The sequence below is a fragment of the Dermacentor silvarum genome, chromosome 5 (genome assembly GCF_013339745.2).
Source record: "Dermacentor silvarum isolate Dsil-2018 chromosome 5, BIME_Dsil_1.4, whole genome shotgun sequence".
NCBI lineage: Eukaryota > Metazoa > Arthropoda > Arachnida > Ixodida > Ixodidae > Dermacentor > Dermacentor silvarum.
The window spans coordinates 77,115,756-77,254,315 of record NC_051158.1 but is presented as its reverse complement, the minus strand read 5'-3'; the positions used below and the strand labels follow the sequence as shown (position 1 = coordinate 77,254,315).

At 46.5% G+C, this 138,560-nt stretch overlaps 5 protein-coding genes and 1 long non-coding RNA gene across 6 annotated transcripts; 1 reads left to right on the top strand and 5 right to left on the bottom strand.

Annotated features, from left to right (window-relative positions):
• Window positions 1-21,533: 21,533 nt before the first annotated feature.
• LOC125945855 (uncharacterized) lies at window positions 21,534-23,525 on the bottom strand. The gene is made up of 2 exons (XM_049668193.1): window positions 22,119-23,525; window positions 21,534-21,628 (listed from the first exon to the last, which is right to left on the bottom strand). The coding sequence occupies exons 1-2, from the start codon at window positions 23,523-23,525 to the stop codon at window positions 21,536-21,538; spliced, it is 1,500 nt and encodes a 499-aa protein (XP_049524150.1). The 3' UTR covers window positions 21,534-21,535.
• Window positions 23,526-29,630: 6,105 nt separating this feature from the next.
• Window positions 29,631-45,028, bottom strand: LOC119453506 (60S ribosomal protein L10). Its single transcript, XM_037715548.2, has 5 exons — window positions 44,905-45,028; window positions 44,726-44,784; window positions 41,768-42,014; window positions 39,780-39,942; window positions 29,631-29,851 (listed from the first exon to the last, which is right to left on the bottom strand). The coding sequence occupies exons 1-5, from the start codon at window positions 44,925-44,927 to the stop codon at window positions 29,681-29,683; spliced, it is 663 nt and encodes a 220-aa protein (XP_037571476.1). The 5' UTR covers window positions 44,928-45,028; the 3' UTR covers window positions 29,631-29,680.
• Window positions 45,029-46,975: 1,947 nt separating this feature from the next.
• LOC119454185 (sorting nexin-29-like) lies at window positions 46,976-88,951 on the top strand. Its single transcript, XM_049667969.1, is given in 25 exon segments — window positions 46,976-46,990; window positions 47,450-47,511; window positions 47,886-47,938; window positions 48,162-48,239; window positions 49,159-49,214; window positions 57,989-58,163; window positions 59,881-59,951; window positions 62,158-62,289; window positions 64,006-64,099; window positions 64,255-64,487; window positions 65,620-65,749; window positions 66,615-66,730; window positions 69,153-69,311; window positions 70,738-70,801; window positions 71,670-71,798; window positions 74,656-74,675; window positions 74,678-74,727; window positions 76,198-76,302; window positions 77,117-77,185; window positions 77,187-77,234; window positions 77,419-77,477; window positions 77,585-77,681; window positions 80,499-80,635; window positions 84,526-84,669; window positions 87,686-88,951. Coding segments are annotated over 25 exon segments (2,433 nt in total). The 5' UTR covers window positions 46,976-46,983; the 3' UTR covers window positions 87,831-88,951.
• Window positions 88,952-93,089: 4,138 nt separating this feature from the next.
• Window positions 93,090-94,890, bottom strand: LOC125945859 (uncharacterized). Its single transcript, XR_007467164.1, has 2 exons — window positions 93,678-94,890; window positions 93,090-93,636 (listed from the first exon to the last, which is right to left on the bottom strand). It is a non-coding gene; the product is annotated as an uncharacterized LOC125945859 (long non-coding RNA).
• Window positions 94,891-94,898: 8 nt separating this feature from the next.
• LOC125945856 (uncharacterized) lies at window positions 94,899-104,625 on the bottom strand. Its single transcript, XM_049668197.1, has 3 exons — window positions 104,098-104,625; window positions 97,860-97,991; window positions 94,899-95,149 (listed from the first exon to the last, which is right to left on the bottom strand). Exons 1-3 carry the CDS (start codon window positions 104,621-104,623, stop codon window positions 95,097-95,099), a joined length of 711 nt encoding a protein of 236 aa, XP_049524154.1. The 5' UTR covers window positions 104,624-104,625; the 3' UTR covers window positions 94,899-95,096.
• Window positions 104,626-117,863: 13,238 nt separating this feature from the next.
• LOC119453503 (uncharacterized) lies at window positions 117,864-129,427 on the bottom strand. Its single transcript, XM_049668192.1, has 4 exons — window positions 128,820-129,427; window positions 123,568-123,649; window positions 121,813-121,938; window positions 117,864-118,747 (listed from the first exon to the last, which is right to left on the bottom strand). The coding sequence occupies exons 1-4, from the start codon at window positions 129,351-129,353 to the stop codon at window positions 117,879-117,881; spliced, it is 1,611 nt and encodes a 536-aa protein (XP_049524149.1). The 5' UTR covers window positions 129,354-129,427; the 3' UTR covers window positions 117,864-117,878.
• Between the last annotated feature and the right edge of the window lie 9,133 nt (window positions 129,428-138,560).

Here is a 138,560-nt window from a genome sequence, read left to right as displayed (position 1 = left end):
TTACCTGAACACTACGCTTAAATGCATAGGTCGGCGCACTCACTCATGAGTGCACTCACTCACACTCACTCGCACTCATTTCAAAGGCGTGAGTGCGAGTGCGAGTGAGTGCCACTGAGTGTGAGTGCAGGTGAGTGCGAGTGAGTGCCAGTGAGTGTGAGTGCAGGTGAGTGCGAGTGCGAGTGAGTACCTGTGAGTGTGAGTGCAGGTGAGTGCGAGTGAGTGCCAGTGAGTGTGAGTGCAGGTGAGTGCGAGTGCGAGTGATTGCCAGTGAGTGTGAGTGCAGGTGAGTGCGAGTGAGTGCCAGTGAGTGTGAATTGAGGTGAGTGCGAGTGCGAGTGAGTGCCTGTGAGTGGAGGTGAGTGCGAGTGCGAGTGAGTGTCAGTGAGTGTGAGTGCCGGTGAGTGTGAGTGGAGGTGAGTGTGAGTGAGTGCCAGTGAGTGTGAGTGAGTGGAGGTGAGTGCCAGTGAGTGTGAGTGGAGGTGACAGCCAATGAGTGTGAGTGGAAGTGAGTGTGAACGTGGTGAGTGCCTGTGAGTGTGAGTGGAGATGAGTGTGAATGTGACTGAGTGCTGTGTGAGTGGAGCTGAGTGTGAACCTCACTGAATGCTGTGAGTGTGAACGGGGTGAGTGCTTCTGGGTGTGTAGACGTGAGTGTGAACGTGAGTGTGAGTCAGGTGAGTGTGAACGTGAGTGTGAGTCAGGTGAGTGTGAACATGAGTGAGTGGTTGTGAGTGGAAGTGAGTGTGAACGTGGTGAATGCTTGAACGATAAGCAGAGGTGATATCGGTTCACCTTGCTTGCGGAAAAATGGAGGCACGTTGTGTGCACAAGCTCACTCGTGGTGATGACTTATCGCACTAGCAGCGTGTGCACGCCAAGATAGAAACAACTCACTAAGGTCGTAATAATCCAAGGATCAGGCATGAGTGAGACAATGTATAGTGAGATGAGCGGATATATTATATTGCGATGGCAATTATAGGGACACTCCAAGCGAACTTCTGCCGTGGTCGTGGACGTCGTTGTGAGGTTCCGTATAAAGTCCGAACACGATAAGATCGTCGCAGCGTGCCGGCGGTACGCTGCGTGTGCGAGTGCAAGCTTGCGAGGGTCAGCCGACACTTGCTGCTCAATCTCGCGCGCGCGAGGGAAAAGGCGGGGCGGAAGCGCGGTGCTTCTGTCGCGCGTCAGGCCACGATGTACCGTGGCGGCAGGCATAGGGGGGTCCTCCTGCTCCGGCGGCGGCCGCGTGGGTGTCGTATCACGAAAGCGATCTGTGACGTGTAAAAAGGGCGCGCGCGCGCGCCTCCTCTTCACAGCGATTTGCCACGTGAACTATGTTCAACTAGAGCCGGTAACTTCGTATGCGCCGTGTTTTCGACGTTTAGTTCGCTTTGAAGCGAAAGGCGGCACGAAGGTCAATTCGCTCGCGGCTATAGCTGCGCCTCCTTACTCCAGCGTTCTGACAGCGAGTTTCCGCGGTCATCGAGTGAGATGCGTTCATGTTTACCTGTTCGCGCGTGACACCATGCTTGTCTATTAGGTAGTAGGCGAATGTTTACAAGTTTTTACGCGGCCCATTAAACTACTATCCTTGCTTCGTATAGCTCTCTACTATTTTGCTATCGCAATCGAAGCTTCGCCTTTCGGGCGAAACTGCGACATTTTTTTTAATTCACCAGGGAATATGTATGGGCTGGAGCGCTGACGGCAGACATATCCAAATCATGACCGGCAAATTTTCCCATGACTTACACTGAGTGAAGACGTTTAATACCGTGTGATTTGCTACAGCTTCGCTGGTCATCCGCCTTCAGAGGGTGGAATGGCTCCTCATTTTCTTCCTGCTTCCCTCTTAAACGTACACGTACAGGCTCCTTATATAAACAGGCAGAGCGGAAGAGGGACTAGTGAAGTTAGCACAGAGTAACAGACACGCACGCTCGCATACATGGAGAAAAAGCGAAGATGCAATGATAGATACCGCTTTGTTCTCCCTTTCTTGTTTGTTTCGGCGTTAAGTGGTTGACTAAGTATACGGACAGTCAATCTCTCCCTCTATTTCCCGCTCTCTTGGCTCAATCCGACCGAAGGGGAGCTTAGCGATCATGGGCGGCAAGCATGCACACGTCTAATGTCAATGACAGAGAAATGGACAAAGAGAGTTTGGGGATGACGTCAATGTTTATGTCACCATGACTAAATTGAAACGAAAACTTTGGTCTGCTAGTTTTGCTCTACTTTGCAGTGTTAATAAACCGGCTCTCTTTAATAATTTAGTCAATGAATCCGTTAATTTGTATTTTATTAAAACATAACCTTATTGCCTTCCTCTGCACCCCTTCCATTCTTGCAATGAGTTATTTTGTATACGGAAACCAAACAATATTGGCGTGCTCCAGCACTGCTCGAACAAGCATTTTGTAGGCCAGCAAATTTTATCTGGGGGCGCAAGACGAAGGGGTCTTCTCAGAAAGAAGAGTTGGTTTAGTGCTCAGCATGTACATTGATTTCCACTTGAGGTTATTTTGTTAACATGACTCTCCCATCGGAGAGTGTATGTTAAAGTGACACCTAAATATTTACGCTGAAATGCACAAGTGACAGGTGTGTCATTAATAATGTAACTCAGACATCTGTTTCTTTCTTACTGCTAGCGTTACAAATTTTTCGGCATTTAGAGTCATCTGCCACTCCTGACACCAAGAAAAGGCAGAATTTTGTATATGGTAATTATCACTGTGATTAATTTCGCGGTAGGAAATACAATAGTCAGCGAATAGACGGATGTTACCATGTAATCTGGAAGGCAAATCTTTTATGTATATTAAAAATAAACCTGGGTCCAAAACACTGCCTTGGCGCAATCCCGATGCAACAGGTGCTAAATTGGAAGCTTCGTTATGAATATACACGAATTGTGAGCGGTATAGATAGGCACAGTGACGCATGAGTGCACTCACTCACACACGCACTCATTTCAAAGGGGTGAGTGCGAGTGAGTGCCAGTGAGTGTGAGCGCAGGTGAGTGCGAGTGCGAGTGAATGCCAGTGAGTGTGAGTGCAGGTGAGTGCGAGTGCGAGTGAGTGCCAGTGAGTGTGAGTGCAGGTGAGTGCGAGTGCAAGTGAGTACCAGTGATTGTGAGTGCAGGTGAGTGCGAGTGCAAGTGAGTACCAGTGAGTGTGAGTGCAGGAGAGTGCGAGTGCGAATGAGTGCCAGTGAGTGTGAGTGCAGGTGAGTGCGAGTGCGAGTGAGTACCAGTGAGTGTGAGTGCGAGTGAGTGCCTGTGAGTGTGCGTGGAGATAAGTACGAGTGCGAGTGAGTGTCTGTTGGTGTGAGAGTGAGTGCAGGTGAGTGCGAGTGCGAGTGAGTGCCAGTGAGTGTGGGTGCAGGTGAGTGCGAGTGCGAGTGAGTACCAGTGAGTGTGAGTGCGAGTGAGTGCCTGTGAGTGTGTGCGGAGATAAGTGCGAGTGCGAGTGAGTGTCTGTTAGTGTGAGTGCAGGTGAGTGCGAGTTCGAGTGAGTGCCAGTGAGTGTGAGTGCAGGTGAGTGCGAGTGAGTGCCAGTAAGTGAGTGCAGGTGAGTGCGAGTGAGTACCAGTGATTGTGAGTGCAGGTGAGTGCGAGTGCGAGTGAGTGCCAGTAAGTGAGTGCAGGTGAGTGCGAGTGCGAGTGAGTGCCAGTGAGTGTGAGTGCAGGAGAGTGCGTGCAGGTGAGTGCGAGTGCGAGTGAGTGCCAGTGAGTGTGAGTGCAGGAGAGTGCGAGTGCAAGTGAGTACCAGTGATTGTGAGTGCAGGTGAGTGCGAGTGAGCGCCAGTGAGTGCGAGTGCAGGTGAGTGCGAGTGCGAGTGAGTACCAGTGAGTGTGAGTGCGAGTGAGTGCCTGTGAGTGTCTCTTAGTGTGAGTGTGAGTGCAGGTGAGTGCGAGTGAGTGCCAGTGAGTGTGAGTGCTGGAGAGTGCGAGTGCAGGAGAGTGCGAGTGCGAATGAGTGCCGGTGAGTGTGAGTGCAGGTGAGTGCGAGTGAGTGCCAGTGAGTGTGAGTGCAGGTGAGTGCGAGTGCGAGTGAGTGCCAGTAAGTGAGTGCAGGTGAGTGCGAGTGAGTACCAGTGATTGTGAGTGCAGGTGAGTGCGAGTGCGAGTGAGTGCAGGTGAGTGCGAGTGCGAGTGAGTACCAGTGATTGTGAGTGCAGGTGAGTGCGAGTGCGAGTGAGTGCCAGTAAGTGAGTGCAGGTGAGTGCAGGTGAGTGCGAGTGCGAGTGAGTGCCAGTGAGTGTGAGTGCAGGAGAGTGCCAGTAAGTGAGTGCAGGTGAGTGTGAGTGCGAGTGAGTGCCAGTGAGTGTGACTGCAGGAGAGTGTGAGTGCGAGTGAGTGCCAGTGAGTGTGAGTGCAGGAGAGTGCCAGTAAGTGAGTGCAGGTGGGTGTGAGTGCAAGTGAGTGCCAGTGAGTGTGACTGCAGGAGAGTGTGAGTGCGAGTGAGTGCCAGTGAGTGTGAGTGCAAGTGAGTACCAGTGATTGTGAGTGCAGGGGAGTGCGAGTGCGAGTGAGTGCCAGTAAGTGAGTGCAGGTGAGTGCGAGTGCGAGTGAGTGCCAGTGAGTGTGAGTGCAGGAGAGTGCGAGTGCAAGTGAGTACCAGTGATTGTGAGTGCAGGTGAGTGCGAGTGCGAGTGAGTGCCAGTAAGTGAGTGCAGGTGAGTGCGAGTGCGAGTGAGTGCCAGTGAGTGTGAGTGCAGGAGAGTGCGAGTGCAAGTGAGTACCAGTGATTGTGAGTGCAGGTGAGTGCGAGTGCGAGTGAGTGCCAGTAAGTGAGTGCAGGTGAGTGCCAGTGAGTGTGAGTGCAGGTGAGTGCAAGTGAGTACCAGTGATTGTGAGTGCAGGAGAGTGCGAGTGCGAATGAGTGCCAGTGAGTGTGAGTGCAGGTGAGTGCGAGTGAGTATCACTAATTGTGGGTGCAGGTGAGTGCGAGTGAGTAACAGTGATTGTGAGTGCAGGTGAGTGCGAGTGCGTGTGAGTGCCAGTGAGTGCAGGTGAGTGCGAGTGCGAGTGAGTGCCAGTGAGTGTGAGTGCAGGTGAGTGCGAGTGCAAGTGAGTACTAGTGATTGTGAGTGCAGGTGAGTGCGAGTGCGAGTGAATGCCAGTGAGTGTGAGTGCTGGAGAGTGCGAGTGCGAATGAGTGCCAGTGAGTGTGAGTGCAGGTGAGTGCGAATGAGTGCCAGTGAGTGTGAGTGCAGGTGAGTGTGAGTGAGTACCAGTGATTGTGAGTGCAGGTGAGTGCGAGTGCGAGTGAGTGCCAGTATGTGAGTGCAGGTGAGTGCGAGTGCGAGTGAGTGCCAGTGAGTGTGAGTGCAGGTGAGTGCGAGTGCAAGTAAGTACCAGTGATTGTGAGTGCAGGTGAGTCCGAGTGAGTGCCAGTGAGTGTGAGTGCAGGTGAGTCCGAGTGAGTGCCAGTGAGTGTGAGTGCAGGTGAGTGCGAGTGAGTACCAGTGAGTGTGAGTGCAGGTGAGTGCGAGTGAGTGCCAGTGAGTGTGAGTGCAGGTGAGTGCGAGTGCAAGTGAGTACCAGTGATTGTGAGTGCAGGTGAGTGCGAGTGAGTACCAGTGATTGTGAGTGCAGGTGAGTACGAGTGAGTGCCAGTAAGTGAGTGTAGGTGAGTGCGAGTGAGTGCCAGTAAGTGAGTGCAGGTGAGTGCGAGCTCGAGTGAGTGCCAGTAAGTGAGTGCAGGTGAGTGTGAGTGCGAGTGAGTGCCAGTGAGTGTGACTGCAGGAGAGTGCGAGTGAGTGCCAGTGAGTGTGAGTGCAGGAGAGTGCGAGTGCAAGTGAGTACCAGTGATTGTGAGTGCAGGTGAGTGCGAGTGAGTGCCAGTGAGTGTGAGTGCAGGAGAGTGCGAGTGCAAGTGAGTACCAGTGATTGTGAGTGCAGGTGAGTGCGAGTGAGTGCCAGTAAGTGAGTGCAGGTGAGTGCGAGTACGAGTGAGTGCCAGTGAGTGTGAGTGCAGGAGAGTGCGAGTGAGTGCCAGTGAGTGTGAGTGCAGGAGAGTGCGAGTGCAAGTGAGTACCAGTGATTGTGAGTGCAGGTGAGTGCGAGTGAGTGCCAGTAAGTGAGTGCAGGTGAGTGCGAGTGCGAGTGAGTGCCAGTGAGTGTGAGTGCAGGTGAGTGCGAGTGCAAGTGAGTACCAGTGATTGTGAGTGCAGGTGAGTGTGAGTGAGTGCCAGTGAGTGTGAGTGCAGGTGAGTGCGAGTGAGTAACAGTAATTGTGAGTGCAGGTGAGTGCGAGTGAGTAACAGTGATTGTGAGTGCAGGTGAGTGCGAGTGTGAGTGAGTGCCAGTGAGTGTGAGTGCAGGTGAGTGCGAGTGCAAGTGAGTACCAGTGATTGTGAGTGCAGGTGAGTGCGAGTGAGTGCCAGTGAGTGTGAGTGCTGGAGAGTGCGAGTGCAAATGAGTGCCAGTGAGTGTGAGTGCAGGTTAGTGCGAATTAGTGCCAGTGAGTGTGAGTGCAGGTGAGTGCGAGTGAGTACCAGTGATTGTGAGTGCAGGTGAGTGCGAGTGAGTGCCAGTAAGTGAGTGCAGGTGAGTGCGAGTGCGAGTGAGTGCCAGTGAGTGTGAGTGCAGGTGAGTGCGAGTGCAAGTGAGTACCAGTGATTGTGAGTGCAGGTGAGTGCGCGTGCGAGTGAGTGCCAGTGAGTGTGAGTGCAGGAGAGTGCGAGTGCGAATGAGTGCCAGTGAGTGTGAGTGCCGGTGAGTGCGAGTGCGAGTGAGTGCCAGTGAGTGTGAGTGCAGGTGAGTGCGAGTGAGTACCAGTGAGTGTGAGTGCAGGTGAGTGCGAGTGAGTGCCAGTGAGTGTGAGTGCAGGTGAGTGCGAGTGCAAGTGAGTACCAGTGATTGTGAGTGCCGGTGAGTGCGAGTGCGAGTGAGTGCCAGTGAGTGTGAGTGCAGGTGAGTGCGAGTGCGAGTGAGTACCAGTGAGTGTGAGTGCGAGTGCGAGTGAGTGCCTGTGAGTGTGCGTGGAGATAAGTGCAAGTGCGAGTGAGTGTCTGTTAGTGTGAGTGTAGGTGAGTGCGAGTGAGCGCCAGTGAGTGTGAGTGCAGGAGAGTGCGAGTGCGAATGAGTGCCAGTGAGTGTGAGTGCAGGTGAGTGCGAGTGCGAGTGAGTGCCAGTGAGTGTGAGTGCAGGTGAGTGCGAGTGCGAGTGAGTGCCAGTAAGTGAGTGCAGGTGAGTGCGAGTGCGAGTGAGTACCAGTGATTGTGAGTGCAGGTGAGTGCGAGTGAGTGCCAGTGAGTGTGAGTGCAGCAGAGTGCGAGTGCGAATGAGTGCAGGTGAGTGCGAGTGCGAGTGAGTACCAGTGAGTGTGAGTGCAGGTGAGTGCGAGTGCGAATGAGTGCCAGTGAGTGTGAGTGCAGGTGAGTGCGAGAGAGTTCCAGTGAGTGTGAGTGCAGGTGAGTGCGAGTGCAAGTGAGTGCCTGTGAGTGTGAGTGGAGATAAGTGCGAATGCGTGTCTGTGAGAGTGAGTGGAGGTGAGTGCGAGTGAGCGCCAGTGAGTGTGAGTGGAAGTGAGTGCGCGTGAGTGCTGTGAGTGTGAGTGAAGGTGAGTGTGAACGTGGGTGAGTGCGGGGCCTGAAAAAAATTATGGTGAGTGAGTGTGAGTGAGTGTTCTCCCACACTGCCGACCTATGCTTAAATGTAACTCATTCGAATTGCATTCATGGCTACAACATATTCGGTAACGAGCAAAGGTGTTACCATATGTAGATGATTTAGGGAAGTAGCGCAGCCAGGATCTCTGCCAGATGGGGGTTGCATTTTCGTGGTGCTGGTGGGGGGGGGGGGGGAGCAAGCACTTTGCATAATATGCAATGTCCTTTCTTTAGCAAGAGAAATCCACCACCAAATAAAATGCCTCATGATTATACTAATATAATGACACCAAGGATGACGACGATGTTTATTTCTTCAACGCTTTACTCCGAGTCATTTAAGAGTGAATGAATAAATACAAGACAGTCATAGAGTGTTTCAGGAAAATTCAATAGATTCAATTCAATAGAGTGTGAAATCAGGAAAATTCGACTTCAAGCCACCTCCTGAATTATAATGCTAATGTGAACAGAGCACTGAAGCTACACGTTGGACTAGCGGGGCTGGACGCGTGCGGGGTGGGTTAACTTGGCCTCGGGGGGGGGGGGGGGGGGGGGTTACAACACTCGGGCTCCCCCCCCCCCCCCCCCCGTCGGTGTGCCGCCTGATGTAGGGTTATTCTGCACGGACACGCCCACTGTTCGAGAGGGCAAATCTGCAATAACGAAATTTGGCATTGTATCAAGAACACAAATGAACCCCACAAAAAGTTTAGGCTCCTGGTTCGCCTCATTGTGGTAGATGCCTGCGCAGTTTCCAAGCATTAGCTGGACTCATGTTCCGCCAAAATATCTTGGCGCGACGCTGTATGCACATAGATTAAAGGTACACTAGTGAAAAGAACGACTTTTGGCCCTTAAAAGTTACACTCAGACGTTTGTTTCACAATGCCTTAGTATTTTTTGAAGAGCAGAAACGCCTCCAATAAGTTTTCCGCAACGAAAACTTGGCACGTATTGCATGTTATTCAGTGGGCGAGGCTTTAAGTACAACCATTTCATCGAATGTTTTACACCTTTCGTATGCTTTCCTACGACGTTTAGGCCAGCTAATGTGAACAGTCTAGGCTTAGTGCAGTTCTTTGTGCGGCAAATTCTGTTTAGCTTGTTATTTTTTCGCGATACTTCGCACTCCACAACCCGTTCATTCATACAAGTTACACTTGTTGTTACTTTGTTAAGTTAGCTGTTCCTCCCAATTATGCTTCACCTTCGTGCTAGTGCAGGTTCGTGCATGAAGGTAATTTCGGGGTTTGTTTGTTGACACTTCGGCTTTTCACTAAGCGCCTTCACTCTTTCTCGTGCAAAACATCATACAAAAATTTATTACCAATGCTTTCTCCGCCTCCCTTTTACTGGTCACTATACATTCACCAACCAGGCCACAATGTAATAAAGCCAGTTCGAAAAATGTGTCTATCCCTTTGCTGCAACCATTCTTTTATAAATTTTACAGTGAGACATTACCGGCAAAAACATGCATACAGAAAACGGTTACTTCTGTTTATTCTGTTAACCGCCGTCCTTGACGTGTACCAGAGACATTTGAACAGAGACATTGAACTCCCCTCACGCAACACCTCCGACGCTACTACGACAGCTGGTGTTCCCTTGAGCCTGCAGTGCTCTCTCGAAGCACGCTTTTACCCAGCGTTCCGGCTCAATTGGTACGATCGCTTTGAAGGGGCTGGATGGGGCGAGAAAATCCGATATTTGTCTACGAAAGCCTAAGCATTCTTTGCCACCGGCAAGGCTATGGGCACACGCATGTAAGCCAACAAAAGCAATAGCGTCTCGATATTGCTTATATTTGCGTACTTTTAGTAGACAATTTAGTACTTTTGCTTGCGCTTTAGTAGAGAAATTATTAGAGGTCGTGCCTGCCAGCCACGTTTATTCATTCATTCATTCGCGCATGTTGGTGGACAGCCTCGTTCCCCGGGTTCCCCGAATGTGCCGGGACCCATACAAGTTCTATGGAGCAAGTGAAAACCTCTGCGTCGTCATCGTCCTCCCCGCTTCCATACATAGGGGGAAAGCGAGAACGAGAAGATAGAAGGGGGTGAAGTAGCCGTAGCGTTGTAGGAGCTACGATGCCACGAGTGAAGTTGCTAATAGCGGCCTTGGAGTCGCTCAGAATTGTGGTGAAGCCTGCCGTTGCTGCAAGTGCGATGGCGACCTCTTGGGATGCTGTCGAATACCAAGTTCTGGCCTAGTTAAACAGCTTGGTTCATCGAATCAAGAAACAATGCGCCACATACAAGCGAACCAAAGCGGGCGATCGACATGTCCAGATACAAATACGGTGGGTACCCGTATACGCGGGCATCGAGCAAAATGAGAGGGCACACGAGGTGGCGGTGTGTGACAGCACTACAATCCGCACCACCGCGTAGCCTCCGCCCCCTTGCCACTCGTCGCCCGTGAGAACAAACGGAACGCCTTTGTAGCAGCAAGTACAGACTAGAGCACTGCACGGGCCCATTTTTACGTTGGGCGGCCCGCCCGAGCCCGATCAAAACCTTTATGGCAAGACCCGGGCCCGGCCCGGGCCCAGAAATAATCTACGTTACCGGCCCGGCCCGCCACCCCTTTGCCTTAGGCCCGAACCCGGCCCGAGCCCGACTCGAAACCGGCCCAAACCCGGCCCGAGACCGAAAAATAATGTTTTTCAGAGTTGAGACGCCCGAGAATAACTCGCTGCACGTTACATGCACACCACCAGAAAGCCCGAGCCCGGCCCGGGCCCGCGTCAAAAAACCCGAGCCCGGCCCGGGCCCGGGTCAAAAAGCACACGCCGTGCCCGAGCCCGGCCCGAGCCCGTGAAAAAACTGTTCTACGCGGCCCGGCCTGGCCCACGGGCCGGGCCGGGCCTGGGCTTTCGGGTAAGCCCGAGCCCGTGCAGTGCTCTAGTACAGACATATGGCCCAGGCCGAACAATGCGGAAGCTTGCCCGAGAACGCAAGGCACTAGTACGCGTCAATGATTACCCGCTACCATCTGAATTACCAAGAGCCAGACAGGTGCTTCACGACCTACAGTGGGGTTTTGCCCTAAACCCTGATGTCATTGACCACTGGATGTCCTATATTACCAAGGGAAGAAGAGCTACCGACACCGAAGATGAGGATAGACCAATGCAGTTCGACCATCAGTACCCAGACTACCGCCCACCATGCCATCCTACGGCCAAACACCTCTTCTGAAAATGTCGGGCTCATAAAGAGGCATACCGCAAATGCCTAGGCCGGACGACGATTCCGAACTACGAGGCTGGATCCAACCAGCCGACGAACTCGATAAGCGTGCCGTGTACAACTCACCTCTGGCCTTCGCTGCCGAATCTGCATGGTTTGCTGTTTAGACTGTCAGGCTCAGGCAGACAATTGACTGACCATCATACGATTACCTCTAACTTTTCACCCATTCCCACACCTGAATTCCTCAAGCCCCCTACACAGGCCAAAGCGCTAATAGTGATGACATTCAGTCCTTTGTTTTTCAGCATGAAATGATTTTAGCCCCCGTTGTCGGCGACCTTCAAGTGGCATTGAGCCAAACGCCAGAGCCGTTATCCAGGCACTCAAACGAGAACATCCGGGCATCGTTGCGAGAACAAAAAGAGATCATCCAGGGAACCAGTCAAAAGTTAATAAAATGCGGTCTCTGGCCGCCAACCCTGTGAACAGGAACGCATTACATAGGCTGGTTACTGCCCAAACAAGTTACACGAGTTCTGCCTAATGTTTGTTGGCAGTGTCACTCAAGCTGTAACTTCTAGTACGCTGAAGCTTTATTTGTCATTTCTAATAGCGACGTTCAAAAGGCCAATACAGGGCAACACACACTTAAGAGTCATCTTTTGAACGCCAGCGGTCTGTAACTCCCGCGGCGCAGGTTTTGCGTCACGCCTCCTTCAGGCGCTTTTCTTCTAAAAAATTAAATTATGGGGTTTTACGTGCCAAAACCACGATCTGATTATGAGGCACGCCGTAGTGGGCGACTCCGGAAATTTGGACCACCTGGGGTTCTTTAACGTGCACCTAAATCTAAGTACACTAGCTGGGCATAGAGTTACTGTATATGCTGCGGGAGCCATAGATAGTAACTCTAGCTGGGCTGTGCGCTCTGTCTCCCTGGCGTTTTCGCTGCCGGTCGTTCCGCCTTCAGCCGGTTTTCTTCTTCTAGCTTTGCAGCGTCCATATGGACCAGTGCACAGAATGGCGTGCTGCGGTGTGGTGGGGTGTGCCGTTGCGAACATGCACCACACCCATTTTAATTTCGTGGCTCTAGTATCATCTCCAACCAATCTCCTTTGCCGGTAGCCATTTCATGGTTACATCTACTCTCGATTATGGGAGAACCAGCAATTGTTCTTTGACGCATGCTTACAAAGGCGGAATAAAACAGCCTTACCAATTTTCCTCGTGCAAGCCAGCGCTTTGATACGCTTGGCGCGCTAGCCACTTTGCATGGCGACATTTTATTAATGAAAAGTGAGCGCGCCTATCTTCGTTGCGGGTCTGTCATCGCACGGCGGAGCTGTGGTGCGTTTCGAAAAGGTCGAGGAAGTTGTGCCTTGTGATTCAACATGTTTTAATGCTGAATAAATCTGCCACTTGCTCTGCAAGGTCCGCCACAGTGGCTGAATAACGCGTTCGTTACTAAATCTGCAGCCCCTCTGTTGCTGTAACCATCCATTTTGTCTTGCTAGCTTATGAGAACTTCGTGTACACTGTTTCCCGCAGTGCATCTAATGCACATAGTTTTCTCCACTAGGGACAATACATTAGTTCCGCTTCAGCTTAACTTGCTGGAAGCAGCCTTGGAGATTCTTTTCTCTTAAACACTTCAAAGAGTTGTTCCTTTTCGAAGTATTGTGACATAACCAAAATGTCGCTCCCAGAGCGCCAGTTTATATTTCGGGAACTGAGAAGTTGTAGGGGGCACAATCCACAAAATATGCAGGGTTTTCGAGAACAGGGATTCAACTTCTTGCTAGAAACTCATATACTATCAATGCAGAGTGCGCAGTGCCAATGTCGTGGGCCATAATCCAACGCACCCCTGTAGAAAAGATTAGCCGCGCGCGATGCACACACTATTTCAGACGCTTCAAGCCCTCCACGCAGAAAGCTCCATCGACAGATTGACTTTAACGTAGGAACTTGTGGTGCACAATTACATCACCACGAAAAAACACGATCAACATCACTTGAATTCCCGCTTTGCACTTCCGCTCAGATTTTGGCCTCGGTTGATTGCAATCTTATTGCGCTATTATTAGGAGCGTCAAAGGGGAAAAAAGTCTGTGTAGGAAGCTGGTGACGTGGTAGAGGTGTATATATCTTATAATATGAATGCTCACACGTTTAACAACAACAAAAATACTATTATTTTACTGACGTTTCGGCCGGTGGACCGGCCTTCATCGGGGTGCATGAGAATACACAAGATGTTCGTTCTCAAGGTGTCGGAAAGTCACGTGGAAAGGACATGTGGCTCCAAACAAAGTGTAAGGGGGGGAAATATAAAAATAAAAATAAAGAAATAGAACACGTTTCTTAAACGAGGAACTAACAGATGCATGGACAGAGCGCCACACGTGGATGTCTGCAATGCGTCACGGAGGTGGAGGCGTTGTCCTCACCATGTATATATATATATATATATATATATATATATATATATATAGTGAGAGCGAGAAACATAATGCAACTGACGGTGGTCTACTACGGACCACCGTGAGTTCCAAGAGGAAGGACATGTGTCGAGTGAGCTCCTGAACAACACTTTGCAATGTCGTGAACGAAGTTCAAATCATGAATCCGGGACATCACAGAGGTGTGACGTAGTACGGACGAATTGTTCGCACATTCACCGCTAAATCCGCACTCTTTTTTTTTTCCCTGCCACTTTGCGGCTTCAGCTAGATGTCGCAATCGTAAATCAGCTTCCTCGCCAGAGATAACCCATTGCGAGAATTCACTGTATTCGTCTGAAGTTGTGTAATCACTGCAGCATCCTTTTCTTCGGAACTCTTGCTGAAAAGTGAGCCCTTAGGTAGCATCTTGTCGCAAATCTCACTCATTTCCTGAAATTTGCCTTAAAATACTGTGAATCGGCGCCTTTCTCAAACATACTGTTTAAAATGTCATCCTAACAAAACGTTCGACCGTCACTCAGAACGAGAGAGCGCTCGCGAGCGATGTTTTCATCTTGGCACTAGTTGTACGGCCTTCCTGGTCTTGCACGGTTCTTGGGGTCTTCTCGATTTTCACAATAACGCTGAATCCACTTGAAGAAAGTTCTTACCACTAAGACATTATTTCAATTAGCATGTACAATTTGTATAACTTCTGCATAATTTTTACCCAATGTCACAAAAAAACTTCATATTCATCATATGTTTTGTGTGTTGGTCAAGCTCTATCTTCACAATAAATTAGAAAAATAGGTTTCAAAATATTTGCTCACAAAAAACTCGGCAGTCTCATACAGCATTGCCGACTCGTACTGGGAAAAAAAACTTTTTCGAGAGGGAAATGTGAGAGAGCAGCACCACCACACCTTCTTACATTTGTTTTTTGACTCACTGCACGGACTTTTAGGACACATCTCGTGTATATTTATTATAAATGCATAATGAAAATGGTTGTCTTGTACGCCTAATTTTGTTATTCAGCACTGTTACAGTTGATCTCTTATAAATTCTTGCAAGAGGCTTTCGAAGTGCGCTCACTCTGTACCCGTGCCAGTGCGCATAGGGTTGTTGACGCAGACACTGACATTTGATTCGAATGCGTCATTATCATTTGTCTAAGCATCCCAAATATCTGAACGTAGACATTGTACTGACCTTTTCTCTGTGGAACGCTGTTACAAAAAAATACGACAAAAGGAAACTAAGATTTCGTCGCCTAGTTAAATGCATAGATTGGTTCCCCGTCGACTCTCTCAGATTATCATAACGTATAGTGGGATCCGAGGCAGAATAATAATTTTCTTTGACGAACCTTGAAGACATTGGCAGACAGTGAAATTCGTGCGATCATCACCGACCTGATTTTATATACCAAATTTTGTCTACATAACTTTTTAATTATTTCAGGCAGCATCTTGTAATTTCAGAATTGAAGCCAGCACAACCTTTAGTATAACCAAAGCATAAACTTTTGCTAGGAACTTTGCTTCATCAAAGACAGTTTGTTTCGATGTGTGACGATGACATTTGCCTTGTGTTCTGCAGTTACTCGCCTTTAGGTGCTAATGTGACTCATGCGAGCAGCAAAACTGACATCATCATATTTTAAGCATGACATGTATTTAGCTCCCGTTGTCGGTGACCTTCAAGTGACATTGAGCCAAAAGCCACAGCCGTTATCCGGGCACTCAAACGAGAACATCGGGGCATCGTTGCGGGAACAAAACGAGATCATCCGGGCAAGCAGTCAAAAGTTAAGAAAATGCGGTCTCTGGCCCCCAACCCTTTGTACAGGACCGCATTACACATACGATAGTTACTACGCAAACAAGTTACAAAAAAATATTGGTTCCGATTTCTTTCTAATGTCTGTTGACAATATCACTCAAGCTGTAACTTATAGTACGCTGAAGTTTTAGTTGTCATTCCCAAAAGCAATGCTCAGAAGGCAGATAGAGAGCACTGTACACTTGATTGTCATCTTTGTCATCTTCTGGCACTGGTACAGGGTTGCTTGTGCTCTCTTGAAGGCCAGAGGTCCGTGGGTCGTGAGCAGTACCCGACAAGAAAAAAATATCACCAGCCCTTCCCCTGTCGAGAACATGGGGGTAAGCGAAGTTTGTCGTATGTGTATCTGACCTTCTTCAGGGTAACGTTCGGAAGCCGTCGCCTCGGGATTTTCTGATCGTCGCTGACGGCGGGCCTCGGCTTCGGAAGCCCTCGCCTTGGGATCGTCGGCTCTTCGCTGACGGCGAGCTCCGGCTAGGGAAGCCCTCACGATAGAATCGGCAAGTCGACGACGAGCCATTTCCCGAGCGAGTTCACGCCGGCGTAAACGCAGCTTGCTCCTTTGGAGAGCGCTCCACGCATGGCCTTCCCATCTGTTTGCCGAAACTGATCTGAGGCGAGGGACGTAGGCGTATCTACCAAGGGGGGCGGGGTGCAGGGGGGGGGGGGGGGCAAATGACATGCATGTCCCCCCCCCCCCCCACTTTTGAAAGCGGGAACTTTCGGCTACACGCTGAAAGGCCAACAAAACTACAGCTGAAGCAACATTTTCTTTCTGAAAAGAGGGACAACCTAAGTAATGCTTTTCTTTACTACGTATCCCCTGCTTGGACATCGAGGATTGTCTTTTGTGCCTGCTCGTGACGCACTGTAGCGGGCTACGCGTGGGATTCGCCATACACGCTTGCATTGCGCAGAAATCCTGGCGCTGGAAGTTCCCGCCGTAACAAATTTCCGCTTACGCTACTTGCATCATGCCCCATTTTTTGGGACCGCCTAACCATATTTCACAAAAAAAAACAATCGGCTTGCTATATTTAACCAACGGGCGAGAGGAGAGCTCCGGATAAAGTATTATAATCAACCGCGCCCAACGATTGTTGTGCCTTACTGCATGTGAGCCGTTAGATTATGAAATGCTGGAACTATTGAAACTCCGTCCAAAGACAGTCTACTTAGCGCTGCAGTCTAAATATATTATCACCATCAAAATTTAACCAAACCACTTACAGGTCTAACTGCCAAATTTCATTGTGTAATCACGACTTACCGTATACATCTTCGTGAAAATTACCTTGGTCGAATGCGGAGAGCCATTTCAATACCAATATAACACTGAACTGAATTTTTTCTAAAGGCCTGTGTCACTTATGTTTCTATCGATTTCATTTTCAGGCCGTTTCAAATAAGACCTACACTGGAAGACCTGGCAGGAGCAAGAAGAGCAGATATTTCATATGTTGAATAAATGAAGGCCACCTTTTGGTGACGTGTACCGAAAATTTGAACTGTGTAGGTTGCTTATGTGCTCGAAAAACAGTTACTGAATACTCGCTTTCTCCAATATTCTATGCTTTATACACGGCTTTTAGTTGCCCCCCCCCCCCCCCCCCCCAATGTACTCGGTAAACTATGTGGGGCACGGTGTTTATATTTATTCCAAGTGCGAAGCAATGTTTTGAGTGACGCGTGATATATGTTGATTCTGTGGAAGTTTATTACAGCCTTTGTAGATAAATTTCGATAGATTAGAAAATCTCGTCGAAAACCTTTTACAGCCTTTGTATAGAGAGCAGCCGACCAATCGGAGCGTGCGCCAGGGAGGAGGAGGAGAGGCGCCGGGGTATAATAGCAAGTGTTTGTCCCGCGCGCTCTTCGCACGATGGACGCCGATGGGAGTCCGCTTGGCTCTCGGTATAGCGGTAAAAACCGCAAAAGAGTTCATAGTTGATTCATTAGCTTGGTTTGAATCGGAGTGCTATAGAAGCACTCCATTCATCCTCGTTGAGGACTTCAACATGGATATAGTTAAGAAATCTTGGCTAATCGAAAAAAAGCGAAAAAAAGAAGCATACGTGTCAATTAATCGCAGAAAGAGAACGACCACAGCTCCGCTGTTTCGACAGATTTCACTTCGTGGAACTGGCTGCATTTGCTTTCCTTTCTGTTTTCGTCCCGGAGCGTAAAAATAACTGTTCAAGCCGGTACAAGTTCATTTTTCATTTGTCTTACCAATGAATGCTTACAGGAACAAAGCAAAAACGTTTGTGCAAGAACTGAACGCTGCTGCTAAGCTTGACTTAAAGATAACGTATTATTTTTCAGACCACACGTAGTTAGAAAATAATTATGCAGATCCAACACCAATGCTGAAATCTATGTGAAGTGAACCTTTATTCAGGGAGAGGAGGTACAGAGAGCAGAATAGGAGAAAAAAGCCGGCAGATCCCACGCTATGTGGGAATCCATGTTATGCGAAGCAGTGTGCGGATAGCCTAGCCATGTTAACAAAACGGCCATGAGAGCACCAAGACGTAGGCGGCTCTTTCATGACCTACATGATACGCATGTCATGACTCTCATGTCATGAGTACTCAGGAGACCCTTTAGCTACACCTAAGAAATCATAAGGCGAAAGCCTTAGTCATGCTCATGACTTCGACCATCAACCTTTAGCCTTTTCCTTCACTTAGTACCACATACGAACCCATTGTATTGCTTTTTGAATGTTATTCTTTTTTCGCTTAGTCATTCTCATTTTTGCTGAGTTAAGGTCATGACTATGACTTCTAGTACAATCCTTTAGTGTTTTCTTCACTTAGTGCCCACATCCGAACCCATTTCGGTGTTTTTGAGTATTAATCTTTTTCACTGAGTCATTGTCATTTTTGCTGAGTCATACCCTTGATTATGACTTCTATCATCATCCTTTAGTGTTTCCTTCACTTAGTGCCCACGTCCGAACCCATTCCAGTGGTTTTTGAGTGTTAATCTTTTTTTCGCTGAGTCATTCTAATTTTTGCTGAGTCATGGTCATGACTATGACTTCTACCACAATATTTTAGTGTTTCCTTCACTTACTGCCGACGTCTGAACCCATTCTAGTGGTTTCTGAGTGTTAATTTTTTTTCGCGATTGTCATTTTTGCTGAGTCATGCTCATGACTATGACTTCTACCAGCATCCTTTAGTGTTTCCTTCACTTAGTACCCACGTCGGAACCCATTTCAGTGGTATTTGAGTGGTAATATTTTTCGCTGCATTATTGTCATGACCTACATGACACGCATATCATGAGATTTATGTCATGACCTATCACCTATGTTCGTCACACACTCATGTCATAGTATGCCAATTTTAGTATATACCAAGTTAACGAAACGACCATGAGAGCACAAAGTCGTAGGCGGCTAGATAGATAGATGGCTCGTGTCGTCCGGCCTAGGACCCAGAAAAACACATTCACTGAACCGTCTCTTGTTGGCGCTAACGAAGAGATCAATGCCAGTCGTTCACAGTCATACTGGGGGTCAAATAACAAGTATATGTGCTCAACTGTCTCAGGTACTTTGAACGCTCACAGTCTGGCGAGTCCTGCACCCTTCTAGACCGTCTATGGCTTGGATTAGCATTTTCAAATGAGTACAGGAATGTGCACATTTCGCTTAAAATGTTCAGAAAAAGATTTTGCGCTTACCAAGGCGTTGCTCTTGCTCAAAATTCACAGAAATATCGCATATTGGAGTCTAAGTCATTCAGCTTAACACTCGGCACAGTTAAGCACCTGATTTTTTTTAAGAATGAGAAACAGCCAGCATACAGACCCTCCCGACGGGTTCCGCCACCTGACGAAGGGTGCGAGAACTCGAGTCTTTGATGTATCAGTTGCTCAGAATGGCACACATCTGCGAAGGTTTTAAATGCGATTAGCATTTTAAGGCGAAAGCCTTACGTGTCTTCACTGGCACTCCACTGTCTTCATTGGCACTTCACTGTCTTCGTTCTCCAGTCCCCTTTTCACAAAATGTATTTCGCGCCACAATCAAGTATACCTAGGAAACTTAGGTGTCTATGTTGGCGGTGCCCTTGGCGAAACTGCGCCGTGACGAAAAATAGCCGACGCCGCAAAAACGGATCGGACTGACGTCACATTTCCCTGTAAACAAAATAAATTAGTGGCTATTAAAAGAAAATTTCGGATATTTCAATCTGGGTGGGAATCAAACCCGGTGCTCCGGGATGCCATGTGTAGTAAATCAGTCGGACGCCCAGTGGTGAAATGAACGTAGGTTTATTGACGCACACTCCTTTTATAGCATGAGTGAAACTCGTGATAAGGCCACCGCTGCTTGCGTGGGTGATAAGCGATGAAATGTACATGTGACGTCAGTACATAACACTCCTTCCTTCTAAGATTAGTTATACAAAGAATACAAAGCTACGTTGGGCTATTCATTAATGCCATAACATAGGACAGGCCGTCGAACGCGCGTTGACCTTCGAGGCGCGATCGAATCTTGGTTGGTATGCTCTGGGCTTGCCTCTGGTGCCTCTGGGTTTGTCAGCTGCTGCTGTGGGCGTCTTGCGCTTGGCTCTTGAACAGGTTGACTCGGGCTCGCCCTTGTGGTTGCTTCTGGGGCCGTCGGCTGCGGCTGGGGTCGTGTTGCCGTGGGAAACAACTCGGCATGGCAGCCCTCCCCGGTACCTTTGTCTGATTTGGACCTCGTCCAGGCGCTTCTCAGTTGGTTCCGATGTCGGTGATGGCGCTCGCCGTTATCCAGTTGGACCGTGTACGACACCGGGCCTCTGACCGCCACCACTCTGGCCGCCTTCCACCTGGGACCTGGAGTGAAGCTTTTAGAGTAGACAGTGTCACCGACACAGTACCTCTTGGTAACTGGGTGTTGAACCTCAGGTGCATGTTGTCGGTCCGGATGAAGACGATCCAGCGCAGTTCTCAACCTTCGCCCCATCATCATTTCTGCTGGCGATTTCCCTGTGACAGAATGTGGCGTCGTGTGCTGTTTAAACAGGAATCGCGAAATCTTGCACTGTGTTGTTCCTTCCCGTTGCTTTTTTAAAGCTTCTTTCACTTCTCTTACCATCCTCTCGGCTCTGCCATTACTGGCGGGATGATAAGGTGCAGTAAAAACAGTACGCACACCATTACACTTCAAAAAAGTTTGCAACTCAGCGCTTGTGAAGGCCGTTCCATTATCCGAAACGATAACGTCTGGCACACCATGTGTCGCAAACATTTTCCTTAAGCTTGTCACGACGGCCGCAGCTTTCATTGATGACATGATTTCAACCTCCGCCCAGTTGCTGTACGCATCTACCACGACAAGGAATACATCTCCTTTGACTGGGCCCGCGAAATCCATGTGTAGACGACTCCAAGGTTGGTCTGGTTTGACCCAAAAGTGAACGGGAGCCTTGGGGTCACTTTGTCGGTTGCTCTGACATGTCTGGCAGTACCGTACGTACTCTTCAATCTGGTGGTCCATTTTTGGCCACCACATGAGCCCTCTAGCTGCTGCTTTCATAGCGCTCATCCCCGGGTGATTTGCATGCAGTAGTTGGAGCACTCGCTCTCTTGCGGCTTCGGGAATTATCACACGATTCCCCCAGAGTATGCAATCCCGGTGCAACGACAACTCTGTCTTCCTCACCTCGTATGGTGTAAACGTGCTGTCTAGTTGTGTCGAAGGCCAACCACTCAGGATCCAGTCCTTCACCCTGGTCAAGACGCTGTCTTTTTTGATCAGCTTGACGATGTCCGGTGCCTGTAACGGTGCACACTCGACAGCTTCCAGTAGAAGCACGTCTCCAGGTGGTTGTGGTTCGTCCTCGTCCCCGGGGGCTGGCAGTCGACTGAGTGCATCAGCGTTGGAGTTGTCCTCACCTCGCCTGTACTGGATGCGATAGTTATACGCAGACAACAAAATCCAGCGCAGCATTCTGGGTGACAGTACTTCCGGCACTCGCTTGTCCGTGTTTAATAAACCCAAAAGCGGTTTGTGATCTGTTATCACCGTGAATTCTCGCCCAGCCAGGTACTGATGAAATTTTTTTACCCCGAAGACGACTGCTAGACCCTCCTTGTCAATTTGGGCGTAGTTACGCTCACTTGCGCCTAGAGTTCGTGAAGCATAAGCTATGGGTTGCTCCCTCCCGTCAGCTGCTTTATGGGCCAGCACCGCCCCCACCCCTACAGGGGATGCGTCACAGCACAGCATCAAGGGACGCTCGGGGTCATAAGAAACAAGTACGGCATCGGAGCTAAGTAGCTTCTTCAGCTTCTCGAAAGCACGTTGGTGCTCACCTTTCCATTCCCATTCGTGGTCGTGGTCTAGGAGCCAGTATAGAGGTTCCGCCGCTCCAGTCCTGCCCTTGAGGAAACTGCTATAGAAGTTCAGTAGCCCCAAAAAGGCTTGCAGCTGCTTCTTGCTAGTGGGCGTTGGCGCTTGCTGGATGGCGTCAGTCTTGCTTTGGCTCGGGTGGATCCCTGTATTATCAATTCGATGTCCCAAGAATTCAATGCTCGTCTGGTTGAATTCACACTTCTCCTTGTTAACTCTCAACTGCGCTCTTTGCAAACGCGACAGCACAGCCTCCAGTCTTTCTGCGTGTTCTGCTGCGTTACGCCCGAAAATCAGGATATCATCAAGATAAGCTTTAACGCCAGGAATGCCTGCCAACAACGTGTCGATGACTCGTTGAAACACCCATGGCGCGACAGAAATTCCAAACGGTAGCCGCCTGACCTTGTGTAGCCCCTTGATAGTGTTAAGTGTGAGCACTTCGGCCGACACCTCATCCAGAATAAGCTGTTGATAAGCTTGAGCTAGGTCGAGCTTAGTAAATATCTTGCTTGACCCGAGAGTCGACAATATTTCCGCGGCAGTAGGCAAAGGATACCCGCTGGTTTTAACTGCCTTGTTTACCGTGCTACGGTAATCCCCGCAGAGACGCAAGGTTCCGTCTTTTTTCCTTACCACCACGAGCGGAGTTGCCCAGTTGGAGTACTCGACTGGTTCCCAGACTCCTTGTTGCACCAAGCGGTCCACTTCCTTGGCCACATCGTCTTTCAGTGCTAGTGGAACTGTACGACTTTTGAGGAACGTTGGTTTGGCGTCGTCTTTCAGTTCGATGTGCACTGGTGGTCCATTGAAGCCAGGAAGGTCACTGCGAAACACCTCAGAAAATCGTGAAGTGACGTCTTCAACATTCAGTTGCTGAATTCCATGCAGCCCAATGCCCAACGGCCTAAACCAGTTCCGCCCAAGCAAACTGTTACCGCTTCTCTTCACTACCAACAAAGGCAGCTTTGCCGTCCGACCCTTGAATTCCACCACAACACTTGCGCGACCAACTACAGGCAACGCCTCTTTTGACCAGGTTACGAGCGTTGTGCTTGACTCTCGAAGGGGTATTTTACTTTGCTTTCCCTCGATAGAGCGAAACGTTTCTTCACTCACAATTGAGCACGATGCTCCAGAATCAATTTCCATGGGTACATTCTGCCCTTCAATCTGTACTTCAACCATGAATTTTTCTTCTTGCTCATTCACCTCGCAGAGGGAAAATAATTCGGTCATTTCGTAGGCGCCCTTGCTTTTACTCTCTTTTTTCTTCTGCTCGTGTGAAGTTTTTCTTTTAAACTTTCTAACTTCGTCTTTCGAACGACAGGCTTTCGCAATGTGTCCGATTTTCTTGCACTTGAAACATGCCGCCTTTCTAAAACTGCATAAATGCGGAGCGTGCTTACCGTTGCAGCGATAGCAACTGGACTCTTCCGCTGCGGTGTCTTGCTTCGTGCGAGTTGCTTGAATTAGGCCCTGGCTGTCTTTTGTCTCGTCTCGTCCCTGGTTGCGTATGTCTCGCTGCTGCTTTGCTGTAGCCTCAGCTGTCACGGCCATGTCGTACGCGACCTGGAACGTAAGGTTGGGCTCGGCAAGAAGTCTCTGCTGGACTGCTTCGTTCTTGATGCCGCACACGAAACGATCTCGCATCATGACGTCCAGCGGTAGTTGCTTGTCACCAAAACCGCAGTCTTCCGTTAGCTTCCGCAGAGCCGTGACGTAGTCTGCCACCGATTCATCAGCCGCCTGGTTTCTCCTGTAGAACAAAAACCTTGCGTGCAGCTCGGAAGGCCTCGGATGCAGGTGCTTGCGAACGGCCGTCTTGATTTCGTCGTAGCTTGCCATGGTCGGTCTTACTGGCTTCACCAGGGTTACGATGAGCCCGTACGCTGCTTCGCCGCAACAACTCAGCAGAACTGCTCTTTTCTGCTCGTCCGTTGTTATCTTGTTTGCGTCGCAAAACATTTCCAACCGCTCGACGTACTCATCCCAAGACGCGCCCGTGCCAAGACGATACTCGCCGATCTTGCCGACGGCCATCCCGCCTTCTTTAACGGCGGCCTCGCCGGGCCGGTCCGCCTCGTCGCCAATGTAGTAAATCAGTCGGACGCCCTGTGGTGAAATGAACGTAGGTTTATTGACGCACACTCCTTTTATAGCATGAGTGAAACTCGTGATAAGGCCACCGCTGCTTGCGTGGGTGATAAGCGATGAAATGTACATGTGACGTCAGTACATAACACCATGACCATATTCAGGGGTATGCTTCTAAAATTTGGGACAGGTAAAAACCGGTTGCCTCGATGTGACAACGGGAGGTCCTTTTTTAAGGTTCGTTGGAGGATATCCCACAGGAATATGGCATCCCAGCATTCCAGGAAGATATGTTCAATGGTCTCAGGCTTTTTGCACAAAAGACAGTCAACAGACCACGGAACAAAAAAGGCATTTTTCTTTAAGCCTAGAGCTTAATTGGCAACGTACGTATTGCTGTGAAGCTGGAAAAAGAAAGTTTTTGCTGAGGAACGAATTGGCATCTATTTCACTCTTTTCAGAACATCACCTCCTGTACCTGCAACGTATATGGACCGGTACAAAGGAAATGGTAGCATCACATCTTGGTACAGCCTTTCTTCTGTTAACTCTAGACAAGTACTCCAAGAAAAACGAGCTTACGAAAGCTAAAAAGCTGAAACAAACTCCCGTAAGAAACCGCGAACACTGGTGCATCTTGCATCATTCGTCGACACAGCAAAATCAAGTAAATCTCCACTTCGGCTTACTTGTACCACAGTTCGCAAAAGGGGTCACTTTGATCGCGGAGAAAAGGGAACCTAGACACCACCTGTCAAAGGAACCCACGGGCTAGTCCCAGACCTCCCTCTCTCACAGAGCCAAACGAATTGGTCCGGCTTGTTCGCTCCAAGTTAGAGCCCCACACAAAGACTGCGAAAACTCTGTGCAGCTTCAGCACATTGACTCTCTTCATTCCCAAAACTTGAAGCACGTAACAAATGTTCGAAACAATAAAAAAAATTGCACACCGTTGACCGGGCGAACATTGACAGTTCACGTCCAGCCCAGCTAAACGTTTTCTCTCGCACTCTATCAGTTTCTTCATTCCAGTACTCAGTCGCATCTTAGAACGTATCCTGTGGTACGTATTTTACTGGCGTCTCTGTCCACTGCATATTTTAAAACAAAGGTGGTTTGGTTTCCCAGCTCCCGTGCCAAAACCCCATGCATTTGCCCCAATTAATGACGCTTCCGGACATCTGACAAAATTTGTTCACAATGTTAACTGTTCTGGTGACGCCCTACCACTATGTACAGAAAACAGCTACGTCAAACAAAAGGGTTCTAAGTATATAGCGAACCGCAATGGAGACAGCGGGCATCCTTGCTGCATTGATGCCAGCATTTAATTGAAACGGTGTTGTCGCACGCTTATTTACAACAAGACTCGTGAAACACTCTTCATATGCCATCTTAACACCTTCTAGTACTACTGAGCCGACATTAACCTGCTCTGAGATTTTGAATAGAATTTCATGTACCATCCGGTCATAGGCCTTCTCTAAATGTAGTTGTATGATGGCGACATGCTCTCCCTATGCGTCACAATGCTCCAAGACACTTCTGGCTACATGAATGTTTGTGAAAATTGAAATTGAAAATTGAGATTAGATAGGGGGCATACGTATCAATAGACATGTTGCTGTTGTGTACCCGATATGAAGTTAAGCAGGTATTTTTCAGTGACCATAGTCTGCTCAGCTTCACAACCGGAACAAAGGAAACATGCAAAGTCACTTTTCAGTTGGGATGTTTGGAAACTGAACGTTAAGATTTTAGAAGAATGATGTTTTTCAAACCAATGTTAAGGGCAAAAATTTAGAAACTTCAGCAAACAGAGCCAGAAAGATCAGTAGAAGCATGGGAGCACATTAAATAGGAAACAAAAATCACCGCCATTGAAGGAAGTTGTATCTTGCGGCACAATGAAAGAAATGAAAAAGAAGACCTGCAGTGTGACTTCAATTTTGCTTTGAGCTTAGAATCTGCGCAACCAGGCAAGTACACATGGCTGAGATTAAAGAGCTAAAAAGTCAATTAGGAGTAATCGCCAACGAAAAGTGCATGGAAGCCGTTGTACGTGCACGCGCCGAGAGATTGCTGGGCTGGGAAACGCCAACGAAAATATCGATCTCATGTGAAAAAAGATACGCAACAAGACTAAAAAATTCGGAGCCATTCCACTATTGCGAAAATGGAAGCCAGCGAAGCTGTGACTATGGTGGGTCTGCTGTAGTGAATATTGCTATATGTGAATTTATATATTATCATCATTGACTATATTCAGCGTCTTCGGCATGTTCGTCAAAGAGCAAGGACACCGGCGAGACCGGGGTCTTGTTTTCGCCCGGCGCGATGGCCAAGTAGTGCGTTTGCTGTGCGGAGTGCGCCCCATCGTCATAGACTAGCGTATGAGCCACAGCGCTCATTGCCGCGGCACACTGCACGACATCGTCAGGATCCTGAGATCTCTCCCGCTCCTGCTATCGGCAGCTCATAACGTGGGTATAAGCCACACGTGATTTCTTTCTTACCTTCCTTCTTTCTCTCTTTTTTTATTTCCTTCCGTCTTTCTTTCTTGTCCCTGGCTCATACCCGCATATCCAATGCGGGTATGCTCCACACGTGATTTTATTATCGTTAATCATGACGTAACTGACGAGCATGTGATGTTATTGATGTCATAACCTATCAGTCATGTTAGTCAACCGTTTTGACACGTGCTAAGGCACAACTGGCGAGAAACCGCCACACACATGGAGCCAAACCGCCACGTATATGGAGCCGAAATGCCGATGATGATAGTTTTTTTTTATTCTACACGCGGACACGATCCTGGGGGAACTAGCCCTTAACAGCTTCGCTGTAAAACAAAATTAAGCAGGTCAAACATGGGAACGCAGTCACCAGCGACGCGGATTTAATTCAACAGCCTTTTGTAGAGTATTACCATGAACTCCTGGGGCGGAAACCAAGGGTTGGTGAAGGGTTTGACGGTGAATTCCTTGGACTTATGCCGATGTTAGAGCAAGACGTCATTGATACAATTGAAGCGCCTATTTCATTGCAAGTGATAGAGAGTGCGATCGATGAACTCATAATGGCCAAAACGCCTGGGCCAGATGGCATATAGGATCGGCTTTTTACACGGCGTTCAAGGAAAATGTAGCGATTGCTATGCACCGCGTAATCATGCAAGCATACGGGAAAAAGCGTCTTAAGACGCTTATATCCCTAAAACAGGCAATCCTGTTAAACTGTCGGTAAGTCGTACCACCCAATCAGTCTGGCGAACATTGCTTACAAAATGTTCACTAAAGCTTTAGCGAGAAGATTACAGTGATGAAACAAATTGTGGGACTGCATCAGAAGTGCGGGATTAAAAGCCACGGCTGCTCCACACAGTTCTGGCTTACTAAAGGTGTGTCTCGCGAGTGCGTGATTGCACGTCACGTCGCAGCCATCTCGCTAACTAAAGGTGTGGTCTAGTGCGTGCACTAACATGTTGCACTTTAGGTACTAGTTAAGTGTTCAGATGTTGCGTTCAGGAGGTCGCCTTAGTGCCACACGTATATCCACTTCTCACTGCAGGTCGTTATGTCTTGCAAGAAGTCTAGCCCCGATTGTATAACCCGTTCAGACACGGTGTCCACATTTGTGGACGCGACCTATTTTTGCCATTTCTGTGCAGTGGTAGCAAGGAATGGAGCACAAACATTAAGCTTAGGGTAAATCGAACATTCTGCTAACCTATATTACTTCCATTTTACTTCTGAGTGATATGTATCACTACAGGAGTACCGCTTTGGTCAAGGCACTTCCGCGTTTTACGTGACATAACGTTTGACGTGGGGCACATCGGTAGCAACCTCAAAATATTTTTTTTTCTTGAAATGCTTTTGGCCAATAAATAACTTGTGCATGTAATTCGAGCGGGTGATTCAATCCTTTTTTATGAAGGAACATAGCATGACTGACTTTACAAGATTCAAATTTTAGTTTATGACTCATCATAAAATGCTGTCATTGTACCACCTTGATTTGCCTTCAGTGGAGTCTCAAAAAAATTATGTTCACACATGAAACAACAGTCGATCATAATTAGTGTCTGAAGGGGATAACTTCGTATGTATTATCAAATGTGCAGCAAAAAAATTCCGCCTGTGCAGGGCAGATCCGAACCAACGCCCACACGTTCCTCAAGCACAGTAGGCCGACGCTTCTCAACGCTCTGCCGCGAATGCTTTTCCTTCTTTATTGCATATAAATTGTCAAAGATGTGCCCGCGGGTAGCGAGGGCACATCTTTCGCAGTGTTAGAACGCACCGTTCGCTATCACGGAGACCCCAAAATATTGGAAGGTCTACGCGCACCGCTAGATGGCGCGCGAAAGCGTGAAATGGAGTGGCCCAGGCTTATGCGTTCTAACCTGCTTCTATGTGCTTACGAATGTGAAGGGAACGAGAGGGATAGACAACGAAATATAGAAAAGCCGGCAGATCCCATGCCGTGTGAATCGGTTATGCGAAGCAGTGTGCGGGGGGGGGGAGCCTACCAAGTTCACGAAACGACCATGCGAGCCCCCAAGACGTTGGCGGCCGTTTCAAGACCTACATGACACGCATGTCATGACTTATGTCCGAACCCATTTCAGTTACTTTTATCACCGAGTCAGTCATTTCTTGCTAAATCATGGTCATTTTGTATTCTATTATCGTTACTATCATAACCATACTTGCACCCATTATCAATTCTTTGCCACTTTGGGCCACTTTGGTTTTTTTTTTACCCATGAGAGCACCAAGACTCGGGCGGCTGTTTGATGCCCTGCATGACACACGTCGTGACATTCATGTTCGTAATCTCTCGTCATACCACGCCAATTTTGGTACCTACCAAGTTAACGAAACGACTATGAGAACACCAAGACGTAGGCGACTAAACAGATACTCTCAAAATGGCAAATGTTCGCCAAGAAATGAATGCTTTGCATTTTAAATGGTGCGATGAATGGTCATAACACTCGAGTCCAGTCCTGGGTCATGCATAAATTGTATCACTGCATGTGATATCATGAAACTATCATGTGATGAATGTGAAGGGGGAAAGGTGGCCGAACGTTCATTAATCACCATATGACGGAAAGGTGTTTAATTGAAGAGTACAAATTATAAAGGTAAATGAAAGTGGGTGAAAAAACTTGCCACCAGCCAAATGGAAGTCGAACCCCCATCCTACGCATATATTTAGTGGGGCCAAGGGCCCAGAACGTCCCGTCTGGCATTGATGACTACAAGAGGCTACACATGTGCTGGGCCAACAATATGTGCACTACTCCATTTCATTCATAGCAGGAAACGCAGATGCTCAAGAGACCTCTCCCTGCTCATATTTGTGACCAAAATATAGTCACATAAAACAAAGATGTAGGTACACATGTAAAATTCACATTTTCATATGGCAACATGTATTCATTACATGAAAGCCGTCAGGGATCTCAACTTATTTGCTATTAAACGAATGGAGCGACATGCTTCTGCAACCAGCAGCCACAGCGTGTCACTTGCTCTCACAACCAAAACGTGGCATGCCACATTACTGGAAGCACAAACACTTGCAATGTAGTGAGAAATATCGTTATTTGGAGAAGCAGAGTGCGCTGCTCATGCAAGATGATGATTGATAAGCTCGAGGCTTAAGCTGTTGCCTGCCGTTGTCGGTTCAATTATTGCGACCGCACAGCAGGACACATGGAGCGACTACTGCTACCGCACTACTTTTCGTAGCTCCCGCAGCCTTGCTTGCCATGTACAAAACAGTAAAAGTCTCTCGTGTACGGCAGTGGTCGCAATCTGAGCTGCACTTGCAATGTGCTCATCAGTGCACGGGAGAGAGAGAGAGAGAGAAACGAGAAGGGAAAGGTAGGGAGGTTAACCAAGGACGAGTGCACGGGAAAATATAAAAGCACCAAGGTGAAGTAAGTTGCAAATTTGGAAAGTCACAGCTTCAACTTCAGGGAGCCTGCATAGCTAACCGCTGCGAAGTGAATGGCAAAAATCGCGACTCAAATGCAAGACAAGGATGTGCCGTTTATTGTCTCAAGTCGTGAGAGGCAGTGCCTATTCGATGCCGCGGAGCTCCCTCTGGATCTTCATCCAGTTGTTGAGGGGACCGTGGCCACCGCGGTAGTGGCAGTAGCAGCCGTCTGGCTTCAGCCGGCCGTCGGCACGCATCTCTTCGTACTCCTCGGCATCCCACTTAGTGAAGCCCCACTTCTTGGACACGTGCACCTGCAAAGAAGGCATTAAGATGGCTCAGAATTGAAGCTCCAAGACAAGCATGCCACACTGGTACCTAAGGGGGACATGGCCATCTTAAAGCTTGTCATGTCAACTCTACTACATCCCTGGTCATTCATTTTTCACTCGTGGCATTTTTTGTCAAAACACATAGCCCAGGTTTATTTCCAGATTAGATGTGAAATTTCTGCCCAGTACTATACGAGGATTCCAACAATTTTCAGCCCAAATTCGCAGTTCGATTCGGTGTTGCCAGGAATTATTAGGTTCTTGTGCCATTATCAGTGACCATTATAACCGCGCTGACTTCACGCCGCCACGCTTCGCATGATGTCAGGACCGGGAAAGCAGTATTCAGCTACTTTTAAAATAAAAATGATCGCTGCTGCCAAAACAATTGGCAAGTGTGCTTCAGGGCAGCAGTTCGATGTGGACAAGCTCAGCTTTCGCAGTTGGAGAAAGCAGAATGAGATGTTGGGTTAGTTGGTTCATGCTTGAAATGTTCCTGTTCAACAAAAATAAGAGGAAAGAGGAGACAGAAAGAGCGCCAACTTGCAAGTTGGCGCTCATTCTGTCCCTTCTTTCCTCTTAGTTTTGTTGCGCCAAAACGATTCTGTGGGATACATTTTTCTTGTATGTATGTTCATGCGGTTGATACAATCGCGTTTTCCCCTGAAATTGGATGATATGACTACAAAGTGGCATTTCCAAAACTCGTAGCTTTACATTCAAGTGTACTAGATTAAATTACATTCCAACGACCCGCGAACAATGTGTTAAGGGCAGGCGACACTAGCGGCCAAACGCGCACAAGAGCTGCCGCAATGCAGGTTTTGCGTGCCATGGGAGGGATCTGTCCTGGACCAATTTAAAATGTTGCGTGCCCCAGCGGGAAACTTGTCATGCGGACCCGCCCGACCACTATTTTCGAACTCTTAGTATTGTCTGCTCGCGTCAGCTTTCACTCGCGCTTGTTTTGGTTGGCTTTTCAGGTGAGATCTTCATGCGGTCAGGTGGCTAAATGAAGCGCCTACCCTTTAAAAAAAAAAGTTCAGCAAAAACTGACAAGCTATTTTAAAGTTGCTCAATAAAAGTGTGTTGGCTGCGGTTCTTGCGATGTCGTTGGCTGCAATTCGTGTGATGCTGCTCCGACCTGGCCTACACATTCTTACTTCAGTTCTACCATTGGCCTTCACAGGATAATTCAAACGCGGTTAGTGAGCACACACGCACCTGACCCCAATAGGGCTCCCCTGCACTGGCAGCGTACGTCTCGGCAAAGCTAAGGGGGATAGTGGATGCATTGAACACACATCAGCTCCCATCAAAAATGCCTATTTCGGCCTGCCCCAGGAAGATTTTCAAGCAATAACCATAGCTCAATGTCTGATAGTATTTAACAGAATCTAATGCACTTTTTTTTCTTCTTTCTTTTTAGAATTAGGCTGAAAACTGCCTGCGCGGTGCACTCGGATGCAAAACCAAAGCTGCCTTTGTGGCACTTCTATGCTTCACCTATAGCACCACACAAATGTATTGCAGCAAAGCAACAACTGTGTGGCAAAGCTGACTTTAGGAAACTGGTCACTATTGTACACCTTTTTCTTGCTAAAAAATTCAGTGTGCATTACATTTCTACTTTGTTTATGAGCTTAATGACATTTCTTCATTAGTTCTCTGCTCTGAATTGGGCAAATATATCAGTGGAGTGTTTTGGCATCTTTTTCTGCGTCTTGTATAATTCAACCCACCAGTTAATTTGATCAAAGTCGTCAGTCCCTTCAGGGTCGAATTAACGAAAGCTGACTCCATTGACCTGAACATGCACTTTTTCTTTTTTTCTTAAATAGGGCTATAAATTGACTATGAAATGCAATTGGACACTATACCAAAACCGAATTCAAGGCATTTGCTTTACTGCGTAACAGAGCTATTGCAGCGAAGATGACTTGCAATGAAGAAACCGGCAATCATTGTGCAACATGTTAGACTGTGGCCCATTTTTCTTGCCAAAAATTCCCCGAACGAATCAACGCCCCAACGTCGCGCCAGTCAGACACGTCTCAAGCCGCATTTCGTGTCAGCAGTGACGGCAGAAGCGCACACACTGTACATTGCAATAAAGAGGCAAATCAAAAATTTTATTAGGATCGTTATTAGTTTTTGTTTTATAAGAATCTACTAAAATTTACAAGTTCCTTGCTAATGGAAAGCCTGGCAGAGTAACAAAACATGGTACGGAACTGGGAATACTTTGCATGTTTGCCCAAATGACTAATCTACATCAAGACAGTCTTAAATTTTGGGGGGGCTCCTCAATTTTTTACTCAACATACCATGCATGTGAACGTTTCACTGCATAGAGCCATGTACACTCAGCCACAAAATATTGCGGGGGGCGCTAGCGCGTGGCAAAGCGGTTCTCCTCTCCTCCTAGCGGCGCACCCCTGGTGTCGAGACCGACGCTTGCGCGCATGCGCGTCCTTCCGTGACTGCAAGCGTGCATGTTTCCGCGCTTGTTCCTTGCGCGCCGACGATATCCCAGTGTCGCCGCGAGGTGCCCCTCTTGCGATTGGCACTGTAGCGGCTTCGACGGGCAAAAAAAAAACTTGGCTGATATAACGGAAATAAGTTTATTTTCATCTTGCCTATCATTCTATAGAGCGCCTTTTCTGCCACGCTCTTCTGCGGGAGAATGCCCCGTTCGTAAAAAAAAAAAGGACGAAGATTGGCCACGGTGCGTTGTTGCGTTCGCGACCGGGAGATATGCATCCGCGCTCGTGATGCGACAAAAAGCGGCCGCATATGCGCAAGCGTCGGTCTCGACACCAGGGGTGCGCCGCTAGAAGGAGAGGAGGACCGCTTTGCCACGCGCTCGCGCCCCCCGCAATATTTTGTGGCCAAGTGTACATGGCTCTATGCAGTGAAACGGTCACATGCATGGTATGTTGAGTAAAAAATTGAGGACCCCAAAAAAAATTTAAGACTGTCTTGATGTAGATTAGTCATTTGGGCAAACATGCAAAGTATTCCCAGTTCCATACCATGTTTTGTTACTGGACCACTTTGCCACGCGCTCGCGCCCCCCGCAATATTTTGTGGCCGAGTGTACTTACTGCAAAATACCATATTTACTCTAATCTTACGCGCACTTTTCTTCCGATAAAAAGGGTCCAAAAATTGCCTGCACGTTAGAATCGAGTACGACCCTAAATTTGTGCTCCTATATCGCCGTCGGCATTTCAATATGGCCGCCTTCTACGCACTTGGAGCCGAGCTCCCGTAGCTTCGATCATGTGCTGTAGTATGTGTGCAACCAGTGATTAGTCCACCAATTTAGTTAAACAGCCAATGTTTACAAGTCTATACGGCCGATAAAACTACTATCCTTAATTCGTATAGCTGTCTGCTAATTTGCTGTCGCAATCGATGCTTCGCCATACGGGCGTAACTGGGACTTTTTTTGCTCATCGCAACTTTAGTGTATTGGGAGTAAATCTTGAGCGATAGTTGTATTTCTGTATGAAAGCATGAGGTGCGCAGTACTGTAAAGGATTTTTTCCCCCTCTTTTGGTCATGCAAAACGGGTGCGCGTTACAATCGAGGGCGCGTTAGAATCGAGTAAATAGGGTAATAAAATAATGGAAAGATAAAGGAACATTTCTAGACCGTCTTGAAATACAGCACAGTTTATGGATCACAGCAAGACAAACTGGATCAAAATCGGTTCAGCTATTGTGTTATGCTTTCCAAGAGCGAGGTGGCCGACAAAGAAAAATTGAGAAAACGGGCTGCAAGGTTTTGCAAGCAGTGCAGATTTATTAGAACCCGCCAGCGCTGTAATATTTGGCATCATTGCTGTCAGGCATCTTGACCCTTGCCTCTTCGTTTGGTGGGCTTTGAAAATTTCATAGCCTGGCTGGTTCATCAAATCAAACTTCGGTTCACTTGCGGACACCGCACAAAGGGTGTCGCGAACACTGCATGCTCGCGCTTACTGCCATCACCGCTGACACGAAATGAGACTTGAGACATGTCTGAATGGCGCGATGTTAGGGCGTCGATTCGTCCGGGGAATTTTTGGCTATCACACTGTAACTCAACAGTTGGGACTCGCTCGGAGGCGGCGTGTACGTGTCACACAATTCATCAGCAACTGATTACACCCTCGTTGCCAGCGATGGTAACCTTCGACCCGCATCGCCTCTATGTGATCTTGGCTGATTCGCGCGAGAGCCTCTGTTGGCGCGTCTTTCTTCGACTGCGTTATCGGTGCCAATGGCATAGGGCGATTGTCGGTTTCGCTGCTGGAGTCCCACGGTGCAAGATAGCGCAGCACGTAATTCACTGTGTAAGGTAGCGCGGCACGGCACGTTCAGTTAAGTGCTCCTTTGCTTCTCCAGCTGATCACCGTATTTTTTTGCCATAGGAAGCTTGTGCTTCCGTATTCCAAAGGCGTGCTTTCGTCCTAGATTTATCTAACAAGCGACGATCTATCACAAACTTAGGAGCTCTCATAAATCCAAATTCTGCATGTTAAGTGAAGACGCCAGCGTGGTTTGCGAAGCAGACAACTGCAGTTGCCATCTTGCCTGCTGCCACAGCAGCAACCAATGGCAAGACGCTTTTCAGCACGACAGCCAATCAGAGGCCCACTTTCATTGGAGGGCCCTTCTTTCAGGGGTTTTACTTGCCAAAACCAGTTCCGATTTACGAGGCACTCCGCAGTGGAGGGCTACGGACTAATTTTGACCACCTGGGGTTCTTTAACATGCACTACAACAAAAGCACAGTCCATTTGTGCATTTCGCCTCCATCGAAATGTGGCCGCAGCGGCCAGGATTCGACCCCACGAGCTCGTGCTCAGTTAAGGGGGGACACGGGTCTTTAGACCCAAAAAATCATCAAAAAAACGAATTTTGGAATATAGCATTTCTGGAATCTACATCTATTATTCTCCCTCTCTGCCAAGTTTCCAATCTCGTAAGGTCCTATTTCAGCCAAACCATCAATTTAAAAACAGATAGAGCACCTGATTTTTCGCGTGTGTCGACGCTAAAACGACACACATTCAATGACGCCGCGCTCGCATGCCAGTGCCTTGAGGGCGGCCATCTTGGTCTCGTTTGAAAGAACGGGGTTTCGGCTTCAAATATCGCGCGCTGCCGCTTCGTTAGGCTTGCTAGTTCAATACAAAAACCGGCGGCAAAAATAGATGAAACGCGCGCTCTCATTCGCTGTCGCGTGCACGTGACGAGATAATGCCCCGTGATTGGTTGGGCCCACTCCGAGCTGTCTGCTAGCCGCTAGAGACGCGCAGTGCGAGACGCCATGTTCGATACGATCATTGTGTGACTACCCGCGACGATGCCTCCTCCGCTTCGAAAGTTGACTCTAAACACAAGTTTGGAAAGAAAAGGAAGAAGTCCATGCTCGACAACTTCAAAAAACGCCCCACCGCGTCGCCAGTCGTTGAGGACGAGCCAATAACGGCGTCAAGCGACGGAACCGATGGAGCCGACCGAGCGTTAGGCCTAGATGGTGCGACAACGAGTAGGTGCGACGAAAACGCCAGCCGCGTCCGTCGTGACACCGTTATGCTGACGCCTGCAGATTTGGAGATAATCGACAGGAGATCCGACGAGAAACTACAAGAGCTCGCGTCAACCGCAGCAGTGAGCCGTAAGTCGGAGATCTTGTCCGCTGGCGATGTCGCGGCCGACCCGCTTGACAATACTGTTTTCACCGTGGTGTGCCTGGAATCGGTGAACGCACCGCTGGAGCATATGAATTGTAATACATGCGGCGGTAGCGCGAAAATCAGCCGGAAGGAGCGCGAATACGGCCTTGTGAGCATGCTCGAAATGCGGCGACAAAGCGTCAGCGTGGAGCTCGCCGCGCGTGAATGGGACTCAGAAGGTGAATCCGTTTACCATTAATATTCTGGCTGCGCGCGCGATGCAGAGCACCGGCAATCGGCAAACTGCGTTTAACGATATTTTCGCAGCAATGAATATATCGCACCGCGGGCTGCATACGAAAACGTGGCAGCGGTACGTCAAAACTAAGTTGACGCCTGCCGCGACCCGGGCAGCTGAGACGCTTACAACTGAATGCGCGAAGTCGGTCCGGCAGCTTTACAGCCAATTAAACTTCGGCAACCCGGGCAACGTTGCTGTATCGTATGACGGGTCTTGGATGACTCGCGGGCACAGTTCGCACATCGGTGTCGGCGCCGTCATTGAACTTTTTACCGGACTTGTGCTGGACTACGTTGTGCTGAGCAACTTTTGTGCCGGTTGTCAGCGTGGACCAAAAGTTGGTGACCCGTCATACGAAGAATGGAAGGCCAGCCATGAGTGCCAGAAAAATACGGATAAGAAGGCTGGTGAAATGGAGGTGGAGGCTGGCCTCATTTTATTCAACAGATCGCTGGAAAAGCACAGCCTGAGATACACAACTGTGCTGTCAGACGGTGACAGCCGTACTTTCTTGGCCCTAAAGGAGGCCAAAGTATATGGCTACATCGAAGTTGACAAAGAGGATTGTATCAACCATGTCCATAAAAGGATGGGGACAGCACTTCGTAATGCCCTGTCAAAGCACAAGGGGCCTGGCTCAGAGCCACTTGGTGGAAGAGGAAGGTTGACTGGAGATTTGGTCAACAAATTGAGTTCTTATTATGGATGGGCTCTGAAGTCCCACACTGGTGACATTGACGCCATGGAGAAGGCCGTGATGGCAAGCTACTATCACGTAACATCAAATGATGTCACCTCAAATCATAGCCTTTGTCCAGAAGGTCCCGATTCCTGGTGCCGGCAAAATGCTGCTAAGGCCAAAGGCCAACCTGTGCCGAAGCACCACTACAATTTACCGACTCAAGTCAGCAAGGCGTTACTGCCAATTTACCAACGGCTCTCTGACAAGAGGCTGCTTGAACGTTGCCAGCGAGGCAAAACACAGAACAACAACGAAAGCCTGCACTCGCTAATATGGGCTCTCGCACCGAAGGAGCGGCACGCCTCACTCTTCAGCGTTGAGGCTGCTGTGGCGGAAGCAGTGATGAAATTCAATGCTGGCTGCAGGAGAACCTCGGCAAGCATTTTGCAAGAACTCTTGATGAACCCCGGCCAAAAGTGTATGCAGCGCATGGACGAAAAAGACCGGCGCCGATCAGCTGCATCTGAAAACAAGCGTGCATCGGCAGAAAATGTGCAATGCTTATTCAAAAAGCGCCACAGAGGTGCTAATACCCAAACTGACTATGCCCCAGGAGCCTACTAATGTTTTGGGAGTGTGTACGTGCAGACATTTGCGACTTTTCATAATTAAATGTGACATTTGTGTGTTTTCTTGATTTTCTCAGAATACTAATTTTGCACACCCAGCAAGACATTTACCGTGATATCAGTAGCTATCATAGATAGAATATTAATTCTTTTTGCAGCATGAAGCTAGATGTTTGGAGCACCCAACATAGGAAGCAGTTTTTTAAGTTTCTTTGTTTGAAGTTTTTTAAATTTGTCGTTTGTGTGACTAATGCATGGCCATGTTGAAAACAATGGAGTTCAGTTTACTATAAAGTAAGAAATATTGATCCAATCATAAAAGTGCTTCCTATGTTGTGTAGCTTGTGCTTTCTGCTATTGGTCCATATGTCATTTGTCTATTTTTATGCAGCGGTTATTTGTCTATTGTAGTAAGAACAAAAGACATTGTTTTCTTAATTATGTAATGAAATAATGAACCTACAGAAAAACTAACTGCATTTTTAGAGTCAGGAGAAGAAACTAAATAAGCATGCCAACTTTTATCAAGTTTGGTTCATAAATAAGTAATGCTAATTTTTATTACCACGTCCCCCCTTAACTAACACGAGATCGAGAGCTCGTGCTCACTTAGCTAACACCTTAGCTAAGTTAGCCACCGCGACAGGTTTATCGGAGGGCCTATGTGACTATCTCCAGCAGACCCACGCTTCTGTTGGGTTTGTGCGTTTGCTACAAGATGGCGACGACCGAAGAAATGAGAAGAGGAACGGCAAAACTTTGAGCTTTCGAACAATACCATGATCCTTCAGTGCTCGGTGGAGGGAAACGAGAGAGATGGCTCCATGAACTGCAGTGATTTTGTGCAATTTAATGTTCTCGCCCTGCGAATTGAGATTTTTTTTCTTGCACTTTTAGTGCGTTTTAGCCAAACCATTTTGATGCAGCATAGATTAGGTGTTGCAGATACCGAAACGCGCAATTTCCAAAATTCGATTTTTCTATTTTTGCGATCTGATCCCCGCGTCCCCCCTCATAGTCAACATGGGTCTTGGGAGATAAAAAGTGCACTAAAATTCTTTTTCATTTATTTTCAAATCCCCATATCAGGGCGCACCTGCTCGCAAAAAACTAGCTCAAAATAAGATGTCGTTGAGGAAGAAACCACTGTCCTATGAACTGCTCAGCTTTTCCAATGAAATTGCTGGAATGGCCCATTGTGTGTCATTCACTATTCCACAACAGTATCATAACCAGGCCATCTCGGTCTCGTTTGAAAGATCACCTTTGCAGCTTCAGTTTCTGCCAAAACGAGCCAACACTGCTTCCAAAAACTGATTTTGTTGCATAAAATGTCATTCAATGTCATTTCTATTCAAGTGTAAAATTGTGGGAGCAGCACTACGTCCCTGCTACTTATTCAATCCTCTCGATTTCTTTTTTTTTTTTTTTTTGCCTGAATGCCTGGCAAAGAGTGCATTAGAGTGCACGAAAGCCATGATAGTGTTTTAGGACACCGCAACATTTTGAAATCGGATATCACCAATAAAAATTTACATTTGCAAAGTTGCAACTTAAGGATTTCATAACTTCAGCTAAAATAGTTTAACATTAAAATGCAAACTTGCACTCTTTTAATATTCAGGAAGATAGCTGCTTAATTTTAGCTCTCTTGGTGCAGTGCATTTTTTGCAAGTCACATCTAAAATTTATAACAAAATGACTGCAACTTATTTTAAACTGACTTAGAAAAATTCAGAGCCCTTCCCGTCAAGAAAATGGGGGTAAGCAAAGCTTGCGGCAAGACGACACTCACAGGCGTTCCGCTTCGTTTGCCCTAAACTCAAGCTCGGCGGCTCTTCATTGATGTTTGGCCTCAACATTGCGCTCCCGCAACTCAGGGTCCGAGGCTCTTTGCTCACGCGTCGCCTGGGCTTCGAAAGCCCTCGCGCTAGAATCGCACGACAAGCTTCAATGACCCCCATTTTCTCGAGAGAAGGGCTGATGATTTTGTATATTTAGGTACCACGTGTGACAAGGTTAGTTCAAGGACGTGTTACAGGTCCCTGTAACATTGAGCTTGGTCCCTTTCTGCACTATCACCAGGATCAGCCCACTTTTCAGCGAACACCACCACCGCCGACACCCGTGAGCCTATAAAGCTTCGCTTAAAAAACTAATTGCATATTTGTTATCAGCAGCACACAAGATTGAATATTTCCTGAAAATTTCATGTCCAGAGTAAATAACGTAACTTTTTATCCAGGAACCAGGTCCCTCCATAGAAAGTGGGCGCATATTTGATTCGGCGGCGTGTTCTGGTATTTCTGCATTTTGCTAAAATTTGGTAGATAATTCTATATATTTTGTCAGTCCCGTCAAGGTTGAATGAATGGAAGTCAACTGTGTGGAGCTGTAGGGCAAGATCATGCATGCATCTCACTTTCCAACCATTTGCTTTGCCTTGTGCGTCACCGAGTAGGCAGTGTTCAATCCACGCTCCCACCTCGCCATGCCGACAAAAGCACGGCACCGGCGAACCACTAGAGCGCAAGTGAGTGTTTGGAAAGCCAGATGCTTGCGCGATCTCGTCCCAGCACACTGCTAACAAAAATGCTGCTATGGGGGGAAAAAAAAGCACAGCGAACCTTCTGGCGGCCGGGGAACTTGAACTTGGCACGACGCAGCGCTTCAATGACGTTCTCCTTGTGCTGCTCCTTGGCGCGCACTGACATGATCTTCTGGCCAATTTTCACCCTGGCGACTGTGCCCTGGGGCTTGCCAAAGGCACCACGCATCCCCGTCTGCAGCCTGCAACCAGTAAAAGAGAGAAACTGCATCAGGCTGATTTCTAGCAGCTTTCAGGGTGTCCAGGCTCCGACCTCATCTAGTATTCGAAATTTCCACAACTTAAATTCCGGAGTAAAACAATCCGCTTATGAGGCACGCCATAGTACGGACTCTAATGCCGGAGTTCCACACGTATGATTGCTGGCAAGTACAAGCTCGCATCTCTGCACACCTATGCATGCACGGACGGCACTCGGGCTGGCTTGCATCTCTGCTCCTGAAGCCACGTCGTGCATATATAGTGCAACATTTGTTATGTGCACGACCTGGCTGGAATACGTGCTCGTCTGTCCACGCTTTGTAAAGAGCAGCTTAGTCCTGCACCAGCTCGACCGACAGATGGTAGCCAAATCCAGATAGAGCATTTTTGAAGCACATCAAAAGCGTCTAGCCAATATACCAGTGAGCACCCGCTGGCACACGTCTTGTAGATGCAAACTGCATTCCTTGCAAGGCGCTGCAGACACAAGCACGCGTTGGCGAGTGCACGTGTGGTCCGGGCTTCAACCTGTACTTGGATCTTAAATATGCGCAGGTTTTTATTTTACCCACATCAAAATGTGACCGCTGCAACCCGACATCGAACCCACAGCTTTACTATCAAAACGCCATAGCCGCTAAACAGCTGTGGCATGCTAACTTCCACAAAGGAGAATGTGGCACCCCCCTTTATGAGTTTTCATGCAACAAATTACTGGATCAATAATAAAGTGTGCTTTAGCAGCACCAAAAAGTATTTCCGCTTGTGCTCTCCTGTCGAGCACTACTACATTCACTGCCCCTCAACTGAAAACTCTTCCTCGGCTTGGTAGTGTAGGGCACCACCAAACCTCGCTTAACACCTCAACTGAAGAAGGCCCAGCTCTTCAGAAACTCTCCAACGACTCCCGCATTGCTACGAAAGCACTTTTCCATTACCCCGTCTTCCAGCACCCTGGTTATGAATACTGAGCTAAGAAATTTTTGCAGAGCGTTAACTGAAGTACAGGGAGGGGTAGCTTTTTAACTTAGTAAGTGAAAGAATATTTGATATGGAAGTCTTTGTGGGAACAGCTTCCAAAAGAATCCATATTCTAAATGGCCCATTTCTGGCAGATCCGCTAACAACCCTTTTCCAGGTACTTAATACCCTAGCAACTGCCAAGGTGTCACTGGACCCCTTGGCTTCAGTCCTCTATATGCCAAACCTTCCCCTACCTTCCGGTCATTACCATCAAGAACCATTCTGCAAATTTTAATTCCAAAACTGAAAAAAAAAAAAACACATCTACACTGTCCTGCCAAGTGCATAGATTCCTCGGCACTTGTTTGGCACTAGCGTAGCTGAAAGAGCTTGCCTCCTAATACACAGGCCAAATACCGAACCTTGCTGATATGTTCCTATTCACGATTTCCTGGTGCCAACATTCTAAATCCAGAGCACTAAAAATGACACGGTACCGCTAGGCTTTTTTTTTACTGGCCGAGGGGCGACAGCTATTAGATTTGTCTAATCTCCACACTCATCGCTTCAGACGTTCTTGCAGTTTACTGAATTCAATTTTTTTTTCTAAACACATCAAGCCAATAAGCCTGCCCACCTGCATAACGTTATCACTGCAAGATTGCTGTATTTGTAACAAGAATTTAAGGAAAACGCTTAATTTGCAACACCCAGAAGAATATCCACCTACTGCTCATCATTCCCAAGTTGACTGAACTGCACACTAGGACCAGAGTTCCTCATTCCTGTACAGAACTGTGGTGCAAACCTGTGGTCCTGAGAAAAAAAAGTGGCAGAACGCACCTATCAGCGCCAGCACACGACAACATTTTGTTGATTCGGATGACGTGGAAGGGGTGGAGTCTCATCCGGAGGTGGAAAGCGTCCTTGCCGCAGGTCTTGACAAGGTACTTGTTGGCGCAGATGCGGCCAGCCTCCAGCGCCTCGGACGAGATCTGCTCAAACTCCTTCGAGATGAGGTGGATGCACAGCGGGAACTCGTCCACCCGCGCCTTCTTGCGGCCCAAGTCAAAGATGCGGATCTTCGGGTCTGCAGCGAGGAGAAAAACAGGCGCAGAAAGACTTAAGTTCCACGGCCCGGGCTCATTTTTTTACTCTCGGAAACACATTAGGTCCCACCACCACGACAGTTATGATGCCACACAGTTCCTTTCTGCCGGCATAGCTTGCACTACGTGCTCTTATGCTACCTTGAAATACTGTTCTTACCCAATTCTAACGCACATGTCCAAGAAGAAAATGAGCCAAAAATATTGCCAGCACATTAATTACATGAGCATTTGAAACAGCATTTGCCATTGTCAAGTGCCAACCGTCATGGCCATTGTCAATTGGATGGTGCATTTTTATGCGGCTTCCAGCGAAAGCTCATTTTACTTGCTAGGCTCATAGCAAGAGGGCTGTTATCACACATTTCCAGGGACACACCACAGGACAAACCAGGAAAGTGGTTAGTCTACGCATGGGCCACTACAGTCGAACCCGGATATATTGAATCTGATGGGGATCACAAAAAAGTTCGATGTATAAGTAACTTCATATATAAAATGAACATTTTATACAGACATTTTCAAGTGGCATTTACAGCTGTTCCATATACACAATAATTCGTTATATGTGGGTTCGAGACTATCAACATTTGGAAAGCTTGTGGAATCATTCAAGCAACGTGGAATATCAAATAAAGCTAACTGGTCGTCATCCATTGTTTCCTCGAGCTTGCACCAGACCAAGGTTGATGGGAAGGCATGCGCCAACTGCAATGTGCCGAGGCATAGCACCACTGGCACCCAGACTTCAAGGTGGTCTCACTACCCGTTTACTCCGTTGCACTTTTTCTGGCTCTCCTGGCAGTAAGAGTAATAAATTGATGATTTTACAATCCAAGACCCCTATTTGATTATGAGGCACCCCGTAGTGGAAGACTCCGGATTAATTTTTGGGAGTGGCTATTCTGCCGGCAGCCGGGAGAAATATGCTTTCATAATTCTCCCGGCAGTCGAATCTCATTGGCTGATGGGAGTGACGTCAGAAGTGAGGGCAAAATTAAATTTTTGGCATTTTGCCGGCAGCTGGGAGAAATAATTTCAATGCCAAAAATTTAATTTTGCCCTCACTTCTGACGTCACTCCATCAGCCAATGAGATTCGACTGCAGGGAGAATTTCCTGGCTGCCGGCAGAATAGCCACTCCCTTAATTTTTACCACCATGGAACCGGTTCTTTAACGTGCTCCCAATGCATGGGACACAGGCCGGCGCTATTGCATTTCGCCCCCACTGAAATGTGGTTGCCGTGGCCGAGATTTGATCCCACAACCTCGTGCTTAGCAGCACGACACGGTGGTAGTAGTGTTTTGTATTGTAAAGGGGTGATTTACTGATACAGGTGAAGCCATTTTTTTCTCTTTAGTGCCTTACTTTATGGTGGCAGCATGTGGGGCTGGTGACACTCCTGATGCACTCTGTTCCCCACACTTTTTTTAGATTGCATATCACAGCTCTACTAGCATGAATGTGGTCATTTTGGTTATATTAGGGCAAGTTAGATGTGTAGGAAAGCCTCCTTACAATATTTTGCCTTTTATTTTTGTAGCAGTAACACATACGAAATATAAAATAGACCTGAAACATTCTGAAGCTAATCTAATAGAATAAGGGCTAATTATTGCATTACAACAAATTTGCATAGAAATAAAGGCCAATTGTTGCCACAATACAAGTTTGCAATGTCAAACGAGCATAGTATGGGAAACCACAAAGATGGTTGAAACATGAGGGGTTGAAGTTAACACAAATCCATTCATTGCCTATCATTTCGAGCTATACCGGCAGCACATATAAGCGCCAATACATTTTTCCCACCTATATTATCAGTTTGAAACTGCAGTTTGTAGTATACCTATACAAATATTTACTTCAAGTCAATGGAGTGCCACTGTCACACACAGTGCCTAAACAGCGACAGCTAAATTGATGCCTCAAAACAGAAAAATCTTCGACTTTCTGTGAATTAAGCCACCCATGCCCGCTAGACTGATGTATGGTCATCCACACTTGCAACATTGCATGCCTGCACAGCTCTATAAATTGTAGACTAAAAACAAGTGAAATTACTACAGCTTGGAGTTAGAACCAGCAGTCATTGAAGATAAGCCACCATTTGCTAGCCTTAATACAAACTTCAGGATGAGTGCATTGACACCTTTCCTGCACCCTCATTGGCAGCAGAGATCTTTGCTTCGAATGCAGCCACCTAGCTAATCACTCCGCTACGCCAGTTATCAGCATAAGTCAGCACAGCATTTCGTAGATTTTCGTAGCATTTCGTATAATTTCGTAGATTTGACGAGCTAGGGCTGCCCAATGCTGAAATCGCTTGCTCTGCCACGAAAATTCGAAAGACCACTGAACGACGACGGCGCTTCACACGTGGTAAAAGCCTGGTACTAGTAGTAGACAAATATCATGCTCGTCAAGAGTTCACAGGCCTACGGATATCTTTCTGGCCATTTTTCTGGTTATTAATAACCACGTCCACGCGGACACCACCACAATGCCACTAACGAGTTCACAGTTAGTAAAGGCGCCTAGGAGCAAGACTGATTTGGGCAACATGCTTAATAATCTACTCTTTAGTATCTTAGGAAGTCATATGCAGCGTAGAGTGCGGTCATAGGCAACGGGTGCAAGCGGAAACTTGCAATTTCAATGACAGCTAAGCCTAGTGCCGGGATACTCACCGGGGACACCACGACAGAACCGCGACTTGGGGTACGGCTTGTTCTTGCAGTAGCGGTAACTGTCACAAGAAAAAAAAAAATATGTGAGAAAACGCCAGCGACAGTTGCGATAAGTGATACGAAAGATTGCGCACAAATGCAAAATTCCTCAATGCATCGTGACAACGAGTTCTACTTACCATCTTGCGGGTCGGCGACCCATCTTGCTGGCTGAAGTGCCTAAGACACGGAAAAAAAGCGAAAATGTCACTTAATCACACTATAGGTTATAGTAAAGGTAGATCATGCTTCATATTAAGCCATTCTATGATCAGTATTAGCAATGAAATTCGCCGATTAAGTTCGATTTTACGTACAAGTAAAGAGCACACAACCACGCAACTTACCGAGCAAGAGGAGAAAAGAAACGGAAATACAACCGCGCCACCTGCCTCGTTTGCCAACTTGCCTAAGCTAGGCTAGGCTTGGATTTGTTTCCTAACTAACTTGTTTCGGTTTCATTATGGTTTCACGGCCGCCATGGAGAAAGGAACGGCCGCACAATTTGCTGTTTGTGCCCATCGCTAGTGGATAACACCCCAATACCGTAGCCCCGAAGTCGCGCATGAAAGCTTGAAACTCACTTTGAAACTAAATTATCTAAGCAACAAGCGTAAAAAAATACAGGAGGCCCACGCTAAAGTGGCCACGCCGCGTAACGCCGCAGACCTTTCAAGTGAACAAGTTCCCTCTTGTATATCGGCAAACGAATTAAAAAAATTGAAAACAGGTATGGTTCAGAAAGGGGTACAGCTTATTAATTTATCTTCTTCTTTCTGGGGTTTTATGCGCCAAATTCAGTCCTGATTATGAGGCACGCCACATAGTTATATAACCACCGTATACAGTAAAAAAACGTTGGGTACAGCGTAGATGTGGTAACTGAAAGACCACCAAGAAGTAGTTGATGCAGCTGAAACAGGCTGAATTAGTATGCCCCAATCATCCATTGAACTACGTAACGTGACTACCTGCACGAAAAAAAAATAAGATAAATAAATTCACTGGCGATTCCGATATCCTCTAACGCGAAATTTGGTGTATTGGCTGGTGCGAACAATCTGTCTCGTGCGGAACGTTGCAAACGGAGCGAAATGTGGCGCGACTGCCTCTCTATATTCTGGAGACCATAGAATAAAGAACCAATGGGCAACGCGTGGGCGCGATTCACAACAGCCGCCACAGACAGACCTCCCAGACGATTGGATTTATTGGCCTAGCTCACCCTTTGTAACGGGCGGGCATCGCAGCGAAAAAAAAGTAGCGATGCCCTGTGTCTTCCACTTTGTGGCGTTGCAGCAACTGAACAGAACGCGAAACGAACAAAGATCTCCGATCGCGCCCCTGGCCGCTACTTAATTTTAGTCACTCTACTTTGGTGCCAGCTCGCGCGCTACTCTGGCGCCATCTCGTAACATCGTCGCCGCACTACGCTTTTCTTCTCACGCTTTCGCCATACCTTTCTCTTCCTCCGCTTTCCTCCTCGCGTCTTTCATCCCCCGCTGCGCTGCGCGTTCACTTTCATCCTTCGCTGTGTTTGTTCGCTCGGTTACGAGCGACAAAGATGACGCCGACGCAAAAACAGACGCTGCGCTCTGAAAACAAGAGCTGGTAACGAACGTAGGTGTTTTTCAGGAAGATCAACCGCACCTGCGCCTCAGTACCTTTCTTTCTCGAATCCGTCACGCGTGAAACCATTCATTGGCTGCGTTCAACAGATCGATACGAGAGAGCGTAGGTGGCAAATTAGTTAGAACGTACGGGAGGGAGCAGAGTCAACAAGACCCGACGATTGATTAGTCAGGTGTAGCGCAATGAAAGCGGCTGCGCCTTCCACAACCTATCGGCGAGTCCATTGATTTTGTCGATTCTAGGTTAGCGTCCGGAGCCGCAAACAGCGCTGCAGTCGCTAGCGTCGTGATCTCTCCTCCGCTCTCGCCGTGTGTGGGGTGATGTGGGAAGCGGCCGTGATCGGGGGGGTGTTAGCGAAATTTGTCTCTCTCCGTGGTGCGATTATCATCCCCCGTGTCCGCGATGGACTCATGGACAGAGGCGTAATCTTGCACCGCGCTTTATCGGCGAGATTATCGCCGGCTCCCTCGTGCGCGGTGCAGCGGCTCAACGTAGTGACGAGGACCATGTGTGCGTAAAGCCGCGCTCGTACGGAACGAAACACGGTGAAACACGCCGCCAGCCGCCGCAGCTTGGTCTCGTCGACAATGAGCGGTGAGATCCTCCGCTGTGCTTTTTTTCTCCTTCAGACCGCAGCGTGAATCTTGTAACCCGATGCAACTCCGGACGCAATACAGGAGCGATACCTCGCGAATGGGAGTGCTTCGTATTGCATTGGTTTTCTCCGTAGTACATCATATCGCGTCTTGTTGATTCATCGCGCGTTGCGTTTTGCGAGGGACGGACTTAACACGTTTCTCCGCTACGCAATCGCTCATATATCTTCATCTCGTCTCGCTCTCACGCGCATAAAGAAAAAACAACAAACAGAACTGCGTCATGCAGGCAAGTGTATGGTTTCGTTTCGGTCGTTTTTAAAAGCGGATGCTTGTCAGACGTCGCGCGCATCGTTCGCTAGCTGTCAGTTCCGACCTGCGATCTGTCGTTTCTTTGTTGCGTGTTTTTCCGGCACTGCTTTAAAGTTTTGTAGAACCCTGCCGCCTTTTGTTTCAGAGGATACCAGTCCGTCGGATCGGCAGATCCTGCTCTCCCGTTTGCTGGATGCCGTGAAACAGGTGACCAGCGCGTTTTTGGACTCTTTCTTCCCTGGCGTTGTGTGCCTCACAATACCATTCCCATTCATTTACACTGGGGAGGAGTACAACTCCTCGCGAGTTCGCCGACTCGGTCGCCCGAATTTTGCCCCCTGCTGTCGTTACCTGCTTACCGGTGCATGGGGTTCTCCCGATGTGTGTCTATTGCTTGGCTGGATATACTTTCTCCTGGAGCTGGTGTGACGCAATGTTCCAAGGAACGTCCGTAGTTCGGGCGAGCATTAGCATTGATGAACATTCGCAGTAGGCAATTTGCCCAAACCGAGCGCGTTCATTTGCTGTAGCAATCGAGTGACGCGCTTGGCCAATCGTATTTGTGTGGTGCGCAATTTCAGTGCCAGATCCGCTTCGGGGGACGCAAGGAGCTGGCGACGGAAAGCGACAGCAGGTGCGTTTCGTCACGCGCGTCTTGTCACTTTCAATGTTGAAACGTTGTGTGTGTTTAGTTGCTCTTCCTGTGCGTCGCTGTTGCGCTGACTGACCATCTGGCGCGCGGCCTACTTGATATAACCTTACCATAAGCCAGCTGCGCCGTGAGAGTGACATTTGTGGCGCGATCTGCTGATTATTTTGGTTTCGTTTATCCTTGTTTTGTTTTCCTCCCCTCACAGGGTTGTCAACCTGTGTACGCAGTTCGAGGCCGTGCTGCAGCATGGAATGAAGAAGTCTAAAGGACTAAGCTCCATCAGGTGACTTCTTCTTTTCTTTTTACACCCTCTCTCCATGATAGTCTATTATCATTAGGTGTTCTAGTCTATTATCAGTTATCATTATCAACTGTTTACTTCATTATTTTACTCTGATATGAACAGTTCTAGACAGTAACATTTTCCCAAGGAATTGTGCAGTAGGGAGTATCACATTTATGGCCAAAATTTGCCTTATGCAGCGGGCTTCCTGTCAACTGACTGGTTGAACTGTGTTTGTAATTGATTGAAAATTAAATTCTGGGGGTCTTACGTGCCAAAAGCATAAGATTACGAGGCTCGCCATAGTGGTGTATACAGGATTATAATTTTGACCACTTGGGGTTCTTTAATGTGCACCCAATGCATGGCACAGAGACGTTTTAAGATTTTGCCCCCATTGAAATGCAGCCGGACAAACCGATATTTGATCCCGCGCCCACGGCCTTAGCAGCGAAAGTTTGTAATGGCCAATAGGCTTCTTCTTTCGTTAGTTGATTACATGAACACCTTGTGTAGAGTAAGCATAGATGCAGCCGCTCCTTGGTTTCACCATCGTTGGCAGACATTAATGATGGCCATAGTAGCACTTTGCTTGGTAAGCTGTATATATTTCTAAAACACGCTGCTTCACAACATCTTGCACTTCTTCTGCACATGTGAAATGTTGGCTAGCTTTTGCTCTTCACTCGTTTGTCAGTTGTACAGTGCGTGGAGCGGTATAGCTTGCCTTTACATTAACATATTTCAGAAAACGATTCGGTGCGATTTGAAATTCAATCGTGCATTTTGCAAACGAGCCCATTTTGGTTGAGCTAGAAGTGACAGCCGCACTCGGAACAAACGTTGCAATATTTCAATATCTGAATGGCCGGGTCGTTTCCCCAACAGAAACCAATCACATGTTTCTTCCAACTTTTAGGCAAGTCTCCGAGATTGTCAAGGGCCTGAATCTCTGGAACAGCGACTCTGATTACGGTAAGAATGCCTTTCTCGTTTTAGTGTAATGGCATTTGATGCAGGCTGACAGTATGAGAAATTCTTTTTGTGGCTAAATGACCTTCAATTGTAATCGTGGCAGTTTTATGGTATACTGTTGTGACAAGCCTAGACGTTTATCAGTTTTCAGAGTTTGGAGCCGGACTTTGCATAAGGCGTGATGTGATGTAACCTGCCGTCGTGGGCACTGTTTGATGAGCCATGGCTACGCTACATCACATTGTGCCAGAAACAATAATAATATTGTATCATTCATCTTTTCTCCTATTTCTCTTAGAAGAGAAACATTTTGTATTATTTCCGATATGACTGCAGGGATGCTAACAATCTCTCGTTGATTCCTGCTCTATTTTTATAAATGATTTGACTAAGTTTTGTGCAAGGAGATTCATTATCTCGAGCTTGCCTGACCAGCAGTACTTATGCCTTGAAAATGAGGATCAAGTACTCGTACAAGCAGCTCTGAAGAAAATGAAAGTTATCAGCAATATTGAATGGACAGTGGAGAGGGCTTAGTGTCCCGTATACGTTGGCCTTGAGCGGCATTCAGTTTCCGAGATGTTTAGAGAATTCAGGTGTAAGATTGGACACAGCACGTGCAAATGCTTTCTGTGTGCTGATCAAAGTACCTTCGTCAAGAATGGATGGTGCGATAACGTAAAGCACAGCTAGGACACATGACATTTTCAACTTTCTCTTTTTTTCCCCCTTTTTTGTGCCTTAATTGAAGGTCCTGAACCTCGAGACCCTACAAAACATAGTGACGGTACATCCATTCTTTGGAGATGATTGGCAACTTTAATGCAATCAGTAGTCTATCATATGATGGGATTCTATAAAGTGCAGAGAAAGCAAACCAAATACTATGAGGCACAAGCTATAGACAGAGGCTGAATGACATGTACTGCTTATTATTATTATTTTTAAATTCGGCATGTGTCTCAGCCTTCTCGTTTAACCCTGAGTGGTACACCAAGAACCAACAACCTACCATCAGTGAAGGGCACGCGTCAGCTGTCAAAACACTCCTGTGTTTCCCGGACTGACAATGAGTTGCATCTAATCAAGCATAGCCGTGTGTTCGCACACAGCGTTGTCTTATCAGTTCCATTTCTGGCAGCAGACAGCGAAATCTCGTTCCGGTGTTGTGGCAAACACAGAGCGTGAGAGCACACCTGTCGGTCTGGGGGCGACCTCATCACCACTGTGCCGTGCCGAGTTAAAATTTTTGAGGAGTTGCTGCCTGCTCTCGAACAAGAGGATGAAATGGAGTGCCTGGCCCCAAGAAGCTTGTCACGTCATCGCAGATGCTTGCACGCAGGCATCGCTGCGTGATCGCTGCTGACTCGCGCAGGCACCATGAGTCGCATTGATGAGTCTAACAAGTAAAAGGTTTTGTGTGTGTTTCCCGAGGAGCAATGCAAGTAAATAGGGCTAATATTCTGGCTAATGCTAGTGCAAGAAAAGGAAGGTAGTAAATACTTACATTTCTGTCAAGGCGGGGGGATAACACAGTACAGCAACAGGAACTTAGACAACAAAACTGGCAAATTGACAGCTGAAACATGTTTCTGTATTTCAGTGCCATAACTCACTGGTAGTGTATTATCGTTTTTCCTTTTTTCGAAATATAGTTTCTAATTATGAGATACATAGTAGTTATTGGCATTATTTAAAGCTCTTTCTAACAGAATTGCCTTGCTTTTGATGTCTATTTCTAACTAGCCGAGATAGCGAAGCCTTGATGGCCTTTCCGGTGATCGACTTAAGTTGTCCATGCTATTTCAAGAGACAGAATTCTCAAAGATATTGTTGCATGAAATCATGCATTTATAAATATTTACAGGGGACAATAATGAGTATGGGCACGGCAGTGGCGAATATAGCACGGAAGAACTTTCACCTTTTCTTATTCTCATCAAAATTGTCTGAGAAGAAGATGCTTTGGCCTTCATCAGTGTCACAGCATATGAAAACGCCCCAATCTGTGGATCTCGACGAGTGGCTTGTGTACCTAAATAACGCTGCTGCCCACTGAGCACGCAGCACTTCCATACAAAAATGGGATGACAACGCTACCAAATTTCACTTTCTCCTTGAAGACTGAAACGAGAGCTTAAAAGGAAGAATATTCGAGATGTGTAGCAGATAAGGAAGAAAAATGACGAAGCACTAGGGATGCGAGTTTGCAAGAGTTTCAGAACAGTTTTTAACAATGGATCAAGCAGTGGGACAAATCCAACTCCTCCCTGAGAGTAATTTCTAGGTGATTGATCTCTTGGAATGTTTGACGAAATAGGTGAATTAGAAAAGAAAAAAAATGTATGCAGATTCAACACAGATGATGTAATCTACGCGAAACAAAGCTTTTCTCAGGCAGTTATTTAAATACTATAAAACCAAATGCAATGCGTATGCTTGCCTTCATTGTCACCTGTGCAACATGTAATCTCATGCAATGTTTACGTTTATGCACGATACCGGGCACAACTTTAATGTGATTGAATGGTCATATACATGCGAACGTGCAGTGTAAGACGTCGTCGCAGTGATGTGACGAGCATGAAGGTGATGTTTATCGAGGGAAGAGGGGAGAGGACAGATGTACGCTAAGCAAAGTTCGACGAAAAGGACGGGGGTAAGGCTGACTATTTTTCCCGTTTCACCCCTGCGTGCATGGCCTAATGGTAATTGGCAGCGCACACAACATGCTCTCGTGTGCATGTGGTCTTGCGTTCACATGCTACGCAACATGAGGCATGCACTTATTCAGCAAGACCGCAGCACCCACGGTCGGGAAAGTCTGGGAGGGTCCTCCAAGAAAGCTTCACCTGGACGCTTTAAAAAAAAAACAATTCAAATTATAATTTTAGGTCCCCCATTGTACGTGTCAATTGCATGAAAACCGTTTCAATCGGATTGGCTTTGGCAAACATTCAAGCTTGCCTTTGTGCTCGCCTCGGTGACAGTGGCTTACTGCCAGGCAGCACAAGATTGCAGATTCTATTCCTGGCCATCACAGATGCATTCCACTAGGGGCGGAAACGCTTGCGCAATCATAAAAGTGCAATGACAGTATGTAGCATCAGCGTAGACTAATTAGAAACTTAATTAGAGCACCCCTTATGAGTAATTACATGGCAGTGCGAAGTGCAGTCACTACATAGCCAGTTCCTAAGCAGGGTGCAGTCCCAAGTGTACGTTTTCGAACCTTAATTAGGCGAGAGTTACAATAGCAAGGAACGCTGGAAGTGCAACAAAGCATTGTAGGTTACTTTAACCTTGTTTACATGTGAATTTGTGACGACACAGTTGAGCCCCGTTATAACTGAGTTGCATCCAACATGAAAATATTTTCGTTATATTCTATGTTTGCTATAGGCATTTATTCATTACATGCTGATATCAAGGAGAGACATTATAGGTTTACATTGTTGTACCTGATGATTCATTACTTCCGTGTTCGGTATATCGCGGCCCAGCTGTATTGTATACCACGTCATTGAGCTGCCCTGCAGCCTAAGCCAGACAACTGCAACTGCACAAATGCAGTTCTCTTCAGCATTGTTTCGGCAGAGAATGACTCATCCCGTTGCATACCTTTCTTTTTTTAACATGCTTTCTTTCTCTCTTTTAAAAAAAATTTTTTTAGCCAGACAGCAACAGCTGCCTTTTCTTGGTTTAGCCGCGTATTCATTTCACCTGAAACAAGGCAGCCCACAGGGGAGGATGTGGCTCCTAAAGTGAGCTATGGAAAAAGGAAGGCGCAGTGCACTGAACTAGCAAAAAGGAAAGAAATGACACATACTCGGAACACAGGACGAAGGATGACAGCAGTGCAGTTTGACACGGTATCCGAAGGGATTGTGACAGCTGCCAGTCATGGGCAGTGCACGTCTACCCTTTCTGCAACTAAGCTATAGGAACGTTGACATTAGCGGACCCCAATAGTGTGCAGCCTTTGTGCTGATTCGCTTGTTAGGTTCTTCCCCTCAAGAGGCCTGCGCCCCTGCATCGTCGTGGTGAGCGCGCTCGGCTGGTAATGTTGTTTTGTAACCTTACGCAAGTGTGTAAAAATTATGGCACACTTCTTTCAGTATCTTGGAAACCTATAGCCAGATTAACAGGAGTGCATTGGATTGGTGGGAAGCTAACCTGAGGTCGCACAACAGTTCAACGTATCCGAGAATTGACATCGCAGAATTAAAGGGCGCACACTTGCCTTCACTGAACTTTCTTGCCCTGCAGTCTCTTTCGAGCTGCTAAGCCTAGCCGTCTTTAGTGTCGTAAAACCAGACTAATTCCTTGGTGCTCTGCTAAAGTTGTAGTCCATTTATACCCTCTCATCACTTGCTTACAGCAGAAAGCTCATTTTCACTCCATATAATTTGGTCAATGTTGCCCAGCCTATGCCTGTGAATTTCCAGGATCTCATCATTCTGTCTAATTCTCTACAGATATCGATATTGCTCCATGTCAATGGTAAATTCAGTGTAACATGCCTTATTTGTCTGAATTAATGGCTGGAGGAAGTTCTGGCATTATTCATTTTTTTTTTTTCCAGGTGATGTCTGAAGAACTGCCATTGTTCCTAAGATTCTTTTATCGCCGTTAAGAGGGGCTAGTAACCTAGTGACAAAGTCGCTAAATTTAGTGAGTTTTTAGTCAACCTTGACAACAACTGTGCCTTTTTGGAATCTTGGGAACTATTTTTTGGGATGTAAACAGCCAGTAAATTGCCCTATTGCCCTGGTAAAATTCATCATGGGACTTTGGCTATGTTCAATGCCTCAGCCTCATTTTATCCCGAAGGGGATATGTGCTCCTTCATTTGTTGCTACTTTTAAAGGCATACCACAGAGCTTATTAGCATGCCATATGGGCATATCGAAGCTGCTTTTCTAGGCAAAGTACTATCTTGAGGCCTGGCACTGTTTGAGAAAATAACGGTTTGTTTTTCCATTTTAACATTTTGACCATTGACTTGCCACTGCAGGCAATAAGTTAACGTTATAGCTTAGAAAATAAGGAAGACGTCCAGGAACATTAAAAAAACGTAAGAAAGACAGAATTCTGAGCAAGTCATTACCAACATTGTTATTCTAAACATAGAGTGCTTTGGGCCGTGACCTGGTGACTTTGTCCAAAAAGGGTTACTAACACTGCCTAGAATATGCCGTGCTTTAACTCGATAAGGAGTCAGTGAAATTTCGCTTTGCACATATTCTTCTGCAAGTGCAGTGCAGAATTGATTCCTGGTCATTTTTGTTGTGACTTACGTGCTAAATCCTTCGCAAAACTAAGAACTATGCTCTTGCATGTTTCATCTCGAAGCCACTTCCGAGCCATTATTGAGATACTATTGCGAAATGAGGTCAGCAGATCACCAAGGGTGGGTACACCAACCCACGCTAATCAGGTGTTTGCGATTAGGAGAAGAAGGCTTACTTGACTGTGCACACCCTTGAAAGCCGAGGGCTCGGAATGGGGTGTGACATACAGTTGCTATCTCTGCATCACGCTAATGCTTGCGAGGTGAAAGTGGACTCACTGACACGAGTGTGCTGATAATGCAGCTTTAGAAAACCATACTCGTGACATCGGCGTACTGATAAGCCGGGTCTGAAACAATGGAGACGTGTTGTCGAGTTGCAGCGGCTTGCGAGGGTCCCGAGAGGTGCATGCCTTGATCACCTCTTTTTACGTACCTACGATGAACGTCACTCTTTTTTTCTTTTCTTCGTTTTTCACTGAAGCGGTAGCACACTCACATGACGTCTTTGGCGGTGTGGTGTAGTGCAGAGAATTTATCAGTGAAGGATGTATCGGTGCTGCTGGACTGATAAGACTTCAGTGACTTTTTTTGTTTTCTTTCTTTAAGTCCTTCTTTTTTATGTCTGTCTCGCTGTTAGATAGTGCTGAATAATTCCAAGGAGATATTGAGTCTTTTGACCATACGTACTTCTACTGCATTAATCGGGTCAAGTTGCCGCATAACTTGTAATAGATGAAATAGCGTGGCAGGATTGTCGTAATGGAATAATGTTTCGTTGCGCAACTTTCGATGCACCTACATTGACAGTCATTTACCTTGACTTGTGTGGTAGAATTTTATTGGAGATTTCAATTTTCTTGTTCAAATCAGACAGGGCTCATTTTGCACCAAGCTGAACAGGAGTGCCTTGTTTACATGCTTAACAGTCCTAATAACTGTGAAGCAAAGTTTGTGCAATGCATGCATTGCAAAGTGTGGAACAGCAACCTTTATGATGGTGTGCTGTAGACAATGCCATTCTGCATTGTCATCGTTCTGTCATATTTCCGGCTCTGTCCCATTTTTCTAAGCTATCATCCTGTACTAATTTGAACACTTCTGCCTCTTGAGCTGATTGGATGAATGATTAGTCATTAGTTATTATTCTGAAGCTGAAGAAGAACCCATGAAATCAGATCACATTTTTTTGATAACAGAACACAATTGCTTTAATAATTACAAGCCAAAGAACATTAGTTAATATTTTCGTAACTTGTTCTAGCTTGGTTTTACGCCCTGTGAGCAGAGCCAGTGATGGATTGCTGGTGCAAAGCAATGCTCCAGGGTAAAGTTCTGTTCTGTTGATTGATTGATAATGGATTGGAAATGTTGGCAACAAGTACAATATGTTGCTGGCTTCTCTACAGCATTGACTCGGTAAATGTAGGAAGGATGACGATTGGTTAAGTGAAACATTCCAGCTATTTAGCAGTCTGCAGCCAAATGTGGGGCAGTCAGTTGTGATTAAGAAATAACAAAAATTTAACGGCGCAAAAATATTACCTTTCTCATAGCCTGACGTATGGAATCTATAAACCGGTCTTCTAGTGTTTACAGGCATTTCACAGACACTTCAAATATAGTCACTTTTAAAAAAACATAATGACAGTTTGTTCAACCACCACTGTCTTCTCTCCTGCTCACCCTTGAAATGTGGTGCAGCTTCACTGCAGTGCACCGCCTTGCAGCCCTGCATTGCCAGGAAGACATGACTGAAGGCATAGCTTGTGTGCAAATTCGTCCTTTGGCTTTTATTAAAATATCATTTTTTGGCATAGGTTGGGAAGAGAGCGGTGTGGATCAGAGAACAAACTGGGATAGCCGATATTCTAATGGACATTAAGAGAAAAAAATGGAGCTGGGCAGGCCATGTAATGCGTAGGATGGATAACTGGTGGACCATTAGAGTTACAGAATCGATACCAAGAGAAGAGAAACGCAGTCGAGGACGACAGAAAACTAGATGGGGTGATGAAGTTAGGAAATTTGCAGGCGCAAGTTGGAATCAGCTAGCGCAAGACAGGGGTAATTGGAGATCACAGGGAGAGGCCTTCGTCCTGCAGTAGACATAAATATAGGCTGATGATGATGATGATGTGTGTGAAAGTACAGTACATTTCTTGCTCTCTGCGGTTGTGGAGTGAACAGTAAATGAAGCAGATTAGTGGTTTTGAGCAAGTTGAAGCTCGTTAGGCAGTTAACAAGTGTGTGCATGGAAGACGCGCGACACTTTCTTCCATCTATCCTTACTCGCAAGTGCAGTTACTATGGCAACACACGCAAGAGGATTGCGTGCAATCACGCACTTGCATGACAATTCATACATTACATGGGTAAGCACATCGCACTGATCCCCACTGCCCTCACCTAGATACAAAAGCTCCTTATCTGCAAGGTGTGCTGATGGCATGCTTATGCTTGCAAGTCATCTAAGAGTGCCGTTTATGCAATCTCGCTATAATTTGTCCTGTGTTTTTACTGCAATTCTGTGCAGCAAGAAAGCTCTTCAAACGAGGCCTTGCAGCCACAGTTTGTTACGTGATGCCAAGGTGCACGCAAACTGCATCAAAAGTATATTTATAATCATGCTTTCCGAGTCTGTCATTAAGACAGAAGACTTTTATTACCGACGTAGTTCTCTCCGAAAGTTAATGGCGTGGTGTAGACTGCACCTTACGCACAAGCCAAATATCTCTTGACATATTTTCTTTGCCATGCATCACAGTTAATCTGTAAGTCACAAAAGTTTTTCCAAGGGAGGAAGAAAACCTTCAGGACACTAGTACCATAGGTCAGCAAAGCGAACGCAACTCACTCGGAGAACTACTATATGTAGCTTAGGGCTTAGGTTTTACTGAGACTAATCCAAGCTCATTTCATTAAAGCTCGTCAAGAGCAGACCCATTCTGACTTGGACTCACACTCACCAGAAAGCAGACCTCTCCATACTCACACGGATGCAAACTTGCTAAAACCAGACTTGGGCAGGCCCACTCAGATTCACAAAAATCACCAACTTGTTCAGAGTTCACAGAATCATGAGCTCCAGCCTGCTCTTGGATATGCAGAGTCATACCCTATTGAGGTCAAGTGGATTCAGCCTCACATGAGTTCTCATATGGTCAATAACAACTTGAATTACATGGGACAGACTTACTTAGACTTGCTCAGACTTGCTCAAGATCCAGTTCACTGGGACTCAAGCTCACTTTGACTTGCCTCGACTCACTTTGGTTCTGATTCACACTTTCGCAGACTCACTTTCACTCATTCAAATTCTTATCTATGGGTAGCTTCAAGTCTGTGAGTTGACTCATGAGTAAGTTTGCCGGCATTATCGCTAATCCTTTTAGATGCCTTTGACAGACATAGTGCAGCTTCAGAAGCACTGGAAAAGCGAGAATCAAAGCGTCCGAGGTTGGTCCCTGCTTTGTTGCAGTGTTCTGGCACTATGTGCGAACCCACCTGACCAAGCACGAGCTGGAGCGGTACCTGGTGCTGCGGCATGTGAACACCGACGAGGGCCGCGGGCGGGCCTGGCTGCGGTCGGCACTCAATGAGCACGCCCTCGAGCGATACATGCACATGCTCGTCGGCGACCCCGCTCACATCAGGTGGGGGAAGGATTGTGTTTAACGTCCTGCCATGCTGGCATCGGGGCTGCTTGATGGTTGCTCTGTCATTGGCAGTATTGAGTGTTCTGTGACTAACAGAACTGTTTGTATTGCATAACAGAACCTCACGTACCGTGCGCACGAGGTGTTTGTGAGCATAGCTGCAGATCACTATATAAATTAACACTTCTTTATCACTAGCTGCTTTACTTGCCAGCCCCTCTGTCACTTATCCAGCACATCTGTTCTAAGATAGCAGCATCCATTCTGACACCAGTGAGATGAGAGATGTGAAAACGTGTAATCACAGTCACCTTCACTGTCGGCCAAAGCGACTTCAAGATTCCTAAATGCGACTAGGTCTTTTGCTTTCATGGTCATAAATGAGCTCATAGCTTTTAACATTCATGGCAGAGAGAGAGGAGCAGTGCAAGGGATGAGGAGACATCGAGGCAGTTGAGTTTGTCCAGCAGGTGGAAGCTGTCACTTGTAGAAAGTTGGTGGTGGACATTGCCAAGCACCTACAGTTGGAAGAGTCCGCCGTTGTGTTCAGTAGGGTATACGATGCCAGTTCTATGTGATGGACCTGTGTCCTTCCGCATGACCTGCACGAACCAACTCCTACAGCCACATTACCCCCGTCACGGCCTCCTAGTTCCCATGTTAAAAATCCGCCAGAAAAATGCCTGCAGTGTCGCCGAGAGGGAAACTTAACAGCCACGCAATATGCACCGCCTGATCTGAGCTTGAAGTTGTTCGAGCTACATTCAGTCAATTTGCTGAGGCTTAAGGTGGTTTTACTGTACAATTTTCTCAAAACAGCAGTGATACTGCTGTGGTGTACAGCCTAAATTTACAAACAGGACGTAAAGGAGGTAGCACGTGCAACAGTTATAGATTCCATTTGCTAGTCAGCCATGTGTCATGTTGCCTCCTTCATGTTCTATTCGTATATTTAGGCTATATGCCACAGTAATTGTAAACCTACTAGCTCAGATGAACCTCTTGTAGCTTTGAAACTGAGTGGTATGCAAAGTTTTGCAAATATATATATATATATATATAGTAACTGGATTTTTTAATGGGCCAAGCGTATTTAGGAAAATCAGAAGCACAACTACAACTTCACGGTTATCTTAGGTTTATTTACCCAACAGTTTCGGTCGGTGGACCGACCTTTTTCAAGGGAGGCCATTCCCTTGAAAAAGGTCGGTCCACCGACCGAAACTGTTGGGTAAATAAACCTAAGATAACCGCAAAGTTGTGTTTCTGATGTTCCTATATATATATAATTTTGTCTCAAATATTCTTCCACTTACTGAAGTTGTCAGTTTCTTAAATGCCGTGCACACCTGTTCAATCGCTCTTCTGGGTAAAGTTCTGCCACTTAAATTTCACACAAAGGCACCAGTGAACTTGGAGTAAGCTTCTGTTGAGCAAGCACTGCTATTTGGTTATTTGAGCTTTCATTAATGAATGAATGAATTCATTCATTCATTGTTACTACAAGAGCAGGTCCTGAGCAAAAGTGTAAGGGCGACCTTCTACGAGTGATTGACATCAGAATTGATGCATTACTGGTAGCAGAGTAAAAAAGAATAACATGGCAAGTTAATTATCTTTACATGTATGACATGTAATGAGCGAGAGCAATACAGAGAAATGAATTGTACACAATGCAAGGTAACAAGGAGATTTGTTAAATTATTGCCCGCAGCCAGTTCTATGAGGACACAGCCTTCCTGATGGACCAGGAGAAAAGCAGCATGCTTCCCACCATGTCAGCAGGTGAGTCTGCGCATTCACTTCCTGCACAGGGCTCTGGGGGCTTTTCTCATTTGGCCATAACTGCATACTTTCTGTGATAGCGAAGGGAAAGGTGCAGGGGCTTAACTTCTGCACATGCATTACTGCACCAGTAGTCTGAGAGTGCTTGATAACATTCTCAGTTTCTTGGAACAGATACCGGATCAGTGTAGCTTCCGCATGCAACAGTTTTGCATTGGCCAAAATGTGAAAGACAAAAGCGAAAAAATGCAGTCAAGTTTAACGCAGAGTAGTGTATTTTGTGTATTTCTTTATACAGTCGAATCTCGTTAATTCAAACGCGCTTAATTCGAACTGCTGGTTTATTCGAACTGACGCTGTGGTCCCGTCAAAGTTTTGTGTATTCCACTGGGCGAAAATGCTCGGTAATTCGAACGCGAAAGCATTTGCGACGGTTAATTCGAACATACCGCACATCGACAGTGCTCTCAGCAGCGCGCCAAAGGACGCTGCTGCGCCTCCGACACAGCCATAGAGCAAAAGCGTAGGAGGGACCCTTCAATGCAGCGGCGGAGACCCAGTCCGGCCATTGAAACTGCCCGCACTGGCAAACGCTCGCTTCCCGATAACGGCAGAAAACGAAGTTTCAGGGAGCGGGCTAAGCCGGCGCCAGGCCGGCTGGAGCGGCAGCGCCGGCACAGCGGCGGGCACGCACGGAGACAGTCGAAGGTGAGGGAGCTACGAGGGAGTTGAGAAAGAGGGCGAGGGGAGCCACCGAAGCGGCGGTGTTGCCGAGGCCAAATCTGCTTCCCTGCCGCCCTCCTCCCTCACCTTCGACGGTCTCCGTGCTTGCGCGTCCGTCGCCATGCCGGTGCCGTCCGCTCCCTGAAGTTTCGCTCCCTGAAATATCGCGGCGCATATTTCACGGCAAAAATACGTGCTTCTTTTAATTCAAACAAATTTTCGGGCCCCTTCGAGTTCGAATTATCGAGATTCGACTGTATAAGTGCTGAAGTTAAGGGCATGTCTATCTTTGCTGTTCCTCAGCATAAGCCGACACGAATGAAATTTCGGAATTGTTTTCAGGAACGCTCTTGTGCACGCTTTGTCTCCGTAGCTTTCCCTTTCATTGTCACAGAAACTTGTCTGCGAGCATAGTGAAACTGTTTTTTTTTTCTTTTTTAAGGAATTGTGCAACCTTTTTAGTGCAGGCATGTGTTAAGGGTCCAATACCAATTTTTGGGGTTATCCCTGTGTAACCAATATCACAGCCGCTCTTACAGGATACAGAGCCAATAGTGCGACGGTATATCTGAACAGGAGAAGATGCCTGGTAAAGTCATAAAAGCCAGATGCTGGCGCCACCCAGAGGTTTGCGTCATGGATTTTGATGGAGTCTTCTTGACCATAGTTATTTGTTTACTGGTAAATATGAACTACATTGTATATTCGAAAGGAACCAAAGGCTGAATTTAGTAAGGTTCAAAAGCTTTTGCCGACCCAATACTGTTGCTAGCCCAACAACTCAAATGCAAGCGACTACCATGATGTCACACTGATTAACGGGGCTGAGGTTTTGGCACAAAGTAAAAATAAAAAGGAAGTTCTGCCTTGATTTTTCCCTTCTAGTAATCAGCTTCTTACCAAGAAATTAACTAAAATAGGAGTTTTGTTAAAGAACACTTCATCAGTCTAAACTTGTGTATTGTTTCTGTGTAGCGTCCCTTTAAACAGCTGTTGAATATGCACACCGACATGTGTCTGTTCAGCACACCTGTCACCACATTCACAAATGCGGTGCTTATTGCTTGTGATGCTGTGATTGCACATAGCCTCCGTTATCCCGAGCTAGCATTACTCCACGGAAGGACCTTTAGGACAACAAATCTAGTGTGTGTTCCAGGACTCTGCATTATGGTCCGTGATAAGTGATGCCATTTCTCTCAGATGAGATGTCGACAGCCAAATTGAAAAGTTGACTACTTTCTTTTGTGTATTTTGCTCAAATCACAGGCTGAATTGACGTAACTGAAAGTCAGGTAAATAATTGAAGTGGCGTTTTTTTTTTTTTTGTTATCATGAAGCCATAGTTGGTTTATGAAAGAAGCAAGGAAGCTCAGCTTCCTAATGGTGCAATGCAATAGAAAAGCATGAATAGACTTATTGTTGGGAAAAAGGAAAGAAAACCAAATTTATTTGTCTTCTATCCTTTCGATCACATTTGCAGGGCTGGGAGCCATCCTGTTTGCTATCAACATCGACAATCCGGACCTGAATCCTCCCGAGTCAAGTGTCGTTGTGCGGGTTCCCGCGCAGGCTGGGCTTGCAGATACGCGTCCAGTCATTGCCAAAGGCTTGGGTATGGCACTGCTATCATTGAAGGACTGGCCTGTGTAGATATAGAAACTAAGATATCATAGATATGGCGTGTGTTTCCTTTTAACATTTGCACAAGGCAAGTAAAGGTGAAGGGCAGAAGGTGAATCTTCTCGAGTTGCACGAGCATGCATCACCTATAGTCGATAGCCCACCATTGTGCAGTTAGATTTACAAGCTTGTGGAAGCGAACCCTTTGTGTTGGATTGTGTGACCTGCAGGAGTTACAGGGCATTGTATGTGGCTAAAGACACTCTTCACTAGCTGTGCCCTCTTCTGGCAATTCTGCAATAGCCTTCCTTCTCGGCCGATGTTTCTGAACTCTTACCTGTACTCTGTCTCACCAACTTCGTGCAGCTTGCAGCACCCAACCTGAATAGAAAACCAGAAGAAGAGCTCCTCTGTTGTTGGTTTTTTGTCCTCCATGCAGTGCCAACTGAATAAAAGTGTCACGGAAGTACCGTATTTACTCGAATGTAGGCCAATTAATTAGTATTTAGAAAATGTACGAAAAATAGAGGGTCAGCTTGGATTTTAGGATGCGGTTTGCTGTAACCGGCAGCAACGACGCCTCTTGGTCAAAATACGACCGAAACAATGGAACAAACTTTTTGACTGTTCTGCAAAGTGAATGTTTTTTATAGGACCGCAGAAAGGTTGACACCACGAGGTGGAAAAAAAGATGTCCATTTTACGAGGACACAAAGAAAAATGAAAATGTCTATAGCAATGGTGATCAGTATACAGGTAGAGGCGATCAATGTTCCAAATGTTCTAGGCGTCGCTCGGAACAAATTAAGGTGCCTGCCTCCTTTGTCATGTCGTCAAACTGTAATAAAATACATGTTCTTTTCGCAGTAAGATGATTTTTGTTGTTTTTGTTTGGCCTACACTTAAGAAACTGCCTTTCTTCTTTTTTTTTGGTGTGACTTAATATCGAGGCTGGCCCAGATTCGAGTAGATGTGGTAGTAGTGTGCAGTGCACGAAGACTCCTTCCGTCTTGGAACATGCAGCTGGTTCTGCTCACTGATTGGATGAGGAGAAATAGGCCCTGGCCTTAGCTGCCCTGCATGCAGTTGGTGAGACAGTATAGTTTAAGGCTCTCAGATGATCTCGAACGTTAGGACCATGTGTGGTGAGACCTCCCATAGCACTGTGGCAGTCACTGTCAGCACATCTATTATAACTTCGCATAAGATGCCCACTCTGGCTGTGGAGTTGGCTTGATGGTTTTACATAAAAACCTTGCTTTAGCAAAATTCGCAGTTCAGTGACGTTTTCAGCTGAAAGTATGACGTCGACATCACGGGTTCGATCGTAGCTGTTATGCTGCATTTCGATGGGAGTGGAATCTAAACACGCTCTTGTACTTAGATTTAGGAGCACGTTAAAGAGCCCTCGGTGGCTAAATTAATTCAGAGTCCCCCACTACGGCATGCCTCATAATCAGATCATGGTTTTGGCATGTAAGGCCTCCGAATTTATTGCTTTAGAATTGAAGTCTGACATACATATTTAAACTAAGGTTTAACTCCATTATAAGTATAAATAAACGTTCCATTATCCTGTGGCACTGTGCTTTTAATGCCATGTAGTGGTGGGCCTTTTCATGCAGCTGTAATTGCCAATGCAACTGCCTGCTTTGGCTGCTGGGGTTACTGAATGAACCGAACATAGCAATCACATTTGATCTTGCAGTTGAGGGCAAGCGGAAGAAGAAGCGTCGCAAGCCTCGGTCCAACGTGGTCTCCTTTGATGATGAAGACGACGAGGATTACACATTAGACAGCAGGTTAGGGCTGTTTCCTCGCTGCTGACCCTGTCCGGCCATTTCATTGTTCTCTCATTCATTTCTGAGACCTTGAAATCACTGTTGCAGAATGTTTGGTCAACCAAATTCGACTGTACTTCGGGAATTTGGAAACAACTTTGTCGATTAAAATGCAGGTTCCTGGGCAACCACAGCTGCTTCAGTGCACCAGCAACGTGTGTCTCATCTCCCGTGGCAACCGAGTTCCCAAATGTGGCCATGCAAGTCAATGGTGACTTGTCCTCTGCCGCGGGGGACACCGCAGATGATGAAGGAGCCGCCACTGCCGTGCCCACAAGGATTACGGCAGACGATGCACAGAGTGTTGAGTCCCTTGCCACTTCCGATGGAAACCTGTCCGACGAGAGAGGTCAGTGCAGACATCTTGCTCACAGAGAGATTGGGGGTTGTTCGTCTTCATAACGGGGTGCAGTTGCTGAGCGATTTTATTGCGAGAGCAATTATACGAGCGTATAATACAAAGGTGAGCGCATTGGTGAGTGTTCACCATGGAAAAAATGGCACCAAAGACAGGACAGGTGTACAAGTGTACTTAGATGTACTTGGTGTAACCCCTTTCCTGCCTTGATCTCCTGTGAGATTGGAAGTATTTCTAGAGAGGGGTGTGGGTGTTCTACTTCGGTGGCTGCTGCTTACGGTGCGGGCGCTGTGTCTTGAAAGCAATCTGTGACGTGGACAAAGTGCACACCCGCGCGGGCCTCATCTTCAAAGCGATCTGCGATGTGGACAAAGTACGGCCAGTGCCGGTAGCTTCGTATGTACTGCACGTTTGACATTTAGTTAGCGTTGAAGCGAGAGATGGCACGAAGGTCAATTCGTTCGTCGCTGCTGCTGCGCTTCCTCGCTCCAGCATTTTGACAGCGACTTTCCACAGTCATCGAGCGATATGTGTTCATGTTTACCTATGTGCGCGTGACACCGTGCTAGTTAATGTAGTTAGTAAGAGAATGTTTACATGTTTATACGGACGATAAAACTACTATCCTTACTTCGTTTAGATGTCTACTCATTTGCTATCACAATCGATGCTCCGACTTTTGGGCGAAACTGCAACTTTTTTTCAGACAAGTGGACTGCGATAATTTCTACATAATAATGCATTCCGAAAATCAGAATTTCATCCCAGTCACTGTCTTTGAAGACAGCAAATTAAACGCTTTCCCAACCATATCAGATTGCTTGTGAGAATCATGAGCTGTTGGGCCTGTTACTTAAGGAAGTGCAGGGCACTGTGATCACCTATATAAATTTTTTCGCATCTGTCTGCATCACTGGCCTATAACATGCTCAGCATCGCCACCCTAAGGCCAAGAGACAAACAATAACACACTCTAGGTTTCAATTCCACACTGAACATGCGGTCAGCTACTGGTGCAGAAGTCGATAAACAACTTCTCGAACAGCAAACCTGCTGAACACATTTAGTATCGGCTCTCTATCGATGAAGTAGCGCTTACCAGCTATTTGTGCATTGATCGCAGAGCCCAATCCACGGGGCAAGCCATCGGCAGCCATCCCAGTGGAGCGAGCAAAGACGTGGTCAGGGTCAACAGAGTCTTCGGGGTCACCGAGGCCTGAGCTGCCCAGTTCTGTGTCCTCATCGCCAATGAGGTGACAGGCTGTTATGGCTACGCTCGTAAATTGTTTTGCATTTAGTTTTGGCATGTGCCTTTTCCACCTGAAACTCATGCCAAGTAGCGAAACAATTGGGACACACTGAAGGCAAACATTGACTCAATCTGGACTGTCAAATTGCTCTTCTAGAAACCTAAAAAAAGTTTTATGCGAGGAGATCATTACTGCATTACCAGGGCGCTGTTGTCAGACTGAAGTGCTTTAGCTCTTGTGCATTTGTTTATATTGGAGCAATGGGCCTCTAAAACTAATGCACAGCCAGTGTCACAGAATGTGTGTGTGGGAGGGGATGAAGTACACAGGCTGAAGCTATTGATTTATCCTCCTCAAACCTGAAGATTGATCAAACGCACAAATGCTTTTCAAGTCGCTAACTGGTATGTTACAAACGTGAAAAAACCCATATTTTGTTTAGATGCCCCAGTTAGATGCTATATTGGGAATGGCCTGGTTTCCCAGATGCGTTCTTATCTGAAGGCCAGACTCTGATGCAATCGTGAATGTCAGGCAGCTATGGTGAGGCTTGCCACCGTACTGCAGAATTGGTCATGCCGTCCTTTGTGGCTCCGCATAAACATCTCGTGTCAGCAGAGGACACTGATCGTAGTAAAGTGACGGTGGCTGTCGGTAAAAGCACATGCTAAGCTATTGTTATGTCTGTTTTCTGTACACATTGCACCAGACCGTGCATTTTTTTTGAAGCCCGATTGTGCCTGCCTCACTCTGGTGTACCACCAGGGTGCCTAGACGTTCGAGGGTTTACGTTGGAGGTGCTGAAGAGGCATATGGGGCACTTGGCTGAAAGGATTTGCTGTTTTTTTTCTCTCTTGTTTGGCTGCAGCCACGGCAAAGAAAGGGGTGCCAACTGCCAGCCATCCGCCCTGACGCCCATTCTGGACCTGTCCATAGGGGACCTCATTCCAATGTGCCATCCTGCAGAAGATGGGGCCAGATCAGGTACAGTCATTGGCCTTTGCCGTGATGGTTTCAGGGTGTCTTCTGTAAGTCTTACGATTACTGCGATTCTCCTTGTCACCACTTGCGATCGGTACTACCTAAATAAAAACTTAGAGGCTCCTCACTCATTTATTAATGCGTTAGCATGAGGAATGTCAGAGTGGAAGTGTATGTGTGGGAAGACAGTCATGTGGTAGAGGGGATGGGAGAGCATAGAAGAGTGTGCATGTGTGTATGCATATGCAGCCACTTTGAAATAAAAGCGCGGTTCCTTTAGAGACATGCCCTCAGTGGTGACACGACCATGGGGTGACGGGTGATACGTGGTAATTAGTCGCTAATTAACAAAAATCTGTCGGTTAACTTTTAGTCTTTTAGTTTCGACTGGCTCATTCTAATTGGGGAATTGAAGCGAGCTCTCAGTACAAGCCGTATCAACTTTTGAATCTAGAATAAAGTGCAGTTATCCACTGAATTGTGGCACGACGAAATGTCGCTATCAGAGCGTGCCAAACTGAAGCTGGTAGGCTGCAGCGATCGCAAAGCCTACGCTCGAGGTGACGTTCTGCTTACGTCACCCTGCAGCTCAAAATCAAAAGATCTGAAGGTGGGTCCGAAGGTGGCTGAAGGATCTGAAGGTGGCTACCGGTGGGTCCGAGTAATCGTGCAACTCCACAAAGTAATGCTCTGAAATTTGATCAGAGACAGTACTCTCTTGAAATCAGTTTGGCACTAAACTAGATGCAAATGAAAAAAAATTTAATTTTCTATGTCAGTGCTTCGATCATAAACAAGTTATATATGTTGGGCATTCTGCACTAAAATTTATTATGCAACGTGCTGCTAAAATCACGTGAATGTGCTGTTAAATCTTAAAACAAAGACACTGTGCGCATTCAGCCTCTAAAAGATTTACATTGACCAACTGATAATGCGGACTCAATGGGAACCACCTAAAGTCCGAAATATTGAGTTCGGCAGAGAATTCCAAAAGTGGCCAAAAAAGGTGTGTCATGTTCTCGGATTGTCACCTTTGGGATACCTTATCTTTTGCAAGATTTTGTCTGACTAGCGCTGGACGCATTGGCATCTACAATAAAACTCCGACTTGGGCTAGTTAGTAATGCTTCATCTTGAAATAAAACAGCGTGCAGGAAGGAGGACAGATAGAACAAGAGACACACCACAAGCGCTGACTCGCAAGTGAAGGGTTTTTTGAATAATTCACACAAATACACGTGACTTGACTTTCCACAGCCTTCTAAAATCAGCCCAAGTTAGGAAAATGTCTGCTGCAGAAAGGTAAATTTCTTGTCATGCAAACCAAGTGATGTTCAGCTAACACTATTTATATTAATTATATATATTATAATATATATTTATTGTATATATTGTAATATTTATATACTATTTAGATACTATTTAGGCCCAAATATCAGACTCCCTGGGAAGTGATAGAAGCCTGTCATATAAGCCCTCGTCCGTGCAGACATCGAGAGTGGAGTTTGCGCCTCTTCAAGCTGCTCGAAGAAGCATCCCGGTGCTGTGTCGCTATTTAACCTGTCAATGAACAAACACTGGATGCGCAGAACTCGCAAACATCAAATGCAGCCAACACAGCCGTTCAACATTTAGCGGTTGGTTTGGCTTGTCCTGCGGCTTACCACCGTCAGCGACTACTGGATCAACTAGGCTTCGCTAGTTACGCTTTCGAGGTGACACTTGCTGCGTGGGCGATGTCCGTGCCGGCAACATATTAAAACTAAAATAGTGATTTTGTTTCCGACTCTGTCGCTAAATGCGGTCATGTAGGCAGAGTTCGATTACCGAGCAGGGCGCTGTGAGGGGCTTGACATTTTGGAATTTACCGCGGAGACCATGGCGCATTCAAAAGCGGAATGTGGTGGTCACAAGTGTGCAGCTAGGGTGTCTAGTGCAGTTGACATTTTTCTTTTAAATTTTTTTTATGTTCTTGTCATTATACAGTAAACTCGCAGCGTATCATGCGGGAACATTGTGGGAACAACACTGTACTAGATAGGTTTCTAATACATTGGTGTCTATAAGCCTCTTGCAGTGATGGGGCTTTACTGACGTTTACGCTCGGGAAAACACGAACAAGGAACATATCAGCGGGGTTCACTGTATATGGCAATGCGAGCGCTCAGCGCACTGTGGTGCAACTTCTCTGTGCAACTGCTTTCAAACCTGTTCAGCACCTAATGACCGGCACCGATAACTCTGGACGTATCTAGACTGCTCTAATTTCCAAAGCAGCTGTTGTAATAAAATATACACTGTTCTGATATGAAGCAGTTGGCAACAAATGATGCGATGGTGTTTTTGTTTTCCTCAGTCCCTGATATTTCACTTTCCCGTGTGTAACAGGACTGTCTTGGTTCCTTTTTCTCTGTCTGCACAGAGGACTCCATTCCCAGCTACAGCGAAGACACGGAGACTGCAGCGGCTGCCCTAGCTCTGGCACAAAACGTGTCGTCACTCGCTTTGGGTGCCGTCGAGTCACCGAGTGCTGTAGCGGCTGAAGCTGAGCTTGCCTCTGACATGGCATCTGCGACGCCAGGTCAGGGAACAAAGCACCTTGCACGTTGTGCACATTACAAGTCATGTTAAAAGCGAGAGCATTCCTTTCGCTACCCTACCTCACTTTGGTCTGTCTAGTGGCCTCGATACAATGATTGCGTAAAAAGAATTAAGAAAATAACCCCCTACGAGGAACTGAACCTAGGCCTGTTGCATTGCAAGCGAGTACAGTCGACTGCCGTTAATTCGACCCTGACCGTACCAACGAAATTGATCTAATCATACAGCGGGTCAAATTAAACAAGACGCAGGAAAAAAATGGTAAAACACATCGCTGATACATTTGACAGCATTTTCCTGATTCTAACATGCCCCGAATCAAACCCAGGCCCACTTTCTTTGTGTCCAAAGTAGAAAACTAATGTCGAAATAATATTGAAGCTTCTTAACAAAATAGAAATCTAATGTGCGCCCAATTTTTTTAGCAAGAAAATTGGATTGTATGTGTGTTGCATAATGGCAACCGGGTTCCGAAAGTCAGCTTTGCCGCATTACACCTGTGCTGTGTGGTAAAGCATACAAATGCCGCAAAGGCGCTTTTGGTTTCCTGTCTGATAGCACAGTGCAGGCGGTTTTCGCCCCAGTTTTCTTGAAAAAAGAAAGGCGTCTTTTATAATAGTGTAATAAGATATTGTGAGCTTCGGTTATTGCTTAAAAACCTGCCCGTATTTTTTCGGCAGGCAGGCTGTAATACGTGCGGGGGCAAAATACGTGTGACACTAGAGCGAAAGGGCATCGCCACGACCACACTTTCACAACATGCATGTGTGGCTCGCATATGTGGGGTTCATGGAGTTCAAAGGTGTCCAGAGACATGCAGTGAGTTTGGCTGCAAAAGTGACAAAGACAAACGGGTGCACCGTCATGCTCCGCTCAATCGGCTGTAATGGAAGTTGGATGAAGCATGCGTGCTGTGTGAATGGGGCTCTCGCTTAACTTAATCATCGTAGATGGGTTGCGCCTAAAATTTTTGTTTCTTCCCATTGATCGTGCTGTCAACTTCAATTTCTCCCGTCTCCCTGTTTCAATGGCTCAGTGCCCATGGCATTCTGCTGCCGGCTGTATGGCTGCGCAGGTTTGATTTTCGGCGCTGCATCTTGATGGAGAAAAAAACTTACAAAAAAATGCTTGTTCAGATTTAGGTGCACGTCAAGGACTCCCAAATGATCAAAATCAATCCACAGCCCATCAAAATCAATCCAGAGCCCCCCACTCCAAAATCCCTCATGGTCGATGAGTTGCTTTAGAGTTAATCAAATTTTGATTGCTGGTGTCACAGGTGATGCCGCAGTGACATTATGAAAAAATGTTTGCCATCAGTTCAATGACACAGGATTTTTACTGGTGGCAATGTTTTGAGCATCGGGGCAGACTGGCTGATCGTTACTGCCTTCCTTAAATTACAGATGAGCTCAAGCAAGCTCTGCTCGTCATGACTCAGCAAGTCAAAGATGTCGAACAGGAGAATACGTGAGTGCTACATTTTAATTTTTGGTTATTCATTGACTGAATGAATGAGTGAAATGGATGATTAGTGGCAGTGAGTCAGAAGACAAAGGGAAGCAAGGATGAGTGAAGGCACTAGCATCATAACTGCCTCACTGAATTGAGAGCGCCTGAACTATCCTGCAACAAGCAAGGAAATCAAGAGTGTCAGAAGACAAAGGTTGGCAGATTCATAAACGAAAGATGTGGAGAAAGGAGAGAGAGCTTTTCAGTGGTGTGTTACAGTCACAAGCAAAAGTTCAGAGACCAATGGTGCTGAGAAAAGATTTCTTCGCAACCTGAGCATGCCAGCTGAAGTCAAGTGGTACAACCTGCATGCCCATGTATGACAAATGCAAATGTTTGAACCAATTCCATGTTGCAAAGCCGTGGTAGAAGAAATTTAGATTTTTTTACTGATGCAGTGGTCTCGAAACTTTTCTTCTCAACTATAAACTGTGAAACTGCACAACGCTCAGTTGTAATTCTGAATCCACGTAAAGCCCATGTAACTGTACACTTGTTGTGCCTCCAGCCATACAAGTCTTTGGCACTGAATAGTCTTTTCCTGCATTAAATATCACAAGTTCAATACTGACTTTGGTACGGTCATTGTGGCAGTTGCAATCTCCACGTGAAAGAAGTAAAGTAGGAAACCATCAAATCCACTCAAGTATGCTTTATGTATTTGCTGGTGGAGTGGGTTCATATTGTGTACAACATTGTCTTACAACTTAAAACTGGTAGCATCTGTAAGAAGTTCAACATAACTTTTGATGTCGCACTACCGTGCATGTGAGAGCCCAGTTCTTGTCGCTTGTTGAACTCACTTCATTGCCATCACATCGCGCAGTACCCTGAGGAGGATGGTGGAGCAGGAGAGTGAAGTTAGTGCCAAACTACGGGCCGACGCCCGGGAGGCCGAGAAGCAGACCAATGAGCGGCTGGACAGACAGGAGTCCCGAATACAGACACTCACCAGGTAAGTTAGAGAGACACTTTCTTTGCTTGCTTGCCCAGGGTTTTGCATGGGTTGGTCAGATCCTTGGCAAGGGGGGGGGAGCATCTCTGCAGGGGATTGCCACAAGCCAATCTCCCGATTTAAAAAAAGATCATGCTGATCTCATGCACTGCGAGAATTGGTGTAAGCGAAGCTTCGATGAGCTGGCAAGACAAAGAGGCACATCACAATACGAAATGCCAGCTGATTTCGATGATGAACGCGTCTCATAACCTGCCCATAACTGTCATCAGCTGCAGTGGCGTAGTCAGGGGATCACTTTCGGTGACGCTACACTACCGTGAAAACGTCCCCAAAAAATTGTTCACTCTGAAAAAACTAATGCGTGCCTTAACTGCCCTCAAGGGCTCAAATCGCCACAGGCACGTCCGAAACAGCTTTTCAGGCCCACCATTACAATTATTTGGCGCCTCGGTGCTCGCACTGTAACAGGAGATGGCAGGTGCGCACGTGTGTAATTAAGGAACACATTTATGTCCTGTGACAGTAGCCCCTTTGCACTCTCGATATGCTTCACTGCAGTACATTGTGTACTTTTGGGAACCGGCACTATGACCCTTGTCGTGCTTTTTCGCGTTCGACGCCATCGTCATGATGAAGGTGTCGGCGCCATTGCTGACAGCTGGGAATCCTATGAAAACACGGCACCGAACAGCAGGAAGCTTGACAGCAAACGTCGAATTAGCTAGGTCTAATGCTAGCACAAAACGACTACTACGACTGCCAGCTGATTGGTGCACAAGAGCGCTTGTTTTAAGCTGTGAGATAATAAAAATAACAGCAGTGGTGGCTTCAGGTAATGCCGTTTCGAACCTGTGGTCACGGCAAAGAACGGCGAAAGGTTTCAGACGTCCTTGTACATTGACTCTATAGTTCGAACACCCTCCCAGCACCACCACATGTGCCATAGGACATGTGGCGGTGCTGGGAGGGTGTTAGAATTATCAGGCATGTCCGAGAAATCGGTTATTGACTGTATCAGCTTTGCAAGATTTTGCGTGACTTGGCATCAGACGCATTGAAAGAAACAGCCAGTAGCATTCCTGGCACTGTGCGAAGATAGTGAGCTTGGCACAGCTCCATATACACTGTGACGCATACCATATTTACTCAAATCTAGGACGACTCCGATTCTAAGCCGACGACTCCGATTCAAAGTCCGAAGCCAAAAAAAAAAAAAAAAAGAAGAAACCTCAAATGTAGGCTGAACAAAAAAGCGAGGACAGGGTTCATAAAATGAAAACAGCATTTATTGAATATGAACATGCCGAGCTCATTCTACTTCATCATTGCTGCTAGCCTTGTCGCTATCTTCCTTATCGCTGCCATTTTCAAACAGTGCACCATATTCAGTACCATCAAGCGCATTAGAGATGTTGCACGTTTTGAAGGAGTGCACGATCAAAGTTCCTGTGTAAATGTCATCCTCGTTGCAGCGCACACAAAAATCATCTCCGGTTGCCCCCTCCAACGACAGACGTTTTTCTCATCGATGCTGAAGTTCCGCCCGGCTTGAACATTTGACGATGCCTCTGCGGTTAGCACAATTGTTCCTTAGAAAGTGGCACTATAGTGGCATCGCCTGTTTGGTGCCATTACAATAACGTCACGGCGCCCGCCGATGCTACACCATACCGATACGACACAGGTAAAAATGGCCACTTCGCTCGTGTACTTCAGTTAGCTACTGGCGCGGCTAGTAACGGCTGCGATACTGACTTTTCTAGATGGCACTAACTATGCACCATATTTATCAGTTTCAGTTAAATACTGGCACTCTTTTCAAAATCTTCGAATCTAAGCCGACCCTAGAGTTTCGTATATGATTGTTTAAAAAAAAACTATCGGCCTAGATTCGAATAAATACGGTATATGGCAATGCGTATGGTGCCAAGTCATGAGAAACCTTGCCAAAGTGGTCGTATCACCTAAAGTGGCTAGCGTAGTGACAGCTTCTACTTCGCAAGATGGACAACGACCACGACAACACGTCAAATAGCCAAGAGATGGGTAACAAAAGCTTCACTTTAATATATTTACATGTCTGATGGTGCGATTCGAACCACGGTACCCAAGCTAAATAGTCCAATGCTCTGGTGCAGGCTTCTAACGTGCGCTTAATTCTCAGCATTGCTGCTCGTTGCTCTTGGCAGTTCGGGCTCTGAAACATTTGAAATGCACATTCATATTAATAAAGTAATTAACGATGAAAAGTTTATCGCGAGCGTGGGACAAAACAGCGTTTGGCTTACACCGATTTTCACAGTGTGTGGGATGTGCATGTTTTTTGTTTTTTTTGTGGATGCTCCGGTGTGATGATGTTCGTGTAACTGGTGCACCTGGCTGCCGGTGTAGCACAAGCGACTCTGCATCTTTGGACCTCTTGGCTGCGCATACACCTGCTCAATCTTCTGCGCATCTGCCCACGTTGTAGTCGAAAGAGGGAGGTGTGCTGTGTACTGCATTAGAGTCTTTGAACAGCTGGTCACTGTCAGATCAAGAGAATATGCGCAAAAGGCAGCCAGAGCTCTAATTCGCTTCCTGCAGTTTATGGGCCTGCGAAATAGGCGCTGATAGTGACATCAGAATAGCTGCCTCAGAATTTTGTGCACTGATTTGCATTTTGCCACTCATTTTTCTCACTATCTTTTTAAATTTCTTCTCTCTTTCCCTTCGTGCAGGGACATAAGCTGAACTTTTCTGGTTAACCTCTCTGCCTTTTCTCTATTCTATCTCTCTCTCATACTTTGCATTTGGCTTGCTGTAAGGCTGGTTGTTTGCAGTTGTTCAACATCAAAACTCTGTCGGTTGTGTGCAGGGAAAACCAGCTGTTGAAGCACCACTCAAAAAGTACATAGCAGCCGTGCAGATGCTGAAACGGGATGGCCTGGCAGCCCACGAAGGTAAGTGTTCGGCTGCAGGGCTTGTCGAGGCTGGAATACAGTGAAATCTCGATGATACGAACCATTAGCCGAAATTCGTATCATCGAAACACGATTAAAACTAGCTAAATTAAAGAGTCGGAGGTGAACTCACTCAGGCATGCGCACGTAAAAGCATTTACAGTATAGATCACTTATAACGTAACGTTTTATCGCGCCGAACTGGCGTACAACGCGGCCTTTTCCGACTCCAGTTTACCCTCCCATAGAACTCTATGTATACGCTACGCTTACAGTGCAGCCGCGTGAGACGAAATACCGGTTATAATGCGGCTTCCGCTGAAAATCTCGCCGGACAAGGGCGGTAGCGCAGCACACTTCTCAACGAGGTGCGCCCACCGACGGGAGAGGATATCAATGAAGGCGATGCGAAGGAGGAGCATGAGACGGGAGCATGAGTCCAAGGGTGATAAAATTGTCCACCGCGCGACGTATGTGCGAGGTGAAAGTGCGCCTTTCGCGCGGGGGACGCGCGCCTTCACGCACGGAGAGCGACACACAGTGGAGAGCAACGCGACTTCCGTCACGGCAGGGCGCACCAGTCGAGCTCGGCCCTGCTTCGGAAAATCGATTTCATGTGTCGCACAGTATATTTACACCCTGCTGTTCAGCCTGTATATCAGCCAGTTTTACAGTGCCACCATAAGTAGAGTAAAGTAGGATCAGTACCTGCATGAAACTCCTCACTAGATGACTGCAGAGAAATTGGCACGCCACAACCACATAGTGTGCATCTGATGGTGCAAGCTTCACAAACAATTCTTTCATCGATGAGCTCTCCGCGCAACAGCACCGCATTGTCATGTCTGCTTGGTGTTTCAAATAACACGGCAGCTGTAATTCAAGCTCGTTCAGGTTGCTGACTTAGGCCGCACACACTGCAATTTACAACTAACTATACCACCTTCTGTGACTTTCTGTCAACACTCTGTAAAGTTGCACCAAGGGGGGCCTTATCTCATCCCAAAACAATAATCGTCATCCATCTTGGATACCTTTAGTTCTTTAGCACTGCACACCCGGTACTTTCAGGTCACTGACAGCATATACGTTATCAGCATGACATAGCAGTCTAACAGAAAAGCATTGAACATAGAGTTTTAAAGAAAGGAAATGCAAGCAAGACATGATGATTATTATTTGGGGACAAGATGCAACCCAAAAGGTGTAAACTTTTTTTTTAGAGTGAAGCTTCTGAACACAGCTGCAGTCTTCTTCATGCTTTCCGTTTATGCATTGCCAATCGACATGCATTGCCATTTGTTCTGCGGTCACACTGAGCACACATTCATAGGCAGCCAAGGGGTTCTTAGGTTCATCTTGCACATTATAGTAGCTACTTCGGTGCTGTTCCACATTGAGAGTTTGTCATGTTGGGTTGCCTACGTCTGATACCTTGTCTTGTGTTCTTGTTTCAGAACTGCGCAACATGGGTGGGAGATGTTGAGCCAGCCATTCCGGATGCCAAGCCACACATTGACCACCAGTTTGAGGCCAGCGAGTACGAGAAGAAGTTGGTTCAGGTACGGAGACTGCTGAACTGCACTAATTGCTGTCTCGGTCCACACGGGCACTTGCTTTGCCATGCACATCCGAGAGTGGCTTTAGAGAGGCCATTAGGACCAACACTGCTCTTTAAGGTCAAGTTTAAGTTTGACGTCTAAAGCAGGTCATGGACACAACAAACTGCGCACATTTAATCCTTGGCGATTTAATCCTTTACAAGGCACTGGCATGAGATGTTGAGCAGAGGTGATGACTAGAATAAATGTACCGCATACAGAGACATCAAGCTTACCGCTAGAGCTATAATGGACTGCTGCCTCATGTCAAAATGATGACAATGTATTTGACATCTAGTACTGCTATCATCATCATAGAGTAAGTTAGAGACAACAGTGCAATAAGTTTGTACTGGATGGAACATTGGAGTAGCTTTGTTGTACGGTTGCCAAATGCTGTCATCTGAAGAGTGTGTCGTGCTGTGATGATCAGGCTGTCGCCATGTTCATCGCAGTCTTCACTGTCCTGAACCATGCTGTCTATTGTCATCATCCAGCCAGCTATATTGCCGTTTTGGGTGATGCATAGCATGTCATGTCTTAAGTGGCATCAAATAGTGTTGCGATTGTAATAACAATCTTTTTCTCTCTGGCATTTTTCTCTCGTCCTATAGTCGGAGCTTGCGCCTCATATTTGTGGCCCTGTTATGTTCACATACACAATAAGTCAACATAGCATCATTCTTGACAAACCTGTTGATTTTCAGCACTGTGCAATGGTCATCCATCGCAATGTTCATCCATCGCGAGCTTGTGCTGGGGTCACTGTCCACAGGTTGCCGAGATGCACGGGGAACTGATGGAGTTCAACGAGCGGCTGCATCGTCTGCTGCTCTTCCGCGAATGCCACAATTCGCAGGCTACGCGAGGAGCTCACCGACTTGCGTGGAACGGTGAGCGCTCTGTTGTGATCACACTGTCCTGCTGCCTGGTTCAGCATTCCTTGGTGCGTTTCTTCTTGGTAGCACCGGGACGAAAAAATAAGCTTCAGTTTGCAGCTGAGATTCCACTTCATGCATGCCACGTTTGTTGCCCATTCAAAGCGGTTCCTTGCATCCACGGAAATTCCCATTTCAGCTGCCTGACGAAAACCAGACTTCCGATGATGACCTGAGTGTGACGTCGGACTATGATGCGTGAGTCATCCTTTCTGGCTCTACTCTCCCCCTTTTATTTAAGCGTGTCGCCTTCTTGGAACTGTGCTTGAAAAAGCGAGTCTGTGACCTTGTGTCCTCGCGTGCAGGTCGTCGCAGAGTGCATCTCTGAGGCCGCTCATCAACTTGTGGATCCCCTCGGCATTCCTCGCTGGGCACCAGTCGCACGCATTCCACGTCTACCAGGCAAGTACAGTGCAGAGAAATTTCAGCGTTTTAATGCGATTGCATTCTGCGGGATGTTAGCAGACTTCTGTGATTGAGTATCAAAAAACAATTCCCTGGAAGGCCAACCAGCATTTTGGATTTCTAAAAGTGCCAGCTGGTCTTGTGCTGCTTAGCATCTACTTCATAAAATAAAGCAAACACAAGCCAAAATCTAAACAAAATGAAATGACTAAAACTTAATATTTTGGGGCCCATACAAAATGTAAAGTGTGCCGTGACTTCCCTTGCTCACAATGCACAGTAAAGGCAATGGCCCTCACATAAGTATGAGTGAGATTGCACAATGTGCGTGCATAGATGTCATCCAGATAACCATTTGTCCTGTTTATCGCTTGGTGTGTAGTCTGCGCAATCTCACACGCACTTAAGTGAGGGTCATTGCCTTCGCTGCCAACTGTTAATAAGGGAAGTCACATTACACTGACGTCTCGTATGGGCTCTGAAATGTCCTGTTTTGGTAATTTCTAGGAGTGTGCGAATATTAAAATTTGCGAACACGAATTGAATACTTAGCTTCAAATATCGAATAATGATATGCACATGTATTAGCAAGTTGAATTAATTTGTTATGTTGTAACATTGCAGTTGCATTGTCAATGTAAAAAAACTAGACTAGTAAGCCGTTATTCTAAAACATTGTGCATTTGGCTCATGTAAATTTGCAAAATTTAGTAATTCTCGCCAGCTGTGCTCACCAGCCTGTAGCTTATTATACCGCATCAAATGCCCGTAAACTCGGAAGCATTTGACCCTGTGCCATTTGTCACTCATCACACTTGCTGTCAAGCAATAAGCTCAGAATTGGGGGTGGCGCTGAAAAAAAGAAGGGAAAAAGAAAAACGGTGGCTAGCTTTGCACGGCATTGCTGTTTGCTAGGCTAAAGGCACAGTGGAGCTGTATTTTCTGTTATTCAATGGCTTTTCTGAGGTCAGCGAGGACTAAATTCCCACTTGTTCCGCCTGTATTCCCGCTGCCGTTGTCATCTTCTTTCGAGATACTCGGGATCATCATCAGCTCGTCGACGCTGTTTTGCTTCCTCGTTAGCCCGGTATTCTGCATTTGCTCTCTGTCAACAATTGTTTTCCGACATGGCTTGGAGACGCCATTCTTTTTTGCGCAGCTTCTTCCTCAGGAGTGTGTATTTCTTGGGTCTACCCATGGCGACACCAAGCTCGAATCCGCGACACGAGGGTCAGCCTTTATATACAGCTACTCATGTCACTGCCTTTTTTTTTTTTTTTTTGGTGCGGTGACACAAGTAGCTATTGGCAGAGTCAATCATGTGCTGCGCAGTGATGTCACGGCTTGGCGCGGCAGAGAAGAGCTCGGCGCAACTAGGTAGAGCTATACATGGTTGGGCAGGAGCGGGCACAAGTGTTGCGTCAACGTCATCACTAGGCGCGGCTTGGCGGCGTCAATGCGTGACCTCACACCAGCTGGGCCCGGTTGCCACGGTGACGCACTCATCGCTCGGCGAGGGGGTTTTTTGGATTCAACAGACACATTAAGCCCGGCTTTAACAGCTCCGCTGTTTAAAAAAGAAAAAAAAAAAAAAAGTGCGCACCCTCGCTGTGCCTTTTGCTGCTGAGAGGCTGGCTTTCCCGCAAAGTATAGAGGTTTAGCGGCTAAGTATGCTTTACAGGCGAAATTTCGCGAGCAGCACAAAATCGCCACAAAATTAAGCACATCACCCCAGTATTCTTAGACTAGATAGAAACAATTGCTAAGAACTGTGTTTGCACCCGCAGAGCCAGCAATATATTCGATTTGATTTGAATATTCGTATCCAACCAAATATTCAAACATTTCCGAACCGAACACAAATATGAAAAATTTAATAATCGATAATATTCGAACGTTTCAAATATTCGCACACCCTAGTAATTTCATTATTTTTAGATTTCCGCAAGTGTTTGTTTCATTTCACCATGTTTGTTCCTTGTCAGACAAGTTTCCATTAAACTCTTGATTATTGTCTACATCAAAGCGGCAGGCCAAAACACTGAGTGCTCCAGATCTTGGTACCGGCATTTTTACCAGCGTTGGCTGATGTTACCTGCTTTCCTTGATGTCGATGCAGCAGGATGCTGTAAGTTGCAACACTTCGGCCTCGATATGCCACTCCTCAGCCCCAGCCTCAAGCTCTCGCACATTTGTTCCACCAGCCAATGTCAAGATCTGCAGGATCCAGTCAGCATTTCGGCTTGTTGTCTCGTTCCATGTAGAAGCAGAGCGATGCAATACCAGGCAAAGCCGGTAGAAGTGTGTAATGTGGATTGACCTTTACATAGCGGAAAAGAGAAAAATTCTTTTAAAGTATGGCAAATTACCCTTCCACAATACCAAAAAAAAACCACTCTGACTACGATAAGACGCTTGGTATGCCAGAAAGGGTACGAGAAACTTGGGACGGGTGGCGACACCACCTTAAAGTCCCCGGACCAGCTTGGCGTGACGTCGTAGATTTGGACACAGCACAGGCCTAGTTTAATTTTTATCAGAAAACATGGAGTACATTGTATCTAAAGGTTTCAAAGTGCTGAACTTGGAATGTTTTGCGAACTTTTACTTGACCATGTCCGAAATGCGAAAAAAAAAAAATGCGTAGAGATTCGTGACATTCGTGACTAACGTACCGGGCCTGGGGTTTGGGCACGGAGGTTGAATAAGCCTTGTTGAATAAGCGCTGTGTGTGAAGCAACATGACTGTTGCTGGTTTATTTTGCTGGCTGTACGTGTCATTTTTCTTTTGCACGTGCACACTCCTCTTGGCAGGTGTATGTGCGCATAAGGGACGACGAATGGAACGTGTACCGGCGCTACTCGCAGTTCTACGCCCTGCACAAGCAGCTCTGCAAGAAGAACCCTGTCATCTATTCCTTTGACTTCCCACCCAAAAAGTCTATAGGCAAACAAGGTATGCCATGAAAGTTGTTTGCTGAGCAAATCAGTTCATCGTTTTGGGTGGGAGGGGCGAGTGAAATTAGGCAATATACAGGGTAGTCAGAAGTGGACAAGTTTAGGCTGAACTAACAACTCTGACATTTTTTTTCTTTTTTTGTCGGAATAACTCGCAGAACAACTGCAAACACATGCATCACAACGAAAATCAGAACTAGTAAAAGCTTTTCTCATGCACTCAAAGTTCCTAAGGTTTCTGATTTAGAAATGCAAACTACAAGCAGACTTTGTTCATTCCAGCATGTCGGAACGAAACAAAAGCAAAAACGAGAAACGAAAAAGAACGATATTTTTGACTGGAACAAAAACATAACCAAAATGTATTTATTGTTTTGTTCAGTAGTTAAACTGAGATATTTTGATCGGTTTTCGGTTCAAGGGGAAAGTTGGCAATCTGCAACAACCGACGTCAGGCAACGTGAGAATTAGCGCGTATCTCAGGCAGTGATAGTATGAGCGATAGCTGGTCAAGCGCTCACTAATCTAAGCCTGCCGCCTTGGTGCACTAGCAGATCAGCATCGTAGCAGAAAACCCAGGGCCTGCGCACTGAAGATCTTATCGTTTCGTTTTCCTTCGGGTACAACACTTTGTTACCGACGCTTTATCATTAGTTAATGTTCATTTAAGTTCGTTTTATCGGAACAGCGGTCTCGCATTTCTGTGAGTACACTCGATAACGTGCTGCTTCTGAGATTATGCTTACTGCCTTCACTCAGGCACTCAGCATGATCTCAGAATTCATAATAACCCGAATAGCGTGAAGCAAGCACGTCCTCACTGAGGACGAGACTAGCGCAAGCCCCCCGGGGTCAGCTGCATTACATTCATGCTATATCGTATCCAACCATGTGCAACACGGTTACAGCCGCACAGCCAAATAAATTGAGAGAAAAATATTGGAGATATATAGTGAGAACATAAATATTGAGAAAGCTATTCTCAAATTATTTAGAAAAGTAAATACTATGTTTTATTGTTACTTTGCTTGAAAATTTTTGCAAAACCGTTATGAACCATTACAGATCATTTTTTTTTCGTTCCGGAGCAGAACTGGAACAGAACTTTTTTCAGTGGAACAAAATTAAAACCAGAACAAAAAACACTTCGTTCTGACACCCTGGTTCATTCGACTTTGGCTAATTGGATTGTTCCCTCAATTTGATGATGAAATTTCTATGTGCTCATACATTTCTAAGAGCCAAGTATTTCATTATTTCGATTCTCAAATTGGCCCTCACCGGAATTTAAACTTAGCTTGTCGACACGAATGTGCCTGACCCAAGTGGCGACCTCAATCGTGACCTGACTGGCTGCAACATCTGTCTTTGCCAGAGCTAGGGCACAGTGAATGTGCTGAAATAAGGCGATTTGTCAAAAATGCCTATTTTCAACCTGCCCTTAGAAAATTTTGAAGTGAAAATGGCAGCCAACATTGAATGATTACTGCATTTAACTGTATGTAACACATGCATATGCAGTGGAATCTCGTTGGTACGATCTTCACAGGAACCGGAAAATAAAACGTATCATCCAAAAATCGTATTATCTGAACATAATCATAAGAAATAGAAATGGTATATAAGAAAAAACATATTATGCAGAATCGTATAAATGAGATTCCACTGATATACATTTTTTTTCTCATGAAAATTGGCACAAAAAATTCATTGACGATTACGATACTCCCTAATGCAAAATTTGAGCGCATCTCTATACGTGTTTTCATTTTGCAATATATTGGCTGGCATGGACAATCTGTCTCGTGCAGCACGTTGCAATTGGAGTGAATTGTGGTGCAACTGCCTCGCCGCAGGCAGACCTCTGATCATGCAGCTCTTTGTTTCCATATATGGTTATTGGTGGCGTCGTTGGTAAACAGACGCGCGCTACTCTGGCGCCATCTCGTAGCCATTAACGCCGCGAAGCCCATCTTGCACAGCACTACGCTCTTCTGAAGCTCTTGCCATGCCCTCCTCCTCCACTTTCCTCGGGCTCTCTTCACTATCACTGTCTTCATTTCCCGATGCGCTCCGCATTCACCTTCATCCTTCGCTCTGCTCGTCACTCGGTTACACCGAGGATGACAACATTCGCCTTATGAATGGCCGCCTAAGAGGTGTGCTCTAAAATTGCCTGTGCAGGGAATCAAATGTGAAACCGCGTTCACAGCGTTTGCTTCCTGTCAGAGCTAGTGTTATCACTAGAGACCGAATTATAAGCAAATGCACATTTCTTCCCACGTATCAAGGCTGCACCTATTTAGTGCACGAGCACGAATTATGGGTTAAAAATTTGTTTAGCAGTAATTTTATGATGCCTATAAATGCCTATTTTATGCCTGTATATGTTTTACTTTTGCTTTTAGCACCTGAAAGTACCTTTTTGAGGTGCTCTTTCTGTTTCAAAAGCGCATTCAGCTGCTTCTTTCCTCAAGATCTGGTCGCATTGGCAGGTGCTGTCAGCTCTTGTGCACCTGGAAATGTGACCTAGAAAATAAGCACTTGCGTTTTCAATGTTAGTTGAGATTTTGATTGCCTCTCACTATCTGCCCGACACTGGTTAGCAATGCCTGAGAAATGGTCACCAAAAGACTCCTTCTTTTGGCAGTTGGCACGCAACTCTGTGTTGCACTGCAGGCAGAGATTTGAAAGAGAAAGTGTCAGCATTTTGAGAAAATTATATAGTTGAATGCCTCTACAGCGAAATCACCTGTTGGGTTATGTCTTGGCAGAATCCCTATGTTTCATGTGTATTTTGAACGCCTCTACGACGAACACCACTAAACGAAATTGCCTGTACAGCAAAAGAATTTAGGCATCCCCAATGGCTGATTTGTTCCTTTACAACGAAAGCCACATAGCGGTGTTGCCACTGCCCTCCGCAGACGTCACCAAGGTGCACTTTGCGCTAGCGGCAGCACTAGCAGCGCACTTGACCATCGTGCCGATATCAGAAGTAGTCCTGCTGCACTGCTCCATAAACTGCTAAACTTGTACGCTGCCTGTTGTAACGCAGCAGTGGGTGTGATGCCTGACAAGTACATTGCATTTGATGACAACGTGGTGATATAATCATAACTGAGAACTGGCAATGTCTTCAAAGCCAACTAAGGCGAAAAGGATGCGAATGTCAAGGAAGGCAACTGTGATGAATGTCCTGTAAACGAACCAAGAATTTTGATGGCAAGTGAGGCGATATTTGTATTTGACAATCTGCTGTTTTACTTTGCTTAGTTCCTGCGTTTTGTTATGGAGCCTGCAAGCTTAGGTGCAATAAGGTTGGCTGCAGTCACCCATTCTGTCAGATGAAGTGTGCACAAAAAAAATTTGCGACTTCTTTCACTATGTCTCACCCAAATTCCACGTTAATAAAGTTTATCTTTCGTTGAACGTGCTTAACCTACTCTATTCTGAGTGGTAGTGCGCAACCGTTACAACGAAGCTACCTGTAAAGCGATTGATTTTGGATTTCCTGAGAACTTCATTAAACAGGCGTTTGACTGTACTGTAGACTAGCTTGGAAGGACTGTTGACTGTAGAGTGCTGTGCATGTGTTAGGCAGAAGTGTGAAAGTAAACTTTACTGGTTTAGTCTTTTCCTGTTTGCCAGAATCAGAGGTATGCTATTTCTTTTGTTGTTAAATATTGAATGCGTGTTAGATGTACACTACTTTGTTTAAGAGCTCTTATAAATTCATGGTAATGTTATTAGGAGCCCTGATGTCATTTTTACAATAGTTTTCTACATTAAAACAAAAAAGATGGTTGTGCGTTAGATTCAGGGGCATGCAAACGGTAAACTTACGTGAAGGTTTGTCGTCGTCGTCGTTCCCCCTGTTATTCCAGGATGCCAAGGTTGTAGAAGAGAGACGTCAACGGCTGCAACGATACTTGCGAAGTGTCCTCAACTTCCTCACGCAGACATCGCAGGAGCTGATCGACAGCCCCGACAGAGCCACACTCGTCAAGCTGCTACCGTTTTTCAGGTGAGCCACTTGCAGAACCATGACGAGTGCGTTGATGTGTGCAGTGGCTTGATATTTTTGCAAGAGGAAAAGCCAGAAAAGTACAGTCTGTAAAAAGCCTGTGGAGTTGTGCTTAGATTTAAGTACACCTTAAAAAGACACTAGCGAGAAGAACAAGTGACACTGTATTGGTAAACTATCTCTCTACATTGCCAAAACAACAACCCTTGCTGTATGAGGAAATACCGTAAGCCAGGAAGGATGCAAAAATGAAAGACTGACGGTGACATCGCCTTCTAATTCTCACACCAGCTAGCCATGATGTCATAATATTACGGTGCCCGCTCGGGCCTAGTTAACTTTCTACATTAGACTTCCGTTAATTCAATTTTTTGGCCAATTAAACCCCAACCACAGGTCCTGGCTGGCACCCATACATTTGGATGGGTCCAAACATTCCTTATTTCAATCCTGAAATTGGTCTTTGCCAGATAGCTCACACTCGGCTGGTCAGCACGCACGCGCCTGACCCCAATGGTAATACTAGTGGCGACTCGAATAGTGGCAGTGTCTGTATTGGTGGCGCTTAAGGTACAGTCAATGCGTCGAACACAATTGCTTCTCCTGTTCAAGCGCCTATTTCCGGCCTGTCCCAGGAAGAACTTAAAATGAAAGTGCTAGCTCACAAAGAATTATTGTTATTTACAAGATTCTAATGCATACTTTTTTCAAAACAAGGTCTTCTTCGGTGACACATGGGTTTGGCATATCTGGAATCTGGCTATCTTGTAACCACTTCCATAAAAAAAAACGGTCGGTCAGATGACTTGTAGATGTTGTATGAACATGAACATGGTACCAAATGATACCTCTACATGCCGGGAACACTTAGCAGTAATCGGCAACTAAGCATATAATCAAAAAGGAGATAATTAGCCATAAACACTCATAGAGTGCACAATCTTTTACCAATAGCACAATTTGGCGAGTATGCACTAACTTGCATACTCGTACTGGGTATCTCTGGTGTTCCCGCACACCCCACGCTTTCGCCGCGCACGTCGAGTTCGCGTTTTTAAAGACATGGTCTTCACTGCCGACTTACATGGGTTTGACGTATCTGGGATATGACTATCTTGTAGCCACTTCCAGGAAGAAAAAGGGTCAACCAAGTGTTGGCGCTAAAGATAAGGTCCACTAATTGCGTGTGAAATATGATTCGAATAAAATATAAAATGAGTGATTAATGAACATGAAAAAGAGATGGAATAGAGAGATACAATCTACATTTAATCATTTGAATCGCCATTTATATTGACGTTGTGTTGTTTAGCATCGACGCTTGGTCGACCTTTCCCTATTTTTCCAAGAAAATACGTCAGAAAATTGCCTGCACAGTGCAGTCCGAACGAAGCCGAAACCAAAACTGCATTTGCGCCATTCGCAACAGTCTACCATCACAGCCAGCCTAACCAGCATCATCACCATTGCCATCACAATGGTGATAGCGACAGAGCCATAGAGTTTCATCAAAAATTACTAGAGAGAGCTCTGGCGCTATTGTCTGTGGCAACTGCATGCATGGCAGTCCAGCCGTCTTGGGAATGATGGTTATTACATGGCTTTGCCTAAACTTCCTCCTTCTGGCTTTGAATGGTTCGGTGACTACAGATTGATCATTTGAAAGAAAATATTGCATTATGAATGCTTCAATTCACAGTTGTTCTGCATGCATGCAGAGTCCTTTTGCGTTCTGCATTTAGAAAAGTAGGATTGCTTTGAAACTTGGATCAATAAAGGCAGATACAGCGTAGTAAATATAGCCACAAGGAAGCCTCGGGCACAAGCATGGAGACCAGACGAGTTCATGTGTTTAACATCGTTGCCATGGCAGCTGAACAATTGCAGCGCCACAGTTTCCTCAATTTTAGTACAGGGAGCTGTGTAGGCAGAAATTCTTCCATAACATGATGATGACGACAGGTTTCTTTCAGTCTAAATGCAGGATCACATTAAAATGTTATTTAGATATTAAGCTAGCAGCAACAAGTTGCATGACGTGTTCTTGGTGTTCTGGATAATGGCATGAGTCGCAGGATTAATTAGCAAAAAAAAGGGTTAGTCTAGGTGTGGGCCACCATCACGTTTGTGATCGTTGCGGAGTCGTTTGATAAATTCAGAATATGAAATGCACTATGGATCATACGGAGGACGACATGTGGTTCTTCATGGAGGGTATAGTTCGTTTGTTCCATCTTTTTCTTATTGCCAGAATCTGAGGCATGCAAAGTTTTTCGTGCTAGAAAATGGGGCGTGCATTTGATTTCTGCTTTGTTTAGGAGCCCTAATCACACTTTTACGTTAGTTTTCTACTGTGTACCCTTAAAAATGTGGGTGTGGGTTCCAATTGGAGACATGTTAGAATTTGGGAAAATACTGTCAAATGAATCAGCAGTGCGTTTTTGTATTTTTTCTGACCTGCTGGATAATTCGACCAATTTCAATGGCCCTGTCAATGTTGAATTAATCGAAGTTGGCTGTATTGGTGAAGATGGACTAATACATTGTATCCTAAAAGAGTCAGAGATTGAACTTAGCAAGTTTCAGGAAATTTTGCTGAGCAAGAACAGCCAAAATACGAAAAAATATTTTGAAACATGTGACTTCAAACTGACTTTGGCACTGGGCTTACAGTACAAAATTTAAAAAGAACTAATTTCATCAATTCTTTTACTAATAATCAGCCTGCTACTACAAAGCTTATGAAATTCGGATTTTTGAAAAATACTTCATCCGTCTAAACTAGTTTAATGTATTGTTTCTCTTTAGTGTCCCTCCCTTTAAAGTGCAAACACAATCATAAAAGCCCGTCATTTGAATGATCTGTACCAACAATCGCGTCCAACATGCTTACAGCAGGCTTGAGCGCATGCTTTGGACACATAGTATGACAGATTTGATGGTTTTAACGTACATGTGTTTGCCACTTTATGCTAAATCACATTTTCAAGTCGCACACCCATATTCCCCTTTCCAGGGAACAAGACACAACACACCCTAAGGTACGGCAGGCGCGGCGCACAGCGCAACGGCTCCGCATGCCATTGGCATCCAGCAGTTTGCCGAGCCAAGGCACCAGCAGCTCGGCCCAGGCACCCGTGCGCCACTACATGGGCCACTAAACAGTCGCTCGCCGGTCGAGAGACCAACCACGTCAGAGAATCTCATCAACTTGTTGGTTCCCCTTCCCCGTTGTCACCATCCTGCTGCCATCGTGTGCTACCAAAGGTCGAGGAGATGCTATGTATTTCCAGTCTTGCACATTGTGCCCATCTCGAAATGTTGATGTCCTGATCGTTGCAGGAATGATTTTTCCGCGGTCTTGGAGCAGGGTGCGTTCACTGCTGGTGCGAATGCCTTCAATCGTGGGTGCTGACGCAGAGTAACAGCAGCTTGTCACAAGGAGGGGTGGGGGGAAAAGTCGTGCGATGGCTTTGGCAGACTCGAACGTGCCATTTGTCATGTACCCGAGCTATGCTGTGTGTGCTGGCATTGCAAGCATTGCGCGAGACCTCATTAACCCTTGACTTCGTCAAGTGGGCCATATTACGACTGCACAGACGTTGCCCCCCCCCCCCTGCTGACGTTTCCCATCAACGTTGCCTATCAAAGTTTTACTGTAGCCGGCAGAGTTTATAACTTCCTGTTGGACAGACGGCACAGTGACATCGGTACTTTTGCAGTGTATCAGCTGTGTCTCACGGTGCACTGTGCTTGTGCCGTTTTCAATGGCACTGCCATGGGTGCTGCTCACTTGAACATTGCATTTGAGTAGTGCAGCATGCTATTCTGAATAGTGCAGCGTGCTAGCTTTGACCCCCAGTTGGCGCTGTCATAGGTAGTGGAAAAACAATGGCCAGAGGGCTGAAAACAGGCTGTTCATCTGTTTGCCAAGAACCGTTGATTAGTTTACTCACAATGAGGTTACGTGCTCCCAGTTTGATACAGTCTTGTCGATAAGTTAAAAGTACAGGTCAGATGGTCTGATAGCTGTGGCCATCCCCGTGACCTAACTTTTGAAAAAAAAAAATAAGAGAATTTTTGATTTGATGTCTCGATTTTTCTGACCTGTTTAACGAGGCATTCAAGTGGTCGAAACTGTGCCTGGTACCTGCTGGTATCTTGATCGTGTTTTGTGTGTTTCAAAAAGCACAGCCCCTTCAGGTGCAGCGCTTAAAATTGTAAAGGCCAAAGTGACACTTCGTAACCGTAATTAATAATGAAAATAATGTGTTTTTTTTTTTATGTGCAGCATACTTCTTTAGACACTTCTTATTTAGACCTATGCTGCGAAATTTATTATGCACAAAGTGTGCTTGAGAAAAATGGTTGGGAATGCGCGTTTGCATGTTTGTTCACGGTGCCGGTATGTGGCCATGCAATGGATTGTCTTCTTTCTTTTTTATTGCCAACAATGATTTACATCAGGCAGATCTTGTCAAGTGGCTGAGTGTTTTTCCCACTACACTACATGCCAAGTAGTCAATTACGTTTCCGTGTACCTGAAGTATTTTTAGAGTTTAGGGAGTCCACATTTGTGGATGTTACAGAAACTCACTGAGAAGTTCAAAATTGGTCATTTGTTCTGCGGCTGTGTGTTGTTAACGATGCTTGAAATGCAAGAAATGTGTCAGAACTAATTTTCTTGACATTATTTAGATCTGTTCTGTCCGGGGTGTCATGGTGCAGACAACATGACTGGATGCTGAATCTACTGCCAGTAAAGGAAAACACTATTGGATTCCTTACACCAGCGTGGCTTTGGTTGGTTTGCAATCTCTGTAGTGTCAGGTGCTAGAATCTGTAGCTGTAATTTACGACTAGACAGAGCCACAGCTACATAGTACGTTTGCTAGTTAGAAGCGTAGAAACAGCAGCTTTTGACGTTGCGGTAGATGCCAAGAGAAAACAGTGAGGTGGATCTCAGTGCATGTTTATGATTTAATAGCCAGTTGGCAACGCCAAGCTTTACACGAACTGAATGCAATATTTTCCCTAGTCTTTGACAAGCTCAGACAGCTAAGGTGTAATTAAAGCGCCGCCTTGTGTCTTGAGACAGGTTCAGTGTAATCGTTTGTGGCGATGATCAGGGTTGCTAGGCCAGGAATTCTTTGAAGCAACCACGAAATTCCAGAATGCAGCCAAAAGGGAGCCAGTTCTAGGCATCATGTAAGAAAACTTGCCACGCAGTGACAAAATGTTCACAGAAGCATACACTCCATGCTACTTATTGCAAAAAAATGTTTGCCAAGAAAATAGCGGAACTGCAAGTTAGTTACAGAAATGCACACTGAGCCACTTAGAATTTGAGCAGAAATGTGCATTATCCTATTTTTATTAGCAGAATTCGAGGTGTGTTCAAAAAGAAACTGAACTTTTGAAATATCGTGCCAACTGGCAGAGGGAGCGCGCTGCGGCTACTAGCACATGTAGTGGCAGGTTTAGACAACAAACTGGCATTTGCCGCGTTTTGTAGCTACAGCATTTACAGCTACAGCCGCTGAAGTGAGCACATGAGCACCTGAACAAGCTGTTCTTCGGATTGGTGCCAAAGTGACAATGAAGGAGAAGAACAGCGTGTGTGTGTGAAGTTCTGCTACAAAGTTGGGAAAACTTTCACAGCAACATTTCAGTTGTTTAGCCGAGCATACGGGGAGGACTGTATGAGTCGCACGCAGTGCTATGATTGGTTCAAGCGCTTTGAAGACGGAAGAATGTCGGTCGGTGACGATCCCATGCCTGGACGACCTTCCACATCCACAGATAATAACCACATCGAGAGAGTTCAAACTGTGATTCGTGGAAATCGTCGTTTGACTGTTCGAGAAGTCGCTGACGAAGTGGGTATCAGCGTAGGATCATGTCATGAAATTTTGAGTGACAAACTTGGGATGCGTCGTGTCAGTGCAAAATTTGTGCCGTGTTTGTTGACTGACGAACAGAGGCAGACCCGTGTTAAAATCAGCCAGGAACTGCTCGCCGCAGCCAATGACAATGAAAACTTTCTTAAGATGATCATAACAGGCAATGAGATATGGGTTTATGGCTATGATATTGAAAAGAAAGTGCAGTCATCGCAGTGGGTGGCCAAAGGTTCTCCTCGTCCAAAAAAAAGCATGCATGAGTCGGTCAGAAATGAAGTTTGGTTGTGTTTTTCATTCCACCTCAAATGGAAGTTGGTTGTGTTTTTTTGACTGCAAAGGCATTATCCGTCAGGAATTTGTGCCACATGGTCAGACGGTAAGCAAAAATGTTTACCAGGGAATCCTAGCAGGTTTGAGAGATTCTGTGCGCAGTAAGAGGCCTGAATTATGGGAAAATCAGGCTTGGATGTTGCATCATGACAATGCCCCGGCTCACGCGTCGCTCCTTGTCCGCAGCTACTTAGCGAAACACCACACTCCTGTTGTGCCCCACCCACCGTATTCTCCAGATCTAGCCCAGCAGACTTTTTTCTATTCCCTGAGCTGAAAACCACCTTGAAAGGACGTCGTTTCCAAACCGTAGAGGAGATCCAGGACAATGCGTGAAGAGACCTGCTCGCCATTCCAGAAAGTGTGTTCCAGGAGGCTTTAGAAAAATGGAAGAAAAAATGAGAAGAATGCATTGCCAGTAGAGGGGACTACTTTGAAGGGGACAGCACTTAAAATGCTGTACCATAAGCAGTAAAGGTGTTATAGCAAAAGTTCGGTTTCTTTTTGAACACACCTCGTATGATCGTCAATGCAAAATCGGAATTAATATTGAACTTTTGTAGTTACTTAGGCATTGAAGGTGTTTAAACAGTTGTACTTAGGCAGTCAAGTGATCTCAAGTAATAAAGTGGTAGAGCAACTAAAATTTGATCGACGATGTAGTCACTTTGGCCATACCTGGCAACCCTGACACAATATGATAAAGCTTTAGAATGAGTACCACCATGCATACTGAACTTGGTGATTAGGTTGGACTTAATGGCTGCTTCATGACACATTCACACACTATAGTTGATGCTGCATCAGACATATTTGAGGCATTTGCTGCACAACCCTAGAAAATAAATTAGCTCGGTGTCCACTAGAAAAGCAGATCTTGAAGAGCCAGGACTGCTTCTTACTGCTGGCTTCAAAAGAGCTGTACATAAAGTTGCAAGCACTGTTGCTCTTTCTGGAATTTGTACACGTAGAATTTAAGGTTGCAAGACAAAGTACAACACTTAGTCATTAAACAAGAATACTCACACAATATTTTAAGACTGTTGGCATTCTGCGCTCGAGTTTTGCGGAACAAGTTTTTACTGTGCGCAGCTGCAACGCACATTGGCTGCCATGTTGACACTTCCACGGATAGTAGTACAGTTCATTTGCACATTGTCAATTGAGATTTGACCGCAAGTTTTGTCAGTAAGCAGCTGCTTGCAGGTTAATGAATGTAATGGTTCATACTACATTAGGAACCAAACTCGAAACTTCTGCACAAAAACTGCACCATATGAAAAGAAAAGGAAGACAAGCGGGACAAAGCACCATCAACCTGGTTGATAGTCAGCACTTTGTCTCTTTCTTTCTTTTGGTCTGATGTAGTTCTCGCGTTGAAGTTTCAACTTTGGATTACCAACATGCCCAGCATATGGTTCTTTAGGAACCAAGTTTGCAACTGGTGGTAGGACATGGTGATCATCTTTTTTTGAAGTCATGCGTGGCTTGATACAGTCGTACCTCAATAAAACAAACATGGATATGACAAATTATCAGGCATATATGTACTATATGCTGCACTATCTATGATAAAAATTGGCTATGCCAGTTGTATTTTAACGTTGGATGCAGTTCATTTGCACATTGTCAATTGAGATTTGACTGCATGTTTTGTCAGTAAGCAGCTGCTTGCAGGTTAATGAATGTAATCGTTCATACTACATTAGGAATCAAACTCAAAACTTCCGCATGAAAAAGCACCATCAACCTGGTTGATAGTCAGTGCTTTGTCTTTCTTTCTTTTGGTCCGGTGTAGTTCTTGCGAGGAAGTTTCAAGTTTGGATTACCAACATGCCTAGATTAGGGTTCTTTAGGAACTAAGTTTGCAACTGGTGGTAGGACATGGTGACCATCTTTTTGTAGTCATGCGTGGCTTGATACAGTCTTACCTGAATAAAACAAACATGGAAATAACAAATTATCAGATAGTGCAGTATGTCCATATATGCCTATGACAAAAGTTGGCTATACCAATTGTATTTTAATGTTGGATGCACCTTCGTTTAATCAGATGCAACTGTAGTGGTATCTCTATGGGCAGAATCTAGTTCTTGCAAAATTTTGCAGTTATTAGAACTGTGCCACATGGTCCAACGCTTTTCTAGGACTGTTACATGTTCCTGTGATTCGTCACACTACCAACCGTTCATGCGTCCAGGGTTCCTGGTCAACTTACCTTGCTGGGCTTGCTAGAGATAGCATGTATACTTAGGTGCAATGTCATGGACTGTATGACCTGATGTTCCTTGGAGACTCTGAAGTGCAGAACTTGCGTGCCGGCTAATCACAGCTATTGGATAGTTTTAGCTTGTCTGTTAATGTATTGCCCTTTGCAGAACACTAGGTCACCGGATACGTGGGCAGCTAGGGCAGTGCTAATAGCACCAGCTGGTGGTGCAAACCTTAACTAGAGAGGACACAGAGCTATTATTCTAGCGGCCAACCATATTCTACTTAGCTGCTGGCGTCAACTGTTGGCGGTGACAATCGTTTAACATGAAACCCTTTATAGAGTTCTCCGACAAGACCCCTCATACAACATAAAACCATGTTAAACGCATTGTGGTTGGACAAAACATCTGGTGTTCCTACCAACGTAGCTACTGCCATTCACAGATCTGTTAACCCAGTAATTCTGTAAAAGGTAATGCATCTATATGGGTAAACTAAAGCTATCTACTAACTAGGTCAGCTTGTTTGCATTGAACAAAAGGAAATTTATGTTTGGATCACAGTCATAGATTGCAAAGATAACCCCCTAACAATCCTCCCCGAGCAGCGTTTTTTCATTTGAAAAAATTGCTCAGTGAAATTAAGCGCGAGTATCCATTGCAGTGGCATCTTTTTTAGAAAAGCACAATATCTTCACGAATAAAGTGTGCCCACTTGTATAAAATGAATAAATCTTTAATGATATACATATATATGACAAGAAAAACATACTGTCACCCAAAAATGGTGCCAGCTAGTCCTTTCACATAACAGTAAAAAATAATGCCAGATTAGAAGAAACGGCACAAGTTCGGGAAATTGAACACAAGATATCCGAGGAAAGGACGTGAAGTTCCAGTGCAGTGTAGAGTATAAAGAGTTTTCCTATACACTCTACCCTAGAACCTAGAGCTGAAGAGGCACATGAGGTTGCTGTACTATACCATATAGACTCTCGTAAGGGCCGCACCCCCAACTTGGCAGCCCAAAATTTGGAAAAAAAATATTCCCATCCGAGAAGCAATCACATTCGGTGCCCCGATGCCGCACACTGCATACTTCAGCGTGCCATTACTAGATGGCGAGAGCTGCGCGTTGACCTCCGATGCAGTGGTACATCCGAGGTGTGCTGTAGTCGCTGGCACCATTTTGACCAAAAGGTTTTGTTCCATGTAAAGACTGCACCTCATAAAAGTGCGGCCCTTACGCAAGTCTATACAGTAATTGTAGCACAAACAATAGCATAAACTTTAGCACTGTGCTAAATTGTGCCATGCTAAAGCCAAATTGTTTTGCATGGATTTAAGCATTATGCAGAGTTCTTACTTGAATTGATTATTTTGCACATACTATTAAAAAGATACACGAATACAATGTATGGTGGTGCATAGTTGATGGCATGTTGCTTGTCTATTTTTTGCCTTGAAAAAGCCTTCCATATTCCAATTCTTTGAAGTGCTTGCAGTCTGTGCTGGTATGCGGCACATTATATAACGTGCAAGACATTCCCTGCCGTTGTGTTATTTTGCACCCTGCAGTATTATGCATGTTTGTTTGTACATACATATATACACTATACAGCGATATGGTATATATGCACTTTAAAGCACTGTACTTATTGAAACTACTGTATAATATGGCTCCATATTTTTCCCTGTTGCACTACACATGTACTTATTGTTACATTGCACAGCTGTTGCAGATGATGTGTGTGCCCAGAATGAAAAGAAGACAAAGGTAACAGTAAACAGTTGTATATTGCTCCGACTGGCAGCGAGGCGAAGTGCTAGCGCAGGGCAAGAGAATTGTCATGCGACGTCATCCCCGCAAAAGTGTCGTTTTGCGAGGATGTGTGGCCAGGTGTGAACAGCACAGTCCGCGGCAAAAGCTGCCCCGATTCGAAAAGGCTGGGACGCCACCAGCAGAATTTGGCAGCAGAAGTCACCACCATGACGAGGTTGTGAGGTCACGGCTCCACGAGACAGTGCCAAGATCTGCAAGTGGCAAAAGAATGTGACAGCCGGTGTTTGCTATGTCTAGAGCAGAAGTTTCAAGCCTAAGTCTGGTGTCTGGCTGTAGACATGTCACATTCTAGGGGGATGAAGGCTGAATAAACCTTAGGAAACTTGTATTAGGAAATGGAAGAGATTGAAAAATTTGAGACAGACACAAGCACTTTGTGGGCTTCATGTTTGAGACTTCTGGTCTAGAGCTTTGTGCATGCATTATGTTGTTTGTGACACATTTATGTATCTCTGCATGCTGTAATTCATATACACTATTATTTTCCACCCATATGAATAAGCATTTTTTTTTTTCCATGCATGCTGTAGCCGCTAATAGGCAGGGCAGCTTCTGCCAAATCCTTCTCATATACTGGTCAAGGCTCGTCATTGTGATTGACAGCCACAAGTGGCAATGCGGCTAAAGTGTTGGCAAATGCAACGAAAAACCTTTCCACCTTTTGTCCAACGATGTATTGAAGTAATTGATCTGTATCATGCGTTCAAGAGCGGTGAGCTGGAGGAAAATGTTGCCGAATGGTGAGGAGATTTTGCTGTACAGAAATTTACGGATACATTTTGACGTACCACACACCATGCTGCTGCACGCAGCGTTTGTACTTTTGTCCACACATGTAAAGCATCTGAATGAATGTTATGAATAAAAAGTTTACTTTCAAACTTTGTGACGTGTGCTAGCTGTTCCTAGAGAGATGTATGACTGTTTAGTGCTTTTCGCGTTTCAGTACAGCAGCGAGCCGCTGCCATTTGGAACAGCCAAGCATACTGCATTCCTTAGCATGTGCACCTTTTTGACTGTGGCACAAAACGGTGTACTAGTACACCAGCGCATATTCCAAGTCAGATTTTGGGGACAAATTATTTAGAAATATTTGACACTCTTAGAATTTCTAAGGAGATGCCTTGAACACTGACATCAATGGCTTCTTACAGGCCTCGTAACATGGAGGAGCGTGTGATCACTCATGAGAGATGACAGCTTTAGACATGTTGAAGCTGCCTGCTTTGACAGTGGTATGCAGGAAGCAAAGGACGCTCTTCATTAAGGAACAGCTTAAGCTATTGAAAAAAGGTTTCCTCTTTCTCTCTCTTTGGCGTGTCTGTCGGCGACATGTTGCAGTTGTTGCCAGCAGCTTGGGAAGTCAACCCGAGCACCGATTGGTAGACCATAGCATGGGCGGGGATCACAACATGCGCGATACTCTGGTTATGTCGACTAGGGCTTCCTGATTAAGACCACACTGCTTTACGCATAAGTTGTGCACCTTGCGCTTTAACGAGTTAAAAATGTAATACAAAAGGTCTAATCTGCTCGAGAGTATGCAAACTGACAAAAGTTGTATCGACATGTGACTAAAAGGTGTCAAGCTGTGCTTCATTTTAGCTATCGTTCTTCCCTGGTCTCTGGCCTCTTGGCACTGTGCCCGTCGCCGAGTTCGCCAGTGAAGCTAGGCAGCTTTAGACCAACGTAATGGTGGTTACGTTATCCTTGCATGTCGCTGGTGCATTGAAACTGTTTTGTAAATTTCTCAGAGATGGCGCTGTAAAAAAATGGAGTTTTACATGCCAAAACTACTATCTGATTATGAGGCACGCCGTAGTGGGGGACTCCGGAAATTTGGACCACCTGGGGTTCTTTAACGTGCACCTAAATCTAAGTACACGGGCTTTTTCGCATTTCGCCCCCATCGAAATGCGGCCGCCGTGGCCGGGATTCGATCCCGCGACCTCGTGCTCAGCAGCCCAAAACCATAGCCACTGAGCAACCACGGCGGGTAGAGATGGCGCCGTGCTTATCATTGTCAAAACACTAAACATGCCGTACGTGTTTTGTCACAGTAGGTGCCAACACTGGAGAGTTTTAGCGTGTCTGGTATTTGAATATACGCAAGCGCACTGGGCATTTTACCGGACTGAGCAAAGGCGCAAATGCAAACGGCCTGCGCGGTGCAGTCGCCTAGTGGCACAGAGCTTAACCAGACAAAACACAAAGCTAATATTACAGTAAACCAAGTGTATTCTACTTCGCTGCAGGTGTAAACTTTTAGCAGCGGCACAATCGTGTCGCTGCTGAGAATTATCACCATTATCACGCTTTAATCAATCGCAGGTGGTCGTAATTAATCTGGAGTCTCCCACTACGGCATGCCTCATAATCAGATTGTGGATTTGGCACATAAAGCCACGATGAGATACGCCATGTGGGGACAATGACAGTACTAATCTTCTCGCAGACTATGAACATTGGCGCACACCTAAAACAAATGTGTTTTGCCCTGCGTACTACGTAGACAAATGCGAATGGAACACGCAAGGTAGCATTTAACATCAACTCGCCATTCTCGGTTTGCATAGAACTCTGAAGAACTTGACCATAAACATAACATAATCATAAATATCAATTACCATAGTGCATGGGATCCGCATAATTAAAAAAAAATTAAATCTGACTTTGGCTAGCTACCTAGTGCATGGCTGTACTGCTTGTTTTTTTTTCCCTTTATTTTTGCAATGGGGTCGGGGAAGTTTTTTGGCAGATCTATGGCCATGCTTGTACAAACCAGAGGATTGGTCGAAATTCAGGAGTCGCCTGAACAAATAGGGAGAGTTGGCAGGTATGGGTGTGACAGTGTTTAGATGAGTAAACAGAGAGTACTTCACACAACATATCAATACACACCCACTAGCTGGCTTGTCATGCTCGTCGTTTGTACGCCCGCCGTCCTCGTGCTTCGTGGGTTGACTGCTGCCTGGCTGGCTTTTAGTGCCATTCGTACGGCGCACTGTGTTGCCACGTCAGCCTTTTGTGGCCCTAGAAGGTAAGGAGAACAAGAACACCCTTTTGGGTGCAAGAGTAACCTTAACACCATTCGAAGAGACATGCATTGATATGTTTTGCATGCTAGCTAGATTTTGCTGTGCACAAAGAGCGCGGGTTACATTTCCAACCTTGATTTAGGTTGAGGTGAAATGCAAGAATGGTCGAGTGCTTGCGCATGTTGAAGAAACCCAGGCTGTCAAACTTTTGAGCCTTTTACTGTCGCTTGAATTGAATTCTTGGGTTTTACGTGCTAAAACCACACTTTTATTACGAGGCATGCTGTAGTGGGGGACTCCGGAATAATATTGACCACCTAGGGATCTTCAACATGCCCCCAATGCATGGGACACTGGTGTTTTTGCATGTCACCCCATCGAAACGCAGCCGCCACAGCCGCGACCACGTGCATAGCAGCGTAACGCCATAGTCGCTAAGCCATCGTGGCGGGACCTTGAAATATTAAAAAGTATTTGAAAAATATTCGCATTTATGAATAGTGACTACGGTGCAGCCCACTTACAACGATACCACATGTAACTATGAGTCGACTGAAGAGTACCAACTTATGCATTAAGGCTATGAGAAAAGATTAGGGGCAGCTTCACACTAAGTGGTGCGAAGACTGGGCAAACAGCGAAGCTGGTGGCCCTTCCCTAGCTTTAACTTTGCTTTCCTTTCCTTAACTTGGTTTGGCTAGTTCTTAGCCAAACTAAGCCGACCCTGAGACTCGGGGCCGGCGCGCAGTCTTCTAAAGGCCACTTTATAGTCCTACCTAGCATCGCGCTCGGCACGGCGACGCCACGCCAGCGAAAGCGCAGCACTATAGACCGTTTTTTCATGGGCGCCGCCATTGAGTAGGCAGTGGCACCATCTATGAGCAGTTGGCATGCTACATATCCTGTGGCGTTTGACAAACGCCTGCCCTGCGTCAAAAGGGATCAGGACCACACACTTACTTACTTACTTGCTGGCTTGGGCGAACGCCCGTGTTGTATGCTGTGGTATACGCTCGGCGGCAGTTTCTGGTGGATTTTTTCGCACTCGCGCGGTCTATTTAGCATGAAATGGCGTATTCTACGTGGGGAATGGTCCTGTGAGGCGTAGTGAAGGAATTTAAGTCTGAATTAAGCGGCTGGAGTAACTGCTGATGTTAAGGCGGAAGGAGCACCCAGCGCGAGGTGTGCGCGTTTGTTTCAGCTTACAATCAGCCTCCGATATCAGTTGGGTATTTCTGAAAATTCGTTTCACGAATGCTACCTTACGGCAGCATTCTCAGCACTGTAATTCTAAGCTCTGGTTAAGCTGCAATGAGTAGTTACAAAACATTTGACGATGCTAACAGCGTGGGTACCGTTCTGCTTGAGAATAAGTCTGCTGTTTGACAAGCGTTCAAGTTATGTGTAGATACACTGGGCGACTGCCTTGTTTCCTGGGCAAGGTTTCCGCCTATAAATAAAATAGTTTGGATAATAATAACCGCATACCGTACAGTGTGAATCACACTTTTCGAGTGGTCGAACGACCAGCTGCAGACTGTGCGATCGAGCGCCCGAGGCAGTACTAAATGCTGTGTTATAGATCTGTTTGTTCTATATAGCGTATGGTCCAAGTAGTCCAAGCATGCAGCACGAATTATTACGTTGCTATCCCATGTTCTGTTTTATTTTGCCGCAAAAGGAGGACATATGAACTCTTTTTTTTTTTTCAGTCTCCTAAGTTCAGTCATTTACGACGCATTCACCCACGTTACGGAAATTGTGTCCTTACAAATAGCTGTTGGATTCTCTTTATGCGATCCCCTTTGTATATTGTGCCTTACAGGCCAAAAAAAAAAGGCAATGCCGATCTAAGCACGAAGCAATTGTGTGTATCATGTTGGTTTGTCAACCGCAGTGCTCGCTGTGTTGAGCAAAGCCTTCGGCCTCTTGCAGGAGGCTAACGTAGACATAGTGATTCCAAGTCGACTAGACTTAAAATGCATGATAACGATGCCAGTGGTTGATGCAAATGTTTTACAACTCTTCGTCGAGTGAAAGCCGCGATACATCCAACATAGTTCACAATACATACACACACCGCAGCTGATGACGTGCGTCAAATTTTTTTGCACATCCAAGAGAAATTTCCAGATACTGTAGCTACTGCTGCACCTAAAGGCTGCACAGTGGTTGTTCGACGACCTCGTAAGAGTTGACATCCCGTAAATTGCACTCAGAACAGCTAAAACACTTCCGAATCGTTCCGCAGCGCGTGACCGGCAACACATTCAAGCCGCGCCGGGCCGGCTTGCACAAGCCAGAGAGGAGGAAAGGCTCGTCGCGCGCCCTTTCCTCCTCGCCCGATAAAAAGGTCTATTGACCCTTTTCGCGGCGATCCCGTGGGCGCTGCCATGTTTGATCACGTGGTGACGCGTCCATTGCTTGCCTCAACAGCCTCCGTTGCCTCCTTGTTTACAATGGAAGTGTATGACGCAGGCGCGGCTTAGAAATCCTCTGTTTTGCGGAGATATCGTAGACGCTAACTAGGTGGATGACGCGAAGGTTTGATCACAGCTTCAGAGAACATTCAAAAGCGCTTTCGGAGCTGATTAAACTATGTCCAAACGGCGCAAGCAGCATATATGGTGCTTGTTCTAAAAGCGGGGCTAAATGTGTATTGCAAGCTATCCAAGCTTTCCGATTATGAATTCAGTCAGGATTATTGTGTTTTGCTGTTTGTTCTTTATTCGGCAAATATTTTGATGCAGTGGCTTGTCAGTTTCTGACTCGGTGAAGTTCCTCGGTGCGGCCACTACCTGATTATTTTCTGCCTAATCGCTCGCGGGTGTGCTCAGTTCCAATAAATTTGTCCTTGCTGCGCACAAGGCTTGCAACGTAGCTGTTTTGTACATTGTAATACCTTGTAGCAAATATATATTACAGCGAGTAACTTGCTTACTCTTGTGGACCGTCACGAAATATTCAGCTTCGACCATTCATGCGCTATAGATGTAGTCCGTCATTTATTGTGCGTATACAGTCCGCACATATTCAAGTGTGCGCCCATTCCCTTATTCTTGATACGTCGGCGATAGAGTGGGCGTAAGTTTTCCCGCCATTTGGGACATATGTGTATAGATAACGTGCGCGAAACTTACTATGACAGGAAGCGACGCTACTCCCTTTGTCATTGTTTAACGAGTGGTACTCACTCTATCCGACGTTCTCGGGATGAAGCCCTTTCTTTGAAGGTTAGCGATACAAGGCTGGCGGGTGAGCAAATTTCTGTATCCTCGAGAAAAGCCGCACATCACGAAGTGCCGGTAACACGTTCGGACAGTTGCAGCAGCGGTCCGCGAACTTGGTCACACAGATTCATTCTATTCCTTAACATGCAACTACTGCACACGTCTTCAATCCACATGATTCAATCTAGCATGATTGGAGCACAGTTTCTTAGCGAAAACTCAGTTGCATTTCCGACAGCTGATCGCACAGAAGCAAGGTAAAAGCAATAATGGTTTCGTAATCGTGCGCGGTCGCTGAGGAGAGGTATGGCACGCCGCCGTGCCGTTGTCAGATGGGAAGGGGACTTGGCACCCGTAGGTACCACGCCCCAGAGCGTTCATGTACTCAACAACCCAGCATCATTCGGTACATTGACCCCGGCACCCCCCCCTACCCGGGCTGACTGGGTGGGGGGCTTTGATTTGGGCCAACGGTCCTTCCCGGACAAGGGGGCCGCTGTAGAGCGGCGCACACTGTGCTATTTCACGCTTCACACAAACAGCCATGTCGGTCGTCAGGGACACAAGCCCATCAGATCCCTGGATTGCCTCGACGGAAAAGGTGTCAAGGCAAACAACCATGGAGACAACAGAAGCCGTCCGCGGCGCAGCGCACTCTGTTGCGCCAGCACTGGTTCCAACTCTGTGTTCCACTGAGGCGAACGGAAATACGTGGATCGACTGGCGCATGCTGTCCAGTCGAGTGACCTTAGAAGCATGCATCATAACTTAATGGAAAGCTTTCCACCTGACTCTTCAAAAATCACAGCTGGGCGAGCCCACACTTCGAGAAACTTCTTCTCGCCTAGGTGATGCCGCTCCCGGGTGAGATGAAACCAGACTTCCTTCCGTGCTTTTCCAAGCACTTCGTGAAGACCCGGCGCCGCTCCCCCGAAAACCCGGCGTGAAGACCCGGCGCCGCTCCCCCGAAGCAACGACGCCAGCGGTGGCGGGGGTTCGTCCTGCAAGACCGCGAGAAGCTGGGTCACGCCACTTTGTCAGGTCACGTTGTGCTTCACATGGTGCTTGTCGAAAACGATGGGGTGGGCACGCACCTATTCGATGAGCATTTTCGATGTCGCGACGAGCGCGTCGGACTTGGCCGCCATCTTTCGAATTTCCCACTCGCGCTCCGATTGGCCCGCGGTGAGGGAATCCGGCGGCAGCTGCCGCAAAAATCGGTCCAGGAGCGATCGGCGCGGAAAGGGCTATTCCGGCGGATCTCGCCGCCGCCGAACTGGGTTCCGCGCCGCTCCAGACGCCGAATGTCTCAGTGTGAACGCGCCCTTACACCGTGAGTCCGGCGCGAGGCGCGGCCGACGTATCCGGCGTTCGTCGGCGTGCCCCGGCTGTAGCCGGCGTCGAGATGCGACGTGCTGCATTTCGCGCCGTCCTCGTCACTCGGAATGCACCGCATCCGCGTCTCGTCGAGCAAGGGTAACCAGGGAGAGGGTGGTAACCTCGCCGAGCGATGACGTCCCGTGCGTCGCCTAGCAGAGCTACGGCGGAGGAGCGAGCGGCGCTGCTCAGGCCGACGTCAAGCCAATGCCGGTCGCAGACGCGGCGGCTGTGCCCAAACTCGATGCCCAGGAATCTCGTAGGAATCGGCCGTTCGCACCACCCATAGATCGACGGGCATGACGCTGAAAGTTCTCCATGACTCGGTATAGACACAGAACACCCATACAAACTTGGGTCGCTACCGAGTCATGGAGAACGCGCCCGTTCTCGAAACTCAGGGTCCTCGGCTCGGCGACGTCTCTTCTCTGCAGCAACCTCGGTACGGTATTCCGGATCGGCTCGTCGTCGTCGATTGCATTCTCGCCTGGCAGCACGGCGTGCTTCCTGGTAAGCCACTTCTTCTCCAGGTGTCCGGATCTTCTTTGGTCGTCCCATGTCAAGGCAACATGTGCACGGCACAGAGTCGACGAGAGTTCTGCCGCGGCGGCTCCGAGGTTCATTTCATCTCCGGTGATGTCACGGCCAAGCCAACGTTACTAGAACTATATATATTTATAGGTTCAGTCTCCGCCGGCGCCGTGCTTCGCCCGTGTCTCCATTTTCAGTTTGGCCGACAGGTGGCGGGAGCGTTCCATCGAGATCCAGCCTCGCGGCTGCTTAATTGGCTCGTAAGGCCGTATTGGGGCGCTCAATGTGCGCGTTTATTTACGTTTAACCGTGCGGAAAACCTTAAATGCATCGCTGCAACATATCTTAGCCACTATTGCTACTTCTGTGTTTGCTTCAAAACATGTGAGCGCGGCATGCTTTGCAGTCCGGAGCTACCGGCAACGTCTGGCGTTACACATTGCGTGCGTCGTTTCGCTACCTTTAGTAACCTTTTTCGATACTTCCCGCATGCCCTGCTATTTTCCAATTCGCGTAAGGTTATAACTAGCGTCATTTGAACAAAACATTCTGCATCTGTATCACTACATAAACGATTCATGCGGAAACCTACGCGCGTCGCAACGAACAACAGGGTCTTCCGTGCTCGTGAGCACACCCCCATTTCAATGTAAATGCTGCTTCATGCTATCTCGGCGGGCAAATCGTGGCCACTGCCCAAACTAGCGATTTCAGCATGGATTAGAAAGTAACAAAGCAATATTCACTTCTGTCTACTACTGCCACGAAATAAATCATAAATGCGCTTGGTTGTTCATCCACTTTCAGTAAGCTCAAGTTCGCACTCTACAAATCTAAAGTACAGGCCGGTACTCACAAGGGTAACTTGCGGTGGCCACTCTGTCACAATTACCCACAACAATGCATTTCTCGATTTGCAGTGCCTTATTTTCAAACTTCAATGTGAAAAGTGCCGCAAATTACCGCTGCTGTTCTCCACGGTGATTCTCTGCCATGATGGTGGCAGCTCTACACATTCCATTTCACTAAACCATGGCGCGCACGGCTCAGGCATATTGTCTTTCACGGCATCAGCAGGAATTATGCTGCAAGAAGCTTCTTCCGATTGCGGGGATGCTGTCCCATGGTTAGTGGACCCATTGCTTTCTCGCTTTCGTTTGCGCCTCTTGTCCGCTGGCTTTGTTAGATACGAGGGCAAGTTCGGGAAGATTTTCGGAAGCGCTCCGTCGACGAGACTCCACTTACCCCTCGGGATTTCCACAGTTTCTCCATTTATCACGTGTACGTACGTCTTAAGAATGTCCTGGTCATAAAAGTGCAAGGAGCATACTCTGGACTTCCTTGTGAGGTCTTTGTCGGCGCGGGGTATGGCCCTGTTCCACGCTAAGCGTAGTTTCTCGTCGCTAGGAGCGGAGAAGAAATGCCGGCCCGACGAGCTTGTGTCGTTCCGGTACCCGCTCGTACAGCCGGGCACACAACACGTCGGCATGGCTTGGTCGCTTAGATGCACACACAACACAGAATCAAATTATCAGATCGATGTATTCGGAGAAACACATCAGCTACGGAGCGCCAGCAAAGCTCCGAAACGTGGCACCAGACAAAAGAATGCGGGAGGTTAACCGGCACAAGCACAGCTTCTACGAGAGTACAGGGAGGACTACATAGAATAAAGAAGAGGACTACTCGAGCTGGCTGCCCCGACTGCGCAGCGCGGGATCCGGGTGCGACTGCAGCGCCAGTGGAGGCAGAATCGGTGGCGGTTCCGCGCAACGCGGCGCAGTTTGTAAACTGAAAACCGCTATTCTTCGGTTTTCGAAGGATTCGGTTTGGCGGTGGCGTCACGTTGGGGCGGTCCGTTGACGTAATGAAAACAAGTGAAAGGACAGAGACCAATCGGCGCGAAGGTTTCGTTTTGTGGCAGTGAACGTCACAAACCGAGTAAAAATATAGCAATTTACGAGCGCTTCTTGGTAAATAAAAATAATTTGTTCATGGTATTGATGAGGTTTACGTTTTTCATCATGAAACGTGTGTGAGTTGTACTGGCGGTGAGTGACTTAACGAATTTTGTTTACTTCGGTTGACCCATTTATGCCGCTAGGTGGGACGTCGTACGCTAACTTCGCGTTGCGGCCAAAATACACACTCAAGTTCCTCGCACAGTCGGAGCGCTGTCTCTTTTGAGAATCTGAATTGTCGCCGGAATCCCTCGTCTGTCATCTCAAAGGCGTCTTGTCGACGTCGAGGTTGTCGCTGTCTATCACGGAGGCTCGCTAAAAGCACGGTAACAGGCGCCACAGGCACCGCACACGCCGTCATTTTGCTCCGAGTGCCGCGATCTCGCCCGTGCACACGGCACACCGCGCTTCGGATCAGACCGAAGCAGCGCGCGCGGCTTCGCTTCGTAGCAGACGACAAATTCGGTTTCCGCGTGATTGACATGTGCGTGACGTCATCAAAAAATGCGTTCGCGCCCTGAGGCGATGGCGTCACCCAGGCGGCGACCAATCGCTGCACGCAAACCGAATCCTTCGAAAACCGAAGCGTTACAGAATACGGCCCCTGGACATTCAACCATTTCTTCGAGGCGTGACGTAGGCGCGACGCTTACAAAATGGCGCTAATGGCCCCGTTTTGCTTTAGTAACGTGACGCAAATTGACGTTTCGCCTAAGAAACTGTAATGTAGGCATTGAACCTAGCATTCTTGATAAATCGAAACAGTTGCCTTCCCAGTAAAAATAAAGCAGCTAGCTCAAAGCGTACGATTATTCCATCAAAATTGTTTCTCGCTTCCGTCGTCTGCATGCGCACAGGCTGTCGTCTGCTTGATTAGCTAGGATGCGTGTCGTCTGGAAACGGAATGAGTCATCGTATATTGGTGCCCACGCGCTTGCCTTCTACCTTGAGACAACATACGCCGACCTACTAGTGATGATGAGCGCACGCTCTAGGCCGCGTTATCGCTATCTCGTGAAACGCAAGTGACTCAGCCCGACTCGTCTGGCTGAGAAGCAGCCGAATATCATCGATAGCGTTGCGCGCGCCACAGGTATCCGCTTGCGCGACGCAAGCGCCGGCACTGCTACATAGAGTAAGAAATTCAACAAGAGGGGACACTCGGCAAAAACTGGCAACAGGAAACACGTCACCATACGTCACGCTATACTTTTGACATCGAACGTTAGCTGCCGCGAGCATCGAAAAAAAAAAAAAAAAGAAAGTGAGCTTAAGTTAACAGCATTGATTATTTTTTAAATTCTTTGCCGCGAAAACTAAAACGTTTTGCGTATAAATGAACTTAAGCTTCGCGACTTATTTTCCTTGCCTTACCTAGTGCAATGCCTCCTAGTAAAGGAGGCATTGCTAGTGACAGGCCAATGATGCGCCATTTGCATGCGTCATCCGCCAGACTCTCCCGAAGCCAGCGAGGACGGACGCGCTGCGCGCGCGGCGACCCGTCTGTCGCCCCCCCCCCCCCCTTTTTTTTTTTTTTTTTTTTTAATGTAACGTGGTTTATTGGGCTTTCGGCGTATTCTTACGTTCCTTCTGCACTGGGACAAGACACCACTGCACTATTGGACTACGGCAAGGTGAGAACTCTTGTTTCACAGTCTACGACGCAATTAGGCTTACGGCACGGGACCGAGACTTAAGACGTAGTTAGCGAAAAACAGCTCGGCCATCCTGGTGCAGTTAATTTGAGCTAATGAATCGTGCTGGGACATGTTTCCGACGCTTCCTAGGGGATTATTGTAACTTATTTCGGTGTTTGAAGCACACTGGCCACACAGGGCGCCGTGTCGCAGTTAGCGATAACTGGGCCATGGTGCGTAGTCTAGTGCTTTGTGCCGCTTTCTCTGACGCCAGACATTACTGAAAGGTAATTTCGTTACTTTCTGGGGTACTTTTGAGGCACGCTGGCCGCACAGCGCGCTGTGACGCAGTTAACGATAAGCAGCTCGGCCGTGGTGATTAAGTTAGTTTGGCGTGTAATGAATGTTGGAGGGACAAGTTTGTGACGTTTTTTGTGGCCCTGCAAAACATATACCTTCTTTCGGTACTCACTCTCTGAAAACACGATGGGCGATTGCCAAGACTGATAACATGGGGGTGTGTGCCTGGCGCCGGCAGAACGCGCGAAAGATAACGCCGAGTAACATATCAGAAACTTGTAATTCGAAAATACCGTCTTCTAAAGGACTGAAAACAGGCTTTGCACCCACGTATTTGTCTTGAGTGCCTGTTGCGTCCGTCTGTGTATGTATCGTACCGTCGCGTCCCGAGGCCAAGTTTTGCAAACGCGAAGTTGCCCGTGTATTTGTGCGGCTAAAATGCAGGAATAATGCCCGGAAATGGGGGAATGCTTAGAAATCAGATGTTTTCGTATTTTAGGGTATTGTTTGGGATAGAGTCGGTATTTTCTACGCCATATATGTAAAAGCGAATTGCTTTTGTTTGTAATGCCGCCCATTCACCGCTTTTGCACGTTTCGCCTCTACACGCAGTATTCCTATATCTAAATACCAAATGACACATGCTTGTAACATGCTGTTTCGTGCTTGTAAATGTAACATGCTTGTAATTTACTTTTTTTTTTCAGCTGATGCCGTCCAGTGGAGCTTCATACAGCAACTACGGCTTACCTGGGGTCAACGTTACAAAAAGCGCGGAACGAGCTTTTATATAGAGCAAAATAAACCTTTCCTCATTTCACAAGGAGTCTTGTTACTTTGTGAAATTGCACGTGGCACAGATTTGATGGGACTTGACAAGATTGTTCGCAATCATTTTTACCAAACAATAAACCGATTCCGCACGAAGACCGTGCGCGGTCGGGAAAAAAAAAAAAAAAAAACGCAGCCGGCGTGCTAGCTAGCGTTCAAAATGCACGCGCCGAAAACCGAAAGTGATTAACACCGACCGCTTGGCGCGCTGCTGTCAATTCGGCCGCTGGGCTCTATGGGAGTGTCCCTCTTGAATTTCTTTGATGCTATCTTGTTCACTTCGCTGCTTACTCGCAGCGCGAGAGGAACCAAGACGCCGCCTTGCGTACATTTATATTATAAATTAAAAAGTCGCCATTGTCATAGCCTTTGATGACGCGAAAAGACATTAATGTTGATTACAATACAAACGCAGTGGCGAAAAGTCGCAAGAAGTATGCTAGTTTCAACCAATATTATTTCAAATAAACGTGTTTTAATAAAAATGATGGTTCAAACACAAATGCCAACACCACCCGAGAGTGATGCAAATGCTATGAGCACGCGTTGTGAACAAAAGATTTTCATGGCCCCAAATGACAGGGAAAACGCGGCGATACGCATGCCTCTCGACCGCCGTTGCATATGGCTGCTCATTACCATAATTCGCGCGGCTCATCGCACCACAAATTATGGTGGAAAATATCTGCAATGGCGGCCCCGCGCAACGTCAAATTGACGTTTACGAAACAGCCTTCCTGTGACGCTCCCTCACGGGATATTCCTTCTGCCAATTAACAAGCTGACATGCCGGCTATCTTGGAACGCCACCACATATTCGCGAGATTGCAGATGCATTGCACGGGCTTCTGCACGCTACCGTCCACTTTCTTTTTAAAGCGCTAAAGTCGCAATATAGGTGCCAAGGACCACAAAAAATGTCGGTTTCGCCCGAAAGGCGGAACATCGATTGCGATAGCAAATTAGTAGAGAGCCATTCGGAGTAGGAATAGTAGTTTTATCGGCTGCATAAACTTGGACACATTGGCTTACTAACTGAATTAACAATCGTGGTGTCAGCGCGCACAAGCAAGCATGAATAGATCACACTGAATGACCGCAGACAACGACTGTCAGAACGCTGGCAGCAAGCGAAGCCCCCGCAGCGGGCGAAGGTTCGTGCGGTCTATCGCTTCAACGGAAACTGAGCAGCAAATGCACAGCGCATACAAAGGTCAGAGCCGTGGGAGATAAGAGACAGTGCGTGCGACCGCCACCACAGCCAGTACAAGAGTAGTTGGCAGAGTAGAAACTCCCCCCCCCCTTCCCGAGCTGCCTTTCCGCTTTCTTGCTTTCGCGTTGGAGATTGAGTGACCAGTTCCCCTTGCGGCCTGTTGCAAGATAAGCATTTGGTGCCGCAGCACAGCGTCGCCCCGCCTCCCTCCCATACCCCCACGGCCTTTCGCGCGACGGTCGCGTTTGCTCGAAAACAAAGAGCACGCGTACATTCCGCCGGCACAGCGACCACTGCTGGACCTTTGGGCGGGGCGCGAAGGCGAAAAGGTCACGTGTCGCCAACCGGCCTATCGCAGGTCGCGGAGGCTGGATCAAAACCTGTCGCTACCTTAGAAAAATAGAGGAGCCTTACCAACGGCAGGAGCGGTGGCCGCGCGGCGGGACCGACCGCGACGAGCCGAATTGCTGGAGAATCGAGGGCCATGGTGTGACGCACAGTGCCCGACTCAAAGTGCGGCGACGGCGAAGAGGCGAAACCTGGCGTAATTAGAGTGTACTAGTACACTCTAGCGTAAGTGGCTATCGCTACAAAAAACTATAAGCAAGCAGCACCTGCGCAGTCTCCCCCTCTTGCAGTCTCCCCTCTCTCAACGAGCGCAGAAATGCGCCGCGCAAGCGCGGGAGGCGCCGACAAAGCGCAAAGCACTGTCGCTTGAGACGAAAATGCAAATTTTGCAAGACTCGAAAAAGTAAGAGCTCGCGCAGTCGATGACATCGACGATAATGAAAACAGGGAGCGCCACGATCACGAAGGCTAGAAGCAGTGGCCATGCCGATCAACGGAAAAGGCGGGATTTGTGCGCCAGCTATAGGTCGAAACACCTATGGGTGAAACACGGTGGAAGCCGCTGACATTACGAACTCTGGGAGCACGTCGCTAAGAAGATGAAATAGGTCACCGGTGCTTCGATGGAGGAGTTTCCGAGTGCAGAGAGTGCTGCCTCGTTCTGCGAAGACAAGAGATCTCCGACGGGGCGATCGTTGTCGCGACAGACGGTGGCATGTGCGACGGGATTGACAATGGCCCGTCTTTGACACCGACCCCGATGTTCAGCCAAAGTGCAATGTCGTAGATCGAGTCGCTCATTGATTTCATGCACGCTAAATTATAGCCCGCCAGTGTACGCGCAACAGCTAGACGCGATCCACACCGCGGTTGTGAACCTGAAACTTCCGCGAAAGCAAGTGCAGATTTCTATGTCAGCGCGCCTAACGATGAAACGCTATTAGAGATATAAATGAACGTTTTATTTTTCACGCCTACTTTCTACAATGTCACTTTTTTATCGCGAGTGACAAATTTGGTTTCGGAACTACAAGATATATGCGGCAATATATATTGACCCTTTTCCGGCGCTCCCGTGGGCGCTGCCATGTTTGATCACGTGGGACGTGTCCATTGCTTGCCTCAGCTGCCGCCGTTGCCTCCGTTTACAATGCAAGCGCGTGACGCCGGTCCGGCGCAGCAAACCGTCTCAACGCATATCGTAGACGGTGACTGTGGGACGACACGAAGCTTTGACCACAGCTTTAGAGGACATGTAAGTGCTTTCATAGCTCATTGCGCCTGTCAAACGGCGCGGTGCGGTGCTTGTATAAAAGCGAGTAGAATGTGTTCCAAGCTGTCCAAACTTCCCGTATGAATTAATCAGGATCACTGTTCTCGTTCTTTATTTGGCAAACATTTTGAAGCAGCGGCTTGTCATGTTTGACTGAGTAATACTAAGTTCCTCGGTGAGGCTACTATTGTTTATTTTCAGCCTAATCGCACTCGCGGGTGTGCTCTGCTGCGATAGATTTGTTCTTGCGGCGCACAAAGCTTGGAATGTAAATGTTCTGTACTTTGTGGTAGTGTAGCAAATATATATACGTATCATCGCTAGTCCGTCGCTACTCTGTGGACCGTCACGAAACATTCAGCTTCCAACATTCGTGTCTTGGTGTAGTCGCAGTCACTCACGCTTCAGCACATTGATTCAAGTGTGCGCACATTCACTTTTTATTGATACGTTGGCTTAGGGTGGGCGTAAGTTTGCGTGCGAGTAGGGGTAGACGGTGTAAATAAGTGCAAGAAACTTACTATGCCAGTAAGTGGCTTACTTCCTTTTGTAACGAGCGGTACTCACTCGTAAGTGCGAAGTGCGGAGTTGTCCTTCTTTGGAGGTTAGCTATAGACCTTTTCAAAACCGACGTTTGAGCAGCGCCATTGGCCGACACGAGCGACGTCTAGCGTCGCCGCCATTTTGGACTGTGCGCCTTGCGAGAGCAGCCGGCCGCACTTCGGTTGTGTGATCTTCGCCGCGCATTATTTCGATTGTTTCTTCCGCTTTGCTTGTCTTGTGCGCTGACTTGTTACATGTTTCACGTGCTCGCGTGAGCGCAGTGTAGTGTGCCATGGCAACAGCAAGCCCAGCCAGTGGATGTGGTGTTTCTTCGTCGGTAGCGGCTGCAGCCGCGTCTGCTTCATCGAGACCTGGCGTGCTAATCAGCGGTATATTTCATGTTTTGCTGGGCACATGTGACCGTATCGTCGATTGAATCTGATCACCATTACGTTTCGCGATTGAGGGTTGCCTCATTTAGCGAAAGCAGGCGCGTACGTATACAGCTGTCGGGCAATGCTTATAGAACCAGGCGCCGACGGCCCGACAACGCGTGTCAGTGGTTGGTAGATATGCGGTGGTTACTCCATACGCTTTCGACGCAACTGAACAGCTCATCATGCAAAATTATTGGATCTAGTGCGGTGCAGGGTGCTTATAAACCAAATGTCAAAGCAAAAGCGTGGCGATCGAGCAGCGCGGTACCTGCAGCGAACCGACGCGCGACAGTGATCAGTGTCAGCGCGACTGATACACCCAGTGCTAGTTTTTATTTTTAGTAGTATTTATTTATACATACGTCAATCCCAATAGGGATTATAACATGACTGTTATAAAGATTATTTGTTACCTATTTTTTACGTTGTTTACTGGAATGGCTTTTCTTTCGAATGTCTGAATTTGGAACAGCTTCGCTCACGGTGAACCTTAACGTAGATCGTGCGCGAAGTTTGTATTGAAGATATCGCGTACGGCAGAATGTTCGTGTGCGCTATCTCTGAAGCGAAAAGCTAATAATATTGCAGCGTTAGGCCTCTCTGCACTTCTCTTGTTTCCCTTACACCGTCTCACTGTGCTACGTTTATAATAAAGTAATGTCGAGTTTAACAATTGTCGAAATAAAATATGCATATGACGGGTAAACATATGACCGTGAGTGAAAAGCGCTTAGTGGTCAGCGAAGCAGTCTCTGCACGCACGTAAGTTCACTTGATCGACTGTGCGAATTAATTTTTTTGCGTTACTGTATTCTTGCACGCATGATGCTATTGTCCGCGTACCCATGCGAATACCGTTTTTTTTTTACGTTCTTACTTGCGCGGGCTCATTTAGCGCGTTTCTACGCCACGTACACTTAGCGCATTACGGTTCCCGAACTCTAACACTGGCGATAGGCCGCACTGATGAGGTTGACACGTTCGTTTTTGCATTCTCTTGCTGCCCAAGCACATAGACAACTCAAAGATGGGTGAGCTCGATGCAGCATCACACTGTTGAAGTTATTACCTTTATGGGCAGGGCCGCGCAGGGTGCTGTGAATGCAGAGACAATGTTCTGTTGGACACAGGGTCTGCATACATCTTCCATAGGACACGATTTTTCCAGATGATTGCGAAGTGTATTTACCGACTAGTTCTCTCGCAGAGTGCTCCAGTTTGTCTTATACCGGTGTCACACGGCCACTTTTGATAGCGATCGAGACCGATCTAGATGGGAATGTTTGACCGCGATTGGCTCCCTTCCGTAGATTGAGCAAAGAAGCCACTCGCGACCAAGAAATTCGACCCATATCGGGCTTGATCACGATCAAAAGTGCGCCGTGTGACCCCCGTATTAGGCACTGGAATGAAGTCGTGTTTGAAAGAATAACAAATGTAGCCTCTGCCACTACATATGAGAAATATTGCATAGAAAAGCTGACAGTTCTCGCAACCAGTTGGGAAATGTGCCGAAAAGAGTTTACCAAAATGTGTTATTTTACTGATGTGTGCATTGGTTCACATTAGACTGAAATGCCAAGTCCTCAGGTGAAGCAGGAAACCGGCGAAGCGTGAACATACCACATCGCGGCAGTGGTCTCGCGTGCCTAGTTGTGGACACACTTAGTCCCCAAAATCGTTATTTTCCGCTGGTTGTTTGTGCACCCATAAACTGCGCAGTACTGGCCTGTAGCCTTTTGATGAGTATATATGCCATTATTTACGAGCGTCAGTCATTCGTGACAAAAATAAACGGAAACATCGAAGGAAAGCTACCACTCCGCAATGCAAGCGCAAGGCAAGTTCACAGTCCAGACCGAACAGGCAACACTGACACATACTCTCCACAGTACTCTCCACGCCAGACCGTCGGGAGCGCCCTCGTGAAAACGTCTATAGATAGCTTGCACGTGACGTCACGACCGTCGCTCCGCCAAGCGGCCGCCCATGTTGGACGACCATTTCTTGCCTCGTTTAGTGCTGTGCCATTCACGCGTTCGTTGGCTTGACGTGTTTTTACAGTTTCTAGGCGCAATGCCACCCGCTCCTGGCGGAAAGCCGTTTAACACAGCATATTACGCTCAGTTAATCGGATCGGCGCGCGCTCGATACGAAGAAAAGGTGCGAATGTGCGATGGTGTTGACCCGTACACGCTGCGACCGGGCACCGACACGACGACGGATGCCAATGCCCTGCCTGAAGTGACGCACGGGGACATCGTCAACTACCTTGTCTACTCCTCGAGCTTCGTGACTCTGCAGGAGATGAAAGCGTTCAAGTCCCTTGAGGCGCACAATTATTTTACAAGCGGCTGGGTCAAGAGCTTGTCAACAAAACGGCTCCAGCAAGGAAAAGTGCTCCTGCTTGGGGAGGTAAGCCCAACATCCACATTTACCTGTAACCATACTAAAATGCCAAGCTACAAAATGTTGCGTTGCTGGCCGCGGTTGCTCGATGGCTGTAAAATGTTGTGCTGCCGCAAGCACGCGCATTCTGATGAGCCTGGTTTCGGCGACCGCATTTAGATGAGAATGGAAACGCGAAATGACGCAATGTCAAGGTTGCGTCCGCAATAAAGAAAGCAATGCGTCCGAAATTAATCCAGAGGCCTACCCATCCCAGTCAGTGCCTCTCATAATCACTTTGAGATGCCAAACCCAATCATCCACCCAATCAATCAATGAAACCGAAGGCAGTTTTCAGTGCCCGAGTGCGGATGTGGGTACTACTGGTGCTCGTTTTTGTAGTCATGACACACCTTGGCGTGGCTGTCTTCTTGAAGCTCTGCCTTCTTACACTACTGCTGCATTAACATGTCTTCATGCAAAAGACAACGTATCATTTATAACCTCTTTCTGTACACCTCGGAGATTAACTTGCTTGCTCTCCTCTACTGTATCTGAGATACCACAGCAGCTGTAAAAGTGGTCATTGTTCCAGATAATGTGTGTGCTCACTTTCTGAGATGAAATGCATTTGGTGCGTGTGTGGAAAAGCTGTTTGATATCCTGCCTTAAATATTTGCAGGTAAACCATTCCCAGAGACTAGGAGATGGTCCCTTGAAGGTGTGGGTCCTGTGCATGGCTGATGGTAGTGTGCTCACCGCCCACTGCACCTGCATGGCAGGGGTAGGTGAGGCCTGCTCTCACATTGGAGCCTGCTCTTCGCTGTGGATACAGGTAAGGATGAGAAATGACAAAACATGTACCGGAAAGGATAATGCGTGGCTGCCTACATATGTGAAAAAGGTGCAGTTTAAGCGCCTGAAAGACATTGATTTCACTTCATCGAGAGGGAAAAAACAGCTTCTAGATGGCAGCCTCGCAGATGTCCAGAAAAAAAAGCTACGAATGGACATTCCACCTCCTTCACCAGAAGAGCTGCACAAATTGTACATGGGTATCAAGGAAGCAAGAACCGTGCCTGCGATATTTTCAATACTACCCGGATACTGTGAGGCCTTCAAGAAACCAGAACCAAAGCACAAAGTAGATTTGAGATGTTTATATTCTGAAGACAATGCAGCCTGCACCTATGAGGCACTTGTACAGAAGTCGGAGAACTTTGTTTCAGCATATGTCATGAGTGACGACACCGTGAAACATGTAGAAGCATCCACAAGACAGCAGAACCACTCTCAGCAGTGGTTTTTGTACAGAGCTGGCAGAGTACATAACGGCCTCTGTTATGAAAAGGGTATGTCATACCAGTGTAGAGAGACCCAGCGTCTCATTGCTTAAATAGATCTGTTACCCGGAAAATAGAAGCCTCAGAACACCAGCTGTGATGTGGGGGATCAATCATGAGCAAGATGCTCTCAAGGCCTATGAAGCTCATGAGAGATCAAAGCATGAACAATTCACGTGCCGCAGGTCTGGGCTTCATCTGAGCACGACGCATCCATTTGCTGGAGCAACGCCAGATGCCCTTGTGTCATGCATCTGTTGCGGCAAAGGAGTCGCAGAATTCAAGTGTCCGTACATACTTCGCGACGCTACTAACTTCAGTTCCGCCAACACCTGCCTAGCTGAAGTCAACGGTGTCATGCAATTACAACCCTGCCATGCGTACTATTATCAAGTGCAGGCCCAAATGGCTGTGTGTGATGTAAACTACTGTGATTTCGTTGTTTGGGCACCACATCTGCTCCACATTGAACGAATAAGGTGGGACACAGAGTTCTGCAAAAATATGCTTTCTACCGCAAGAAAGTTTTTTGAAAGCTATTCTTCCAGAACTCTTTGGTACTTCACGCGGCAGCAGAGCAGTTCGCAGGAAACGTACTGCTTCTGCAATGGGCCAGAAGTAGGAAAGATGATTGCATGCGACAGTGCGCAATGTACGCTCAAGTGGTTTCATTTTACATGCGTTGGACTTTCTCGTGCACCCAAGACCAAAAAATGGTATTGCCCGCAGTGCAAAAAAGAATAACGGGTGTGTCATAACTATCACTGTGGAAAACGTGACACTACAGAACAAAGCACAATTTCTTTTTTATTTATTCATCATTACCCCGCAGCGCCAAAGGCGTTACAGCAGGGGTAGTTACAGCATGGAATAAAATACATCTTCGTTCAGACAATGCACTTGTTTTTCAGTCAGTTTATTCCACTGTTTAATTGTTCGAACAAAAAATGAGTTGGCACACATGTTCGTATTGGCAGGGTACTCCAGGATTTTGCAACTATGATTAGTAGGCTTTGAAATGTAATGAGGTTTCCGTAGGTAAATTTCCCTATTAATTCCAGTTTTATTATAGTCAATCGAATATAAAAATTTTAATCTCAGTTTATTGCAGCGGCCAGAGATTCCCATCCTAGCTCAGCCTTCATTGCAGTGCAGCTCTCTTTCCGTACCACCCCAAGATGAACCTGGCAGCAAGGTTTGTATTTGTTCTAGAGCAGCAATGAAGGTTACAAGTAGTATATGCCGTACGTTTAAATTCGCATGCGAACATCACAGCTTTCGTTGAATGAAATTCGAAGCTTTACCATCTTTGGCTATGATAATGTCTACCTGAGGTTTTCACGAGCATTCAGATGACAGTAGCACACCTAGATATACGTACCACCTTGCTTGAACAGTACATTGTTCAGATGGTACCTTGACTGGTTTCTTCTTTTTAGTAAAAGATGACACACTGTGCTATGTTCAAATTCATTTTCCATTTAGTACACCAGTCATGAATAAGTGACAAGTCGTTCTGAATTTTTGTACACAACAGTCATCCGCAAACAACCGCATAGAAGATGAAATTCCGGCAAAATATCATTAATATAAATTAAAATAATAGCGGAACCAAGATGGAGCCCTGTGGGATGTGAGACAATGTTCTTGCATATTTGCCTGTGTGATATACTATTCAGCCATAGCTATAAGTCAGCTATAAGCAGCAACAGTAAAACCAAAATAAATCTAGAGTTGCCCAGTTTATTACACAGGAAAAGGTATGCAAGCAATGCTATTTGTTATACTTGTTCCGCTGCAACCTCTAGCAAAACAAGAAACATGTCATTGCATAGAAGGCTACAGAAGACCAGCAGCTATATGGAGCTATGGCACAGTGCATGACAAAAATTACAAAACAAAGAGGAATGAAGCAGCCTTCGCACAAGGTGAGTCAACACAGGAGTGCCAATTGTTCCCCCAAAAATACTCCCAAAAATGTACTGATGACAACCCTTGCCCTGCAATACATGTTTCTAAATTTTTTTGCTTTCATTTTACTTTTGGTATGATGCTTTGATTTGTTGTTGACATATTCTTGCTTCCTGTAATGAATACAAACACTATTTGCTTTCTAAGAACCAATTTACAAAGCCGCAGCAACGTTTACAGCCAGAAGAACAGCAAGCTTATCTGCTACCCACAATTCTCATGGTGGTTCAGCTGCCATTGCTCATTTCTCGGTGGCGGCAGTGCAGTATTCTCGCTAGTGTACAATACGAAACACTACGGCTCTGATAGCATGCATGCACTGTGGTAAAAACCTTTAAGGACTCAGCGTCCTTTAATTCTGCAACTATAGAAGGACAAAGATTCGAAAGGGCGCAGCACACCGTGACAATTTTATCTATTGGTGCTAATTCGTCTCCAGGTCGGCAGGTAACATAGTCAATGGGCAATGTAGACTTCAGAATGGCAAATTTATTTCTGATTAGGCCAATACCCTCTCAACATGGATGCGCACATTGGCTAACTTTCTTGTGCTTTCTACCTCTTCAGCTGAAAGCTGTTTTTTACCTCTGGTAAAAGCTGGAATGTGGAGCCTTGCGCAGTAAAATCCAACACTTTCTGATATGTTAAATCCTCGATCAGCAAGCACCACATCACCAGGCAGCAAGTAGTCCAACAGACCACAGTGCTCAGTGATGTGTCTGTCGGTAGTCCTCCCTCCCCAGCCCTCAGATATAAAGGTGACAACACCTGTAGGAGCAATGCCGATTAAGAACTTGGCCGTATTGCTGCCTTTATACTGGGACCAAGTTTCACTTCTTGGCAGGAATGACGATGGCCGCTCTATCTTTAGTTCAAAACAATCGATGATGACTGACACATCATCACCAAATGCATCGTAAAACGCTTGTGGCATTGTACGACGCAGTGCTGTTCGATCTGGCCACACAATTTGGGTCTTAAGTCGACAGTATGCACAGTGCAGCCACTTATCAAATATTCTACACACTGTAGCTTCAGACACCCCAAATCTGAAGCCCAAGTCAACATTGTGCAGATTCAGCTTCAACTTCATCAAAAACAAAATGAACTCTTGAAACTTTGACAATGAATTATTTACATTGTGCGACACATGGGATTCAAGAACTTCAAACAAGCTGTTTAACTGTGTGAAGTTCGGCATTCCTGTGTAAAAAATTACTTTTGCCTCACATCCTTGAAATGCTGCTTTTGACAGCTGCAGCTGCTCGTTTTCGCTGCGGGCAGTGTAAAGGGCCTCGTTGAGCGCGAGACACTGCGTTTCCAAAGCTTGGAGGCCCACCGAGGTTAGCTCCGTCTGCGCAGCGACTCCTGCAAAAAAAAAAAAAAAAAATCATGACACATTTTAAGCAAATGACTCATTGCAAACACATTGTACCACGCTGACATGCACACTGGGCTCCTTAACAAAGTTGCTCACGAAATTTGCAGAAAGTTACAAACCAGCGCATTTTCGGTACCGCTTTCGTCTTCGTCTCCCGGTGGTGGCTGGCCTTCCACTGCGTCGCCGGTATCGGTGCCGATCGACTCTGCAATTGCCGCCGACACTGCCGCTGACGCCGCATCAGCTTCATCTTTCTGCAAGCGCCGTTTTTTCGCGCGGTCGTAGCGCGCAGGGTCTGCATGACGCGAGCTGTATCCGAGCAGAAGCGACAGTGCCCAATCGGGATTCGTCTCCTCCCACAGCTTTGATGGCCTGCCTACAAATGCAATTTGCGCGGTTGTTTCGTCTTGTCCCCGCATTTCAATCATCACACACATACAAAAAAAGGGCTTTCAAGCTTACCTGACACGAAATGAGCGCCGCAGACTCGGATATCGGCACGGTTGGTGTCGAGATCGGCGCGTCTGATACGTGCCAGCCACAGACTGCGCCGCTTCGCACTGAGTGTTTTCGTGCTGGTCGCACTGATTGTGCACGACCTTTGGCAAGCGAAATAGATTTGTGTTCGCCGACTGCCGTCTCTTCTTCATTTTGCTGCGGTTCGAGCACCGAAATACAGCGCATAGTACCATGGCTAACGAGAGCGATTGCAGTCACGCTTACGCGTTCGCCCGGTGGTCCTCCAACATGGTAAACAGGTATCCCAGAATTCCCGGCCGTGACGTAGGTGCAAGGCATCTATACAGCGCTGGTGGATGAATTATCCTTTTTTATCATCAAGGAGAGCCGTGCATCGCGAAGGGTCGACAACTACAGGCAGTCCTTACTGTATCAGCAGGCGACACAGGTTGATTCCATTCCTTAATATGCGAATCACTATTGTTGCGGCTAACTACCGCACACGTCTTCCCTTATCGTTACACATTTTGCAGCATGAATTGGGCACAGTGCATTAGCGAACACCCCACTTGTATTTCCGACAGCTGATCGCATAGTAGCAGGGCAGAACCAGTAGTGGTTTCGTATCCGTGCGCATTCGCTGAGGCAACGTATGGCGTGCCGCCGAAAGCGCCATTCTCGTTCCTCTAGAGTAAACTGCTCCGCGAAAAGGGTCAATATATATTTTTTGCGGCAGTCCAGATATAGGGATGATCAGGTTATAACGATCGGATTTTTCGTTCTCTGATATCGTATAAGTGCACTGCACTGCATTCGATTCGTATATCAAATCGAATAAGATCCTCCACGATTTCTTATTCGAAAGTTTCAAATATTCGCACGCCCCTAGAAATAATCCGTGAAATATAATTCACAAATCGATTAACAGTTTGGGGGGCTTTGGAGGCGCCGGTGCTAGGAAGTTATTTTTTTGTTTACACAGAACAGAGGTGCGCATACTTTGTCAGCACACAAGCGTTATAGAAGCCAGTTCACATTCGGCACTCATATACCTCGCGTGTGTGTGTGTGTGTCCAAAAACATATCCGCCAAGATAGCGACTGACCCAACAGTAGCTAGGCAGCTATGCGAAACCGGGGAAAGTAGCAAAAAAAAAGCTTCGCTATAATAAATAAGTAAACAAATGAATTTTAAAATCCGACGACATCTAAGCACTTTTTATGAGTTGTGAATGCGAAAGCATTAATGTACAATTGAATGCCTGTGAGTGGTCCTTCGACGCATGAACTCCTTGCGGGCAAGCGAGCGCATTGAGACGCTTGGCACGCTTTGATTTGGCCTTACCGAGGTTCAGTAAGAACGCAAGCGAGAGTTTGCGTGGACAAGGAATGCGCCGATAACACAGGCTTCCGCTAGCGCGAGCATCAAGGCGATGTACTCTCCCCTCACGCAACACCTGGCGCGTTATCTGGCAGCAGGTGTTCCCTTTTCCCCACTCTGCTCCATCGAGGCGGGCTTGTGACGTGGCGTCGCAGCCAATGGGAATTTAGGTGCCGTTTCACTGCTATAGACGCCGGCTTTTTCGCTCAATGGGCCATTCGATACTTTTGCATCAATAAATAAAAGGTTACCGAAGGCACTTACATGCATTGAATGCGAACGCATTCTGGGCATGTAGACTATATCGACGTCAGTACTATTCGACGTCCATGTCACGTGACATCACCACTTGGTCATGTGACCTTGCAAATTAAGGCTCTCGGTCATGTGATTATGTCATATGACGTGATCGCTCGGTCATGTGCTCGAATTGGGCAATGTCAATTCTGAGGGTGGGCCACGTCAATTGTGGGAGTGGGCCAGGTCGGTTTTGAACGTGGGTCAACTCAACCTTCGCATTATACAAAGTCAATTTTGGGGGTGGGTCAAGTCAATTTTGGGAGTGGGCCATGTCATTTTTGAACATGGGTCAACTGAATTTTCGAATTGGGTAGTCAATTTCAGTGGTGGGCCACCCAAATGTTGGGGGTGGGCCAAGTCAATTTTGAGAGTGGGCCAGATCAGTTTTGAATGTGGGTCAACTCAATTTTCGAATTGGGTGAAGTCATTATTGTTGAGGGGATCATACAACCCGCTAGAGGGTGTAAATATATTTATGGTGAAGGGTAATGCCCGCAAGATAAATGACGATTATTGGAGATATGACCCAAGGAGTGGAAATTTCTATTTAGAGTACCATTTAGGAGTTGTGTCTGACACCAGAACAACACCGCTCTTGAAGCTTCCTCAGTTTCCTCGATCCTTCTCTCGCATAGGGTGTCCCAGCTAACGTTACCCAAGCAGGTGAAAGAAAAAAAAGATTAAAATAATCACGGTGGAATAGTCCATTTTAATACCATACAATGCATACAATGTTCGGTCGTCAGACGTCTGTCGACCGAACACTGCAGTTCTTATAATCGTATCTCCTACCGTGATTTTTAAGTCTTCTTTCTTTTAACAGCTTGGCTACCGTTAGCTGTGACACACGGTATACTCGTATACATTCATAATGCATATCCAATCGGTAATGAAAATGTTCAGCTGTACACACCCACTTCCTCCGTGATGCGTTCTGTTTGCATGCCCGTTGTGCTCGTGAGCTTTACTCTGGATGCCATGGTGGACTTTGGTATCCTGAGCACTGCGCACTGGGTTGTAGCGTCAACCTTCAGTTTGGCTGCATGGAAACGAGCAGTAAAAATTAGCATGGGGTGCCACCAAACCCGCGCAGCCCTGCATGGGCTGGCCCGACAGGAGTCGACGGGCATGGAAGCTTTGCTCAGGCCTCCTATTTAATTAACATGGGAACGGAAAAATAATTTTTCTTGGCAACCACTGCACCGACTGTGATTTGGTTTGTTGCAGTTAAAAAAAAAGGTTAAAATCTAGTAACTGTTGGAAGCAAAATTATGATTTAGCAGGGTAATTTCTTTATAAACCTTTTTAGAAATTGCTCATTTTCAGAAAACGAAACTATCAAGTTTACAGCTCTGTAACTCCACAATGCAAAACGATATAATTCTGTAAAAGCATGTAATAGTGCATCTACATGGGATAAAACTGAAGTGTCATGCATGGCTCTCACATGCACCACTAATACGTGAGTAGGACTCTTACAAATCCCTCGTAAACATTGTAACAAATTCACGCAAAATATAAATTGTTACATCATATTTGTCCGCTTTAGATGCTCTAACTGATGCAATTTACAGACCGGCGATATCTGTTCTTGGTGCAAAGTTACGGATTTGTAAACTTAGTGCTTTTTTTTCTTTTACTTGTCAAATCTCGGTAAATTCTCTACAACTTCAAGGACCTAAGAAATAAAAATTCTGCTTCCTACAGTCACCATAATTTAAGTTTCTCTCTAGCTTAGATGCAACACAGATGATTCAAATCGGTCCAGAGGTTTCCTCACGAAAGCATTTCTTGGTTTCACGTGTAACTGAATAGGTGGCATCGAAGTTGAGTCCGAGCTAAAGCTTCCTCTTAAGTGCACTACATTTGCCGTAAACGAGCGTACGAGAGCAAATGATTCACATCTATATACGTGAGCAATCCCCCAACACCAGGCCCAACCTTGAAGCCGACCGAGCTGACGCGCCAAGCCCCCAAAAAAGAAGGCATAAAATGTTTCGCTTCAATAACAGAATCTATAGGGGTATAGTATACAGATGGGGATACACATATGAGCCGATTGGCTATATGAGTGCTATCACGTGTGCGAGCGATTCGGCGGAAGCTGCAGCAGCAGCGTTATGCACCCGTCTAGACACATACCATAAAGTACAACGCAAATCGAATAATGAAGCTTTCATGTAATCTATTGTCACAAATACTCCCGTGCAAAAATAAAAAGTAGTAATCGAAAAAGATCCGGTATTAAGATAAACGCTGAAAAAACTAAGCCGAATTTTCTAAAAATAAGAACCGAAAACTCTGGACCCCATTTATGATTTTTTTTGTTTTGTTTTTGTTGCTGTTGATGCGAGTGTTGCTGATAATGCGAGACATTGAAAGGTTGGCGAGTGAGGATAAAGTGCGTCGAAATGTCGACGCACACGAGAGGTTTTGCAGTTTGGTAGCACTGGTCAGCTAGGAGTCGAACCCGCGAATTCGTGTTCCACGGTATTGACCCCATGACCACTGAGTCATCGCATTTTTTTTTCTCTCTCTCCTATAAGCATGCATGGTTATTGCACAATAGTTAATGGACGATACGTCTTATCCGGGCACGACTGGCCAATAGCCGTACATGCGTGTATTTCTTTGACTGGATAAAACACAAGATAAATTTACTGCATACCTGTGGTCGTTGCCTTGCTAACCATCTCGACCCCGCAGTGACCCATCGAGACAGCAGGCGTACATCCCATGCCTGAACAACACTGCGTTTAAAAGGTAAAGAATCAGCGGACATTGCAATCTCACAGCTCACACAACTTCATAAAAAACTGTGGGCAGCTTGCACTAGTGGTGCAAGGCTGGAGTAAACAGCGGAGCTGGTGATCGATCTACCTTCTTCCAGGTTTTACTAGGCTTGGCTAAGTTTTTCTAGGAAATGCTTACTGCTAGGCTCGACTCAGTTTTGCTGGGCCCGACTCAGCTAGTTCATGTTCAGGCTAACCAAGGAATAACCATGCGTTTATTTCCTGTTCTGGTCGGTCCCCCACACTGCTCAGCGATTTCGGGGGGTTGCACACCTTCATCTCGTCGTGGTTGGTCACGGCTGGGAATTCTTCACGCAAGACCGGCAAGGCCAATCTCCTCTCATAAAGTCTCGGACCGAGCTCACGGTAGACAGGTTGGCGTCGAACCAAAGCCGGTCGCAGACGCGACAGCTGTGGCCAAACCCGATGCCCAGGAATTCCCACTGGAATCGGCCGTTCGCGCCACTCATGGATCGACGGATCCGACGTTAAAAGTTCATTGGCGTTCCAGTTAGGTTCTTAACAAAACATCGCTTTATGCATTGAAGCACTAAACTAACTGGAACGCCAATGCATTTCTCCGCAAAGTTCGGGAATTAATATCTCGAAACTGGTGTCATCCCGAGAATTGATTCTAAGTGGATCCGCCTTGCGAATTCCACGGCTACAATTTGTAAATTGCAATATGGGCCAGCAGGTAATTATTGAAAAACTTCATTAGTAAATGTGTGTTAATTAGCCAATTATTCATTTCAATTTTTGTGCAAGTAATGTCCACCTCTTCGAGCATACCAGCTCATTAACTAGACTTGGGCTATCTGCCACAGGCAACGTTAAATAAATTTTGAGAGTGTTCGCTGAAACACCCTGTATATAGAATATCAAGACGACGGTGAAAATTTGCCTGGAGTATGACAATAAAACAAAGAAAATCCCAGGTCACCTAAGCACTTCTTATGAGTTGTGAATGCAAAAGCATTGATGTCCAATTGAATGCTGCTGAGCGATCCTTCGAGTTTTGCATTGCAATTATAGCTTTCGAGTTTTGCCGCAGGGTATGTTATAGCTTTGTGATTAAATTGGTGCGGGTTATTTTTTTCATACAGTTTCTACGTTAGTTTTTCTTGCATACAGTACAGAGTAAAACATATGAACCAATCCATTTCGATCCGTAGCTCGTAGGCTAGTTGGGATCCGTAACAAAACTATGTAGAGGAAGCAAAGCAACTAAGATATTAAGATAGCATACACATATGTACTTAGCAAACTAGGCAAAAATAAGCACTTTACATCAGACAATGTAGACAATACAATACAAAGATTTTTCGAGATGCAAATGGTATAATTGAACACTTACAAGTAAAGGAAAATGTGGCAGAAAAAAGAAAAGAAAGCAAGCGGTGAATGTAATATTAAGCATTGGAAAGAAGATCATGAAAATACAGCTTTAATTATCTCTGCAAATTAGCTGCACGTTCAACTTCTGTGAGGCCCAGAGCATTCCGCTCAAATACTCCCAACACTTGAAATTCTCATTTTACCATACACATTACGGGCCCTTTCGAACCACAAATTTTGTTTTTAGTGCACTGCACGTAGAGCGTCCCATTCGGTAAAGTTGGTCGCAGAAAGTGGGTAATTGGTAACGATGCTATTATTAACCATTGCAAGAGTTTAAAATTTAGTAACGAGGGAAACGGTAAAATGTTTATTTTTTGAAAGAGCGGCGTTGTGCAAGCGTTGTAATGTGAGGAAGTCATCAAGCGGACAGCCCTGTTTTGAAGTTTTATATCTGGCTTAATGTATCAATGGCTCCTAGATGTAACACAATATGACAGATGGCTGTGGAACAGGCTGAAATAAACTTCTCGAAGCCGTTTCTGTATCAAAACGTTTCGGCACTTCAGCAGAATATAACAAGCATTGCTCAGATTCTTGCAAAGCTTGTCAATGTCAGGTATACGGTGAAATGACTCATGCAATACAACACCTTGATGGGCTCCTTGGAAATTTCAAAGGCCCCTTTGCCAGGGCCCTGTGGAAAATTTTAGTTACACCATTAAAGTTATAAAGTGTCTTCCAGAGAGTGTTCTACCGCAAGAATTATTTAAAATGGTATAATAGTAGCCAAAATAGATGCAAAGAATGTGTAGTATAAGGAGGTGACCTGCTCTTCATGCACAGAGGCATTTTTCCTTTGCTCGACCAGCGCGCAAGGGACCTTTCTTTCTTGCCTACTCCCATATAAGAGACGAGGGTTCACTTCCCCCTCTTTTGCAAAATACCTGTCGCGCCTTTATTTTTTTTTATTTGGATCATGACAATGACATAATATGTTCCTCTTATATTCCCAAGCCGACGTGCAACGAGTATGTTAACATGATGGCAGATAATTAATGTAAAGAGATATAGATCATTGCAAAAGAGCAAGAAACTTAGTAATAGATATTAGAATATTAGACACGATACATTTATCATGTTCACTAGCTTTCTATTGTCCTTTGGTTCAGGCTACATGGTGACTTTGACAAAATATTCAGTGGGTTTGTATCGATTCCACAGTGGTGAAGTTCTGGTAACAACCGTGTGTTTTCTTCTTCAGGATAACAGCTCTTCAATCAATAGCTACCGCGCTGAGTCCTACGACAATGCCAGCAACATGACTAGAGCGTACTAAACTATAAACCTGACAGGGAAGTACATGGGCCTGCAGGTGCATATAAAGAACTCAATGGCCATGCAAGCACAATGCTGCGATCACTCATTAAACCTAGTAGGTGCTTAGAATGTAGATAGTTGTGCCGAGGCAGTCAAATCGTTTACTCTGTCAGAAGTTGTACGTGTTCTCTTCCGCGTCTCCAAAGCACTGGAACTACTTTTTGAACAGCTTTGAACAACATAAAAAGTTTGTTTTCTGAAAGGTGTTTTCTGAAAAGTGAAATTTCTACATGCTTACTCGTGAAAAAAAAATGGTTGCTAATTTCTGACGCATGAAAGATTCCCAATGTGGCAGTTTGGGCACACTGATATTCCATTTTACAAGCGTAAGGATAACATGGACAAAAACACACACACACACCAGCTTGTCTTCCATACTCTGGCTCAAAACAGAGAAACTGGCAAAAAATGGCAAAACCCGTGTTGAGGCACAATCAATCTCAAAAGCGCTGCCAAAGCTGGATATTTCTTTCATGGTAGCTTTGTGAAACAGACCATGCAGTGTTGCTTCAGAAGCCTGGTTTAGACCTTTCCACAGTTGTTGCCTTGCTTAATTCTTTAAACGCCTACGTCGGCTCTCTTCACCCTAAGTATCAAATTTTTGAGCATAGGTCAAAGCCAGTGAGTGTCCATCAGTGCTATCAGCACTTTACGAGAAATTTGCTGTTGCTGGCTCTCAAGGAGTACTCCGAGTAAAGTGCTGAGCTCATCAACCAGGCCAGAAAGTTATTCGAAATGCAGAGAGTTCATCTTGTCTAGACATTTTCTGCTGAGGTCGCATACCTAGTAATCTGGCTTCGTCTAGCTAAAATATGGCAATGGTAATTTAAACGTGCCTGTCATTGGTGTCTGTGAGCACACCACATTGCATCAGCGAAACCTTGAAAAGAAAATATCTAGGATCGTTTCCCAATAAACAGTGTCAATGGCATAGCCAAAATGTGGAGTTTGTTGCCTTGTGTTCAAAAGTCGCCCCCAACCCCAGTTTTCAAGTAATTCTAGGAGCCCACATCTATCTTCAAAGCATTTCAAGGGCCCTTGAATGTATTTTTCCATATTCGAGGGTCTTTAATGATTTTTAGGAGGTGTACAAACCCTGATTTCAGGGTGCAATGCACATGTAATATGCTTGGAGTGCATGTTTATTTGACAGTCTTCTTACTTGTAATGTATGTGCGAAAGACAGCCCAAAAAAGATGCAATATTATGGGTGTGCAAATAGCGATTTTTGAGGCAAAATCGAATACGTATCAAATAGTGTCAGAAGTGAATTGAATCAAATACTTTTCTAATAGTGTTCTAATAATGAATAGCCATTATCATAATTAATATAAACTGATGTTCACATCCCAGTATTCTTAAAGTTAGCAAGTTTCTGTCATTATATAGTACGTTATGAAGTGTTGTATATCAAAAGCGCAAACGGAGCTTTAGGGGTAAACCAGTAGTTTCTTCACATGCACAGGGCTCTCAGGAGAGTGCAAATGATCGCTGTACAGCCTGTAAAGTGTGGCAACCTAAGTGACATAGCCTGCTCCACTACGCAAGTTGTCACATTTTATGTCTATACTATGCCCGCCAAGGTGAAAATTTATCGTACTTTTGTTGCAATTTTATGTTTATGTGGGTGCAGTTGATGTTTTGAAACATTTGAAAGGCATTAAAAAAATATTCGTATCTGCAAATAGTGACAACCGAATTGAATTGGGCGCTATTCAATTCATCATTCAAAAGTTTAGAATATTCGCACACCTATAGTATAAGCAATATCGACAGCTTCAAATATTGGTTTCGACGCTTGCATACACACAACATGCTCCGGCTGCCAACAGAGTATCATATATTGACCATACCAGTTCTTGGCGAGTCTTTATACAACTTGTTACGTGCATATGGCTTTTTATCAGAAAAGGCAAATTTGTCGAGAGACAAAAGACTGGTGTTGGCATGAACAGCGCGTGTACTCGGACATCAGCAAGAAACATACAGTTCAATTCATTGCATATGCAAGGTGCTCAACATCCCCCATTATAAAATTGGATACTTCGCATAATCTAGAAATCCACCTCAGGATTTCTGCAGTTCACACCAACGTCCACATGGAAAAAATGAAGAGTGCCTGAAATTTGCATTCATGACAACAGTGCATGCGCGTTTCCACATTTCAGGACAGCGCTTATGTAGTACGCATGTAACTTTTAGGTTGTTTCCTATATTCCCCTCACCGATTATATATAGAAATATTTTCATAGCATACAAAGAACTTCTGAAAAAAAATAATAAAGGGCATTTAGGTATCCCTACGTGGACGAAAGCGAAAGCATTACGAGATCTCTCCGATGAAGACTCGTTTTACGAAACGTAATGGTATTGTTTTCACGTTGCCAAACTTGGTAACTCACTCACTCACTTGGACGGCGGTCACGTCTCTGTCGTCCAGGAAGTGTTGTCCAAGCAAGGCGCACGCAGATTCCTTCGCGGCACTCAAGTCGTTCGCGAAGCACAATCTGTCACAGACACTGCACACACTTCCGAAGGGTTTGTCCATAAACGCTTTCTTCAAGCGGTTGTTGGCTCCTGTCAACTTTATACGGCGACGTTCCCTCTTGGCCGATGCCTCCTCCTTACGCTTGCGTTTCCTCAGCTCGGCCTCACGTCGCCTTAATTCGGGATCCGAGGACCGCTTCTGTTTCTTCAGGTCGGCTTCACGCCTTCTCAAGTCGGGATTGTTTTGGCGCTTCTCTTTCATAGCGGCAGAACGCTGAGCACGACGGGAATTCGGAGACAACGGTGCCTTCAGCAGAGCAGCTCCAGCCTTTCGTCGACGAGCCCTTCTGGCAGCATTTCTCGCATCACGCGCCTCGGCCTCGTTCGCGTACTTGCGTGGACGTCCAAAGCCGCGCGCACCGATCGACGCAGAAGACGAAGTCGAAGCTTCGTCCATCGGAGCGGACACGCCCACGGCTAAACTCGCCTCACCGAAACCAACACACCGACTGGGAGACCATAGAATAAAGAACCAACTTTCGGGAGACGGTTTTCGGAGGAGGTGATGCGGGGAGAAAAAAAAAAAAAAAAGTAAACAAGAACTACCGGATGTGACGACAATTTTACGTCGAAATATTGCGGCAGTTCGGTCGACGCGTTCAGTCTGCATCATTCAGCTTCGTTTTGAGATTAAGCGAGCGAGCTGGCTGTGTGTGTGTTATCTGACTTCTTCGTCGCTACGGTAGCCCCTTTTCGTCTGTGTGTTTAACAGTGGCTACAAATGTTCGTAGTGTGCAGAGAGACGTTTCCTTTCGTGCAGTGGTGCTGCATGGTGCGAAGCTTGCTCATGCACGCTAACGAGAGTAAACATCGATCGATCTCGTTCAGGACATTCTTATTCGCGCGGTTAATCATGTTTATTCGCGCGGTGAACCGTGTTAATGGTAACAATGCGTACATTTGTGCAGTCCTCTTTGATTTGCCCGTTTTTGCGCCTAAATGTCCTTGCTGGTATATGACGATGGAAATTAATAATTAATTCACAGATAGTAACTTTACGAATCTGCTGCTTCTAATTATTCTATTTTAATTGTTAGTATTTTCGTGCTAGAATTGGCTGCTTATGCAGAACAACATTGAAACTACTTCAGCTCACATTTCCAGATGAATGGAATATTTCTGAATTGTTATAGCATTATATAGAACTGCAGACCACAATAATTATATTATAATGCTCACTGCAAAAGCCAAATGCTATTGCTCTGCTGGCTTTATGCAAAACATGACATGCTCGACACTCACCTTGAAGTCTGGCCGGGAGCATTTCTACGATTTTGATGTGCATTCTGGCTATGCATTTTTCTTTTTTTCCTCCCTAATTTGAGTTTTGCTGTCTTTATCCGAGTCACCATCAGTGCTTGTATGCATATTGGAAAGACACGAGATCAGCCTGCTTCTGTCACAACCTAAGAGTAATTTTGTTTGACATATTTAATCATTTAAAAACGTTGCAGCCATTACCCAATAAACAGACCGGCAAGGGTCTAAAGAGCGTTGCAGAATGCGGTTTTAAACACCGGATAAACTTTATAGCTTTATTAACATGATTGGCCGCGCGAATAAGAATGCCCTAACGAGATGTTCACTAGGCTCACAGCATGAGCAGGCGCGCTTTGCACCACAAGCGCCACTGCACAACGTTAGCTTCGCCGCAGTACAGTTTCCTATGCAGTGAAGCGTATTAACCCTTTCAGACGCCACTTTATCCTGTTGATTGAAACTTACGTTCACCACATTTCTTGCATCTTAAGAATCATAGAAAGCGTACAGCTGCAGCAATGATTAAGAATTTTTAATTCTTTAGTGAGTTTTGTCCACTTTACAGAATGTGGACTCCACGTGAAAACTCGATCACTACAGGCCGAACATCAGATATGACAAGATCAACGATTTCGTGCATTGAAAAGCTTGAAAAACACTTATCCAACCGCTTGAAAATTATGCCTGGTGCATGACGTAGTGAAAAACAAGGAAGTGAGCCCGCTATACATACTGACAACCGAACAAGAACACCCAACCATCTACCTTCCCACTCATTTTACTGAAACATTTTACACACCGTATCCAAATACGCACAATTCCAATCATGAGTGTCTCAAGATAAGAGCGACATATTTTAAATATCATTACTTTCATCAGCGCTTTTGCTGTTGATCACAATATCTTGGTGTACACGATTTTTACACAGCTTTCGAAAGCGTTAGAAGTGTAAAAGGTTAATTACGAAAGAAAAAAATGTCACAGTTTCGCCCTAAGGGCGAAGCATGAATGCGATAGCAACAGAGCAATGTCATACGAAGTAAGGTGAGCGGCTCTGGTAGCAACAACACGCAGAACTGTTGTCGACGCCATCGGCGTTTTGCCGCGTTAGCTCAAGCGTGCGGCGTTGGTGACTGTTGCTGGAGCCTCTGATATAATAGGCACTTGGTGCCGCAGCTAAACGTCGGCTCCCTTCCCTCCCCCTCCCCCACGGACTCTCGCGCGTCTGAAGAAGGCGCGTTTGCTCTACAATATATGGTCATTGTAAAGGAGAAAAGAGACGCCTACTTCTGCAGCCCTTAAGCGAGCATGGCGCAGAACGCGCGTTTGTTCTCCGCCGTGCGTTCCCTCCCTGTTCGCGCGTCCCTCGCGCCCTTTCACTCGCACATACAGCGTTCGGCGGCGCGCGGCGACGATTTCATCTCCAAATGCGTCATACGGAACCTCACGGCGACGGCGACGGCGACGCCGACGGCAGAAATCTGCTTTTGAGTGTCCATATAATTGCTATCGCAATAAAAAAAAATATGCGACAGACTCAGCTGTAGACTCAACCAAGCCAGCTAAACCATTTGCTCCAGTTAATATAATAGCGTCCAGAACAGCTCGCACGTGCGCGATGAGCTCATAGTTTCATACTCATCGCGCTTGGCGATCCAGCCAACCGTGCGACTGCGACGTCGTCAAATCTGGAGCAATTGGGTGCCTGGACTTTGATGCAACGCGGCTTCTCAAGAGACCGTATTGATCTCAAGGTCAATAATTCAGTTATACGCAAGCTACTTCTGTGGTCTTCATGTGACATACAAAATGACATCCTCTGACGTATATATGTACAAAAGCGTCGTTTCGCTTTCGACAAAAGAAATTTTCTTAGCTAATCTGGCTCGATCGCGATTGAAAGTGCGGCGTGCGACACCCGTCTATAGTATTAGACTCTTGCTCTTATATACTCATGCATTTCGATCTTTCAGCCTCAATATTCATGTCGACACTCCTGTCCGAATTGGACACGTTGATTATCGCAAGTTCAGGCTCACAACAATTGAGATGTCCTCATTCTACAGGTATTCTATCCACTGCCCGTTTTCTTTCTTTTTTTTTTTTTGTAATATTTCCGCGCAATCTCAGCTTCCTCACAATGTTGGTCCGCTGAGACGAACGATGCTCCGCGCGCACGACTATAGCCACGTCGTTAACGCGCGGCTTCAACTGACCATTGTAATTCATCGGTAGAATTTGCATACCTAATGTCTGGAGGAGCGCGCATAAGAGGATGGAGATGAACGCCCGAAAACTACACCGCCAAAGGGTACTCGATCTTTGCCGAGAGCGCATCTGTGCAGAATGTGCTAAAGTTGGGCGGAGCCAGCTTGCCCGTCTCTCATTCATTGATTTGTTTGTTTATTTAAAGCTGCCTTACAGGCCCCTAGGCATTGTGTAAGGGGGGGGGAGTACAATCAAAGGTAACGGATACAATAATTAGAATATATATATATATATATATATATATATATATATATAGAGAGAGAGAGAGAGAGAGAGAGAGAGAGAGAGAGAGAGAGAAAATATAGGGTAAGAAATGCGCCAATACACAGTAAATATATATCTTGTTACAATATGTACAAGGAACAAACCGAACGCTTTTGAACGCGACAGCTCATTCAACAACAAATTTCACACAGTAAAATATAATCAGTAGAATTACAGAGCGAGCAAGACCACTATATATAGGCTATAACAAAACACTGTTTAAGGCGTAGTTGCACATTAATAACGGGAAAGTCAAAGACAAAATAAGTTATAGGTTATGTAGAGTTGTTTGAAAAATGCGTTGTTAGAAGAAGCCGGAAATTTTCTTGGTCACTCTCATAAACTATGCTGTTAGAAAGGTCTTTACAAAGACGAATGGCTCTTGGAAGAGCGGAGTAGTTAAATGAATTAGTCTTTCAGTAGATGCGCATAAAATTGAACCGATTGTACAACCGCTGTGACCTGTAATGAGGAGTTTCAGGAGGGAGAAATGATGGCGCTGTGCTAATATGGACGTATTTATGAAATACGGATAGCAGGGCTATATCACGGCGATCATGCAAGGGCTGTAGTGAGAGGTCGAGTTTAATCTGTGTTACGCTTTTATTATAGTCATAACAACGTGAGATAAAACGCGTGGCCCTATTGTGCATAGATTCGAGTTTTTCGATCAAATATTTCTGATGGGGAGACCAGGCGGATGCAGCCTATTCAAGCTGAGGTCGAATAAATGTTAGGTAATTAAGCTTGTTTATCGAATATCTTTAGTAGAATTATTTAACTTGCGGCGTATGTACCCTAATGATCTCGAAGAATTGGCGCATATGTATGCAATGTGCGTTGACAACGAAAAAGTCGAAGACCAAGATGTTCATATTGAGTATCATGCAAAATAGTGATGTTATATATGCGATAAAAAACGTAGAGCTAGTATGCTTGCGGCTAAAAGAGATAATTTTACATTTAGAAACGTAAACTCTTTCCCGAACGCTTCGATTTCCTTCCGAGCGTCCGACGCGATCGCTTTGCCGGCAGGTAAACCATGTCTCCTCGCAACTGAGATGTCGATCAGTAGTCTTGTATTTATGCAGCCCAATTGACTCGACCTTTGCCTGAAGATTACTCTGACTTCTCAACGACGATTGCTCCTCTGGTCAAGAGCTATTCTGTACTGATTATATAAGAATCCTGGCCACTGGTATATTATATAAAGTTATATAAAGTCAAGTGCAGATACCTCTCAAGCTTCCTCTAGATACCCCTGCACACTGTTAATTGGGAAGCTCGCAACAACATCGCCATAGACTGTTTGTGCGCCAATTCCATGACGTACAATGCTTTAGCATTTGCTAACGGAATAAGTAAGACGTGAGAACAGTTCACAATGCAGTAGATGAATTAAGGGTGCAATATCGTAATATATATACCGTTCACTTGCCCATGTTATAAGCTGAAAGAAAAAAGTTGTCGCAGTTTCACCTGAAAGGCGAAGCATCAATTGCGATAGCAAATTTGAAGAGAGCTATACGGAGTAATGATAGCAGCTTTATCAGCTGTATAAACTTGGACATGCAGCAGCACCGGCAACACGCAGAACTGTTGTCGACGCCGTCGGCGTTTTGCCCGCGTTCGCTCAAAATGCGTGCGGCGTTGGTGACTGTTGCCGGAGCCTCTCATATAAATAGGCACTTGGTAAGTAAGTGGTTCTTGAGGGAAAGGGAAAGGTTGGCGCTATCTTCTGCAGCCCTTGAGGGAGCACGGCTCAGCGCCATAGGCACTTGGTGCCGCAGCTAAACGTCGCCTCCCTTCTCTCCCCCCCCTCCCCCACGCCATTTCGCGCGTCGGAAGAAGGCACGTTTGCTCTACATATATGGTGATTGTAGAGGAGGAAAGAGACGCCTACTTCTGCAGCCTTTAAGGGAGCACAGCGCAGAACGCGCGTTTGTTCTTCGCCGTGCGTTCACTCCCCGTGAAAGCACGCGTCCCTCGCGCTCTTTCACTCGCACATACAGCGCTCGGCGCGCGGCGACGATTTCATCTCCATTGACGTCATACGGAACCTCACGGCGACGGCGACGCGACGCCGACGGCAGAAATCTGCTTTTGAGTGTCCATATAATTGCTATCGCAATAAAATGTCGCAATTGCGCCCGAAAGGCGAAGCATCGATTGCGAGAGCAAGTTAGTAGACAACTATACTAAGGATAGTTTTATCGGCCGTATAAACTTGTAAACATTCGCTTGCTAACTAAATTAACGAACACGGTGTAACGCGTGCCTAGGTAAACATGAACACTTCTCGCTAGATGACCGCGGTAACTCGCTGTCAAAATGCTGGAGTGAGGAGGCGCGGCCGCAGCAGCGAGCGAATTGACCTTCGTACCATCTCCCGCTTCGACGAATTCGAAAGCACAGCCCATACGAAGCTACCGGCACTAGTTGTTGCACTTTGTCCACATCACCGTATGCTTTGAAGATGAGGGCCGCGCGGGCGCGCACTTTTTCCACGTCGCAAGTCGCTTTCATGATATGGGGCCCTCGCGGCCACCACCGAAATAAAACGCCCCCCCCCCCCCCCCCCCCTTCCGTGCCTTGCGCGCGACAGAAGAAGCGCTCTTCCGCCTTGCCTTTCTCCCTCGCGCGCGCGTGATTGAGCCGCGATCCTGACCCTCGCAAGCTTTCACTCGCACATATAGCGCACGGCGCACGGCGACGATGTTCCCGCATTTGGACTTCACACGGAACCTCACAGCGACGGCGGAAATGTGCTTATAATTGCTATAACAATCAAATATTTGTATGCTCAGTCGAAACTAGAGATGGACGGACTGCAATGAACTCGCTCCTGGCAGACCTTTCTTACTCTTTATTTTGCAATCAAACTGACGAAGTTATTAAGGTACAATCATGGCGCCATTTGTAAGCACAACACTGGTATAACCCACGGCATCTACAGTAACGTCTGCCCTCGCCACCTGTGTTGCCTCTCCGCGCTAAAGGCAATCCGTACCTTTATTTATAAAGGCGCATTCCTTTATTTCAAAACACCCGCCCCCTCAAATTTCACGGGGGCGTTGGATCACGTGACTTCCGGTTATCTTTTGGCATTTTTGTTTGGTTTCTCCTCCCTTGTCTCGACCTCTACACACACACACACACACGCGCACACTCACACACACACACACACACGCACACGCACGCACGCACGCACGCACGCACGCACGCACGCACGCACGCACGCACGCACGCACACACACACACACACACACACACACACACACACACACACACACGCACGCACGCACGCACGCACGCACGCACGCACGCACGCACGCACGCACGCACGCACGCACACACGCGCACACACACACACACACACACACACACACACACACACACACACACACACACACACACACACACACACACACACACACACACACACACACAACACACACACACACACACACACACACACACACACACACACACACACACACACACACACACACACACACACACACACACACACACACACACACACACACACACACACTGCAATGGTAAACTCAGTAATGCAGTTCCACTCAACGTGAAAGCTGGGGAAGTGCGGAGCAATGATTCGCCGGTGTTTTCCTCATGTTTTCATTGTGTTATCTTGTTTTTATCCTGTGTTTAACTTGTGTTTAGCTATTCTTTTCACGATGTTGGGATTAGCTTGCCTGCGCTGGCGAGCAACTTCAACTTCTCGGGCGCACATCGCTTGATCGAATCCCCAAAATCGCTCCATGGATCCACATGTGTTCACTGCACATGGTGCAGTAGTTTCTCCCACACTGCTACATTCCTCCATAGGAAGCCAATGCCCCCGCCTTTGCGTGCTTCCCCTGTGCGGTTGTTGCCTGCCCACTGCCACATTGGGTTAACCGGTGGTGGCTCCTGTCCACGAAGATGCGTCTCTGCTGCTGAGTAGTTTAACTTTATGGTTTCGGAGTCTAACGTCATGTACAGCTCTTCCCATTTGCTTAGCTTCCTCGCTCCACGCATGTTTAGTGTCACAAAAGAGCGCGTAATAAAAGCGCGCGCCGCGTGTCACGGAAGCCAGCGAAAGAAGCACGCCCGCACCGCGACAGTTTCAACTGAGGGGGAGAGCGCATAGCCGACGTGACCAACGGAGTCTAGAAGTCGAGGCGACGGTAACCAGAGAGAGAGAGAGCACGGGCGCGGAGACACCTTCTCACCCGGAGAGTCGAGAAAGAGATTACTACAGCATTTGCGTGCGACGACAGGATGACTCACCCCCCCCCCCCCCTTCGACGACGCTCCAACGGCGGCGGTCGAAGGCGCGAGAAAAAACTAGAAGGTTCCCAGGCTTTGGCCATGCTACGGATCACGACTCCGATAGGAAGGTTCGAGAACCTCGACGGAGAGTATAAAACCACCGTGCGAGAATCAGAAAAGAGACGAGACCGCTCTGGTGAAGAGATGTAACGTGAAGGTTGACCGTCTGCGGAAGGGGATTCCCCGCCAAGCCAGTCGACGAGTTCATTGAGTGTCTGCATTTCCGGAAGAAGTTACTTCTTCGAGATTTGCCCCGAGCTACGCCGAGATCGTCTGATTCCAAGACCAACCAGCACGTGTGAATACAATTGGACACTTAGTGTTCCTATTCACTTTGTACTTTACGGTTGGACCCTTAGTGCTTGTCGTTAATTATTTTCCTGTGTTTGTGAATACCCATCCGATTTGTATTGTGTTGTGTCTAGCCTAAGTGTGCAAGTGTGCACGTGTAACTACCTGTTTGGAAGAATATATTTTGTTGTGTTTTGACAACTCTGGGCTCGGACTTGGTCTTTGGACAGCAACTGGCGTTCGCTGGCGCACCCGAGGGCCCATTACTAATTTTTCTTGCTTTCGTGGGTATATTTTCGAAAGCTGATAAGTCGGCTTTGGAATTTGGTCCGGCGTCTGCGCCTCGTTCACGGGGTCTGTGTCATTTAGGAAGCCAACATTCGTGAATTTAGCCCTCATGTGATGCCGGCGTCTGCTGGTTGGTCTTACTGGTTGGATATTGGGAGTTTGTTTTGCGAGTGGGCGGCTGCTTCTTCCTTGACATTTGGAGCCTCGCTTTCGCTAGGGCTGCTATAATCGGGGCAGCGGGGTTTCTTGACCACCATGTCAATTTCTGGGCTACACCAGTTGGACGTTGCCCGAAAAGAGAGAAAAGCTTGTGACCTAAGCGACACCCAGCATACTGTGCACTGTATGGTCGTTCTTGTCGGTCACCCTCGATTCTCTTTCCCCCTTGGCAGCACAAACTATACTCGTGGTCCCAAATCAACGCACACCTGGCTAAGACATATTCATTCAAGGTTTTAACGTTCTCATGGTTAGTTTCTTTGCCTGGGATTGCTTCTGGTGTCCCGTATACTACAAAGTGTCCACTGCCTCTCGTTTTCCATGCCAGTATGCTGGACTTCAGGGTTTGGGCTACCTCTTCTGGCTCTTGGCTTTTCAGAAAAGCAGGTTGCTGAGGCCTGCATGCAGGGCGATCGTGGCTTTAGCTACGCTCCAAATATCTGCTGCAGAATCCGCTTTTGAAATAATCTCCTGGACAGCGGCAGCCTCATCCACCCGGTAGCGAACAAGCTTGTTCCATTTCACCTTGCGAAGGACTGCGTGTTTCAATCTGGCGGCACTTTCTTCTTCCTCTTTCTGGGGTTTTGAGTGCCAAACCCAGTTCTGATTATGAGGCACACCGTAGTGGAGAGCTCTGAATTAATTTGGCTACCTGGGGTTCGATCAACGTGCA

Coding starts and splice junctions, on each gene's coding strand:
- LOC125945855 (XM_049668193.1), bottom strand. CDS start 23,525: ATGGCCGTCGGCAAGATCGGCGAGTATCGTCTTGGCACGGGCGCGTCT. Junction 21,629..22,118: donor GGGCAACTCCGCTCGTGGTG/GTAAGGAAAAAA, acceptor TTGATAATACAG/GGATCCACCCGAGCCAAAGC.
- LOC119453506 (XM_037715548.2), bottom strand. CDS start 44,927: ATGGGTCGCCGACCCGCAAGATG. Junction 42,015..44,725: donor GTTCTGTCGTGGTGTCCCCG/GTGAGTATCCCG, acceptor TCCTCGCTGCAG/ACCCGAAGATCCGCATCTTT. Junction 39,943..41,767: donor TCGTGTGCTGGCGCTGATAG/GTGCGTTCTGCC, acceptor TACTGGTTGCAG/GCTGCAGACGGGGATGCGTG.
- LOC125945856 (XM_049668197.1), bottom strand. CDS start 104,623: ATGCCGACGTGTTGTGTGCCCGGCTGTACGAGCGGGTACCGGAACGAC. Junction 97,992..104,097: donor CACCGTGGAGAACAGCAGCG/GTAATTTGCGGC, acceptor CTTACCTTCTAG/GGCCACAAAAGGCTGACGTG. Junction 95,150..97,859: donor CATGACAAGCCAGCTAGTGG/GTGTGTATTGAT, acceptor TGCCACTTGCAG/ATCTTGGCACTGTCTCGTGG.
- LOC119453503 (XM_049668192.1), bottom strand. CDS start 129,353: ATGGACGAAGCTTCGACTTCGTCTTCTGCGTCGATCGGTGCGCGCGGC. Junction 123,650..128,819: donor GAGACGTGACCGCCGTCCAA/GTGAGTGAGTGA, acceptor TTTTAAACGCAG/TGTTGTTCAGGCATGGGATG. Junction 121,939..123,567: donor TAGCAAGGCAACGACCACAG/GTATGCAGTAAA, acceptor GTTTCCATGCAG/CCAAACTGAAGGTTGACGCT.